The 144,179-nt window shown below is 43.0% G+C and overlaps 2 protein-coding genes across 4 annotated transcripts; one reads left to right on the plus strand and one right to left on the minus strand.

Annotated features, from left to right (window-relative positions):
• Positions 1-17,580: 17,580 nt before the first annotated feature.
• On the minus strand, positions 17,581-28,129 carry LOC119053304 (translation initiation factor IF-2-like). The gene is made up of 2 exons (XM_053657199.1): positions 27,767-28,129; positions 17,581-18,426 (listed from the first exon to the last, which is right to left on the minus strand). The coding sequence occupies exons 1-2, from the start codon at positions 28,127-28,129 to the stop codon at positions 17,581-17,583; spliced, it is 1,209 nt and encodes a 402-aa protein (XP_053513174.1).
• An 18-nt stretch (positions 28,130-28,147) lies between these two features.
• On the plus strand, positions 28,148-100,215 carry PIK3R1 (phosphoinositide-3-kinase regulatory subunit 1). 3 transcript variants are annotated; one of them, XM_037150764.2, is made up of 15 exons: positions 28,148-28,481; positions 72,078-72,170; positions 72,597-72,671; positions 77,892-78,023; positions 79,037-79,238; positions 79,432-79,511; positions 91,027-91,129; positions 91,899-91,997; positions 92,101-92,281; positions 92,533-92,658; positions 93,424-93,566; positions 93,760-93,936; positions 94,036-94,104; positions 94,708-94,878; positions 95,955-100,215. In XM_037150764.2, exons 1-15 carry the CDS (start codon positions 28,148-28,150, stop codon positions 96,142-96,144), a joined length of 2,175 nt encoding a protein of 724 aa, XP_037006659.2. In that variant the 3' UTR covers positions 96,145-100,215. The 3 variants fall into 3 exon arrangements, with proteins under 3 accessions (XP_037006659.2, XP_037006661.2, XP_037006660.2); XM_037150766.2 differs by lacking the exons at positions 28,148-28,481; positions 72,078-72,170; positions 72,597-72,671; ... (1 more) ...; positions 79,037-79,238; positions 79,432-79,511 and adding an exon at positions 86,903-87,425; XM_037150765.2 differs by lacking the exons at positions 28,148-28,481; positions 72,078-72,170; positions 72,597-72,671; ... (1 more) ...; positions 79,037-79,238; positions 79,432-79,511 and adding an exon at positions 89,230-89,589.
• The last annotated feature ends 43,964 nt before the right edge of the window (positions 100,216-144,179 follow it).

Genomic DNA, 144,179 nt, shown 5'->3' on the forward strand with positions numbered 1-144,179 from the left:
CTTTACACCGTGCTCCGACCCCGCCTCCCCATCTCTGGTGACCATGGCCCATGCCATTCAATATTATTAGAATGATAGCTTGTGATGGCTTCAAACATTTCCTTTCACCCTGTGTTTCTCAGTGCCAGAAAATATTCAGAGCAGGGCTTTACTTACACCGTGCATACTTTAAGAAAACAGAATAGGAATTTTAGAGCTAGAGATTACAAAGAAGTGTATTTTGCACTAGATGTGCCACTTTCTTCAGAATAATGTGAAAGTTGCAGCTGGATTCAGCAGAGTAGTAAGATGAAGTCTTCTCACCTTCACATGCACGCAAGAGGGACATGAGAAGGAGGAATGAAAGTAGAGCGTAAGGGTGGGGTGTGGATGTGAGGAGCAGAGCCAGCTTTGGGCGACAATGACTCAGCTGACTCACACACGCAGAGACTTCTGCAGGCCTGGCACTAGCTGACGTGATCTCTGTCTCTTCATTAAGAACCCCAAATCAAAACGGAAAAGGATGCAGTGAAAATCACAAAGAGGAAAAGACATGTTGCATATTAAAAGTGCAAAGGAAACAAAGGGGTGGCAGACAAATCCCAGACAGTCCACCCAGCTTTGACTGAGTACCTGCTGCACACAGAACTCTTCAGTGCATTATGAAGAAGAATGAATGAGCCACAGTGTTTGGCCATATGGACCTCACAGTCTAATGGAGGAGATATGATGTAAACAAGCTATTTCAGCGGCACATTGGAGTTGCATGTAGAGAGGAATGGATGATTTCCAGTGTGAGCCCAGCTCAGGAGAAAGCAGGGTTTGCAGCTCGGCCGGTCTCAGAGGGAAAGCACCCTTGGAGGCAAGTTTAGAAGAACGAGACCCCACAAACACAGGGGGAAGGAGAAATAAAGGGAGAGCATTTCACAGTTGGATTAGCAAAGAAAACCAGCTATATTTTAAAATGTCTTTTTCTCATGGCCTTGAGACCCAATGTTATTTGATAGACACTTGCCCTTTTTTCTGTAATAGAAATATTCCTGAAAAGTTATGTACCAGAGAAACTTTGATATTTCTAAGCGTATTCCAAAAAATAAATAAATAAAGGAACTTTGTATTTAAAAGAACCCTACTGTGAATGTGTTGATCTAGATAATTCCTTATTCATCTGTTTCTTTTTCTCACATGGGACTTTCTGTATCACCTATAGTTAGTACAATCCTGAAAATAGATGTCTTCCCGCTTGTTCCACTCATTAGTCCCAAACCCCAAAGACGTCGGGTGAGTTTTATGTTGATTTATTGACACCCCTCCCCAGCCCCATAGACATTCACTACTCTACTTATAAAGCAAATATTCATGTTCAGATGACAAAAGACAGAGATGGCCAGGGCAAGTGCAAATTAAAACAAAAAAGTTTAGTTGATTTTGAAAACTACCATATTCGCAAAGCTGATGCAGTAGTTTCTCAGACTCTTAAAAAAACTGGTTTGCAGCTTCCCCCAGTAGACACAGTGGCCATTAGGTAGGTCAGGATTACCATTACAACTCTGCAAATAGAGAAAGCAGAAGGAAGAGGCCTGGTTAGCTGCTCTTGCAGGTCCGCCCATCAGCTGTCACCTGTTAGTAAAACGGAGATATTTTCTGCAGTGCCTGGGGGCTGCATCCTCACACAAGCTCTCAGTCCATCAAGTCATAAAGCCATCAGTCTCAGGAGATGGGTCACGCTCCACTCTCTGACCGAATCAGAGTCCTTAAATCTTGAGGATGTTGAGAATACCTATGAATTTAAGATGAGGAGGACCAGGTGCCATGCAATCCAGCTGAAGGGGTGGGAGGCAGGAGCTTACTCTTACCTCCTTGTGTGTTTCCCCTGGTCACCAGGCCACAGTAGGTTTCACTATGGTTACAGTAAATAAAAGCTGATGATGACTTTTTTTAAAAGTCAAAAACAAAAAATTCAGTTGTCCTGAAAGAGCACTGATAATGGGAAATAGGATAACTGCAGTTATTTAAAGGGTCAACTTTGTTTCATTTTTCGTAAAGTGAATTTTTGCTTTTCAGAATGTAGCGTCTGGTGGATATGTTTCTAGTTCGAGGAAATCTCCACTTTTCAAGGCCATGCTTTAAAAATCTAAGACATCTGAGAAAATTGAACAAGGCTTTCACATCACTTATGCCACTGTCATCTTCCTCTCCTTGAGCATGGATTGTACACTCACTGGAAAGATGCACTGTAATAGACATGTTTTCATGATTTTGATTCTGGATGGGTTTAAGAATAATCTTGGTGAAGATATTGTTCAGGTTACTATTGCTGCATAACAAATTACCCCAAACCAGCAGCTTAAAACCACCATTTCATTTTGTTCAGTGTTGTGGGTTGGGCGTCCAGGAAGAGCCCAGCCTGGGCAAGTCTCCCTTGGGCTCTCTCACCCCCTTACAGTCGGGTGGTGGCTGGGGCTCCCCTCGGCAAGGGCTCCACTGTGCTCTCACAGGTCCTCGGTCGCGGGGTCCCCTGGGAGCTCACAGAGGCAGTTGACAGAGCCCCTACACCAGCACGAGGTCTGAGGTTAGTCAGACTTCCTGCCTGGTAGGTGGCTTCCCCCACCCTGAGTGTCCCGAGAGATCCAGGCCCAGCCTTTCTAGCTTACCCTGGGGCATTGCAGATTGCTATCAAAGGACTCAGTCACAAGTGAGTCCCCGAGATGGGCCTCCCCTTGCAAAGACATTTTAAATCTGCCATACAAGTGTTTTTATGTTTTTCTTTTAAAAGAAAATTTCATATACATTACGTGCGCGTGTGTGTGTGTGTGTGTGTGTGTGTGTGTGAGAGAGAGAGAGAGAGAGAGAGAGAGAGAGAGAGAGAGAGAAACTAGCGACCAGGATCCTCCTTAAGACCCCACAGATTTATGAGTTTACTTTGTACTTTGAGATCCTGGCACAGGGTCCAGATTATAGCAAATGCTCCAAAATGCTTGTTAAAGTAAACAGAGGGCGGAGAAGCTGAGAACCCTGCCATCCAAATGGAGAAGGGACTTATCTTTGGTAAATTGAAAGGCTTATCATGCTGATAAAACCACTCTGTATAGAGATAACAAAAAAGCTTGGGTTTTTTCAGGTAAAGGTGTCTCAGAAACCCTGTGGCCCCGACCCCCTTCCCTCACTGTCTGTCCTCACCCCACCCCAGTGTTGCAGCTGAGGCCCGAGAAGCTGAGTGCCATGACTGAGTGGTGGTTTCTAGTCGTGCGTTCTTTTCCACTCCATTGTTGTGTCCCTCACTGTTTGGGGTTCTTATCAAAAACTGCAGGGGCACTGAGTGTTAGGAGAGAGACTCATTTCAGCTGGAGTCCTCTTCCTCATGGACCTTCTAAGCATTCCACCTGGCAGATGAAGTGCCAGGACGGTCCTGGCAGGAGACCACAGGACTCCAAGTTGCTTCTAAGATGTAGGTCAGAAAAACTAACTCCCTGACCCTCTCCTCACATCTTGCAATAAAACCTTAAGTTTCTACTTCTGGGGCAGTGCTGAGTCTGGAAGGCTTCCTGTGAGTTACAAAAAGCCTGCGAGGAAGTGGAGAAGCCCCTGAGCCTGCCTAAACTGGTGACAGCGACCTATCCTATCTGCAGGGGGTGAGCACGCACCTAGTGTGAGACACCACCCTCACTGTTTTGGGTCAGGAAGGCAAAAAGTCAGGCCACCTATTTTGCATCACAATACTGCAGTTTCGTCAGGGAGAAAAGTGTGTTTAAAGTGACCACCCACTTAATTAACACAAGGAAAGTAATCACACCCTCTCCTTTGAAGTTTCCACAGCTCTTCCCTTAGCAAGAGGAGGCCCTTGCCTGTATCACAGCTAAATTGGAGGCTTTTTCAATTTAGTAAATTCTGTATTCATTGGGAAAAGAAAATGATAGAAACTGGTGTCTGGGCCTTGTTCTTAAACTAATTCTTTAGGTCAATCAACATTCCTTTAACTCATTAAATTGATGTTTGAGAAAGTGACTTCAAGTGACTCACTATATGTTAATCCCGCTTTTGTCCCCCATAGTGCTGTCTAGTGAGTGAGTCATGTTCACTCAAGTCCAGTATTTCTCTAAAATCCTCTGAATCTTTGTTAGCAAGGAAAAAGTCAATAACATTTGGCGTCCTGAATTTACTGAGGCAGATAAATAAATCTCCTAAGTTCCCTGTATTAGTCAGGGCTCTCCAGAGAACCAATAGAATCTATATGGAAAGAGATTTATTATAACAGATCAGCTCACATGACGTGGAACCTGACTGGTCCCAAGATCTATAGTCAACAAGCTGGACACTCAGGAGAGCGATGGTTTAGTTCCGATCTGAGTGCGCAAGCCTGAGAACCAGGAGAGTCAGTGGTATCTTTCCAGTCTGAAAGCCTGTTGGCTCGAGATTTACAAAGAGACTATGTTCAATTTGAGTCCAAAGGCAGGAAAAACACTAATTTCCCAGCTCAAGGCAGTCAGACAGGAGGTTCTGCCTTTTCGGTTTTTTTTTTTTAGGTCCTCACCTGATTGGATGAGGCCCACGGGCATTGGTAATCTGCCTTATCTATTCTACCAATGCAAATAAATGTTTACCTCATCCAGAAGCACCCTCACAGACACACCCAGCATAAAATCTGACCAAATGTCTGGGCACCCCACGGCCCAGTCCAGTCAACCCATGAAATGAACCATCACACTACTCTTCCAATGAGTGCTAGTCAAATTGAAATTTCAGATGGAAAGTGCATGCTTGCGAGAGAAAAAGGACTTTCTGGTTAGAAGGGATATTTTACCAAGGATGTGTATGTGCCCAATTCTCTGAGCCTCCAGGTGTTACTGTGTGCTCAGAACACTTGGTTTCGGGGCATGTGAATAATTGTGGTGCCCTCTTCCCCCACCCCCGAGAATGCAGCATTTGTTGTGCTAGTGCTGGGCTGGAGTTCTCTGCTGCCCACTTTCCTCTGTGGCCATCCCAGGAAGGGACGGCCTTGCCCTTAGAGATGTGACCGGGCATGGACATCACAGCACAGCTTCCCAGACACTCTCAGGCAGTGATGACATTGTGGTGCACACTGGTAGAAGGGTCACCATCTGCACATTATGATCTATCTAAAATTTAGAAATCATACATGGGCTGCACTTTGCTCTCATTCAGAAGCCAGGAGCCTGTTCTCATTTCATGGCAGGAGCTTGGCTTGCTCAGTGGAGACCACATGTGCCATGGTTAAAACCATGCAACTACCAGCACTCCGGCTGCAGTGCTACCGACACAGAAGCAAAAATGGGAAGCTTGTGGTGTTCTTAGAATAGGAATAAAATATTAAAAGAGTGGCTGAAGAAGGTTATGCCAGCCAGAATTCGTTATATTTGTAACTACTGTGCTAGAGAGATTGTGCCTGTACAATCTCACACGCCAGCTGGGAAATAGGTGCTGTGGTCATCCCCATGCTGTGGTCAGGAAATAGAAGCATAGAGAACATAGGTCACTTATCCTAAGGTCACAGGGCAAGTAGGCAGCAAGCTCCCTGGCCAGACTTAAAACTAGGGAGTCTAGCTCCACGCCTAACTAGATACGTCTTCTTTGGGTGAGTCTTCACTCTGCAAAGCAAACAAAGCCACAGTCTGCCCCAGTGATTCACAGGGCTGCTGCCTTGCACTGCCAAGTCCCATAGGACTTACTGGGCAAAGGTTCTCTTTTTCTGCTTTTAGGCCATGCTGCTCAAGTCACAGGTGGTAGTCTGGGGCGGGGGTGGAGGGTGGGGGTGGGGGGGACAGGCAAATAAAAGAGCAGACTTACTGGGGTCAGAGATCTCTCCCCCAGATCTTCACCCAGCCCAAGTTTTTCTACACCTAACTCTCCCATCCTACAACCCACCGTCAATTAAATGCCTCTTAAAAATAAGTACTGTCCATTCCAATCAAGACTTAGGTTCCCTTTCAAGTTTCGTTTCTTTATAACAAGAATCTTGGGCCTACATTTTTAATTTGCACAGCCAGTGACTAGTTCTGCCCTCAGTAAATATCACCCATCTTCTCTCTTGGGTCTCATCATAGGTAAGGAGGGCCCCGTCTTCCAGACGTAGGCTGGGGATGGCAGATATGCCGCTGAGCAGAGCAATCAGGGGCCCTGCCCACACACAGTGTGTAGTCCAGTGGGAAGACAAACATTCAGAGAGTCATACATAAAGGTGAAGCTATCCTGTGACCAGTGCTATAAAGGGAGCAGAGTCCGATGAGCCCAGAATGGACATTTGACCTACTCAGGGAGGTCAAGGGAGCCTTCCCTAAGGAGGAGGTCCACAGTGCAGATCTGGACACAAAGGACAGTGTGTCACAGGAAGAGCCTGCTCAGAGCCCTGTACCCGAGCAGGAAGGAGTGTGGTGTCTTTGAGGAACTGAGAGAAGCCCAGTGTGGCTGGACAACAGAAGATGGGGATGTGGGTGATGACGAGGGAAGAAGCAGAAGCAGGGATGAGAACTGTGTGTACAGCCCGTGTTAAAGACTTTGGCCTACCTACCTACAGTGGTTCTTTCAATTCTGGCTGCTCACCACAATCACCTGTGCAACATTTGGAAAAGACTGTTAAGAGGATCTCACTCCAGAACCATTATATTCACATTTCTGGAAATGAGACCCAAACACAGTTTTCATTTGTTGTTAAGCTTCCAGGTGATTTTAGCATGAAACCAGGGGTGAGAATCATTGCCCTAAACCAACGGGAAGCCCTAAATGTTTAAAAGAGAATGTGTGTGCTGTGTGCATTTAGGGGTAAATGGATGCCATAATCAGATTTACATTTCAAAAAGCATCCTTTGGAGTTAGAAATGAAGAGGTTGCAGAAAGAACAATTAATTGGCTACTGAAGGATGCAAGGATAGATAGGGTAGCAGCTATGGAGATGAAAGCAGAGGATAAATAGGAGGGATTTCTTGTGGGTGAACTGCTGGGACTGGTGGGAGAACGAAATGATATGTACTGACTCAGTACAGGGGGTACTAGCTCAGTACAGGGGGTACTAACTCAGTACCGGGAAAAGAGAGCAGGGTTACCAGGACTCTGCACAACGGGCTGGATAATTGTGCTATTTGTTGTAATAAGGACAAAGATTGGACACAGATATGGTTTGAGTGGGGGTGAGGTTTTAATTTGGACATATGAAGTATGCTCTTGTCTCATCATATACTTTACTTCTCTTTTCTCTAGAGCATCTATATGCCCCTCATGAAACCTTGCTATTTATTATTCATTAAAACAACAACAACAATAACAATAACCACAAATGATTGAGCACTCGCTACATTCAAGAACTTGGCCTATTTAATCTGTCTTTGAATGTAACTTTTAGAAGCTTACTAATGAGTAAATAAAGTTTCCTAGTACATACCCATGTTTTCCTAGGAAAATTGTTACTGTTTCACCTTTCCCATAACTTTATTTGCGTTGTATATTTCTTAAGACATTTAGTGCCAAGGGGGAGAAATTTCACTCCAATAAGCATAAACAAAAAAAGAATACTTTATTGTAAAGATATAAAGGTATCTCGTGGAATACAAAGATGAATCTGCTGCTGGATTTCAGGAAAAAGTGAAATCAAGAACTCATGACTTCATAATCTCTCTCCTAAATTCTTCCTCTCTAAACATCTGCTTTGTTCTTTTCACTCTCCTCACAAACCACCTTCCATCACTTTTCTTGTCAAGATGAAAAAAAAAGGCAATTCATGCTTCTGACTTGTAAATCTTACAGCTCCAGCCTCAGGGAGGTTATCCTGCCTCAGCACTCATTGGCTCACTTGAGCCAGGTGTCCTTCTGTGGACCAATCAACTGTGGACAGGCAGTCCGAGCTGAGGAAAAGGTTATGGTCACTCCATATTGATACCTGTATCCACAGAACTGTAGCTGAAATGGATGCTTCTGTGTAGTCCACCAGGACTGCCTCAGGACTGGAATTGCAATCTTGGAAAAACAAGACTGGGCAATTTGTGCAAGTTTGCCATTCTGTTTCAACTGAGCAAATCACTACGAGATCTAAATGAAAACAATTCCAAGAAGGTTGAGGATTTTACAAAATATTTCATTTCTCTGGACTGGTGTTATTATGGCATCTGAAGTTTTCAAAATTTCTAAATTTTCCTTTTAGACAATGAGGGATGCAAATAGATTCGCACTTGTCTGTGATTTGGACTACATGGTTTTGGATTGATTCCACAACACACAGCACCAGTTCTGAAATGCTACTGGCTCAAAAAGTCATTTGCATTTGTGTAGATGGAAAATTATATAACAGAGTCTAGCTCTTTTGAGTCTCACTAGTATTTGATTAACACTAAGACTTCCCAAAGCCCTAAAAGAAGTAGCAGAGGTTGAGATCTTTGTTACATTTGGGGAAATATGTACTTTGTTACCTTAGAAATAAAGGCCGTGCTGGATGACAAGTCATGAAGAAGCTGGTTTTGACAGTGTATTCTTTTGAAATTCTAAGATAAAAGGAGGGCTTTGCAAATTACTGGTGATGAAAATGATCATAAGTACAGATCTCTTTGAACTTTCCTATGAAAATACTGAGAAATATAATCAGGTCAATATTTCCACTCTGACTTTTCAGGGTGTGGCCTGCTTTGCAGACTCTATACCTCATGTATTCATGACCTTTGGAATTTCCCTCAAGGAATTTACAGTCCAGTTATGATTAAACAAACACATGGTTAATAATGTTTATAAAATAATCTATTCTTGAGTGTTGAGTCGACAATCTACAGTAGTTTAAAGAGAAGTTAAGGGCTGGGAGTCCAAGTGGGCTTGAGTGGCCTGGCCAGGCTGGCCTTTGACAAAGCTGCAAAGTTGCTTTGTCAAAGGTACAGTTGGTCTCGGGGGACCTCGAACCCATGTTAGCACAGACTGTGTTTGCTCCCAGTTGGCCTCTCTGTAATTCCCTTCACCTCTCTTTTCCATCTGCTGGAGAGTACCTATAATTTGTTCCAGTCTTGCTCTCAACTCATTTCAACTAATCCTTGTTAAGTTGCTAATTGAAAATGGAAGTGTTAATCGCAACACAGCAGAACTATGGGTTTAGGGCAAGGGTATCAAACGCATTTTCACCAGGAGCCACATCAGCCTCCTGGTTGCCTTGAAAGGGCCAAATGTAATTTTAGGACTGTGTAAATGTAACAACTACTCCTTAACAGTTAAGTGAGAGCTCGGCGCTGCCGCCAGGTAGAAACAAGGCGCTGGGCAGATAAAACGAGGTGGAGGGCCGGACTGGGCCTGCCGGCCTGGTGTTTGCCACCTCTGGTTTAGGGACTTGGAGTCTAGACCTGGCTCTGCTGTTATCACTCAGGATGATCTAGGGGTAATTTTTCAGGTCCCCAGACCTCGGTTTCCTCATCTTTAAAGTTACCAGAGGGCCACACAGTCCCTGTCGTGACTATAAATGAGCTGGGGTAGCATGGAAACAGCCACAGACAACAAGAGTGATTTACAAAAACAGGTGGTGGGCCAGAGTGGGCCTGCAGGGAACCATCTGCAGACCCCCTGGTTTAGAATGTGCTGTGTGGAACCAAGTTGCCTGGGCTCAAAGCTGGACACTACCAGCTACCTAACCTCTCTGAATCACAGTCTTCTTACCTGTAAAATGGGAAAAAATGTACTCTGCCTACCTTATAGGGTGGCTGAGGAAACTAAATGAATTCACGTGTGGAAGGCACTTGGCTCATTGCTGAAGTCATAGTAAGTGCTATTAACTACTGTTATTCTCCCTCTCTTCCGCTTCCTTTTGTGTTTTTGCACATTGTTTTTCTGTTGATGAGCTTGGCCCAACAACCTCTTCTGCAGGGAGGGGTACACAAGGGCGAGAGCCTGCCAATGAAGAGACACCTCCCCTATAAGGTGAACTTTCTACTTATGAGTGATCTTAGATACATTCAGAGCTTTACTCTGGAGCAAAAGCACATTCACTCACACTGCCTCAGACTAAAAATAGCTTTAACATTCATCTGTATGGCGTTATTTTGAATCTAAACACAAATGGTCATGTAGCCTTCTGTGAGGTAGCCTGTCGGTAAGCCAAGAAGTTTCTGAACTCCTTTCCCAGAAAGAATGAAGGAGGAAAATCGTAGCAAAGCCACCTCACCTTAGGAAGAATGCTAGGCTTTCAGTATTACCGAGGTATTGGTGCGGGAAGGTTCCCCGAAGGAGGAGACTATTAGGGTACAGTTTTCGTGGGGTCCAATGTGGACTTTGGAAAAGAGATGGTGACAGTGGACTGGGGCCGTGCCAACATCCGTGGTCAGGCAAATGGCTTAGGCACAGATGTGTATTCTTTTTTCCTCTTCGAATTCAGTGACTAAAAATTATAGCAGGAATCGCCAACTCCTTTCTTTGTCATGGGATTGTATGATAGAATATTTTATGGCATTTCAGGTTTAAAGGAGTTTTGTCTTAGATTGCATCATCAGCCTGCATAGTTCCTCCTGTTTTTCATGTGGCACAGTGCCTATATTATGTACACGATTATTAATCTTTTACAAGGGTATTGTTGACAGACCTGTAATCATGTATAGGAGTCATAAATCTTTTCTTTAATAAGTCAACGGTGCCTGTTATATTTGGCAAGTATTTGCCAGGCACTAGCTAAACTGGAATGATAGCAAAGAGGCCACAGGCTAGAACAGGGAGCCCTGTGCCTGGATTTAGCAGACTTCAGTTCTTGTTATGATTCCGTCACTAATTAGCTGTGTGACTTGAACATCAACTAACTTCGTAATGTGGAGACAGTTACTTAACTTCTCTGGGACTCAGTTTCCTTATCTGAAAAACTGCAGCATGAAGCTCACCTGGGGCACTTGCCAACTCTAATTCAAGATTCCCCAAAGAGAGAGATGAGGTGATCCCAGAGGTCTGAAATTCTGTGTCGATCGGTCCACGCTCCTTTGGGCGCTTTCAGAGTTTCTCCTCATTGTATAGTGGTGGGAGATCAGTTAATAATCAGTGGTTAGACTGCAAGTTGGCCAGAAGTGGCTTGTTATTATTGGTGCACAATGAACAGCACCTTAACCCAAAGGCAGGCACCCTGCACAGTGAGGCAGCCTGTGCTGCAGCCCCAGAGTCAGAGGGTCCAAGTGGAGATCTGGTTCTGCTGCTCACCACCTGGGCCACCCAGGCCAAATCGCACAGCCTCACCAAGTCCATGACTTCCTCTGTAAGACGACAATACTGATATGTGTTCTGCTGGCCACTCAGGGTGGGCCCATCAAATGAGAAAATTCATACAAGAGCCTTCTTTAAACATTAACAGTACAAAAGCCACCATAAGCATGGCTTCCTGCTTAGAACAGAAAACATAAGATATTCTTTTCCAACATATCAATGGTTAAAGAAACTAATAACCTACCAAACCCCTTAAATTATTGGTAGCTCAGTGTTCCAAATGCATTTTATTCAAACCTAGAGAAAGGAAATCCTTGTAAATGCTGTGATACAGCCACCCAATGAGGTTTTTTTGAGTGTTAAAATGAAAGAAAGATTCTAACCAATTTTAGAAAAATGGTTACTGTCACAACACGGCCTCACCTGATCTAAGGTGTTTTCTTTGCATGCATAGCTTGGCAAGACCCAGAGAAAAGGCTGTGAGATAGGGGCTGGATTGGAGAGGCTGGTGGTAACGTGTTCCTCCAGTCTGCAAAGTTGGCTGAATACTTGGAGCTCGGTTCTGTCAGAAGCACTGACAGTTCTGGATCCCCTCCAGTGGCGGGAACAAAGGCTGGTGTTTCTTTTGGAAAATTCTTTCTGAGCAGCGAGATTGTCCAACACAGTTTCCTTGATAAAGGGCTCATTATCTGTCGGTGCGACTTTGCCCTTAATTTTTATGCCGGCAGTGCCAACATGGGCATATTTGAGCCAACCCTTTTACCCAGACAGCTGTAACAGCACCCTAACAGTGGGGCCAGCGAGCCAAGCTTGGATGAGGTTTATAATCCCCTACAAGCGATTTCCAATTAGTTGCATCAGTAACAAGTAGAGTTTATCAGTTTGCTTTCATTGTATTTACAGTTTCTGTCGTGTTTCAAATGCAAGCTCATCTTCAAATTAAAACAAAATGATAGAATGTTTCAGAACTGCTTCTTCAGTTCAAATGACACATGCTGGTGGACCTACGATCTGTGGCTGCTTTGTTGGAGTAAAGGGGCTTCAGAACTTTGGGGATGGGTGACCCTCCAAGAAATAAATCAACATAGCAACAACACATGAGTCCATGTAAGAGAGAGAATCTGTAAGTAGTGATGGAAAAAAGTCTTGTATGACTCCATCTAAACAAGGTGATTAAGTTTCAGTCTCTCAGGCAGAATGGGAATGTGACATTAGCTCAGGAAGCTGAAAGCTAACTAAGTGGACTGTAAAACCTTTTAAATCAAAGTGAGGTAGCTTCATGGAGCCCACAAAAAGAGATATTATAGAGTAAGAGTGATTGCACGTTTATCAGACAGTACCAGGGAGAAAGTCCCTGAGTTGCAGGGTATAAGCAATCTGCTCACTAGGGAGATGTGCTCTGTTTGGTGCCTAGGACACTTCACTGAGGTTTTCCCAAACCAGAATGAAATATCCCTCGAGCCGCACCATTATTTACTCTGAAAGTTTTCTGGGCTCATCCATGTTGTAGGATGTATCATAACTCATTCCTTCACAAGCCCAAATAATATCCATTGTACGTATATGCCACAGTTTGTTTATTCATCTGTGATGAACACTTGGGTTGTTGCCAGCTTCTGGTTATTGTGGATAATGCTGCTATGAATGCTGGCATATAAGTATCTATTTAAGTCCTTTCTCATTGTGATTTTAATTTGCATTTCCCTTATAATTAAATATGTTGAGCTTCTGTACGTGAGTTTATTTGCCATCCATATATCTTCTTTAGTAAAGTGTTCAAATCTTTTGTACATTTTTTAAAAACTGTATTGTTTGCTTTTTATTATTGTGTTGTGAGATTTTGTTAGATATATATATTGCAACTATTTTCTGTAGCTTTTTATTTTTATAACTTTTTAAAAATATTTTTTATGTTTTAATTACAGTTGACATGCAATAGTGTATTAATTTCAAATATATAAGATAGTTACTAGACACTTATATAACTTAAAAGTGATCAACCTGATAAATCTATTAACTATCTGATACCATAATTAGATATTACAATATTATGACTATATTTCTTATGCTATATTTTGTATCCCCATGACTATTTTTTAATATTTATTTTTATTAGTTATATGATTATTGCTATTCCCATTTTCCCTCTTCCTGAGCTTCATGCAGCCCCACCCTCTCCCCTCCCTAAGTGAACATGATAGTGTCTTTCAAGGAACAAAACTTTTCAATTTTGATGAAGTCCAGTTTGTTGCTTTTTTTTCTTTTTATGCTTTTTGTGTGCTAATATTTTTAAAATATTCTCCAAACCTATGTTTTCTTTTAGAAGTTTTACAGTTTCAGCTCTTAAATGCATGTCTATGATCCATTTCCAGTCAATTTTTATGCAGTGGGATATCATCACCAAGATTCATTTTTCCTTGCACATGGCTTTCCCACTGCCCCATGCCCAGTGATATTTTAGCGCCACTTGTAGACCAGCAGCGTGGGTGGCCTGGTTGCTCTGTTCCAAATCTACCTCTGACCCCCTCAGACCCTCAGAGGTCCTATCTGAACAGCACTTGCATACTCTTGCTTTAACAGTCACACATAAAGAATTCTGAGTTGAGTTTCTTTAACCTTCCAGACCTTTCTCCCTTACTGAGTACCTACTATGTACCAGGAAGTCCATTAGCTGCTGAAGTTATTCAACAATAAAAAGTGGCTCTTGAAATAACTACACAAATATTTGTTTCTATGTTTCATATTTTATCAGCTCAGCTGACATTACTGCATAGTAACTTTATGTCTGGCTTCTTTATTACAAAGGATTTTGAGAGCAGATACCAAGTAAAGTACAATTTCACTGACACTGTCCCTATGGTGGTTCATTTACCTCCATCGAACACTGGCTGACTTATTTAGTCTTACTCCCCAGGTATTCAGACTGGAGAGCTCGAAAAGATAAGGATGCCTAGAGCAGAGATTATGATCAGAGGAGCAGTTTGGACAAGTCCAGAAGCCAAGCAGTATTCCAGGCACTAAATTTTTTCATGTGTTTTTTAAAATATGTGTTTAACTTGGTTAGCTCACAAAAGTAGATTTTAAGCTAAGCAATACAAAGGTTGATTTGTCCCCCTCCCAAACACTTCAGCCATGATAGCAGAGAGGGAAAAATAAAAATATCAGGCAAATTCTGTAATGTTTTGCCCCAGGGTTGCTAGCACTGGTATTTCACCTATTACCGACTCTCAGTCATTGAATGCCTGCAATGTCTTGTGCTGTAGTGAACAGTTGATTCAAAATACATGGCCTGCAGATCAACAGTGTGACCCTCTGACATGTCAGTTCTCTTCTTTGCCAACTGTACATATATATTTAGGCTCACTTAATTTTATGATGTACATAAAACCATATACTGGTGGTTATCACACTTATGTGGCCTAATCCAGGTTTCAAAAAATTTTGAATTAACTGACAACATTTAATAATTGAGAAACTGTCCATACAAATCTGAATTTCTTTCCAGCTTCTTTTTGAAAATTGAAAGGTCTGGCAAATCTGGGCTCTCATCCCTGTGTGGCAACAATAGCTAAACTTTATATTTTGATAAAATATAAAACATAGAAACAAATATTTGTGTTGTTATTTCAAGGGCCACTTTTTATTGTTGAATAACTTCAGCAGCTAATGGACTTCCTGGTACATAGTAGGTACTCACTAAGGGAGAAAGGTCTGGAAGGTTAAAGAAAACTCAACTCAGAATTCTTTATGTGCGACTGTTAAAGCAAGAGAATGCAAGTGCTGTTCAGATAGAACCTCTGAGGGTCCGAGGGGGTCAGAGGTAGATTTTGGACAATTGCTTCCTGTAAGACAAGCCACTTGGGCTCCAGTCTCTCCCTAGCTGACTTCTCTGATGTCACGTTTCCTGCCTCCTTCCTCCAGGCAGTGGTTCTTTCAAATGTGGCTTCGCATTGGAATCACATGAGGAACCTTAAAAGGCACTGATGCCCATGTCACACCCCCTGAGGTTTCGATATAATCCATGGGGGGGGGGTGCAGGCCAGGCAGTGGTATTTTTTGCTAAACTCCCCAGGCAATTCCAAATGTATAGCCATGGGTGAGGACCCCTGTCTAAAACAGAGCATCTCAAAGTTTAATTTGCATATCAGTCATGTGGGGATCTTGTTACAATGCAGATTATGATTCAGTAGGTCTGAAATAGGGCCTGGAATTTCGATTATCTAACTCCTAGACGGTGCCAGCCATGCTGGTCCATGATACTCTCTGTGGGAAGGAAGGCCCTAAGGCTTTTGTATTTATTTTACCTGTTTTTTTTTTTTAATCCTAAAATACATACTCAAGTCTAATGGAAGCAAATTCTAGAACTCACATAAATGAGGTAGCCAGAGTGATAGTGGCGAATGAGAGTTCCCTACCGGTCCTCTTTGGGGAAGACATTTCTCATTTGTGGTGGCCACTGACAGCTTTTCAAGGTGCCAGGGAGATGGGTAGTGGGAGGTTTCAACTCCCTTAAGTCTGACCACCAAAACACCTTCACTGTCACCAGTGGTATGTGTCAGTCTCCCTTTGGTAAATTGTACATCCTCTAACATTTTGAGCTCCTTGATGGTGGCACCATCTGTCAGCCAACAGTTTGGTCTTTACTGATTGAACTGTGGTGTTTGTGCACTTATTTGAGTGTTTTATTACAGTCGTTTTCTGTCTGAGTTCCTGGATGCCATGGGCCTAGAGCAATGGTTCTCAAACCCTAGCATGCACCAGACCATTTGGAAGGTTTATTTAAACAGATTGCTAGGCTCCACGCCCAGTATTTCTGATTTCAGTGAGGACAGAGAATTTGCATTTCCAACAAACTCCCAGGAGATAAGAACCTGGCTGGCCCAAGGACTGACCAGCATTCTTGGCCTCACCACATGGCTTCTTATAATACTTCTGTTTTAGGAGTCCAGAGAAGACTTTATTAAAGAAAAAGTTGTTCTTTTTTAAAAGTTTGAATACTGCTATTTTGTTGCCTTTGTTTTATTATTTCATAGAAATCAATGGCAAGTGAAAAGAAATTAAAATGCTAATATTAGTAACATGGGGACAGGTACCAATTTAATACAGATGACACAGACTGAAATTATTCAGTTTATGAAAAAAGGTCTATTGTCCTTTAATAGATACTCTTTGGACTTATGCTATGTGTTCCAGTAGGTTGGGGAAAAAATTCTTTAAAACATACACTAGAAATAAGTCACGAAAGACCATCTAGAAAAGAAGCTCAATTTAGGCTTTCATGGTATTTTTAGGTCGAGGGTAAGAGAACCCCAGTTGTAGCAGTGCCTAAGTCCCATTCCAGGAGCTGGTCATCTACAGCAGGATATTGCTAGGAAGGTTTCTTCGGACCCAAGTCCAAAGGAAAGGCAGTAAACATCATGGCAGTTACATCTCAGCCTATTGCACTGGATCAAAGCAATTCAACCACAGGGTGAGACACCTCATCTTATTTACCAAGCTCAGACAAACAACATACGAGGCCCTTCATTTTACACAGTGGGTGGGAAGGATGTAGCTTAGTAGATTTCATATTTACGATACTTTTAGACAGAGTGGATTCTGAAACATATTGGTAGCTGTCTGCTTCTGCATCGCCGTTTCAGGAGACATACTGGAATCACAGAGATGCCATTGCTTGAATAACCCAAAGTAGAACTTTTCCGTTAGAATGTGAGTCACCTTTAAAAACGATTACTATATTTTGTAAAGACAGTCAATAAATTTCAAAATGTTCTTTCTTCTACTTCCAACGTCCACTGGAATTAACCACCAGACTCAAAGTTTGACAAAAGTCTAAGTGCTTTGTTTAAAAAAAAAAAGTAATATTCTCACAAGGAATATTACTTTCTTTTATTTTATTTTCTGAGTGAAAATCTCACAAGGATTTTCACAAGGAAATCGGGAAAGAGCTGTAAAAAGGGCATTGGGGCAAGCAGGCTGGGAAAGTGCAGATCTCCAAACTGCAGAAGGTGGAATCTGGGAAGAGCTTCTTGAAAAGCGACTCTTACATGTTTTAATGGAAAAGAAAAGAACACAAGGTGCTGGTATCCCATCTTACTTGTCAGTGGAAGGTCTGAACCAAAATCAGGTTTTTGGGGGCTCAACTTAAGTAATGATTGTTAGTTGAAGAATCTGCCTTTGAAAGCTAACAGATTTGTGGGATAATTTAATTCACGTGAGCTTCCTCAGCCGACCCTATGAACAATAACCAAAGGACTCCAACATTTAATAATTGAGACTCCAGTCTGCCTGAGCGACCTACATTTGCTCCGTCATCTCAGGACTGGAAGGGATCAGCCAGCGTGCGCCCTCATAAAACTCTCTTCTCGCGGACCCGCCTGGCTCCCAGTGGCGGCGGTGCCAGGCTTGTGGATTTTGTGGCAGGCTGCGGGCACTTGTCCGTCCGGTTCACCCTTTCACCCCTCCTTCACCCAGAGGAGCCGCTCCGGGTGGCGTGGTTTTTCCGCTCACTCCAGAGGCTGTGCTGGCCAGGCTGGGAATTGCAGGGCCTCCGGGCTTTGCTCCAGAATCTGAGTGGTCCTCCCAGCCACCGTGCTGGGGGGCTGGAGGCTCGAAAGAGGCTGGGGTTTGTTTCAAGACGCTGGGATTAGAGAAACAGCCTCTAAGTCTGAACTTGTTCTCGACCTCCTCCAACCCCGCTGTCTCTGGTCTGGGAGACGTCCAGCAGCCGAGCCGGCTCCACACAGGCGAGCAGCAGCCTGGAGGACTCCAACCCAAAGCACTCCACAGCGGAGGTAACGCAAGCCCCAGTGGCCAGGGCATCCCCGCAGCGGGGCAGAAGGCAAGCAGGGCTAGCTGCTCGCCCTGGCTGGCTGGGCGACAGGAAGGGTCCGCAGGGGCGGAGCTCCGCCTCCTGGCTGCCGGGTTGGGAGCCGGCCTCCGAGAGTGGCAGCCGCTGAGGGCGCGGCGCCAGCGGAGAGGGGCGGGGATGCGGGCGCTGGTTGGCGCGGGCTCGGGGGCGGGGCGCACGGGGCTGGACCGAAGGCGGGGACGGAGCTGGGCGCCGGAGCTGCGAGCTGACGGAGAGGAGTCTCGAGCAGCTGGAGCGGAGTTGGAGGAAGCAGTGGCTGCAGGGGCAGGCGAGAGGGTTGGAGACCGAGAACTCGGATCGGGAACGCCGGTGGGTCGGAGCCGGATTCGGAGCCGGGCCAGAGGCGCATCGGAGCTGTGTGTGCAGGAGGCCGCCACTGCAGCCCCGGCCCGGGAGAGGAAGGAAGCCGGCCAGCAGGGGAGGTAGGCGGTGGTAGCGGGTCCGGGTGTGTGTGCTGGGAGGGGGTGGCTGTGCGTGCGCGCGGCTGTCGCCTCTCTCTTCCTGTCACCAGCAGCCGCTTCATCAGCGGAGCTGAGCGGGAAGAAAGTGGTCGGTCGCCCGTCTTCCTCGCCTCCGGCATCTCCCGCCTGCCCTGGGCCAGGCTCGTGGCCAACGGTCTGGCTCCCGTTTGCCGGTCCTTTCGAGCTGGCTCAGCACACTGTTGGGCACAACCGTCCTTGGAGTTGCAGGAAACCTCCGGCTTTACCCCACCGTTCAGTCTCTGCACATTTCTGAGGTTCCTCACTGTCGCTTTTATGCAGTTTTCCGGGGCCCTTCACGGGAGGAGAGCTGCCTGACTGCTGCCTTTGCGTTAGCGGGAGGGAAGGAGCGTTGCCTTCCTCCGCTCCCTCCAGCTGCAACCAGGGTCGCTGCTCCGGCCCTTACGCCGGCGGCCCTTACCCCAGCGGGCGGGGCGGTGGTGGTCCCCGGAGCTCACAACCAGCTACCCCCACCTCCCCGAAGTTTACCTCCCTCCTCTTCCGGGGTGGAGGAAGTGCGCCTCGGGGCGGCTGATCGCTGGGGCCCCAACTCAGCCTCTAGTGCCGGCTGGGCCTGGGCAGGTTCTTGGAGACACGTTTAACAGGGTCTTGGAACAGCCGGAAATCCAGTTTTTTGTAACACGGGGACAGACTGGAGGGACTTGCTCAGCAATATGGAGCCGGTTAGGGAGCGTAAGAGAGCGTGCAAGCCGGAGCTAAAATATCGTGGGGAACAGTCTGAAAACCACAGCTTTACACTCACTTCCCAAGGGCAGAAACTGCCCAGCAGATCACCAGACAAAGAGAACTGAAAAGCTCAGGCCAACCACTCCAGTCCAGAAATGTACTTTGGTAACCAGAAATCGAGCATGAAATGTAAGGGAGTAAATAGAATGGTTGTTACATGTTGAATGCAGAATGTGTGTGAACTGGACTGGGGGACATTCTTATGCTTCTCTGGGCGCTGTTAATATCGAAAAGGTCTCACTTTCACCGTGAATCCTGGTGGAGCTGCCGCGGTCTTGGCACCTGAGTATGAGTTCACTCTTCTGGGAGGTGGGGTTTAGGACTTTAGAAGCCATAGGGGTTTTTTTTTCTTTCCTTTTCCTCTTTGTCAGTACGAAGTACGAATGGATAAAGCAGTTCCGGGTTTTGAATGCAGCATGAGATTGTCATTTCAGTGTGTCATTTCAAGTTTAAGTTGTTAGGCGGGACATTCTCAAAGCTTATTGACTCGGGCTTAAGGTGCAATTGTATTTGAATATTTCATTACCTTGTGTTGCATTTTGGCGACTTTTAAGACAGGGAGATATTTATTAGCTAGGAAAGGTTGGAGTAGGTAAACAGGTTCATTTCTGAGGCAGGCTATCAGAGTAATGCATCTTCAAGGTGTAAGATCATTGGGACTTTGGTGACTTTAGCACAGAAGCCTACAAACATCTTTTATTATTGAAAAGAAAATAAAAAGCACCCCCTACCCCCCCAGTTATAATTTTTTTTGACAGATTGCACTATTCTTGAAATAATCAGTTTAAAAGCAGAAGATAATGGGTGTTTTAGGAACAAAAGTTGCTTAAACTTTGGGAAGCAAATATTCTGATCACTACAAAGAAAATACCCTAAGAGTGATTTTAAGAGGAGGTCCTTTTGAAGTTTGGGAAGGTGTGTTTGGTTCAGAATCAAAGTTCAAACTGGGAAGGCCAGTGGAGGAGGCCGCCTGCCTTGCAGAAGTTGGGTCTGCCAGCGTTGGCTGCCTCTGCTTTTATATGCCAGTTGCTGGTAGGTAGTAAAGATTCGTACTTTTTTTTGTTGAAGTGTGTAAGTTTTCATGGTTGGAAGAAGTTTTATGTATCTGATACTGGTTTTCAAAGTGTACACGCATTTGCTTTTTTAAACTTTCATCTTGATTTGGGCCTGCTCTTGCCAGTTGCATAACAGAACTCTGCAATGTACACACTGTTATCTGTTTTATCTACTTTTGTAAAATGATATCACTGTCTTTTCACATCTGTGATGATGACAGCCAATATGAAAAAAGCATTTCACTTCCCATTGATTTATTGCCTACCTTTAGCTATTTCTTGAAATTGAAATATATTAAGATCAGGAAATCCCCACAGCATAAGGTTGGTTTTGGAAAACAGAAGTGTATACAGTAAATTATAGGTAATACATATTTTGGTTATTGACAGTGGTGGAGGGAGTATGTGTTTAACTGCTGGGATCATCCATGGGACAGCTGATTTTAGAAGAGTTTTGTGTTCCAAATGCAAACCTACTGCACTTACCCAAATTTTGTGTTAAAAGTGTTGGCCAGAACTTTAATTAAGTTTTTCCATGAACGCCATGTTAGTTTTACGTTAGTATGTTGTTTGAAATTTTTTTCCTTATGTAGGGTAGGGGAGTATTCTAAAAAGCCGTATTCTGTAAGATTGTTCATTGAAATAGGAACAATTCTAGGTCAGCTTTTATTGTGCTTGCATCTTGTAATTTGCAAAATGTGTTTTATTGAATAAAGAGATGGTGCATGAACAGATTGAAAAAACATTTTGTGGCCAGGTAGACTGTAGAAAGCTGAGATGATGTTTGCATTTAGGGTTTTGCTTTTCATTCTCACATCTGGGGCCTACACAATGCAGAGAAAATGGGAAGTGCTTTTTTCAGTGTACTGTACATTTCAGAGAGGGCACAGGGGTTTGCCAGGGAAGGCAAGGGAATGGAGTGTCTCAGTGAAGCCCGAAGAAGGGGAGAAAGTTACTTAGTAATAGAAGGAAGGGGTTATCAATTAGTTTTTACCCTAGAAGGCACAATATAAATTACATAACATTTTTAAACCAAAAACTTAGCCTGTAACTAGTTTTCAAAATATTCACATTATTTACTGCCTTTTTAACTCCTAGCTCCTTCACCTATACCTTAATGTGATTACTTGCCACAATTCTGCCAATGCTGTTATTGGAATAATTTGCCAAAAACTGTGGCAATTAAAAGCCATTTCATGTATGTTATGCCAGATGAGCGGAAAAATAGACTGTGTAATCAATCACCCATAAACTTTTTTGTTTGGCTTATGTTAGTTGTTTTGTTTTTTTAATCATAGAATGAATGTAGTATAGATTTTGCTTTTTAAAAAATCCTACTATAAAAACATCCTTGGAGATTTTTAAAATCTTCCCAGCATTGTTTTTCTTGAGGCAAATCAAATACATACCTATAGGCACCTGTAGTCAAAATAGTTTTCAGGTTAACGAGCCACTCCTCCTCCCCCTATTATTTAAATCACAGGAATCCGGCCAAAATGTAAGGAGACTCTACGAGTGGGTGGAGTACTTTGTAAAACCAGGTGCCTGGGCCATTGTGCCTTGCCCTCTGCCCCCTCACTGGACCCCCAGTGGTCCAGATTCAGGGCTCAGCCCCCAGAAGTGAGGCTGTAACATGAGGACTCTGCTGCCTTCAGTCCCTGGAGGATTACATTTGTGCCCTCATCTTTTCCAGACAGCTAGAGAGAGCAAGCAAACCCTGTTGGAGCCCAGTGTTGTCCCCTAACTCCACCCCCTACCTGACACACACTCCCACACACCCTTGCTGCCTCCTGAGTCTCCTCTGCTCTGACCTTTGCAGAGACACCCTCTGCCTCAGGCCAGGACAGGACTAGATGGGCAAAGTCCACCAGCAGCCTTTATCTACCTGAGTCTGTCTGTTTACTCTGAGAAGGAGTTAAGGGGACAGCAGAGAGTTTTATTGTGGCTAGCTCCAGGACTCCTGTAGAACAGTTTGCAGCATTTAGAGGCAACGCAAAAGAAAATTCCTGGCAAATGTTCCTGTTTTTAAATAGGAATTGTATAAATGGCAGTACCATTCAATACTACTACTAATAGTAGTAGCAATAGTAATAATACCATAGCTGCCTGTTACTAGTTATGGAACTTCAGGCAAATTAACTTCCCCGCTTATTTTCTCATCTGTGAAATGGGGACAATAATTGTACCTACAGTGTCTGTAAGGATTAAATGAGTTAGATAGGCACAACACTCGTAAGTATTAAGCCTGGCCCATAGTAAGCTCTTTTAATTATCAAGTTCTAACTATCAAGCATGGAGCTCCGTGCTTTATATATGCAATTTAATTTAATCTTCATAATAACTCTATGAGCTATAGGTTTGCTTTTTGTGTGTCTACCTCCAAGATGCTAAAATTGTGCCACACAGAGGTTTAAGTAACTTGCCCAAATTTGCAAATCTAGGCACCGACGGGGACAGCTGCCGAGTCTGAAGCCTAGTGCTTTGTTTTTTAACCAGAGGAAGGACTTAGACCGTATACTTCAGTCCTCTCATCCCATGGCGCCTCCTCAGGGCCTCCTTTCAGTGATCGTGCAGAGAACCGGAATGGTCAGCCTGAAGGCCATTCCTGGGTGGTAGGATGCTTCTCAGGCCCCGGAAGCTGCAGTCTGAGTGCCTGCATCAGCCTTGCTTCTTGCCTCCAGGTGATGACCTCTGAGCCTAAGAGCTGCCTCCAGCTGGGCCTGGGTCTCGCTCTCTGCCCCTCCTGCAGGCCATCACTTTGCTTTCTGGGTAGTCTTGCCTCCTTATCCCTCCTTGTTGTTTCACCTGGGTTTGTCCCAGGCCCCCACCCTAATCCCCACCCCGAAAAGGGCTTGTAGGCAGGAGTCTTGACTTGGACACCCTGCTTCCTCACAGCACAAACTCAGCACTGAGCATGGCAGCTGGCAGCATGTTCTGGTTGGTTTGAAAATCAGTGGAGATATTGGATGACTGTGACTTCAGGATTCATTTGATCCCATCTTTTAAATTTTGTCTTAATTAACGTAAAATTCATATGCCATGACATTTATCTGGAATGCTTCATTTTAAGTTGAAATTCATTATGTTTACTTGGAAATTTTGACTTTTGTTCAGTTCAATTTTTATTTTATTCAATTTATTATCAATATTTATTTCAGATTTTTAGGACACATCTGAAAAGTGGAAAGATTTTTAAATGATGATTTTTGTTTTTTAAAGACTGTGTACATTCAGGCCCTGGCTGGTGTGGCTCAGTGGATTGAGCACAGGTCTGTGAACCAAAGGGTCTCTGGTTTGATTCCCAGTCAAGGCACAAGTCTGTGTTGTGGGCCAGGTCCCCAGTAGGGGGTGCATGAGAGGCAACCACGCTTTGATGTTTCCCTTTCCCCTGCCTTTTGCCCCCTCCCTAAAAATAAATAAATAAAATCTTAAAAAAAAAAAAGACTGCGAGCTTCTGTGGGGAGCTTGCCCTGAGCCCAGAGCCGCCACGCTGAGGAGGGCGAGGCGGGATGCAGGGAGGCGAGGCTGAGGGCACAGGACCCGCCACAGCCTTTGCGTCAGGACTGCAGACCCACTTTGTGCTGAGACCTGGTGCCAAGTTGCTAATTTATCACAGGATAGAACTATATGATCAGGATATATAGTCTTGGTTTATTTAAAGTGATTTAAACATACCCTTTATTCCTGCCTTGCACCAACTTTGCTACATCCTTGTCCTTTTAAAAGGGTAATGAGTAAGTCAACAAAATCAAAGGACATTTCAAGGAATGTCGTTTAGGTCTTTGCCAAAATGCCTGTAGGTTATAGGGTTAAATTGAAATTTTACTTTCAAGCAGTTGTATGTTAAGAAGTCATGGTTGCTTCTTGTCAGGCATAGAAACAACATTGATTTTGAGGAACAGAATGAGAATTTCTCAGTATTGTAGCAGAGAGAGGACATACACTTCCAAGTAACAATATTGCATATAGTCTTTAAAAGAATTGAAAGCCTGGAGCAAAATCATTCCCTTAAAGGAGAGTTTGAACTGTTCATATGATGTAATAGAAGAGTAAGTTAATTTGTTATTTGTAAGATTCTTTTATACTTTTTGTTACAGCAACATATGTATGCATTAGCTTGGAGACTAGATATAGCATCACCTTGTTTATTTGAAAACATTAACTTATGGATGATGGATATTGTCCACATATAAAAAACCTTTACTTTGTGAATAATTATGCTAGCGCTGGGTAGAGATATTTCAATGGACAGGTGTGTGTAGCCAAGGAGACCGAAGGTGAAATATTGTGGATCTGGGCAACATAGACCCCGCAGATCTGTCTGCTTAGGGCTCCACTGATCTCTGGAGGATGGCTCGGTCATTGCCAGTGCCTCAGGCTACTGAGCCTTCTGCATTCCTGCAGAGAACTCGGGGGTGAGAGAATAGAGAACTTGTCAGGCCTCCAGATGTGATTGCCTTTTGACTGTGGATTGATACTTTACATATCCCCCTAAGGGAAAACTGAGCTTTTAGAAATCGTGCAGTGAGGAGCCTGGGATGGCCACAGCGGGCACAGATGCCACAGGGATACAGGTGGCAGAAGCTTAAGCTCACACAGAGCAGAAATGGGCAGGATTCCAGAAGTGGGCAGCCTTCCAGAAGTGATGTGCCCATATTCTTTTACTCACTAGTTTATGGACTTCTTTGGCAACCATGCATTTTAATGAAGTCTCTTTGGAAGGAAATTTGCATGGTCCTAAATGCTGGGGCTTGACTGAACTGCTGCTGAGTTATAATGGCTTCTTTTTATGCAGGTGTATTTGTGAAAGAGCCACACACAGAGGCAGTAAGGCTGCTGTCTCAGAGTAAAAAACAGAGGTCAGAGTGTATAGGCAAGGAATCTGCACCGTCGACCCCACGGGCGTGTCTGGGCTGTCCTTCAGCATCGAAGCAAGTTGAGTTTGGGCAGTAGGGCTCCAGTGGTGGCGAAAGTGGTAGCTCTGGGGTCAGACTGCCTGGGTCTGAATCCTGGTTCCCTCTGTCAACTGCTCAGTGTTGTCATGGCCAAGATACTAAGTTCTTTGCACCTATGTTCCTCCCATGTAAAGTAACAGTCATCGATAGTACCTTCCTTGTGATTATCTTGCTGTTGAATGTGTGAATTGTATTGTTTTGAATGTGTGAATACGTACATGGCTCCCCATAAATATTAGATGATGATTGAACAGCTCCCCAGTATCAGGTGGTGACCATGATGACAACGACAATCGTTAAACTGGGCCTGGTGGCCAGGAGAAAGTGTGCGGTGTATAGTAGGAGAGTGGTGCCTGCCTCTCCTTAGCCAAGGACACTGTGTACCTCGCCTCAGGACACGATCCGCTTGTCGCCCAAGTGACTACTCAACTCTCCCTCTTCTCTTACAACATTGCTCTTCAGCCACTTAATTGGCACTGAATCCTGGCTGATCTTGAATTGTTTTCATTGATCTCCCTGGCCTTGATGGTGGAGGCCCAGAAGGCAGGAGCGGTGTGTTCGGCCTTCAGTCCTAGAGTCACGGGAGATCTGGGGTTCTTTTTATTAGACGAGGGCCCAGGGTCCTATGCAGTATTTATCTTACACAGGCTGGTAGGCTTCTTTTTGCAAATGGTGAGGGAGGGGGAATTTGTGGAGACATTCAGGGGGGTCTCTGGCACATGTGGCAGAGATTGCTACTCTTAGAGTCTGGCCTCGTTAAACCCAGAAGGTTCCTCAGGGTTATTTTTGTCTTCACACAAATTTAGCCTCAGGCCGACATAAGTGTGGTTTTCAGGTTTGTAATATCTTCACCAGTCATGGAGCCTTTCTTACCACAGTGTCCCCTGGTGAGGAACATGGGTAGCTACAGAGGTATGTGGTGAACAGGGGCTTGGTGATTGCTGAAATTCTGTTAAGAATCTCACCAAACTGGCCCACTGGGTTGTTGAAATAGAGGAAGCCATAAGCAGCAGTTGGAGGAAAGATCTACCAGCCTACTGGTTGGAGATTTTTTTTTCTTCCTCCAAAAAGACAAACACTGCCTAGAAAAGCTAACGAAAATTCCAAAGCAGATTTGGAGGAATTGCATTATTCTCAAGCGTATTGCCTGGTTTCCAGTCATTTATGGATATGTAAATTTTTATATTCTTTAGAGCTCTGTGTCTCATTTGTACAGAGTACATTTGTACTAAAAATGAGATTTGCTAAGTCTACATTTTTGTGTGAATTTATGCAGTGAATATTTAATTTGATTCTGGATCTTGCAAAAAGAGAAGCTGTCTTCAAATATAATATAGTTTATTTTTTTCATCCACTCTACTGGTTGCTTTAATTTTTTTCTCCAACAAATGAAATACAAAGTAGAATGCTAACCCAAATGAATATTCTTGCTACACAAAGATTTCCAGTGTTTGTTTTGCTTCTTTTAATATGTAACTCTCCTAAGAGTGTTATTATATTACAGCTAAGAGGCTTTAGCCATGTAAAGTTGAATACTTCACACTTCTGAATGCCAACATAACAATTACTCTGTGATTAGATTTTGCTTCTTAAGATACCTACACTGAAGAGTGCCTATAATATTAAACTTCTAAAGGATTCCACGCTGTAAAACTTACACAAGCTCTCTTTGATATAGCACACAGAAATTGTGTGGCTATTGATTTTATTGCTTTATTATTCACCCACCTTAACTGAAACCTTCAGGTTGCTTTGACTCTTTATAATAAAGATAATGATGTAAAATGAATGGGGTGCCAAGTGTGTATGTGGGCACACTTTCATACTGGCTGTCCAACGTGAACATACTAACTCACTAACTTAGACAATCTTTGACTCTAATTCCTCTGTCTCCGCTGTGTTAAAAAAAAGAAAGAAAAAACTTTCATTTCCCATTTCTCCCTCCACTAAGCTATCTGCATAGAGTAATCCGCAGTAACCGTCTCTACTTCCTCTTCACTTCCTTAACTCCTTAAGTTCTAGTTGCTCTCCTCAGTACTGATAGACCGAAGCCAGCGAGGCTGCCTCTTTGCCTCTAGACAGTTTAGGTTCCCTGTTCTCGGTCTTTCCCAAACGTGATATTTGCTTACTCACATCGTATCTAAGGTCGTGCCACACATTCCATTCTGTCTTCAGGTTCCTGCTGGTAGATGTCGTCTCTCCCTCCTCTGAGCTCCGCAGCGTTCAGACCCTGCTGTTTTCTGGCATTTACCTAATGTTCTCGTGTGCCATTTCCCTGTGTACCAGTCTTATCTCTGGTGTGACACTGCCACACGCCAGCACTGTTTCCACCCCTGCCTGGTGCTCTGGGAAGGCAGGGACTGTCTCACTAAATCTTTGTCGTCGATACCGTGTCAAGCAATAGCACGCTGGCTTGTGTACAACTGCCAGACTGATTAAGTACTGGTTGAATGGAAGTAGAAATTCAAATTCACACAGATGGCAAAGTGTGATATTCATTCATAAGTCTTGTTTTCCCTTTGCTAGGTGAAGCACGTGCATCGAGTGCAACAGTAAAATCAGACGACAGATGGACAGTGTGACGGGAGTGTCAGAAAGGATTGGGCCTCGCCAAGAGAGTCGGCCTGTAGTCCAAGTGTTGACGAGCTGCTGAAAAGGAAGCCGGTGCGAGAACTGGGGCCGGCAAAGGAAGCGGAGCCCTGTCTTCAGTCGCACCGTTGATGGAGGACAGATGGACAGCCAATGGCCACTCACCTCTCTTAAACCTTTGGAGAGTTGTCCTTTGTCCTCTGCTGGACACATACTAGGAATCTTAACACACTTTCTGAGTTCACGTTCCATAGAAGCATAAACAAGCCTGCAGCGTGTAGCCAGCCTCACCTGTCGCATGGTCACAGGTTTGCAAGCATGAGTGCCGAGGCGTACCAGTACAGAGCACTGTATGACTATAAAAAGGAGCGGGAAGAAGATATTGACTTGCACTTGGGTGATGTATTGACAGTGAATAAGGGGTCCTTGGTAGCTCTTGGATTCAGTGATGGACAGGAAGCCAGGCCAGAAGAAATTGGCTGGTTGAATGGCTACAATGAAACCACAGGGGAGAGAGGGGACTTTCCAGGAACTTACGTAGAATATATTGGAAGGAAAAAAATCTCACCTCCCACCCCAAAGCCCCGGCCACCTCGACCCCTTCCTGTTGCACCAGGTTCTTCGAAAACTGAAGCAGAAAGTGAGCAGCAAGGTCAGTATTGATGGGTGATTGCTTAATGGGTCACGCTGAAATGCTCTGGGCAGAAGTCATTTTGACAACTTTACCTGAACTTCTCCACGGTGCCTAAAAGCTTGACCAATCATTATGCAACTAGAAATTGTGTTTGTGGGGGGAGTGTTTCGTTCTAGGCAGATGGTGTCTGAGAGCCTGTTTAGTGAGTGTCTTTAAGCACTGCTGTTGCAGTTGTCATTGAATTAAATACTTACTGCTTTTTTATTCTTATAAATGGTATTGTATGTTTAAATAATCATTTTTAGGAAAATAGAGGGTACGCCTAATAGAAGTATATATTTAACGTTAACGTGATTTGTATGGAAAAATGTACAGAGTAATAAAATGACCACAGAACTCAGGGGAGAAGAAACCGTTGTTTTTATAACCTGGCATCCACCCCTCGGTTTCCTCTCCAGGAACATGGCGCCTGCAGCTGAAACCCAACCCCTCAGTCAGTGTAGAAGTAGCGGGGGTTCTCTTCCTTCCTGGTCAGTGTCAGACGGAGCATCAGTGCCTATAGTGTGCCTGGCCTTCATGGGGGAAAAAGATAACTGAATCCTTTTCTTAAATGGAAACCACCTTGATTCGAAGACCACTCCTTGTCGCTGGAGATGGTCCACATTTGAGATTTGTGCACAGCTGTTCATTTAAGGGTTTCTTTTGTCTGTTCAGTTTCACACAGAGACAAGTCTTTTTACTCAGCTTTGCTGTTGTCCACTTTGTCAATTCATTTCCCCAAGGGTAAATGTCAAGCATTTTTTTGCATTTGTGTAATTGTTTTGCCCTCTGAGACTGAGGTTGGTGTGGAAAGGTATGTTTAAAACAGGTGGGCTCAGTGGCAGTGGTTATGTGTTGACTAGAACTGACTGGGGCATCGCAGGTATTTCTGGAAGAGATTCCAGTACCATTATGCTTTCTTTAATGTGGGCTTATTCTAGCAAAAATTACTGAGGCAGTGAGAATAAGAAGCAGAAAATAAGGGCAAATGCTGCCTTTTAGTGTTGTAGAGTAATACAAGGACTGGGAATATTTTATAAAAGTCAGAGAATTTACTAAGGATGCCTGAAGGGAAGTGCATTTGCCTCTGCCACCTGACTGAGGAGAGATGTTGGCTTCATGAATGTCCCTGGCAATAATGTCCACGTATGTTTCACTGTACACTTCAGAAGCAAAATTTAATTTTTTTCAGGTGAGTTAAAATCTTCGTGCATACACACGTAGTCAACCGTTGTGTTTTGCATAATTTCACTTAACAAATCAAAGGTATATACATAGTTTTTCTCCCCGCCAAAATACATATTTTTAATTTGACCTTTTGTTTTGTACTTTAGAAACACATCTTTATAAATAACTAGGTTAATTCAAAAGGAAAAATAATTTAATTTATCCCAGAATACAAAAGATTATAGGACATAAGTATATCTGAATTGGATTAGAGAAGATTGTTTAAAAGGTGGAAAGAGATATCATTGATACTAGTGACAAAAAGATTTTGTAAAAATAATTTTTAAACAAAATTGCATTTGATAACTGCTTTTGGATATATTATACAGGAATACGAGTCTTTTTTTTTTTTCAAGAAAAATCTTATTAGGTCTTAAACGCTTTTATAATGCTTTCTTTCTCATGTAATATGACAATTGAAATTTTCAACAGCTTTTAAAATTTCTTTTAATCACAGAAATGTAGAGTAACATGAAAATTTTTAGCAGAATTTAAGAAAGAGACAGTGATAATGTGCATTAAAGGATTAGAAAGAACATGCCTGGATATAAATGAGGAAGTAAGAGTAATTGAGAGTTTGAAAAGACAGTGTTGGGGGTGTCAGGCAGGGAAGGTAGAACTAAAGGTTAGGTTTTCTAGAAATGTTAACCTTGTGTTCTCAGTTATGTTTTTAAAGCAGCATTAATTTATCTTTTTAAAAAGATTTTATTTATTTTTAAAAGACAAGGGAAAGGGAGAAAGAGAGGGAGAAAAATATCATTGTGTGGTTGCCTCTCGCACGCCCCCTACTGGGGACCTGGCCCTTAACCCAGGCATGTGCACTGCCTAGGAATCAAACTGGTGACCTTTTAGTTCATAGGTCGGTACTCAGTCCACTGAGCCACATCAGCCAGGGCATAATATTGTATTCTCATTTAAATATGATTCCTAGGAAATAAGAATTTCATAGCTCCTACTAGTTACATGTCAAATTGATACAGAAAGTAGTTGTAAGGAGAAATTTAGATGTTAAAACCCTATGGGTCTCTGATTTCTTTCGTCTAAGCATGTATTTATTTGAAAAACCTTTGTAGTGACAACATGTGTGAGGGCACGAAGGGGTAGTTCTTTTCTCTCATTGTAATTGAATTCTTTGGCCTTTTTCTCCTTTTACCGCCTCCCCCCGACCCCGAAAAATGACTGAGCCTGTTTTTTCGTGTTTGCCTGCCTTCATCTTATTAGGAGGTGACCCCTGAGGTCTGAGGACTACCTGCAGGTCTCTCTCGTTGAGACAGTGCCCGTGGACTGTTGGCACACCCCCGGAATGGGCCTGGGGGGAGCGGTGCCGGGGCCTGCCTGCCTGCCCACCAGTCATGTGGGCCTGGTTCCCTCTGCCTGTCGTCTTCTCTGTTTTTAAAAGAAAGGCATCGTTAGACTCTGGCCAAAAGTAAATTCTGTGTGAAGGATTCCTTCTTATGTAACAAAACCTGTTTCTCCACTTTCCTTGTACGTTCCTGGAAATAACTCTGGGATGTGCAACTTTTGGGGAGCTGGGGAGGGACTCAGAAAAGCCCATTGGAGAATCTGATGCACAACTCCTCTCAGGAAAATATACTGATATGTTCCACCAGTACATTTTGTGTTCATTTTTCTCACAAAGCCCTAGCCTGTGGTTTGGATTCAGTTTGGTTATTGGGTAATCTGGTATTGATTGGAATTTAAGTAACTCAGTAAACACGAACTGCATCCCTGTTTCGTGCTATGAAGCAGGTGTGCACGATGAAATTAAGACCCAAGAGAGGCAGCTTGCCCTCTGAGGCCCTCACCTGGCCCCTCCCACCTCAGGGCTGTGCTTCGTCCCCTGTCCTTGGACACTCCCTCAGACATCCCTTTGCCCAAATTTTTCTCGTGGAGGCTGGCTCTGCTCTCCTTGTTTCATGTGGCAACCTGCCCAGCTTTCGCAAAGCGTTTGTTATCTAAACATTCATTTACTCACCAAGTTGACAGTGTGTTGCCTGTGTCCTTGGTAAACTGTAAGCTCCATGAGGGCAGGGGCCTCAGTTGTCACCCTGCTGTCCTGACTTTCTAGAACAGCACAGTAGGTTCTCTGCAAGCAGATTAATTCTTGTTATTGAAGCTCGACTTTAGCTATTTCAGGCCCACATTACTGGCAATTGGCCACGTGCACTGTCCGTCACGTGGAGGCGTATACACAAGCCTGTGATAGCCGCTCCTGTTTTTGAAATCATGGTGTATTTCTTATTCGCATCATTCACATCTGAGGTATCTTTGCAGCCTAGACCTCGACCATTGTCTACTATGTATGTCCCCAGAACTGTATTTCTACCCCATGATTAGGAGAGGTAGTTCTGTTGGTGGGAAAGTGTGTAAAGACCATGGTGCATTCTGTCCGCTACTTAAGCAAAGTGAGTATAACATGTGTTAAGGAAGGTCAGAGAGTTTCCTCTGGCATAGGTTTTTTGCCCTCTCTCCTCTCCTTTTATCTCCTTCCCTTTGCATAGAGCTAAAATTTTCATACGAGGGTCACGTTTCATTTTTCCACAACCCAGTAAAGCTCCATTTTACCTTCTTTGGAGAGAAGCTCTTCTGTGTTTTGTACAGATGAAGGGTGTTGATGGGTGTGTTTCCTTCCCCTTGTGAGAAACATCCTATTGAAAGACAGCACCCTAGCTTTTGCATTAGGCTGCTTAGATGCTGGCACTTATTCACAGACACATAACCCCATTCAACCCTGCTTCCGTATTTCCTCTTGCACACAAGGAAGTGAATTAAGTGAGGGAGGCGGGGGTGTAGGCATAGGGGAATGAAAATGTGTTTCTTCCTCTCATTAGTTAGCTGCCCTGTGGGGGCTATTTCTCAAGACAGCAATTTGAGATCCTTTTACCAAAGTGGCGCTCGTGCAGAGTATTTAGACCAGTGAGATTCTGTGACCACGATAGTTTGTCTAGAAGGTTGAAATCTGCTAACTTCTGAGATCACTTAAGAATCTGAGTCCATAACCATTTCCACCCCCTACCCACACACTCCCCCCAGGGTGCACTTCTGACTTCGACAGGAGGGTCCCAGGTCCTGGCTGGTTTCACACATGAAACATAAAGCATGCATTTGGTGTGACTCGTTTAAGTTTGGGTCAAAATTCTTTCTAAACAGAAAAAAGAAAAAAGCACGCAATCTGTGTTTGTGTTTCCTGGTTTCCCCAGCCATGTTAATTTTCCGTCTTTCACACCCAGCATTTGAGTGGCCCTCCGTGGTTGTTGCTGCCCATCTAGAAAGCAAGCAAGGCTGCGATAAGTCACATAAATTGGCAACACTGGACAGAGGTCACAGAGGATAGCGACCTGATCCCAAATCACACATCTTCGCTGGGCCCTGTGGTCATAATGTGTCACTGTTCTTCACAGAACAGCATCTTCGAGAGCAATTTGCTTTGCTTCACAAACCCCTGCCTTTATGAATTCTGTTTAATTCATAATATGCCTTGTCATAACTTCTCTTACCTTTTCTCCTACTGAAATGAGGCTGTGCTCTGAAGTTGGAGGGTTGTGTTGTTACAGCCCCCGGAGTGATGGGGTCACATGGCTGACTCGTGCTGTTCCCTCCCCCCCCTGCACGGGCCACTGCTCTGCTTTGTGAGACAGCAGAGATGTTTGCAGGGTATTTGAAAACAGGGGCCTGGGAGCCCTGTCTCTAACTTCTGTCCAGCCAGAAAAATTAATCAGAACACAAGATTTTTTACCCAGGTCTAAAAATTTAAGAGTTTGCCCTCTGTATTTTAGCACAAAGTGAAGTACATTTCCAGAAGATGTACTTCAGAGGTTCCAGAAGGAACCTTTAATATGGTTAAAGAGTACGCAGGTCTGGAGAAAACAAATGTAATAATTAGTTTTGATAAAATCAGGTGGGCCTGACCTCTCCTCTTATGCCCACAGAATATAATCCTTATGTATTAAGTTTTATGTGATGAGAACAGTTCTCGAGAACCAGCTTTTCTTTTTTTACTAGCTTCCTGATTTTTAAGACATTTTCCTATTAATTTTGAATTTAGTTATTTTGTTTTCCCAGAAATATGACAGAGGCAGGAAAGTTACCCTAATGAACAATTTACACATCCAAGGTTATTTGAAAAGGAAATTGACAAGAAGAGAAAGGACCCTCACTTTTGCTGCTTTTTCGCAGGAAGTGTCTGCCCCGAGCTGGCCGGGCCACTCAGGAATTTACAGGCAGGTCCTGAGTGCTCCCACCGGGCAGAGGAGGACATCACTCCCTCCTTCCTCCAGGGAGGGCCTTGATTTTCTCTTCCCTGGACTCCTGGTGACAGTTAAGTTCGGGGTCACAGATAAGACATTGTGTGATGACAACCTTTGTGCCAGGCCACCACAACCCATGTCATTTAGAATCACAGAGCTTGTGGTGCGAAAGTTGTCTTTTCTTCCTTAAGACAGACATATCTTCGGACGCTTTTGTTAAGGCTTCTGTGTTCTCGTTCCAAAACGGGTCCAATATCCCCGTCTGTGCAGCCTAAATAAAGCCCTCGCACCTCTGGTTTGAACAGGAGCTGTCAGTGTCGGGAGCCGGCTTTGTTACCTGCAGCCAAGCTAATGTTGATGCTCCAGCAAATTGTCATAAAAGGAAAACTCTGTAGGCTAGAAGTGTTTCCTTTTTAGCTTAGTTTCAATCGAGTCTTTGATAACTTTGATGTCAGTCTTTTCTGGTTTCTGGGTGAATGCATCTTTGTCTATAACAGGAGAAAATCTGATTAATAAGCACTTTTCCAGTAAGTCTGAGTTTAAGAAAATAAACATTCGAAATTCAGAAATTCAACAACAAATGATGCCTTACATCTGCTAAGTAGCATCCACACAGGGGAGAATTTTGTACCTCTGGCAAGTGAGAATACCAAGGATATGGTGCCATTTACATGTCCACGTTTTTCTTAGTAAAAGAAAACAGATGTCAGCAGTACAGCTGGCCATCCCGTACGTGTGTGTCTCTGTTGCTAACACATTTCCGTGAGGAGAAACAAAACTGGTCTGAAGGCTGAAATGGGAGAAAATGACTTGTTGCGATAGCTAGAGATGAGAACCGTAATTGCATGATGGATTATATCTTGATGTTTTGAGGTCTTGATTGGGTTTATAGTATTCCATATCACAACGGTTCTTAGGCTTTCAGTGAAATTAATTTAAATAGATGAGGTCAAGGGGAACTAGGCATTGGCTTTATTTTAATTACTTGGGTACGATTTCCCTAAAATGTCAAGTGTAACAAAATATTGTGGAATACTTTACAAATGTGTTATTCCTACTTACTGACTTATGTAAAGGACCATGGTATTTTGTTTCTACTATGATAATTTTATACAGTGTACCTTGTTAAAATGTTCTGATAGAATATAACTCTGCAGTTAAAACAAACAAACAGCAGCTCTTTCTGTTTGATTATGCATGCAGAACTTTCTCCCCGGTATTTTTATGCCACCTACAGTGTGGCTGTCATTTTTGGGAACACCTTCTCTGGGCTGTTTCTTGCTAGGAGGGGTGCGTACTCATCTACTTGCCAGTCTTCACTCAGTTGGTAGCACATATCATGCAGTTCCTACAGATTCTTCTGTCCTGTCGCAGTCCGATGCATATTGAAGTTCCAGCTGTGAATTTATTATGCTGTATGGTAGGAGACGCTGTGTACTTTGGTGATCTAATCTGGATTCCAAGAGTGTAAAGATGAAATGTAAACCTCTATGATATACTATATAAACCTCTAATTAGTGAAATACCAACCTCTGTGATATATTATTTGAGTCAGAAATTTCACTCTGCTTTGCTTCCTGTAACTTCTTTTACCACTCTATTCCCAAAGTCCTCTTACTGTAAAATAAGTAGACACTGCCTCTTCTGGGTTGTGGCTCTATTTTTGTTTTATCCTATTACACCTGATCAGTAAACGTGTCTCTGCCCCTGCTCATAAGAATTGTTGGAGAAACACAACCCAGACAATTTTAGTTCTCACCAGTAGTGTCTCCCCAGTAATGCAGCCCTGAAGCCAGAAGAAAGGGGTCTTCTAAGGAGAAACAAGCTGGGCTGGTTGGGCAGAGGCACTCAGTGACCTCACTGCAAGATCTGATTGGAGATTGGTCCATGGAATTATTGCTAACGGAAGTGCCATTGCTAACGGAAGTGCCAAGTTGGTAGCAAGATTTTGCAGATTTACATACTGTATGATTTTAAGATATATTTCACCAGTGTGAGAATTTATGCTCTACTTTTATTGGTGGGCACTTGGCAGTTTCTGACATCTGAATTGGCTTGAGGCTCTTTTAGTTTCACACGTTGCAGTCCCTGAGTGAGTTAAAAGATATTCGTGGAGTGTCTTTGTACCAGGCCTGGGTGGTATAACTCAGTGTGATATGCTCTCAGAGTTCCTAAAGATTTGCCTAGTGGGCTTCTTGTTTATTTTGGTTACATTTTCAAGGCAGGTAGAGGGTGGTGGTTATAACATTTGTCTACTCAGGTTATAAAGTTTTGTTTATTTATACCTGTTCAAATTTACATGACAGAAGGATTTTTAAAAAGTAGGTAAGTATTAACTTATCAGCACAGGCATTAGGCAAGGCTGCATTGTAAAGCTGGTAGGACTGTGGACTGGTCATGGGCATCTTCCAGGCTTTGCCCTGAGGAGGCGAGCTCAGACCCGGTGCCACCTGCAGCGCGTGGCTAGGTCGCTATTGTCCCAGCTGGCGACTGGGTTTGAAAAGTGCCGTTTTCAGGATTACTTAAGGTTGTTCGTAAGATAATCTATTGTGAATCTGCATTAAACACTTTATCTTTTCTTAAAATTATGGTTAATGTTTAAGAATGTTGCTTCTTTAATGAATAAACAGTTTACTTGAAATATCTGTCTGTGTGTCCTAATTATAGAAACGATGTTGAATATTTGTAATTATTTATAATGTCAAAGTATTTCACACCTGAACTTAAGTCTTACCATGCTTTTTCCAGGTAGCAACAAGGAAATTATTCACTACGGAGGATATTCAAAGAGAGTAGAGCAAAGTGACTTGATTGCTAAATAACACAGAATATCTACTGAGTCCCAAAGAATGAGATTTAGTGAATTTCGTTAGAACATAGCAAAGTATATATTATAGCCATTGCCCCACACTTCCTCATGCTCCTATTTAAATCTCAAAAATGTCTTTTCCAAAATGTACCTGAAAAATTTGCAGACGTACTGTTTGCTAAGCATTCTGTTAGGGATTTTAGATATTTTTCATTTGCTCCTCAACCACCTTGCAGAGATGGCATTATTCAGAACAATTGTCCGGATTAAGAAAGGGGCACTCAAATGATTATGTAAATGCTTAGAAAGAAGGGCGTTACTTCCCAGGGTTCAGACCCCTCCCGCAGGCAGAAGGGTGGGTCCTGTGGAGCAGTCCTTTGTGAAGTTACCAGCGATTGAGGAGACCAGGGCTTTTCTGCTTTGGGGCTGGCCTTCACTTACGTCTGTTGTTTCTGGGTCTCATTGGCCGTTAGGTTCCTGCAACCACATAACATATTACCTTTGCTTTACCTATGACTCACAACATTGTCCTGTGTTTGCTAAATATATTAAAGGGTGGAGTGATAAAAAGCTTGATCGGCCGTGAAACTGACTTTGCGAGTGCGTTCGCGCGCAGCTGTTCCTGGGAAGAACGTGCTGTGGTCGATATTCCAAAGTCATGGACCGCTGATAAATGGTCTTCCTTCCTTTTTTTTTTTTTTATTTTTAAGAAGTTTGAGATCTGCTTCAGATGTTCCCCTGAGTTTCAAATTTTCTTGTTTTTGACTCATAAGTGTATCATTTTGATTAAAATGGAAGACAGGATAGTTATTACCTGCTTAAAAGCCAAGACGCTGAAGGTGTCCAGCATAGAAGGTGTGTGTTTTGGCATGTGGATAGTGGCTACTTCAAGTCCGTAAGCACAAGAAATCTCAAGCCATCTCAGATGAATGTGAAGTCTTATACCTGAGTTCTGTCAAAGTTAGCAGTAAATGCCATTTTAAAAGACCAGCTAAATTCCTTTGAATGTCAAACTTTATTTCTCAGGAAAGTCAGTCACTGCCAAGTTTCTAACATAAACATTGTGTTTCTGTGTTACCTGAATTTCAAGGACAGGGTAGATGAGGGCAGGTAAAAGGCACAGGTGAATTTTATTTCTAGATGTTGAAAGGCATGGCGTGACATTGCACAGATAGAGTCTTTCGAAGGCAAACCTTCTTGGATGCTTTTATTTATGCGGATTTTTTTTTCTTTTTCCCAGCTGAAAAAGAAACTTAGGTAAACACATTCTGATTTTAAAAGGTTCCTGCCTGGTAGTCCAGACAGGGTAGTCCAGACACAGAGAGCCTAACCAGTTATAAAAACTAGAACTAGTGAGAGAAATGTCTACTGTGACCTCAACAGAGCCAGGTTTAAAAACGTAGAGTACATTTCGACTACCTAAAAACAGGTAGGCAGAGCCATCTGCCCCTCAACTCTCCTGCCCATAATTCAGCAACCCCAAGCAGCTGTCCCAGAAAGCTCTTCTCCCCATCTTTGTCTTCTCCCCCAACAGTGCCTTTTTATAAGTAAAAGTTTGTAACTTAGAAAGCCAGGGCAGAGCTGGGAGGGTGGGACAGGGTCTGTTACTCTTGCATCCTGAGAATTTTATTCCAAAAAAGTAAATTGCTATAAGTGGACTAGAGTTAGAAAGACCTGTGTTTACCGAAGGTTTGGATATTGTTGGTTTGAGTTCTTCATCACTGACAGCCTCAGAGAGCCAGGCAGTGGAGGCGGAAGGTTTTCTCTCAGGCTAGCAGAACTACATTGACATGAAAACCCTGCTGGGAATTGGCTGGGAGCTAGCTATTCATCTCCACCTGCTGACCAACTCGAGATCTAAAGCAAGCACCCACGTGGATCAAGAGTGCTTCAGAGTTGGGAGATAAATGGTAATGGGAAGAATATTTTTTAAAAATCCAAAACAAAGAATAGTTCAGCGCAAACACCAGATCTGGGTAGATCTCTCTCATGTAAATAAGAGATCAATAAACAGAAAAAATAAATCCAAGCACACTGTAAATTGTTGTTCTATAAAGGAAATGGGAGATCATATTGAAGATCTGAAGGAAGAACAGATCTCCAACAATGATCCATTACTGAAAAAGATGTGGCTCTAATGAGAGAGGGGCAGAAAGCAGGTGGATCATCACGAGCCGAAGTGACAATAATAGTGTGGGATTGAATAGAAATGAACCGTCTAGAAGAATGATTGCAAAGAAATTGAAAATGCACCAGCACCTTAAAATCCATATGCGAGGCAGTCAACGGTAGAATTAACACAGCTGAAAATACAATTAGTGTTCTAAAGGAGAAACGCAGGTAAAAACGAGGGAGAAAATGGTAGGCAGGTGTATAGAAAGAAGTTCTAACACGGGACTTAAAAGTGTTGATAAACAGGAAATCATATCAAGTGAAAAAGAGCAGCATAAAAATAAGTGCATGCATGTGTGCAGATTTGAAAGTGATCTCCACGTTGTTCAAAATCAGTGACAGGCCAGCTCTAGATACATTTTGGCAATGTTGTTTTTAAATTACAAGAATACCATTAAAGCATCCAGTCAGAACATCTGATTAACTACCAAGGAACAAAATTCAGGCTCTCTTCTCCTCCATAGTGGTAAATGCAGAAGACAGCAGATTGCTTCCAGCAGAGTTTTGAGGAGAAAAGGTGGTGTCTTGGGAACTTACTGCACCACTTCCTCACATTTCATGTGGAAAGTCCACTGGGAGACATTCCCGAATAAGCAACATCCCAGAAAAGTGCATTAAACTTCTTGTGCCATAAGGGAAGGTTTAAAAGTTGCCTTTTCATCCTTAAACTTTCTGATTAGAAAAGCATAGGTTACAAAGTAATTTATTTTAAATAACTTCCAGTAATTATCAAAAGAATACACTATAAGGGATGTATTTTTTCAAATACTTAGAAATATAATGCATATTGCAAAAAGCAGACAATAGAAGAAGTGTAAGAATATTCATGATATGGGTAGAATGCTTACTATGTGTGAACACTTTAAAGAAATACATCTATGAACATGTATGTGTACATATGTATACATCCATAAATACAGAACTAGATTTTTATGTACCTATACTTGTGTGTTCAACAAATGTTAGTTCTGTGTCAGGTACTGTGGTAATATTTTACTACATTAACTTGTTACTTTTCAGAAGAATTCTGTGATATTGGCTTCATTATTATACCTGTTGTAAAGCTAAAGAAATTCCAGCTAACTTGAATGCGGGCGCAGGCTCCCTCAGCTGGTGGGGGCGTCGGGCTTTGTCTCCACCATCTGACTGTTGACCCGTGTCCTTCAGCAGCAGTGCCATACTGTGAAGGGGCCCTCGGTGGTTGTGTTCATGCTGTGTGACACAGCTTTATTCCTGGGGAGCCGGTTGACCAGGAGGGCACCCCTGAGCAGGTGATCCCCTGGCTTGCCAGTGACCCGGAATATGGCCTGATAATTGAAAATGAGTTAAACAACATAATTTTTCCACTCTTAGGAAATAGACCCAAGAAAAACTAAAGAGAATAATGCAGATGTACAAATTACTCTCCCTTCCATCAAAAGAGCCTTATCAGAACAACAGGCTTGGAAGAGAGTAGTTTAAAGACCTGTGGGAACCTACAGAGCTTAAAGAGTTCAGATATTAACCTTCAGGTTGGTCCTCACTTGTCTAGTGTGTGTCTTCTCTCTCTCTCTCTCTCTACCTACCTACCTACCTACCTACCTACCTATGTATGTTGTGTGTGTGTGTATATATATACACACACAACACATGTAGAGAGAAACATTTATATAAAGCATATAGAAGTATATAATAATATTTACGTATAATGTTTTATATGTAAACATAAGTCTTTCCAGCCAGTATGTAAGGCAATATAGGAAAGTCATTGTTGCATTAATTACCCAACCAAAACTTTGTAATTGATTTTGCTATTTCACTAGAATCAGCTTTAAAGAATTGAAAGCTAGTTCTAACTTGCTACTTTATTAGCCATCATTGTTTGTAGTTACATGTACAGTTATATTGTAACTGTCATTTGTGGTCTAATCTTTCCTTTAAGGGAAACTTGAGAAACCTGGTGAGCTGTAAGATTTAGAGGAAGTCTGAACGTACTGGAGCATAATACTCACAGTTGTTTAGCTTGAGCCTCTGGTTCCTTGTCAGACCACATCTGTCTGGCTCTTCTGCGACTGGAATCGTCTAACTCTGGCCTGCGTGAAGGAGAGGTGTCACAAGATGCACAGAATGTTGACTTCTGTTTTCTTTGCCAGGTTCTGGAGCCTGTGCGGCAGACCCTGAGACCTGCCTCTCATCACTTAACCGTTTTTATTTCCATGATTGCTTTTGGTGAATTCCAACCTAGTCGTTACATCCCCGTAATATATTGAGTAATTTATATTCTTTAACTGTGAGAGTGAAAACGGTTTTGCCTTGTTTTGTTGGTGGGGAGAGTGTTAGTGTCAGTGTAGCTGTGTGACTAGTTGCCTTTCATGCACACGTCTAGAATGGAGGCATAGGGCCGTTTCACAATGATATTTTCCCAAAATGTAAAACCACTGTCCTCTCACCTCTCAGGCAACTCCCATTCAGTCCACTTGCTAGAACACGTTTAATACACAGCTGAGGCTTTTGCTTAAGAGTCTCTTGATTCACTGCATCCCTTAAGGGACCAGTTTTTGCCAGTGTCAGATGCTCTGTTTCATTCACATTTTGAAATGTTTTAAATTTTATATCCTAGCTAATGTAGTTGGTACTCTTCAGATTATGTTGTCTCACGATAATGTATACTTTCCAAAAGCAGGTAATTGAGAGGGTGGGGTTAGTAGTTATAGTCCTTACAGCTTGTTCAAATGAAGGGAAAAAGCCTTTTGTGTGTAGGAGTTGAAAAGAAGAAACCATTTCTGATTGGCTTTAGCCATTTCCCAAAAATCCATCTCATGGAGTTGATAGTTAATGTTTTAGGCAAAGGATTGATTTTGTGACCTTACTCTGGACTTCTCAGTTATGGACATAATCAGCTGAGTGATTACATGAATTTTTGATTTGCTGAAAGGGTTGTATTTGTAATTTATTTATATTATTGTTTTTTGGATGCTACCTTTTTTTTCTTAAATATGTGTAAGATGAAGCGATTTACCCCTGACACGAAAGTTTTGAAATTTCTTCAGCGGGATCCTTTATTAACATGTGGGCGGGCAGGGAGCCTGCGCTCTGTGGCAGGCGGTGGGCTGCGCGCCCTACCTGCGTCATCTCACTTGTCCTATTTACAGGTAGAGGCTTAGAAACAGAAAACCGCCCAGAGGCAAACAGCGGTCGATGGTGTACAGCTGGGACTTGCATGCAGCTGTCACCCTGTGTCACCCTCAGAGTGAAATGGAGCTAGGTGGGTAGGAACCTGGTAGGAGTACCTTTTCCAGAGGTCACGTTGTGGTGAAGCAATCACAGATTCTGAAAGTGAATACTAAATAAATGTTAGGAAGTAGCAGCCTATAAGTTGTAGACATTTAAATGTAGTCTCACATATCTGTCCTCTTTGCCGAAACTGCAGTTACGTTCCAACTAATCTAAAACTTAAAGATACAGATGCTTAAAATGCTTGGCCAATATTTTATTTCTGTGAAAGATGATGAACTTGAACCATACGTCAAACCAAAGACTTATCCAAGACAGTTTGTGTAGACTTTGTATGAAATAGCAACTTCTTTAAACCTTTTATTGCAATACAGAGAGAAGAATATCAAATATCTTAAGTTAAAGCAAGAGCTCATTCCATTCAGGTGAAAGTATTGTGCTATTAGAGCATTATCAGTGTTGAACCTAAACTGGACTCCTTTGTAGCAGTTGAGAAGAACGTTTTCATTGATTTAATAAAAGTTTAATCTTCGCTGAGAGCAGCTGAGATTAGAACATGGATCGGAGTCTGAACTTTTCCATGTGGCCTCAGGTTGAGACTTGATCAGGGAACATAGCAACCAGACTTTGGTTCATGTTACTGTCATGATATACAAAGTCAAAAGGGAAGTGCTAGGTGCTAGAGGGTTGTCTTAAATCATCAAGATAGATTTAATGACTTTAGTGAGCCAAGGCTCTTTTGGGGGAGCCAGTAAATAGAGTTGACGTGGATAGATTGACCCTCATATGCTTTCCAGTATCGAGTACTATTTGGTCTGGCTCAACCCTAAGACAGATAATTCTTCCCTTCTTAGGAGTTAAGGTCTCCTCTGTAGCTGGGATTGGGGAAGATCATTCCTGTGAATATGAGTTATGCTGGGTTGACCAGATGACCCAAGGACAGCCCAAGGCTGAGATGTAGCCAGTGATTTCTCAATTTGGGAAACCTCCTTCTTGAGCTTCCTTTCAAACTTGAACCCCAGTTTCTGGGCAAGTTGGAGTGTATCTATAGGGAAAGTCCCTGGTTTGGGTTTAGTCAAGTTTGCCAGAGAAGACGGGATCTAAGTGGGAATAAAATTTGCTGACCCTGTCTCAGAGGTTACATTTTCATTTATGTTTTATATGACTCACTTTAAATTACAGTGCTCTACAGATATAGAAAAGAAGCCTTCCTCTCCCCACCCTCCCCCAGACACCACATAATGGAAAAAGCAAGAATTTTCTGCATAAGCAAGGCCTTTTCTTTTTTTTTTTTTTTGAACAAAAAAGCCAGTCTCTGGTGGGACTTTTTTCCTGCCAGAATTCCCACTAGTCGACTGTTGCAATTTTTACAAAAGGCCACGATGAAAGAGGAAGGCCCATTCTGAGGCCTTTGCCTCTGTGTTACATGAAACATAACATGTCTGTCCCAAGTATCAGAAGAATTCTTTTTGAACCTCTCTGGTAGGCATGTAAAAACTACTAAGCTCTGTAACTGTTATAAAGTAATAATTTTGATTAAGAAAAGATTTGTTCTGCTGCTATGACTAGGCTCATAAAACTTGGAAAGGTTTTGATGATCTGTTTCCTGTTTATTTGTTTGTTTTCAGTGTGTCCTCTATTATGAACTCTGACTAGGTGAGAGGATCTTCCTCAGAAAGTCAGCTCTGGGAAGAACCATGTATGGAGGACAGAACCTAGAACATTTCTGAAGGGAATTAAGAGAGGGTGGGGTTAAGAGGCTAAAACTTCTGTTCCATTATAGCAGTAGCTGAAGAAACCACTTTATTCTGGGCATTTCCATAATTTGTAGCAAATATATCTACAGAAGTCGCTGATACCAGTTCATTGTGGAAGAGAGAGGTAGGCTGGGGTCCCACGAGAAATTTGTACTAATAGTTGTATCTCTCTTTCCTCCCTAAAATGTTCACTGGACAACAGACTTGTGAACCAACAGTGGTAAACATGCGTGTCCATTGTTGCAGTCTTCTTTTTACTTTAGAGGCAGCTTGGTTTGCTAACCAAAAAGAAGTGGTCAGTTTCACTCCCAGTCCAGGGCATAAAGCAAGTGCTCAATTAACTTTGGTGTCTCTGGCAGAAACAAGTTAGCCTGGGGATCCAGATTCTCTGAGTAGTCTGCCCTTGAACAGTCACAGGGACCAGAGTGACACTTCATAAGTGTCAATTGAAACTTCATAAAATGGTTCCTTGAGCTTCATGGACAATTGAGTAACTTAAGTTTCCTCTCTTTACTCTTGTTTATTTCCTGCTTTTCTAGAATCAAGCATTAGGTATTCTGGTCTCTTACAATGAGAAGATTAAACAGTTGTATTTTAAATTGTAGCATTAATTTAAAGTGCTCTGAGGCTGCATTCATTGTATCTTTACTAAGATTACATTCCTGTGGATTTGACAGATGCAATAAGCAGCAGTGTGGTTTATCCAGGGCAAACCCAGATTCTGTTAACCACTGATCCTTGTTGATCTTTTATTTATACATTAAAAACTTGTAAAATTGAAATAATTTGACTTGATTTGTTTTTCTTCTAATGAGGTAGAAGATAAAGGAAATCAACCTGAAGCCCAGTTGTGAAGAGTATGTTTGGGGTTCTGTTCTTGCACTGGGGCTGAACAGAAAGCATGTACTGAAAGTTTCTTACCTAAATGGGTCATCACTAAAAGAAATACATTCCATTAATTGGATTTATCTCTTTTAATTAGAACATTAAGCTCACTCACTAGTTCTTGTGAAAACTTTTCTTCTATTCACATATTTTATATCTAGTAATAAGTTAAATTTCTGTGGTACAATGAAGAGTTTTTGCTGGAACCATAATTGTAGCTCATGCTGAATATATTGATGTTGCTGTTCACAGAATAGTTGAAGGGTCAGAGTCATTGGTAATTTTAAGGTTTCCCCCTTTGTTTTCTAACAATGTAGTTTTAGGACAATGTATGTTTTAGAAAAATGCACTTGCTTGAACTTCTCCAATCTAATGTGGCGATCATTGAGACTAGAGGTAAGAAATAATAGCTTTCACTGAACATCACCGAAAATTCTGTAGTATTTTATTGCATAACACATCCCATGGGTTTTATAGACAGTTTCCAAGAAATCTAAAGCAGTGTGTAGTTTTATCCACCTCTTTACATCCCTGTGGCACAAGGGATTGTTTTTGTTATCGAGGGAACAAAACAGGGGTGAAGTGACTCACAGTTAATTGCCGGGTTAAATCAGGCATCCCAGTCACTCTGCTTCGGGTTGATTCTCGGAGACTCAGCTGCTGTCCTCAAAAGGAAGAACTGCATTTCAGACCCAAAGAGAACATGGCGTGCAGGTATGTGATGGGTCTTATTAACTGTCACCTGTTTTCTAATCAAAAGAACCTTCTGGTTGGAGGGAAATTGTGAACTACTTCAGTATATTAGCAAATCCTTACTATAGTCCTGAGTACTCATTACGTTGTGAATGGATGTATTTAACAGTGGTTGTAGCTCTTGGGAGGTTTGGAATTCCGATAATTTTCATTTGAAGTGAGTTGAGTTTCGAATATGCTGACTTTGGGTCCTGGCGAGAGCACGTGGAAGAGGCACCTGCGAATGGGTTTGTGACGGATGGTGCTGCAGCACCAAAATGCAGCCATTGCGCTTCTGTTCAACGTCTCTGTTCATTGTTCTTGCTTCCCAGAGCATCTCAGGGCTGTGAACAATGCCCTCGGCCAACTGTTAGTCCTCATTACTGTGATGAATTTGTTGTGCGACCCAAACACAGTAACATACCTCACTTTGGTTTTCCTATCTGTAAAACTGGATAAATAACATTCTGTCAAGACGAGGATTTCATCGAGGCGCCATGACCACAACCAAGTTCCTAAAAAACTAGTCGTAGTTTTAAAAACCAGGTACTTAGAGGAAACCAAATATTTGTCGATGCCATTCAACAATTTTAAAACCGTCTGGCACGAGCACACATGCACACACAAATTGTTTCTTAGACTTAACTGATATGTTTAGACCCAAAGGAAATTAAAGGAATTGGAATTGTTTAGCCACAGGAAATAAAGACGATGGGGTGACTTTAAACATTTAAAAATTACATGAAGCGGTGTTTTTCGGAGAGTAGTCATGAAGTCTGTTCCAGCTTCTCCAAGGCTGCCCTTTGGAGAGAGGAGGCCAGATTGCAGCAGGACTGTGCACCTACTCAGACGGCAGTGGGGGCGGCCCTGACCTGTGCTTTCTAAGACACTCACCTGGGGATTCTCTTCAGTTTCTCTGAAAGGGGCAGTGAGCTTGCCCGACAGCTGCTACTTGTTGCCTCAATAATACCTGTGGAACGGTCACTGTTTCCTGAGATGGTGTTTTCATTTGCATTTGTAAGTCTTGTCCCCTGTACATGTTGTCTAAGTCACCTGCTGCATCCTTTCTACATTGTATGTCTTCATCAGCTGTACTTTGCAGTTGAGAGCTATTCTAGAGCCTTTAATATGCCATATGGATATGGATGTAATCTATACTTAACGTATGCCTTACTTGGAGTAATAAAACTGTCAAAACCATGCTGGGCCAAAAAAGAAGGCTCATTTTGCTTTTGTTTATTTAGTGTGCTTCTTTTTAAGGAGATCTTCAGGTCTTCTTTGTCTCTTTCAATGGCAAAATTACAGTAACTTAATAAATTAGAGCTATTTCACTCTTATGATAGGAGGAAGGAAAAACTACTCCTAAATTGGATCTCTTGCCTAAATAGTCTTAGCAATAAAGATTGCCACCTACTGGTTAAAAGGAAGAACTAAAACTAAGTCATTTGCCAATCTGATCAAAACAAGAGTTATTTGGATAGTACTTTTGGTTGAGGTATCTGGAAATGTATGATTGAATGAGGAATCTTTGTTTTGTGCTTTGAATTTCTTGGTCAGTCTCATTAAAGCATAGCACATATTTAGGGAAAGAAAGTGTGCAGCTCTCATAGTCCCTTTTTAAAAGCATATTTTAAAATAATTTTATTTTAATGGACTATCAGGTGGACAAAGTCATTTTTAAGTGGACAGATGTTGGAGGCCTGGTTTTGAAAACACTTTTTAAACTCTAATGTTGGTTTGGGCTTGGCTGCAGTCCAGGCTTTGAAATCTAGAATTTCCTGTCCCACTGAAGTGGGCTGAGCCCCTCAGGCCACTTGATGCCAGGATCTTCTCTCCAGGTCGTGAGCGCTGAGCAACCGAGTCTCCCTGCTCACAGGGACAGGGACATCCATCCATAAGGAGCATTTGGTCATTTTTTTAAAAAGGTTCTTTGTTTTTTGTTGCAAAGTCTGAAGTGGTTACAAACTGGGAAAACAATTTTAAATCTTTTCCCAATATTTGGATAGATACATAAATTCAGCAATTAAGAATACTTGTAGTTAAATATGCAACACCGGTGTAGCAGTTTTTTATTGCAATATTGAATCATCTTAAATCTACCTTTCCTCTGTGTTCCATATATCTAAACACCCTTCAAATGTTGAAAATGAAAACTTAACACAGGTAGTGTTTTATCTGGGATTGTGTGTGTGTGTTGGCATGTATCCCACCATTTTAGGAATAAAGCCACCGCTCTTCCTGTATTTGGAATTAGGTACTTTCCAAATAAGCATTTGATACCCTATGTCGGCATCACATATTTGCTTTAATTAATTTGGCAGTTCACCCTCCTCCCCCCCATTTGAGAACTAAGTCCTCTAACAGCTAAAGAAAGAGGTAGTACAAGGGAAACTGGGAGAACCATATGTTATTTGCCTTAGTTTTTACATAGTACACCTATATATGTGTGAAAATACGTGTAAACTGTTATAAAGCAACATATTGATGAATTTTAATGAGTAGGCACAATAAAAGCAAAAGCCAGACAGAAGCGTTGTCGGAGTTGAGGTCATAATAAATCAAGGAATGTTTTCTGAGGGAGGTAAAACATTTCTATTCCAGCAGATTCCTATGGGTGTCAGCAGTAGGCTTATCCTCAGTGTCGCTGGATAATTTGAAATGCTGAGGTAGAGAAGGGGTAACTTTGTGCACATTGTCAAGGAATGTAAGACAGGAGCATTTTATGTAGGAAAGCTGAAATGCATTGTTATAATCAGTTTGTGTAATTTCCTTCTGTAAAACCCTGCGCATATACCAGTAATGATACCTTCTTTCTCATCTATTTTTGTCCCTTCCTTTGGGAAAAGGAATATATGCTTACTCATTATTTAAAATTCAGAGTCATTTTCCTGTTCCGGTTGGTTATGTTCCTGCCATTAAAAGAATAGAATTAGGTACATGTGAAACTTTTATCCCTCTTAAATTTCTGCTTTTTCCAATGATCCAACTTTTATTCCTTTTTTAATTCTACTCTTTCAACCATCAATTCTGAATAGTGGTACCTCTCCTTGGTGTTTTTGTAGTGTACTTCCATAAAAACAGATGTACAGGGTTGTTTTTTTTTTAATGCCATCCAGACAAATTATCTGTCCTGGCTCTAGGTGGGCCTGTCACAAAATCTAGTACTTCAACACGCATGAGTAAACCATTTAAATTCAAATTCATTTTTAAAGATCAGCGTTTGGGGCATTTGGACTTTGCAAGTGAACAACTTCTTTCTCCCAGCGACATAGGTTAAGTTCTAGGAATTCTGATACCCTAGGAACTCCTGTTACTATAAAAATTATTTAACCCCCATAAAGCTGCATTTTAATAGGTGTTTATAGGCCTCACTTCCCAAGCATTTCAAGTGCTCTTTGAATGAAACTGCTGGGGGAAAAAAGGGTTAATACATTTTTTTTTTCAACCAGGCCACCATTTGTACATTGCACACAGAAGGCAGTTGCTAGACTATCTGGTGAGTAAGGAGTGAATGGATGAATACCTGTCTCCTGCCAGTGACCTTCAGTTGTGCCCATGAAGAACTGGAGGTGACTCCCCAGGCACCCCAGTTCACAGTCATTTATAATGTGCTAACTCCGTGTCACATACGGGGCTGGGTGCTGGGGTAATGAATAAGGAGGCACCTTCACCGCCTTCACTGAAGCTTAGAGCCTGGTGGAGGGAAGCTGAGAGCATGCGTGCCACCCCAGCTGTGTGAGCAGTGGACCTTGGAAATGGGAGGAGGCACTGCCCTTGCTTCTCTCTGAAGTCCAGGTGGCTGGGGCTGCAGTGCCCCTCCCGCGGTGCCTCCCACAGGGCCTGGGATCTTAGCGACAGGCCCCAGCATTCAAGGCCAGGCAAGGTGGTGGGAACCCATGTGATGCTCTCTGCCACTGTCAGACCTTCTCTGTGCCCTGTGCCCCGTGCCCCACCCCTTGTAATTCCCCCTGCTCTGTCACCACCCTGGCCTCTGATGTCATTTGCAGGGGGTGGAGGATTGGATTGTGCCCATTGGTCTTGACATAGTTAGACACAGAGATTATCATGAGTGAGTTAGGTTCCCATATTTATTTACTAAAATTTATATCACCCATAATGGTACTCAGATATGCCCATTTACAGCCATCATCAGTGAAGTTACTCTAAATAGCTCAAGTGAAATAGACTTTGGTGGTCTGATGTGGGGACCACCAAACATTGTAACATTTCTGGGGGGAAATGTGTTCCTAGTTTTGCACAACCAACTTACAAATGAGCTTTGGAAACACAATCCATATGTAAGTCAGAGACTTCCTTATTGCCCTTCAGTCTCCTGTGAGACTCCGGCTTTACACGGCCTGAGCCTTCTGTTCCGAATGCAGTGCTGTGGGGAGACTTTGAATTGAGTCTCTTGGAGTTCATAAGGCTCATTGGGTGATTCCAAAACCTCCTTCCCAGTGCCACTGAGCAAGGACACCTAATTCATGTCCTAAAAGGTCCTTTTAAGTAACAAGTGTGCGTGTTTACCTTTCATGCAATATTAAAATCAGCCTGGTTCTCCTGAGACTCCCCAAGGGAGAAGAGAAATGATTAACGTTCTGACACTGTAACCAACTTTTAAGTACTCAAGATTCACCTTTAACACCTGTCAGCGTACAGTGGGTTACTGCTCTTGCTTTCAGATAAGGATCCCAATTAAACTCTTCTAGGATTTTTAAACTTTTTGGCCACATTGATTCTTTAAGGTAGGTGATACAGTGGTTCTGTTGGCTAACATGGCCTTTGTCATTATGGAAATTAAAATTCCTGAGTTCTAGATTTGATTTTAAAATATTCTAGAATTCTAGATTTACTAATGCATGCTGGAAATGTCCTCTTGGCTAAACCTTTGCAACACATCTCTGGTAGTCTTATCATGCTTGAGATGACTCAGGTTGTTGGTTCAGAAGATAAAAGTTGAAAACAGTGTTTTCTCAGTCGTTTTTTTAATGTGTCATTTTATGTTAAAGAGAAAAAAAAGTTTTTAAAATGAGTATGTCTTTATGAGCCCTAATGATCCTCAAGATTTTGACTTGTTTGGCAGAACAAAGGGGCTGGTATTGGTGAGCAGTTGACCAGCATTCACAGGAAATGCGTGAAAGGGTGCTTAAGTCAGTCTCCAGGTCGGGGTTGGGGTGTGTGGAAAGTTTGGCTCCTGCAGACCAGGAGTAATCAGCCACTGATTTCTGATGACCGACCCAGCTGCCAACAGTAGGGAGCTTTACTCATGGGCTAGAATTACAAATCCTATTCTTTATTTCAAGTCTTCCAGCCTTTCATTACTCCAATGGTCAGACTTTGCAATTTTTCAACAGTCTTTCTATACCCACAGAGGAAGAGCCTGCAGGTGGCAGCACTGGGAGAGGGGAAAGGAGCAAACTGCGCATCATCCAGGCAGAGTCTCAGCTCTCGGAGCTGCACTGGGTCCCGCCTGGGTGGGGGTTGGTGGAGCCTTGGCCCTGTGCACAATGAAGGGCTGGTCTTGGAGATGTTCTGGTTGGATCAAGAGTTTGGGCTTGGAAAGCACTGCCTCCGGTTCACCAGCAGGAATGAGGCAGAATTCAGGATTTGGTGTTTTAAGACTTTAATATTTGCCAAATGTTTGAGCAACCCCCTCACATCTCCCCATTGAACCAAGAGCCGGGACTTGTTTCACAGTGAGTCCAGCAGAGATAACAAAGGTCAGCAGCCCCTTGCATCTCTTCATCTGCTGTTCAGACAAAGACTGAGACCACCCTAGACCCCTGCTGGTACGCTGTCCCAAAGCCAAGACCAGCAGAATTACAGGCCCAATTTCAGGCGGACGTGAGGAGTTTGTGTCTAATGATGGGCAAGTACATACATGTGTCTTTCATTATTTGGTTGCCTTAGGAGATGCTGTTTAACTTGGCAGATAGAGTTATTGAAAGTAAAGCTTGTCACTTGTGAGATTACTGATTTCACAAAAAAAAAAAGGTAAAAAAATCAAATGCCAAGGGAGAGAGGGAAGGGAGTGTGTATGGCATTTAAGTGTAGTGAAGCCATCAAGTTAACAAGAAAAAGTGGAAAAAATGTGGTTTTAATTTGTTGTACTGGTTTGGGATGATAATGTTTCAGTAGTAAACTGTAGGGTGGGGAGGGGTGTGTGTGTGTGTGTGTGTGTGTGTGTGTGTGTGTGTGTTGAGTCCTAGAGTCCTAGAAGTTATGTGTGTTTAGAAGTTTTAATTTTAGTCCCTAATTTCATATTCTGATAGTAAATCAGTATTTCTCAAGGGACTTGCTGGTGATCTGAGCAAAGGTTCACAATTCCTAGGCCAGAGACCCCACCTTTGTTGTGGAGAGGAGCCGCCTGTTATTCCCTGAGGCCCAGCCTGTCCTGACTCTGGAAGCAACTTACCTGCGTGACAGCCGCTGCCATCCAGTGGCAGCTGCCTGTACCGCTTAGTGGCTGTGAAATCTACCCTGTTCTGCCTTCTCTCCCTGAGCTTCCTTCCTGCTTTGGTTGTTGTTTGTTTGTTTGTTTGTTTGTTTTTCACATAATACCTGACACGATATTTGATGGGAAAAACGACTATATGTATGACTTAAGTAATGCAGGATGAACGTGAATTTATTTTTACCTGTCTTTTCTTCCTAGCAGTACTATGTGCATTTCTGTTTTTCTCCCCAAATTAGTAATAATATCCAGACTTTTTCCTGGAGTGTTTTTGTTTCCATTAAAGCATTAATGGTTGGTGGTATCTGTGGCTGCTACAGTTTCGATTTAAAGTGGGTCTTCACTGTGTTTATGCATTGAGCTGTGGTTTCCCAGTTTCCTAGTCTATTTCATGACACTTACCCTGCATTTCAGTTGGGGATTTATGTGTCCCATAGGATTCAAACTGGACTTGGAGAAAGAGCCAGCTAGCAAATGGAATAACTCTTTCTTGTGAAAGGTTCCAGCCCTTTTAAACTAGACTCAGAGAAATAGAAAACAAATATTCTTGGGAAGAAACTGGGTTTGTTAGTACTTGGCTAGAAATTTTAGGAAAGGAAAGAACATTTCCTCTGGCCTCAGGAGCACATTCAATGTGAATTATCACTGTTTTCAGAAGAACTAAACTTAAATTTATTTTGGGGCCATTTATTTGACTTGAAAATAAATGGATCTAGTCCTTATAGAAGAAAAGGTTCAGAATCCTATTTTAAATAAAATGATAGTCCAGTAAGTTGGTCAAGATGTTCCCAGCATCAGCTATTAACTAAAAACAGCTGGGACTTACAGAGACGTTTGCAAATACCTACCGTGAGCTGGGGGGATGGGTGAAACGCGGCACAGTTATTTCCAGCTGCACGCATGTGCCTTTAGAGTTCTTTATGGCAAGTGAAATGCATGCTGCATATGTATTTTGGTCTAGTCATATTCTCTCAGTACTTGACTAAGCAGGTGGAATGTTTATTTAGTCAAAATGACCACAAACAATGAGCTATAAACCCATCTGTTTCAGTTCCAAGAAAGAGCCATTAAATGCCTTTCCTTTTAGTTTCCCATGAATCCCATTTTTTTGTTTTTGTATTTTTATAACATTTCCAGAATCTGGAGTGGTTTTTAAATGTTTGCCACTGGGTCATGAATGTGGCACGTAAATGCCGTATGTGAGTCAGCTGACCAGACTTCTTTGTTTGAGCGAACTTTTGACGCTGCCTCTGTGAACTTCCTCTTCGTCTCTACTGTCAGCAAGTGTAAAGCTGCACCAGGAGAGAGCTGGTCGCAGCAAAAGAATAATTGTGCGTTATAAATCTACACATAAGTTGTTTCGTTGTTTCTTTTGTATGGTCAATTCCCTTCTCGTATTCTCTCCCCACTTCAATTACCATGGAAAATTGAAAGTTTGCTGAAAAGATTTTGAGTGGGATTTCAGTTTTGAAAAGGACCAGAGATTATTCAGTCCAATTTGAAAAAAAAAAATCCAAAAAGGGTGAATGATATAGAATTGGGACATTGGAATCTTTATAAAGCAGAAGTCATCTTATGGCATTTTCATCTGAAATCTCTGTCCAAAAGGCCATATTTCAAAGACTTTGTTATAATGAAGTCTTCAAGTACAAAAATGATGCTGTGTCAGGAATTCTAAGGATAGCATTATGTGTGTTTCCGGAACATTGGTTGAATATGTAGGTCATTTTTATGGTGGAACTGGCCCAAATGGACTGATAAGTGTTGAGTTAGTCACCATTTGTAACTCACTTTTTACAACTTTAATGTGGTTTAAAGAAAGACCCCCTTGGAAGTGCTTAGCTATGGTTCATAGCCATAATCATGTTTCTTTTAGATCTTAAATCTTTCTATCATACAGGAGAGTGGATTGTGTGTGTGTGAGTGTGTATTTGTCTTAAGGAAGCAATGTCTTAAGTCAGGGTGTCCTGAGGTTCCGGATCTTCCTCCTAAATTTTCCCCTGGGTGACCTCCAGATCATGCGCTTGGGTTTCTCCCCAGGTGACAGGAGTCAGGCCATGTAGTGTGGTGTGTGAATGGATGTGACCGCCCGAGGCTGCACTTGCGGGGTAGAGAACCCCTCCAAGAGAAATGAATCTGGAACGGCCTGGGACGGTAGTCACCCGGCTGCTCCAGGAGCTTTTCAGAGCTTAACTTCTGAGATTTCTAAGTGGATGATGAAATTTAACAGCCTCTAATTTTCTGAAACTCACCAAGGGAGAATTGTTTCAGCCCCTGATTTGCAAAGTACTCACTTTTTAGTCCCCTTGAGTTTTTTGTCAGATAAAGGTTTTCCCGTACCACTGGTGTGGAAGGACTAGCTCACCCTCCCTGATAAAGGGAGCTTAGGGCAAGTGGTGAATTCAGGGCACTTCCGAGGTCTTGGGAGGTGTTCATCCTCGACCAGGCTGTAGGCAAATAGCATCTTTATCTGGGTCAGCCTCGGATTCAGCCTCATCATCTCCTTCAGCAGGGGGGTAAACAAATGTCAGTTGTCAGCTACTTCTTTATGACCCTTATGGACCATGCATTAATTAGAAGTCATGCTCTGAAATAGTCTTTGGGGGAAATGAGTTAGTGATTTTATGAAGATAATGGGGGTTGGGGGAAACACTTACGCTTGCTTATAAACAGCTGTATCTTCCTTTTGATTCTCAGCCTCACTGCTTTCCTGGTACCATATTCTTTCAGGACCCCACCCTGACTTGTTCCCACTGCTCTTATATCTCAGGAGGGAATCAGGGCAAAAGCGAAGCGAACTGTGAGTGTCAGGCAGCCACTTCCTCTCCACTATTGGTGACTGTTGTCATTAATTGCTCCTGTAATGGAGAGATTATAATGTGCACATTCATGAATGTTTTTTATGTTGCTTGGAACATTATTTAGGCTTTGCAAAATTCCCAAGAAGTAATGATTAAAGTTTAGGACTTCGGTCTGCAAGGCATTTCACATTAAAATGCTGATAACATCTTCAGAACCCACAAAGACGTGGGCTTTGCAGGCTTGGTAAATGAGTGCCTTTGTGGTGTGGTTTTACTCTTTTTTCTGAAGCACCCAGTTGCAAGTGTGGGACACTAAATTCATAGGAGTGTATTCACAGAAATCTTTAAAACGAAGGGCCTGTTTACTTAAAATAGCACAGCCTTCAAAGCAACTTTGATGGCCCCAACTAGATGTTTTTCTGTTCCTAATGAAAGCAGCCTGAACTTATTTATTAACCGATTGTCCTTTTCATCCTACCCCCACCCCACCACTTTTTTTCTTTAACTAGTTTTTCTTCTCTAACTAGTTTTTCTTCTCTCTGTTTTTAGGATTAAAAAAAAAGATATCAAAGGCATTTTGTAATATTTTAAGTGCTACAGAAATTAAGGTATTACTGTTATACTTCTTAATTTCACTGCTGTGGTCTGAAGCTGGTTATTGTTGAAGCCCTAACCGTGAGCATGATTGGGTGTCCTACTTGGTCCTCTGGCCTCAGATGGACATTTGCAACATCCATCATTGACTGGAGTGTTTTAAAGATTGTGATTAGACACATCTTAATGATCCATTCATAGCAAAGCAGTGAAGAGTCATATATGTGCCTGTGTGTTTTCAGAGAAGATTATGCTCAGAATTCTACAAGTAGCAACATTTGGCTGGAGACCCTGTTAAAATCTGCCACATTCGTCTGCCATGATAACACCAGAAGCTTCATTGGTCATTTCCATTCCAGCGTGACTGTTTTGAACAGGGGACACCAGAGGGCCCACAGGGTGCTGAGCAATCTCACCAATTGGGAAGGGGAATTAGCAAGAAAATGAGATGATGGAAAAATAAAGACATTGCCAAGATGGGAAGAACATTTGGGGAAGGAAGACAGAGATGCTCAGGACAAGCCTCCTATTTTTCAGTTTTGCCAGGCTTTTCCCTACTCAAAGGTTCAGTGTATGCACCCAGCCTGTAGGAGTGTGACGACCCGCCAAGTGGGGGCCGTGATGCATTAGTGCCTGCCCTGGGTACAGAGTGTCCTCCTCAGGGGATGGCAGGCTTGCTTTGTGGTGTCTCCTCGGCCACCACTGTGATGTGTACCACCAGGGATGCAGGATGCTGTGTGGCCCACAGTCTGAGGTGGGAGCACCTGAAAAGGCGAGAGCTGCGTGCCCGAGCCGGGCCCAGCGTAGCTCCACATCCCACTGTCTTCCCACTGCAGGAAGTAAAGGACCCACAACTTAAGGAAATGTGCACAGACGGCCAGTAGAAGCTGCCTCTTTGTTAGGAGCAGCTGCAAAGTTTCCTCTACCCACAAATTTCACCCCCTCCTGTTTACCACAAGAGCCTGCTGAAATGTAAACATAACCATGGGGAAAAAAACCTTGTTAACAAAGGGTGGGCCTTTAGTAATTTAATCTTGATCTGTTTATGCTTTTGGCTTGCTGTCTGTTGAAAGAACCCCCCCCCCCAAAAGGAGGAATATAGTTGACAGTTCAGGCTGGGAAAATGGGCATACCACACTATGGAGTTAATATGTTCTGCACGTACTTCTGTGTCTTGCAAAATAGTCTTCTCTTTCCTTTATTCAGATAACTTTTTCAGAACAGACTAATTAAGTGCTTTTTCAAGCACTCGTATATGGCGTATGTTATCTGGGGTTTTGTGTTTGGTTGGTTGGATGGGTTTTGTTTTTCCTAACGCCACACCATCTTTTTCTTGTCCATCAATCACCTTGGAATTATTCACATGCTATATCCTCAATTGCTGGCTAAGGAAAGGGACGTTACTTATAGGTGTTAAAACCTCAGTGACACGTTAGTTCAGGGTGTATGTTCAATATTGTCAGCAGAAATACATAACACAACTGTTCATTCTTTTCCAGCAATGAGTTCAATTCATAAATTTTTTTCCCAGAGCATTTGAAAGAATCTTAGAAATGATAACCCAGTCTATATAACTTAGATCTAAGAAAACCAAGGTCCAGAAAGACTCGACTTAGAGGAGTCCAGCCAGTGTTCATCAGAATAAAAACTTCCATGCGTCACAGGGATTAATGTCCTTGCTCTAGCGTCTCTGATCTGGGGACTTGCACCAAGTGCAGAAGAAGCAGATGTGTCATTTGAACCCAGACCAGACAAATTCTGAAGTGATTGTTCTGTCATTTACATTAAGTCAATTACCTAAGGTCTCTTAATTTGGAATCTCACATTCATCATAGTCCAGCGTAAGTTTCATCTTCCACGTGTTCTCTTTGACCAAGGGTTCTTGAACGTGTTGGGAGGAATGGACTGCTCTATAAATGAGTATCAACAGATACTCATTGATCACACCCTCTGTGTCTCGGTACCATGAGTTTGAGACAGATTCCACGAGTGACCTCCCAACACTTACGTTCTTGAGCCTCTTTCTTGAAATGTTCGTTTACATCTGAAATTAATCTTTTCCAGCTGTTTAACGCAGGCAGAATGGACACAGTTTTACAGACTGCACTCTTCCTCCCGAGAGTCAGTTTCCTGGGTATGGTCATAAAGCAGCATGTGATACCAAGGTTTGACCTGCATTACCGAGCCCACAAGCCACTAAAATTTACACCTTGAAAGTCTTGTTGACTCAGTAAACTCTCTATGCCAAGTGTCTCCTAAGGTAGGCTCTTCCCAACCCCTCCTTAGCAGTTCAGGCCCAGTGACCCCCCCCCCCTTCCGACTCCGAGCCCTTTCCCCGGAACGAGCCCAGACTTCCGAGCTGCTCACTCACTGCCACTCTCTGTTCTTTTCTTACTGCCTTTCCTGAATAAAAATGTTTGATTCAGGACCTTTTAGCGATTTATAATGTTATCGTATAATCTGAATTGGGAACTGCTTGACACTTCTAGTTTCTGACACCCATAAAACACTTTAACATTTGGAGAAAACAATAGCTGCTTGGCTTTTTTAGAGTTTTTCTTCTGGGCCCAAAGCGGAAGCAGATATTTGAGCTGAGAAACTGATGTTTTCTGTCTTGGGAGTCTCAGGCAGGAGCTGTGCTTAAACTTCAAACTCCACGCACTCGGAAAGAGGAACGGTTTGGGACAGAGAGCAAGCAGCATGGGCACTTGCTGCAAGACAGACAGCATTGGACAGCACTAGCTGTCCCTCAGGTCGCTCTGCCCTGGTCCACAGCCCCGCCTCATGCTGCCTCTTCAGCAGGAGTTTGAAGCCCAGGATGCACTTAATATTGTTACCAACACAGTTGAGAACTAGTTTCCAAGTTTTTATAAGAGTGGATTTATTAAGTTGCTTCTTGTGGAAGGAGAAGACTTTGTTAGAGACTTTGAATTCAAAGGTACGGAGCTATAAAAATAGAGGCCCTGGAACCGTTTTACCAGGAAGAAAGCTCCCCAGGGCTCCTGCCTCTGCCCCCAATGCCAGGCATGCGTTTCTGCCTCCACCCCTCTTGTTTTAACTTCCGTTCATTAATTTTGTAGCCAGTACCAGACGTGTCAGTGATCACTAATTCTGTAAACGAAATTATGGCAGCCCGTGCTGTCACAATGTGAACCTCGTCGGCACATTTTAGCTTTTCTGACATGATAGCCAGACAGTGAAAGCCTTTCCCTGGTAATGGGACCTTGTATCAGCGGCATTGAACAGACTGTCCCTAGCAGGAGGCACACAGACACATTTCACACTCATTTTAAGGGTAGCCAGTAGCAGACCCAGAGCCATCAGATGAAACAGCCTTGCTAATCACAGCGTTTCTGAAGCAACTTATAGGTCGGCTTAATGTCCTCACCCCATGCTAGGTATTGTGACAGACAGCAGGATACCTGCTTCCTGGAATTCTTAGTGTATAATGAGCACTGCTGGTGCCCCAGCTCCCTCCCCGTCCACCAGTACTAAATGCCTCTGCAGTAGCCGAAGGCTGTTTTTACTCATTGCACTCTGAGAGTAAAGAACACAGGACTCTCATTTGACCCTCTCAGGATAGAAGGAGTACGATTCTTCTTTGTATATCTTTTTAGTTTTGCTTTCAAAGGTAACTCATTCTGCAGAGAACCGCACTCACACTGAGAAAACAAGACAGGGTGTGTCTGCAGGAACTGCGCTGCCCAGGGCAGGAGCCACCAGCCGATGTGTCGCCGTCGCACTGAGCCATTGGAATGTGGCTGGTTCACATTGAGATGAGCTGTGAGTGTAGAAGAACAAAAGAAGAATGTAGGATATCTCATTAATAACTTTTATATTGATTACACAGGTGTGAGCAAAAGTAGGTTTATAGTTGCGACTATGCAAAACTAAGCTTATTCTGTATTATTTATTGTATTAAAATTGTAAACCTACTTTTGCCCACCCCTGCATGCTGAAATGCTAATATCTTGGATATGTAGGGTTGAATAAAAGGTTTAACCTGTTTACTTTTACTGGTACTGTGGCTACTAGAAAATGTTAAAATTACATATATGGCTTATTGTTGGAACCCACCATTAGAGAGTACTGAAAGCCATTCTTTCTCTGGATTTCTGGTGTAAATTCTACTTAGTGCCGATTTGTATGTTTTGTTGGATTTCATTCTTCTTTTAATCTAATTCATTTCCTAACTTTTAAAATCTATCAGGGTGACATTGGTTAATGAAATTATGTAGCTTTCAAGTGTACAATTCACTGCTGCATCATCTGGAATTCTTTTCGTGTGTACCTGTGTCCTTTCTTCCAAAGTGACGAATTGGTTGAAGGTAGGAGCGTGGAGGTGGTTGGCCTTGTACTGTGGTTTCCAGGGTGGGAAGTTCTGCTCTCCTTTAGTGGGTGTAGATCAGATATGCTCAACATCCTGTAGAATGTCATAGAATTCTAAAAATACAATATGTAAGGAAATGGGCCAATCAAGGAGTGGCTACTCTTGAGCTCTCTGCTTTCCAGGTCTGCTCTTTGACTAGAGAGCTCTAATCTTTTCCTAACTCCGTTGTCCAGCTCTTGGCAGCCCGTTTCCAGAGGAACTCACTGGGCTACACCCAGAAATGGTGCAGTCTCTGTGGTGTGGGGGGTGATAACATGCAGTTACTACACGAGGGTTCCTCGGACGGAAGGTGCCTTTCTGTCCTCTAAACCGGATAACCTCTGTCACTTAAATCTTGGCTCTGACTGATCCAGCTGTGTGAGCCTGGAAAAGTCACTTAACCTTTCTGAGCCTCAGTGTTCCCCTCTGTAAAGTGGGAATGACAACAGAACCTTCTTCCTAACGAGATCATTTCATTAGGTATCTGCTCTGCCAGACACCAGGCAAGTGACCTTGGTAGTCACCTAACCTCTTGGTCTCCCCCGTACACCCAGTGGGACTGATGCCCTTCACAGGGCTGTTGTTGCCATGACTCAAATGCCCGAAGTGACCACTGCAGCATCGGGGCCAGTGGCTGTTATCCGCCCTCCCTCAGCCTGACTTGCACGGTGCCCTCAGTTCCCTCTCCACCCAAATCATGGTAAGTAGAGGCCAAGTTCAAGTGACAGCCTCTGATTCGTAGTAGTCTTGACTTTGGTATACAGTTAAGGACGTGTAGTGAGTTAGTTGTCTTCTATTAGATCCACATACAGAAATTGAAGAAATGTTTTATCCTTTCGAATTTGTTCATTCTGACAGACTGAAAATTTGTACCTCCCTTAAATACTACTTCAAAAAAGCTTCCCTCCCTCTGTTAGAAATTATAGGTTAAAGTAGCCCAATGAAATATAATAACATTTTGCCATTTTTAATTTATTTCATGCAATTAATTTATTCCCCCCACCCCTGATATTTGAAGTAATTTTTTGCTTGGTACCAACTCTAGTCATCTCCCAGGTGCCTCCCTGTGATTTTTGCCATATTTGCAACAACTTAGTGCCTGAAGGGAAAAGGGGGCTAATTTGAGAGGGACACATTGATGATCAGTTGCTCTCTCAAGCCCCCAAACAGGGACCTGGCCTGCAACCCAGGCATGTGCCCTGACTGGGAATTGAACCAGCGACCTTTTCAGTTTGCAGGCTGGCCATAATCCACTGAACTACAGCAGCCAGGTCTCTTTTAGAACTTTTTAGCTAACCCTTACCACTTCACTGGTACGGACACGAAGGCCCAGAGATATTAAATGTGTTCCCCAAAGATCCCCAACCTGTCACTCACAGGTCTAGAACTCATGCCCTCACTTGCAGTCTAATTTCTTTTCCTGTTACTGCACAGTGGCTTTTCAACTGTTTTTCATACACTGTAGTAATAATCGTGCACAGGTAAGGAGTATTTTTTATATAGACATCACAGAAAGGATGCAGTGTGTTAGGAACCCCATTCTACTTTCTCCAATAGGCTAACATTAAATGCCCCCCCACCCCCCCAATTTAGATCTTACGGACTAAAATGAATCTGTGCCTTCAAAAGGGCAATGCAAAAAATGACCAACAGGGGGAAACCTAATACTGCCTTTTGGATTCATTTGCTTGACTTCCGGCTCCTTTTTAAAAATTACCCAAGCTCCTATTGAAGCCAGCAAAAAGCATCTGTTGTTTTATTTATAGCCACAATTTCTAAGAAGCATATTCTATAGCAGATGAAAAAGAAGTTGACAGCTCATAATTCATAACGTTACTGAAGCCTAATCTGATAGAACAAAATGTACAAAACTCCCTCCCATGGTTCAGGCCCCATCACTTCCCTTTCGGCTGAAGAGCAGGTGGTGCAATGTGTGGTGTGGGGCAGAGGTGGTTACTGTTGCAGAGACAGAGGCCACTCTGCGGCGCGCATGCGGGACGGAGCGCCCTGCGGTGGTCAGCGGCTGCCTCCACCTCCGGGCTGCCCCCCAGCCCAGCCCGGGCTGCCGCCAGCTCCTTGCTCATGAACAACATCACGGGTATATTATGGGAAACCAGCATGTTCCTTACCGTTCCCACGTTTCCCTGGGAAGTTGTAGTCGTCGTGGGCCGTCTACAAATTGTTACCCATGTATTTTCTCACCAGAAACTCAAGTGTTGATTAAAATGACTGATTGGTTTCATATCTAATGCCACCTTCATTTTTTACTTCACTCCTTTTCTTTCACTAGTCAGCTCAAGTTTGACATAGCCAGCTTTTCCCTGTTGGCTTTCAAGCAATTACAAAAACACATCCAATTTTCAGCTATCACTTTCTATCTTTTTTAGCTTATTTCTGAGACTCTCTGGGAATATGGGCAGTCCTCTTTGTGTAATCAATATATATTTTTTATTTTGCTTCTGTTCTGTCTGTGGGACTGCTGTCTATCAGGGTCTTTTTTTTTTTGAAGGGTTGTTTGGTCTGACACCCGTAAGTGTCTGTAGTATATGCTTTATTTCCCAAAGCTCGTTTGAGAATTTAATGTGATCTGACTGGTGCCCAGGTCGGCCCATCTGAAATTGTTATCCTTAAAAAGAAAATCATAACCAGAATAAGTCCATGAATTTCTTTAGCTGAGAGGTGAATAGTTTCTTGTTCATTTCACTGACAATCATAGTATATTGCAAGATATGAAAATTTATTAGCCAACCAGAATTAATCACATTTGTCTGAGGTACTGAAAGAATATTGCCTATTAAAAAAATAACCTCTGATTCCTCACACAATTGTTTAGAGTTATGTTTACTATTATCTCAAAAAATTGTACCATTGATTATGTATGGATAGCATAGTTTTTATCAATGGTTTTTAAAAAATGTTTCAATTGAAAAATTCTGGCTAAGGACTATATCTTATGTTCTTATGTAATTTTTCTGGATTAGCTGTTAGAGAATTTTCTATTCAATATATGTTTTCTAGCTTCTTGTCTTTTTTGTCCATATTTTTGTCTTCTCAATCCCATGGAGAGTTAATTTTTTCTCTCTTCTCTCCCTTTCTAATCATGAACGCTTTAACTTCCTTCATATACTTATTAAGCATATCACAGTAAGATTTCATTTTGGAGTCCTTTGAAATATAGGCTACAAAATGTATGTATTTGTAAATCATTTGCTGGGCCCTTTCTCCACCCAATGATTAACCAGAATAGCCCATTTGTACCTTGCTGAGAATGATAAGTTAGCCAGCTATATTTAGCTGAATAAAACCCATTACATCCTTGGGGAAGAATGTGCTTAGTTTAGCCTTATGAGAAAATATTTAATAAATGCTGCCCTGAAAATATTTAGCCTGGCTTAGGGGGCTGGCAAGGATTCAATCCTGACAGGGCAGAGGTGGTGGCGAGAATATGGCCCACCAGTCCGGGCTCAAGGGGGACACACACACATCTTGTCACTAAAGTTATAATTGTGTGTATCTCCTATTGCCAAGTGCTCTTCCATCCATATCCTGCAAAGACTTTTCAGCCTCTCCCCAGCTTTGTAACTACCAGAGTGTTGCCATGTGGTGTGTCTGCTTAATGAGGCAACCAAGATTCAGAATGGCCATGGCTGGCTTTAAAGTTGATCAGTTCTTTCCAGAACTACCTTACCACTGACTGCCGGCATGACTATGGCCAACTTGCTTCACTTTTCTTAGTCTCCGTTTGCTCATCTGTAAAATGGGCACAACTGCAGTACCTCCAAGGTTGTAACAGTTAACTGAGACAAAGCGCTGAGCACAGCTGTCAGTACTAAGTGTTGAGTACATGAGAACTACCAGTAGTAGTACTGGTACTAGTAATTTGTTAGATCAGCCTTTCTAATATTTTCTATTGCTCTCCCTCCCACCTCCCGCCTTCCCCCACCCCACCCAGGTACCTCCCACCGAAATTTAAACAGCTGAGTCCTCTTGAATGTGGTGGGAGGTGGGAAAAGCTCTGGTGTGGGCATCAGGAGAACTGGGTGCTTGTCTTCAGCTTGAATGGGAACTGGGCAAGTTGTGCCACACGATCCCTTTCCACACATGGGTGCAGAGATGCAGAGAGCGGCAGGGCCTCTGCCACTAACTAGGTGTCATGCCAGATCTAATTAGATTTCATAGCTAGACCCTCTGCATCAGTCAGCATCATCTGCCCGACACACATGCAAGACTACTGGGATCTGGTGTAAGACCAGCCCATGAAGCCCAGGGCATTTAGGCAGCAAGTACGAAGCATGCAGATTAATGGTTAGGATTCTGTCTCCCACCGAGATCTAGATTTTCTCTCTGTGATCGACGGACTCATCCTAAATCCTTGCCTCCAACGTGTGGTCTGAGGACTAGCAGCGGAGGCATCACCTGGGAGCTTGTTGGAAATGCAAACCCTGAACCGCACCCTGACCTGCTGAAGCAGGTTATTGCTGTGCACACTGAGTTTAGGAAGTACTGCCCTGGGGAACACTCTGGTGAACAGGAGGCGTTTACTAAATACCTGTAGAATTGGTGTTTGACATTGATTTTTTTCTGGACTAAAGGTTTCTTTCCTCTCGTTAGGCAGAGAGTATTGATGTATTAGGCAGCTTGGGCTGCCACGATGAAATCGCACGGGCCGGTAGCTGAAACAGCAGAAGTTTATTTCTCACAGTTCAGGGGGCTGGAAGTGCAGGTGCCAGCCTGACGGGCTTCTGGTGGGTGGGTGCTCTTCCCCGGCTTGGAGACAGGCATCTATTCTCTCTGTTCTCACACAGCGAAGAGAGAAAAAGGAAGCTCTCTAGCATCTTTTCTTCTAAGGGCACCAACCCTATAATAATGGCCCTGCCCTCATGAGCTCATCTCAACTTCATTACTTCCCAAAGTTCTCATTTCCACATATTATCACATTGTGGGTGGAGGTTTCAACATGTGGATTGTGTGTGTGTGGAGGGGTTAATTCAGCCCATAGCAATCAATTTCTGTAACTTTGAAATGTGTCAAAAAAAAAAGAGATTGATGGATAGACATGTAATAAAACAGAGTAAATGTTACTTTTGGCCTCTAGGATGAAGATACAAGAGCATTCACTATACAGTTCTTTCAGCGTTTTGGTAGTATATTTAAAAACATCAGAGAAAAAACCCTGCTCTTTCTGTAGTTAGTAGGATGGAAGTAGTGGCTCTTTTCTCTGATTTCTATCCAGGCTTTCTTCAAACTGCCTGTTCCGTCTCGCTGGACAGATTTTTCCACCTTGGCAGTCCACCCTCCTTTTGCACTCTTTCCATGGTCAGCCAACGTCCTGTTTCCACGCAGTTAGTGAGCTTCCAACCTAGGTCAGAGCTCTTCTTTCTGGTCTCCGTTTTCCCCAGATATATCTTTCTGCCCAGCTCCTCCGCCCTCTCCTGATGGAAGGAGGATCCTTTAATTCTTCAGAGGTCGGGCTTCTTGAGTTACATTGGAAGACCCTGTTTAATTACTTGTAAGCATTTCTAACATTATACTTTATACATTTGACTGTGAAATCTATTGTCAGATGTAAATGGGAGAGAAGTGAGTGCCTCCACGGGTTCACCCTGAGCCTTCAGGGAGATAGCAAGGCTCGCCTGGGGCCCCCATCTCCCTCTTGTCACTAAAGGGGTTCCCACCGCTTTCTCCTTATAGTGTTAATTGTCCACATGGAAAAATGTCTTATCAGGAGGGAGAATTGTATGAATTGTACTGACTTGCTTATTTGGTGGTATAAAACGGGGCAGCTTTATTTACGCCTGGGATCAAGCATCCAATAACCATGTGTCATGTAACACCTTTATCGCACTTACCCTTCTGATCAGGGAGACTTGGCAGGAGTCTTTATCAAACTCCTTATAGGTGTCTTTCCTTGAATGGGACCTGCATGTAGACTCTGGTGGAGGGAAAGAGATCCAAGCTGAATTTAGGGTCATTGCCTATGAGTTTTGTTACCTTGACCAAATGACTTAATGTCTCTGTCTCCTCACCTTGAAATTGGGGATAATAAGGACTAGATGCCTTTGAACTGCTATGGATAATAAGTGAAAGCATGTCTATAAAATACGATCGGGGTGTGGTTCCTAATTGATGTTCAGTAATATTCACTTATTTATTCAACAAATGGTCCGGCATGTCCATTGGTCCATTGTAGGCGTCACATGACTTTCTTCCTTCTTTCCCTTTGGGGACCTCATAGTCACGCTGCCTGTGGAATCTTTCTAAGCCGACAAACCAAAAGACCAGCTTCCCTTGTAAATCTTTCACCGAGGGGAGTCCCTTTCTTCCCCATTTACCTCTTGTCCAACATTTTAATTTCCTATGCACTATAAATGGGAATCTTTCAACCAAACTCCGGTTTAGGTGATACAAATCACAGTTAATTAGGCTCACCTGTCAAAGATTAAGTATAAGTTTGCAGTTCAGTTATCTCCAAACTCAGGCTTCAGCTGAGGCTATCAGAAGCAAAGCTGTAACTTCTGCTTATGTTTAATCAGATTTTTGCCTGCTGTTTGTTCTCCACACTAGTCTGTTATCTAGAAATAAAACTAAATGGGCAGAGAATCTCAGATCCCCTTGTTTCTGAGCTGTGGAGCTGAAGAGATAAGTGGGAAAAGATAAAGATATTGAAGACTAATTAGTTAAGAGTATCTGAAAAGATTTAGCGACTTTTAAAAATCTGTTGCCAACTCCTTTTAATTCCTTTTGACTAGTTATTGCTGGAAATAATGTAGTAACGACTGAAGATTTTACATCTACTCTTTTTATCTGCCCCTCCCAATAAAAGCTTGTTTCCACCAAGGTCAGTATCATTTCAACTTCATTTTTTTATATTGGAAAAACTGAAGTATAATAACGTAAATAGATTAGCATGATAGTATTTGTAGGGGAAAAGTGCAATATATTGAAAATAATGTGATATTTTAAGTATGACTTCTGAAAAATATTGAATGTTTATGTAAAGAATGAAAATCAAAATACAGATATCTACCCTCTTATATGGTTCCATTTTGCCATTTTTAAAGCGTATCAAGTCCTGGTTGGATGACTTGGTTAGAGCGTTGTCCTGTACACCAAAAGGTTATGGGTTCGATTCCTAGCCAGGGCACATAACTGGGTTGCAGGTTCCATCCCCGGTCAGGGCACATATGAGAGGCAGCCAGTCGATGTTCCTCTCTCACACTGATGTTTCTGCCTTTCTCTGTCCCGATCCTCTCTCCCAAATCAATAAACATATCATTGGGTGAGGATTAAAAAGAATTGTTAAAAAATAAATTTTAATCTTTAAAAAAAGTATTGAGAATTCTCTCTTAATAATAGTTTCTGGTCTTAAAATGTCTTTGCAGTTGAGTATTTAAAAAATCCATTAACAACAATAATGAAAAAGGATATATGAATGATTCTAAATTAATCATAGATACCCATGTGTTTGTGCTTTCTACATACTGGGCACTATGCCTACCATGTTGATTTATATTATTGATTGAATCAATATTACACTAGTAATTATCCCCACTTTACAGATGAGGAAACTGAGGTTCAAGTTAATTAACATGCCCGAGATTACATTCAGTAAGTGACAAAACCACAAGTAAAACCCCGGTCTCTTTGGCCTTAAACCTATGCTTTTAATAATTTCTCTACTGCTAGTTAAACAAGTATGCTCCAAAATTAAGGAACCCATCATTGTTTTTTTGCTTTGCTTAATTATAGCTGTAGTTCTTAGCATTTGTTGTGGCTTTGCTCTTAGAGCTTAAGAAGTTTAAATAGTCAAGATATTAACCATTATATGTGTATAACCATTATATGCATATAAATATGCTTATAAGGTTTAAGAAAAGTAATTCTTGCCCACCAGAATATACATTTTTTATTTGAAATAATGAGAGAGATTGTTTCAGACAGAAATCAAGTTTGGATTCAGCAACAGTGATTAGACAAACATCTTGATTCAATACTGATCCACCCTTTGCATATTCACTTTCTTTTCTGTGTATTTGTATTAGATTTTAAAAGCTAAGTGGCAGTTTTTCATACACTTCCAAGCTGCTTCCATCAGTAATGAAATACTTGGCTGGAGCAGTCTCTGGAGTCCCAGAATTTCGGCTTAAACTTTCCATTCGTCCCTGCCAGGCACCAAGTCTAAAATATCTTTTTTTATAGAGAACGCCTCCGAAAGGTGCGGCTGCGGGCTGGTTTCAGCTTGCACTTTGCAGCGGGGTTGGCACCAGTCAGTGCGAGGAATGCCACTGTCTCCCACACACGGCCGGTGCCCCAGGGCCGTGCGCGGGCCTGTCCACGTTAGTGGTTTGGGAAGGGCCTGAGTTTGGAGGGAAGGCTCCCTTCTGTTCTGTGCGATCGGTTGTCACCAGGGCAAAGAGGGGGAGATAGAACGAGTGCAAAACACAGAATCTGATGTGTCATCAGGAATTCTTTCTACAACCTGGGGCGCACAGTTAGATGTGGAAGACTAATTCCTCTTTTCTAAGGAAACTGTGTGTCTCGGCTTCACCGCTTTTAGACCCTTCTACTGTTCTTTTTTGTCTTCTTTCACCTTAAGTAATACTGATTTCTTCTGATGAAAAAAATGATTCAACCAAGTGAAAAACTGGTATTGGATTATGGTATAGAAATCGTACTCACCAGATTCTTAACAGTGGACTAGGCTCTCCACTTATATACCGGCTACCACAGGACTCAACAACTAAAATACATTTCTCATTAAGGCATAAAAGTCTGTCTGGAAGATGAAATCTAATGAGAATTTATATGTAAACTTTGTGAGGGTCGTGCAAATCTCTGTATATGATCCATAGTGTTTGTGTATATATTGTTTAGTTCCATTATGCTTTGGTTTATTGAATTGTGTGATGTGGGGCTTTATCATGGACTTTTTAAAGAACAAGTTGCCAAATTTGGTAATTCCTGGCAATTGGCATTTCCTGTTGGGATTCGTTAAAATGGGATCTCATGAAAAAAGTAAATATTGACCTTGAATATTTAGTGTAATTAAAGGAATAGTTGATTTTAGGATTGTTGAAATAATTAGTATTGTGCTTTAGAATATTTTTTTAGACTTTTGGTGTTAATTGGCCCTGTCGTCTGAAATAAAAGATGTGAACCTCAGGGATTCTGGGCACCGCTGCCACTTTCCCTATGTTATAATATGTTAAAGGGGAAACGGATTGAGTCACAGAATAGGAAATCCTTGCATTGTTATTTTAAAAATGGCCTCTCCTTGTAAAATTTACCTTTTACAACTCCCATTGCAAAAGTTTGATCAGCTGTGATGATTCATACATTTAGGTGATAGAGCGTTTTTCAGTATTAACCATTCAGTGGGAAATTCCGTGTTTTCAAAAGGAATAGCTCTGCCTTTTACTGTAGACATCCAGTTTTTTTCTTTTTGAAGTGTTCTGGTGTGCACTCTGAGAAAAGATCCAGAGACCTGGTGGCTGTCACCGTGCTTAAACCTCATCTAACACTTGTGTGAGAGAAACAAATGATACTTTGTAACTCAGGATACTGAAAGTAAACTACCGTCTTTCCCCCTCAAGGAATCACTGAAAGAACTAAGGAAAGGGGTTGCCTTTTTCCCCTTTCAGACTGCAGTGAAGAAGTCCAATACGAAGATAGAGACACTTTCACGTGTAGTATGTACCAGCCCAGTAATACAGCAGCTGTTGGGTGTATATTCCAATCGCAGTGAGGTGAAATCGTTAATTATCACTTAATTTAACTTTCATATTTGCCTGCAGAAATGATTGTTTCGATAAGATTCTGGAAGGAGATAAACCTTTATTAAGTAATTCCATTTTCAGTTGCCAACTTCAGGGATTTGTTTTTTAATTTAAAAAGCACAATGCTTGTGTAATGTATGAGGGAAGAGAAAATGGTGCTGGGCTAGTTAATCGGATGAATGTTGGGTGGATATGTGGGTTCCTGTATTTACAATTTAATCTTTAACTTTCTGCATCTTGGCGTGTGCTCAGCCCTGTAAGTTTGAGAGGGCTAAGGAAAGGCACTAGGGTGAATTCTACTTAATAACATTTCTGTACATTTCTCTACTTTATGCTTTGCTTCTGTTGCGTATGCCGCTAGGATACGGCACCTCGTTCCGTGGAGAAGGCATCAATGGGGGGAGGATATTTTGTGAGCTGGTACTCTTTGAAGGCAAGGGGAAGTAGTTTACAGTTAGAGGAAATGACATGGTGTGCTCTTTCATTTTGCAATGTTTTCAATTAAAAAGTCTATGTGAAACTTTCAAGACCTTTGTATTTTAAGTGCTTTTCAGATACACTTAGGTTTTAACATTTAGAGATTGGGAGGAGTCATTGCAGGACTTTTTCAGGCAGTCACCACCCCCATGGACTTGTTTATCATAACAGCACATCCTAAGACTTATTACTAACCCCAAACAGATTACTAACTCTGTTCCTGGATATTCCAGTTCCAGAGGTTTGTGGTGGTACTTTGATTTCCTAGCAAATTCTCCAGGTGGTCCGTGGGCTCAGGCAGAAACCGGAGAGCAAAAGTTCTCACTCAGCTCTCTGGATAGTGACCTCTCGTCTGGAAAGTCAGTGGCATATCTGATCTGCCTTTACGAAGTGCAAAATGCGTTCGGTGGTGTAGGACAGCGTCACCCAGGAACCTGCGTGGTAGCCCTGGGTTCAGATGTCGGTCAGCCCTGTTGACAGGGTTTGCCCTTGCTCAGACTGTGCTCTCGATACTGTGGTCACGAGGCTCATACAGCCATTTCAATTTAAATCAATAAAAATTAAAAAGTCCGCTTCTCAGTCCCAGTAGCTACATTTCGAGTGCTCAGTGGCCACATGTGCTCTATTGACGAACACAACTATTAGAACATTTCCATCATCACATGAAGTTCTGCAGGATGGTGCTGCTATACAGCTTCGCTCCATGACTTTATCCCAGGTAGTGGCAGTGGCGAGTGGAGACAGGTGGCGAGATCACATGTTGTCTGTCATGGGCATGGTGCCATCTGAAAGGGCCTTCAACCATAGAGTACAGGTTTTGCAGAGTGGTACCAGGTCACTGATTCTCTGAGGTCAAAATTTAGTAACATGATTTTACTTTAGAATCTTAAATCTGTCATTGTCCTGGTAGAGTAGTAGTATTAGAAAGATGGCCCTCATAAGAAATTTGCTTATTAACATATATATGGCTTATAATAATCACACACCTAAAATCTCATTGAAACAAAATCACAAATATTTAGTGTTTCTTAGATTATATAAACTACTTCTAGATAGGAGTATACAGTGATGAATGGTAATGTCTAAAAAGTTATTAATTGATGCACATGTAGTTATTTTCATAAATACTATCATTTTACTTATGCTGTTTGAGAAATTTGAGGTGAATATATTTAGCTCCCTCTTCTGGCTTATTATGAGAAAAAAAACTTTTCTTTAAAATAGTTTCATTTTTTTGGAGTAAGAATACAGTTATCAATGTAATGTTGAAAGATATTTGTGTCATCCAATAAGGTTTTTTTTTTACTGTATCATTATAATTACTAAAATATGTAAAGAGAGCATGGAAAATGGGTTTCTGAAAGCATACCATTTCTGAAGGTATTTACTGACCAAAATAATGTGAGCAAATCAAGGCTTCGACAGCAGGCACACGGGGACTTCACCTGAGGGTCAGGTGGCCTGTGGTCACGTGTACTGGCTTCTGGATCTGATACTGGCCCAGCCCTGACATTTGTGGCACCTGGGACAAGAGTGCAAAAGGAGACCCACACACCCTGTGTCTGAATATGTTAAAGTTATAAGTCATATTAACGAACTGTTCAGTAAAATCTGTTCTGTTCTCCTGCCTGGACAGTTATTTCTTCGTAATGACCAGGAGGCTAGATTTGAATTTAGATTTCTTGGGCTCCAAATTCTGCCCCAGAGTGTGGCTTTTCAGGGGCCTTGCACATTCAAACTTGTTCCATCCTGAGCTCTTTGGGCTGGAGGGCAGCCCGGGGAACCATCGGGGCAGGGAATTTGGGGATTCTGGGGAAGTATTCTGAGAGTGTCCTAGGAGAGAAGGCCATGTCTCCTTGGCCCCCCAAACTCCTGACACTATGGGAAGAGGCCCGGAGAGGAGTCTTCTAAAGGGCGGGCCGGGCACAGGGCTGTCTCTTACTGGGGCCCGGGTTGCTACTGTCAGAATGACATTATTTTGTATTTAAACTTTCTTCACTGTGGTTCAATGCACTTGATGGCCCCAGATTAAATATAGTCATTGGATTTGGTTTATTTGCAGCTGTGGCCCTTCCGGACCTTGCAGAACAGTTTGCCCCTCCTGACATTGCTCCGCCTCTTCTTATCAAGCTAGTAGAAGCCATTGAAAAGAAAGGTAATTCGAGGGGGAGAGGGAGTGAGTTAATTTGCTGTAAACCTTGTTTCGTTGGTGCTAAGATTTATGTTTGTCTTTTGGGCATTCATTAAATATGTGTGCTAGACACACCGCGGTTTGTGCTGTGTGCTAAGGCCATAACCTTGGTCTGATTTCTAACTCCATATGAACATGCAGTCCCTGTATGGGAACTATTAAGTTCTCCATAATTTAAGAAATATAATCGACTGGTTCCTTAGTGGCCAGAAAATTTTGCCAAAATTATTGACATGCCAGATAAGATTAATTGTAGGAGTTGACTTCCAAGAATATTTGGTACACATCTAGAATAGATACTGGATGGAAACTGGAATGTCTTTCTGGCAGCCGGCTCACAGGTTCTCCAGAGAGCTGTGTTTTGCATACTCGCTCTGTTTCATGTCCTAGGTCTGGAATGTTCAACTCTATACAGAACACAGAGCTCCAGCAACCCCGCGGAACTACGACAGCTTCTCGATTGTGGTGAGTGTCCTGGAACTACGGATACAAATAACAAAGACAGTTTTTACCATTCTGAGTCGGGTAAAGCACGAAACACTTGAATTTAAAACCATGTAAGGTTTTAAAGTTTGAAGGGAGCCCAGTTTGTCTCCTGTGTTGGGGCGTGTGTGCATGCCTGCCTCTAGACATGCCAGTCGTCATCACCGCCAGAGCCTCTGGGTCCTGCTGGCATCGCATTGGGAGAGGAACAGCCTCTTGGGGTTCCCTGGCTCTGCATAGCTACCATCTTTCTCTGACCCTGCAGCTGGCTACATCCAGTTCATCTGGATCAGTTTAAAAAATATTTTTAAGTCTGTGTCATTTAACAAATGTCTCTTTTGACCTTTTCCTTTTCTTCTTTTTCCTTTTCTTTTCCCTTTCCTTTCATTCTGTCTTGCTTTCTCCCTTTCTCGTTTGCTTGCCTTTTCATGCCATGTTTACATTAGCATCACGGTGCTGTTGTGTTCCATGGTGTACCAGTAAACCAGCTCTGAGGGAGGAGAAAAAGCCCTGGTTTGTCTCATTTGCCCATTTCCATGGCGTAAATATCCTCACCATGATCAATTTCAGCTCTGACATTGTCACTGAACTCCAACTTGGGCAGAATTGGGCACAGTCCCAGTGGCCCTTGTGTGTGGGTGCAACCCTGCTCCTCCACACCATTGGTTCAATGACATCAATTTATCCAGCCAAGTGGTGATTTTATTATTTGTCCTTTCCTTTGCCATCAGAATAAAACTGTACAAATGTGAGTACATTCACTTGCCATCATTCCTGCAACTCATCTTTTCTTTTTTTTATCAGCTTCTAGAATCTCTCAGATCCTTCATTCCCTTTCAACAGTTTCATTTTAGAAAATTAAGTTTATGCCTCACACTCTTTTAACTGATGCATGTTTGAATGGAAAAGAGTGAAACCCACTTTTGCAAGAAGCTCTTTGGGACATGTGTGCAAAGAATGTCTACCTGGTAGTTAACAAATGAGAATTCGAAGTGTGAGGCAGCTTCAAAATGAGGCCCCTTATGAACATTTTTAGAAAAGACGTTTCTGGGGAAAAAGAAGGAGATTAGATCTTTATCAGTGAATAGGTTCACTTGAAATGCTCCACCCGAATGTTTGAAGCTTAAAAATAAATTTTTTTAACTTCTATTTTTTTCCTTTGTACATGGAAATCGGGTTACCCTTGTACGGGATATATCCTCTTTGCTGTTGTGTCTTCTGTCTTACACACAGAGTAGGCCATTCAAAGGTAGCTGGCATAAAACTGTAAGTGAAAGACATGTTTTTCTTTTTTCTTAACAGCTTTGCTAGGGTGTTAAGGAAACACTGAACTTTGTTTTTAGCCAATTGAAATAGTGATACTTGTTTTGGTCAGAAAATCGGTCAAGTTGAACATGTCACAGGAAGTGTTCAGACACCAGAGACCGATGAAATGGGAGTTATTTGAGAAATAGTGGTTGAGTTTTCAAATGCGACCAAACACAAATGATGCAGTTCAGCTTAAAAAAAAATCTTTACACCACTTGTGAGATGGAATAAATAACCAAATTCACGTCAACGATGTATTTTGACAGACAGCTTTCCTTCCCTGTTTGAGACCAAAACACACACATAGAACACTGGTCTCATTTGGGTTCTGTATGATACTATGAAAGTGGATTTTGTGGCCAAAAAAAAAAGAGTAAACATTATCTAAATATAGGAGTTGATCCACCAGAGCTCTTTGCAGCTTGAGAGGATTTTTCAATTCATAAAAATATTGTTGTATCCTGGAAGAGGCTCACAGGTGAGTCATTACACTGAACAAAGTGAAGAAACATGACCTTTGTTAGCCAACCCCGTGGATCACCAGCGTCTGGAAAGAAGAGGCAGGAAGGCAGCGGCCCACTCTGGCTGCCACCTGCTGAGGTCTTTGACTTCGTCCACACTTTAACCTTGTGCCGTAAGTCTTCGTTACTGCTGGTGGCGAAGCTCCGACTCACACCCAAATCGTTCTGACTCCAAAAGTCCTTATGCTTTTTTCCCCCACTATCTTGTCCCAAAATGAATTATTTTCTTCTTTTCTCATTTGAATTTTAATGGTTTTAATTTTTCCCTGACTATTTTGGTTTTCCTTAACCTGAATCAGGCTTTATCTTTAAAAGTTTTCATTAGAAAAAAAAAATTAACAAGGCTTACTGGGATGATCACTTCACGATAGACACAGAAACAAATCCTTTTGTCGTTTATCTGAGACTAATACAGTATTATATGTCAGTTATATTTCAGTGTTTAAAAATCAGGCCTTTTCAACCTCAACACTTGACATTTCAGGACAGATAATTCTATGTTGTAGGGAGCTGTTGTCTGCAAGATACGATGGGTAGCAGCATCCCTGGCCTCTGCCCTCTAGATGCCATTGTTCCCCTGGTTGTGACCAAAAATGTCTCCAGACATTGCCAGCAAAACTGAGAACTACTGACCCAGCTAGAGACCAGCAGAGGAGAGAACGCCACTCCGGCTGGGGGAAGGGTGACACCTGGGGACGTTACCGGTTCCCTGTCACAAGTAGCCTCAGTGTGACGTTGGGGAGGGGAGGATGTAAACTCCCCCGACCTAGACTTAGAAAGTGTGTAGCTCTCATCTAGCTGGCTTCTAAAGTCCTGCATTGCTCTTGGAAGAGGTGTAATGCAACAAAGGAGACACAGGACAGAAATCAGAAACTCTAAGAAGCTTTAGAAGTTACATTAAAAAATAATAGAACATACTATGTCACAAACTCTAGCAGAATTTGACAAAAGGTGAGCTAATGCAAAGACTTGAAATAAAGCTATTTCATTCAGACTATAAAGATTCTTTGGGATGCACCTCATGTATAATGTTAATACAGCAAAGCCTTACTCTAAGGACATTTTATAGTTCAGTCCACAAACATTGAACAGGCACATTCTGTGTGCTGGGCTGGGCCCTGGGGGAGCCAGGGGAACAAGTAAGAGCCGTAGTTTGTGCCCTTGAGGTGCTGTTAGTGTGGTAGGGAGACACACCATTAGCGTGTTTCCACAAAGTGTCGTGGCAGAGATACAACTCGTCAGCGCTGCTCTCCCCCCAAGCATGTAGCAGAAACCCTGCTTCATGGAGGGACACCTGGAATACTTATTGTCTCAACAGTTATACCACATCACCCTTTGGTGTATCAATTTTAAAGGATAACAAGTTAAGCAATTTAATTTGCTAGCAAAGAGACATAGTAAACAACGTCTACAGGGCAAAGTATGAGAGGCGGGCAGCAGTGTGCCCACCCGCCCGTGGCAGCGGATGTTCCTGTGCGGACGCACCCACAGTGCTGCCTGGCAGTCCCCTGTGAGGAGCTGCATTACTTCTGAGGTGGCTCCTTTACGCACAGACCTAGTATCACTTTCTCAGGCTTGTTAGGGATGCACTGTCTCTCATCAGTCCTCTGTCGGACATTTAAGTGGTTTAACCCCTTGATTTTTCTCCCTGTTAAGTGTAATAATTCTTTTAGTCAAACTAACCTATCCACATTTTCTGCGAGATGAACACCTCTGAGCTATATGGTATTGTGTGGTTGGTTATCTTTTATAAAATCTGCCTAGTCGGTTGGGCAAGTTTGGATGATGATACGTATGTGTCCAAGGAACTTCTGCAGCTTCAGACGCAACCTAACGCGATTTCCAGTGTCACACGTGGTTCTCCGTGTCCAGAACCCCTCTTCTCCTCCTGCTCTGATGCCCCAGAGTAAACTTTGGTTCTTCCTCATTCTCGTCTCAGTCCCAGCCTCTTCCCCTCAGTCACTACATTATGTTAATTCTTGCGAATGTCTCACACATTTCTAGCTGTATCAGAGTTCAAATTAACAAAAGTGTTATCTTCACTTCCAGCAGCTCTGCTTTTCTTATTTTTAACAGCACAATTCATAATGCCTTGTCGAAAAATGTAGCATTTTGCCCATGAGCTCCCCTTTCCTCCATTGAGTCTCCAGATAATTTTCAAGTGACCCTTCATGGCACTAGGGGGCACCCAGGAGCAGCAGCCAGACGCCTCTGGTTTCTCGATGGCCACTCTGCGCCCCCCCCCCCGCATTTCCCTTCCTCTGCTGGGCCCTGGTGTCTCTAGCGCAAGCCCTCACAGGGAGACTTTGGTCCACACCACCCGCGCTGAAAGACCTGATCTCTTTCCTTCCCCTGAAGGGTTTGGTGGACAGATACACTCATCTTCACATTCTTCTGAGGCAGTTAGAGCCCACTGCTTAGAGTAGTAACACGCTAGTCATAAGGCCCTGTCAGAATTAGGGAGAAATGTTCTGAAGAAGCTCCAGTTATTTTCATGGATATTCTTGAGATTGCTAAAATTCTATAATACCTTACTGTCTCATCAGTCTCTCTGTTGGGTTAAATTTATGTTAATTCTGAAATAAAGGATTTAGCAACTCAGATTTTCAGAATTCTGTAGATTTGCATCTCTCGTTTTCTTGTTGAGGTTTTAGGAAGCATTGACTGGATGATAGCCAGCCCTAGGCAGCACCCTCTCAGTGGGGCAAAACTGCCCTGCAAAGGGTATTTGGAAATGTTGGGGGGTTACATTAGTCTGCTAGGGCCGCTGTAACAAAATCGTACAGACTGAGGGGTTTAAAAAAATAGCATCCTCTTTTTTCACAGTGCTTGTGCCTGGAAGTCCCAGATCAAGGCAGCTCTGCTTCTTCTGAGATGTCGCTCCTTGGCTTACCGATGGCTGCCTTCTTGCTGTGTCCTCACGTGGCATTTCTTCTGTGCGTGCGCCCCCAGTGTCTTTTCGTGTGTCTAAATTTCCCCATTTCTTACAAGAACACCAGTCAGACTGGGTCAGGGCCCGCCGTAGTGGCCTCATGTTAACCGAAAGCCCCCTTCAGACCTGCCTCCAAATACAGTCACATTCCCAGGCACTGGGAGTGGGGGCCTCGACACGTGGATCGTGGGCACAAAGTCTGGGAATATGCTCCTGGCGTCATGGGAAGGGCCATCCTGCTAAATGCTTACTGTGATGGGGACAGGCCCATACAGAGAAGAATTGTTCTGTTCGAAATGCAAGGAGCAGCCCCTGTGAGAAACTCGTACCGGTCCTCGTTGCTTCCTTTCTTGTGTCATACTGAAGTCAGACGTTCAGAAAATTGGTCCAACCAATGTATAAAATGTCTGAAGTAATTTCTTAAAAATGTTTTTATCACAGATGCCGCCTCCATGGACTTGGAAACAGTTGATGTTCAAGTTTTAGCAGACGCTTTCAAACGCTATCTCTTGGACCTGCCGAACCCTGTCATCCCATTAGCCGTTTACAATGAGATGATTTCTTTAGCCCAAGGTTTGTTTTCTCTTCTGAGAGCCTCACTGGACACATACTGAGATGTGGATGTGCTTGTAACTTCCGCATATGAAGAGCTAGTTTCTAGAAAATATTAAGAATCTTTCCTCCCACCCCAGCCTACCCTCGACCCCTGCCCCACCACCCTGCCCACTTCTCCGGTCAGTTCAACTTCCCTCCACTGGCATCCAGTAGAACAGGGGTCCCCAGCCTCCCTCCTCCCCTATCCACAGCATGACCACCGGAGCTGTCACGCTGCTCCCCAGGCCTGAGCTCCGCCTCCTGTCGCCCCCTCCCCAACCTTGGTCTGTGGAAAAATTGTCTTCCACGAAACCAGTCCCTGGTGCCAAAAATGTTGGGGACTGCTGCAGTAGAACACCCAGATTCTCATCTGCTCAGGAAGACTGTCCACATGTTCAAATGGCTACTTGTTAACCGTTGTCGGCATTGACAAAGCTCATCGTGTCCGTGGGGCCACAGTGTTCCAAGTGGCACCCTTGGGTCCAGGGGATAGGGACCAACACCCAGTGACTGGGGATGTTCTTATCATCTTCAAGTGGCCATTACAGAAGTGTTGAAGGAAAAGGACTCTCAGTTTTAGGAGCTAATGCTCAGTTAAAGTGCTTTGGGGACAGGAAACTGTGGTTTGTAACCTTCAAAGTTAAAACCTGTGATACTTATCTGATGTTCCTCCCAGTCAGCCAATCACACTTGCAGCTGCTCCGTAGAGGGCAGGTTTCTACCCGAACACCATGAACCTCTTGTGTGTCTTTTTCTTTTTTTACACCAAGAGCTTCTTACATTTCCATTTGACTTGAGACTTCTACTTTCTCACAATGCCCTTTCTAATGAGAAGAACAAATGGACTGTCTCCTTCTCCCGATGACTTTGTTTTGAATGACTCCCTTTTCTATAGCTAGGAGAACAAAAATTTTCTACGTGTTTATTCAGTGATACTTAGAAACAATCTCTTACTGTTTTTTCCTCATTCCTTTATTTTTTTTAACTTGTAGAAGTTCAAAGCTCAGAAGAATATATCCAGCTGTTGAAGAAGCTCATTAGGTCACCTAACATACCTCATCAGTATTGGCTTACGTTTCAGTATTTGCTCAAACATTTCTTCAAGCTCTCCCAAAGCTCCAGCAAAAACCTTCTGACTGCGAGAGTGCTCTCTGAACTTTTCAGCCCTCTGCTTTTCCGATTCCCAGCAGCCAGGTGAGTGAGAGAAGAGAAACGCGTGTTTTTGGGTGGCGAGGGTGGTCCTGGGCTGACTGGCTGTCACCCTGACTCTGAAGGTTCTAGTTCCCCGATGCACATGCGTGTTAACACTGGGATGTGTGTAAATGAAAATGAGCTTGTTTTTTAGGGAAAACGTTTCTGATAGAACTCTTTTTTTTTTTTTTTATAGTTCTGAGAGTACTGAACACCTCCTAAAAGTTGTAGAAATCTTAATCTCCACAGAATGGAACGAACGACAGCCTGCACCAGGTAACGATGCCCTTGGAACATTCCAGGGTCTCCCCCTGCTTGGTTTTGAGAGCCTGAAAAAGGGCAGGTTTAGACTTCATCTGAAGTAACACAAGTTTCTTGTGGAATTGAGATCCACAATGACGTGGGTTCTCATGAGTAAAGGAAAAGTAGCTGCTTGGTCGTGTGCACGGTGAATGTCATCCACGCTTCAGTGTCCGTGGATTTTAAATGGTCCTGCTTTTAGATGATGCTTGTTGGGAGAGCTCTCCATTCCCGTCACCTTTTATGCTTCTCGTTGTGCATAAATTATGGAGCTCATTTTAGTTGTTGACATTTTTGTTTGTCTTTCTAATATTGAGAAAGTAGGGGATTTATAATTACTCTATAATTTGAAGTATTTGGGACTGTGTTTTTTGGAAGCAGGTCTGCTGAGAAATGTCTGTCAAAGTGAACATTTTCAGTAATGCAAGCAGGATGGAACCAGAGTGCTCGCTGTGGCATGTCAGAGCAGGCCAGGCACCACTTTGAAAGCAGGCTGGCATTCAGTTAGCCGCTTACCAAAGCAGGAAACACAGTCTGTGTTCGCAGTGGGCTTAATTCAAACCGATGTGCTTTTCTTCAACTGCGGAAAGCCTAAACAACCTTACTTTGCTATATACACTGGTTAAAAGCAGGTTATTGAGAGTCGTGATTAAGGTCCTGTAAGTGAAGTTTCAGGACCAGTAAAAGATGTTGCTTGTAATTTTAATTTATGCCTGGAATTAAAAATAAACCTCAGAGGAGGCTCCTGTGAGCTGCCACATTTATCTCTGTGTGAGCAGGTCTGGGGACCCAGGTGTCAGTGCCATGCCGTGGAGACTGGGGCTGTGCTCTCTCGGGTGTTCCATGGCAGGGTTGGTTGGTTGCTTTTGGAAGGTGCAGACTGAGAGAGGCGAGGGCCTGTGCTGAAAACCCTCCTGTAGGGTTGGGTTAAAACAAGGCAGGTATTGGGCCCATCTTCTGTGGACAAACCCAAGATATGGTCTCCAGCAGTAAGAGGGGGGCAGCAGAACCGTACGTACGGCACGTGCAGCATGTTCCAGATCACAGCACGCAGGGTGTCCCGTAGGTCGACCCCGAATTGTAGGTAAAACTGCATCAGAGATGGTCGTCCACAGGGGTGGCCTGGGGCTGAAGTCCAGGGCGTGGCCCAAAGATTTCATCTCCTGTGAGTTTACGGGTCCTGGAGCTCTGTGTCGATGTTCAGAGGCTGCCTTTGGGCTCAGTAGGAAAGACTGCAGTGATGTTTACAAAACCCCCTGTGATAAGGGGTCAGGGCAGGTGTGGAGCGTGGTACTGTCGGCATTCCTTGGTGGCCTCCCCTAAATTAATCACATGGGTGGGGAGGAAGAGGGCCAACAAGAACCAAGCGCATCTCTGGGCCAGAGGCTGGGCGAAGGTCTTCCGCTTCTCCCCGAGCGGCGTGGCAGGCTGTCTCAGGCCCTAGGGAGAGCGGGGCCCTGTGGCAGGGAAGGGCTAGGCAGTGGTCCTGGCCTTCCTGGCCCCCCTCTGAAGAGAGAAGACACGGAGGTTAGATGTCAGGCAGGGGGTGACAGATACCCACAAATGAATGCATCACATGGAGTTTTTGAGAATTTCCACTACACAGGGTGTAATAGGATCCATAGTGGAGATGAATGAGTCTGACCGGTATAAACTGGTTTAATGTCTTTATCAGTTTCTGCCTAATTATGCCACAGAAAAGATTCATCTGCAACCGTTTTCATAATGCACACTTAAAACTGCTCGATATGTCATGGACCCTGCCCACATTCTTGTGCAAGAAATTGGTGCGCCAACTGCAAAGGCAGATTAGTTTCGTCAGCTCTGTTCAAGAATGGTAAATAAAACCTTGAACGTTTGCTACACCATCCCAGAATTCATTCAGCCTCATCAAAAAAAAAAAAAATGAATGCGGGTCATTTTAAACCCTGGTCTGAGCCGTTTTCCCCTTTGTGTGATATCTCTTAGTGCTGTTCTGGAAATTATATAGGCCCTTTGGAATTAAACGGATACTTCAGTGTCTCTCACTTGTGAAAATATACTGCTTCTTCCAGGAAAACCGCCTCATCCTGAACACCTTAGTCCGCAGGCATGGCTCCAGTGCAGATGATTGGCAGGAGGCCCTGGGTCAGGAAAACGCTTCCTTAGGCCTGGTGGGAACGTGACATTTCCGCAGAGTCCTCCGTCATTGTCCCCGCCTGTGCCGGTCCCAGAGGGCTTGGAAGCACAACACCCCGCATCTCCCTAACGGGTCACAAGTCATTCACTTATGACAACTTTATTATTATGACTAGAAAAGAACACGTGAATGATATTTGTCAGGGGGGGTAGCAAGACAGTTACGGGGCAGAGAGACACGCTGGCGAGTTTGTACCAGGTAGAACTTGAAGGGATGGACAACGCCAACGATGACGGAGGCAGAGTGTCAGGAGAGGGCCCATCAGCACGTGGCGCCTGATTAAATCCTGGAGGGAAGGGCAGGTACTGCAAGTACAAAGCGACTTTTAGGGATGTGATTGGGGCTCTTTTAGAGTAATTGAGAAGACAGAAAAAGCTCATGGAAAAAAAAATAAGACTTGAAATGGGCTTTGAATAATAGGTACAATTTGAATAGAGGAAGGAGAAATAGGTTTTCAGTCCAAGGAGTTTCAAAGATTTATTCAAGATAAATTGCAAAGTACAAAAATAATGGCTTGAAATTTTTATCAGATTCTAAAGAGCAGGAAATATGTTCAGTGACAGTATCATAAAAAGCATCACGCCAGACTTGAAAGCCGTGTCCAGCTCTTCACATGCACGTGAAGAAGGTTAAAGCGGCCGAGGCCGGCTACTCGTTTCTCCCGGTGCCACCCAGCGCACGTGTGCCAGGGCCAGGCCGGTGGAAGGGCTCCCGGCTGCTGCCCGCCCGCCGCCCCCACTGCCAGGGGTTTTAGAACCTTCGTGAGCAAGGAACAGTGCTGTTTTTAGTGTCCAGTCACCAGTCCCCAAGTCTCCAGCAAGTCGTGAACTGAGACTGTGTGAACTCTGCCCTCCTGGGTCACACATAGTGAAGAGCCACACGCAGTTTTTGTAACTTTTGGGAGAAGGCTCCCAATCGCTCCCTCTGTCAGTTGATGCCGTGGAACGAACCTTGTCAGTCAAACAGAACTGGGTTTGAATTTCAACCCTTCCTCCAGACTTGGCTTGCCAAGTTTGTTATCAGGTAACTCAACCTTTGCAAACTGTGTTCCGGTTTGTGAAATTGGAATAATGCCTCTGTCCTGGGGTTGTTGTGAGAACTAAATGAGGTGCTAGGTACTGCAGCTCGTGGCCTGAGAGTATGTCTCTACCGTCTGTCGCGGCAACTCCAGTTTTCTAAGGCCCTGCCAGAGCTCGCCTCACCCTGCAGTGCGACTCCGCCACCCCTGGTGAGTGTGTCCGAACCCTGTGGGGCCATTCGCCCCTCGGACCCCACATTCCCAGCCAGCAGAGACAGGCCCCTGGGAGCCTGCAGGGGCCTTAATGCAAATGTGAAAAAGATATTCACTGGGCAGGTGCTGCCTCTTGGGTGCATGCTTAGAGGCAGAAAGGTGCCCTTGTATGGTGCCCTTTCCCCTCTGTGTGATGCGCTGCATGGAGGGGCCTGGATGTTGGTACCAGCTCCTCCTGCCACTCCCTCCGCACAGGTGCCTTTGCCCAGTGCACAGAACGTGCATCTGTGCACAGCGGCCCCAGACAGTGCCATCCGCTCTGTCTGTGGCCAGGTGGGTCCTCCCCCTGCCTGCGGTGCAGGCCGACGACCTGTCAGTGTGCCTCTGCCCCCAAGCCCCTGTCCTCTCGCCCTTAGCTGTTCTCAGCTGCTCACCCACACTCTTCACAGAGAAGGGCTGCTTCTCCTTTTGAGCTCGTCCTAGTGTAGAACAGGGCACAGGATGGTAATCATCCACATGAATTGTTTTTGAATATATGATAAATGTCTCAGCTTTCAAAGAACTTTGACATGCCAAGTCATTTCACATGCCCAGCAAACCTACAAAGCAAGGACCCTCCCCTTATGGAGGGAAAGTAAGGTTTGAGGGGCTCAGCTCCGAGAAAGTACTATTACTCCCTTTGTGACTAAAATTCTTACACATATTTACAGCTGAACAGCAGGTTTTCTTGAGTCATTGTGTTATGTCTGTGCTGTAATACTTAGGTAGCTAAGGTAGATTGCTATAGTTCAGCTAAGGTAAAAACAGGGCTGTTTAACATGGGGCGCCTTTGAATGGAACCCATTATAAGCATATTTACATATTTCAGATTTCATGGATACATACAGAAATATTAATGTAGCATAATTGAAGTCTGATATTGCACCCTCAAGCCCAGAGTGGAAAATAAATGGGTCTTTCTCCTCTCCGGCCTCCTACACCTGTCAGAGTTCATTTTTAACCACAGGCACATTGCAAAACATCCTAAATCTTGTTTCATAAATCTTGTTTTAAACGCTCTGGGCTTGCTTTTCAACCAGGACTGAAGCAAGCACTAAGGTAGAGGGAAATGACTTTCAAAGAGTTTTACTCTTCTCTGATTTATTTTTTATTGAGTTTAAAATGTGGTCTGACATTAGAGGATTGTTTCAAAGGTGAGAAATGAAACCTTGAAAAAAATGCATGCATACATTTAGATGGGGCAGAATAAAGAGAGGCCAGCCATATAGGGTTATGCATTGAAAAATAGGGAGTTTTACCTGTGCTCCGAAAAAGAGACATATTTCAGGGTGTGTATGTTGGCGGAGTGTAGCCCGGTTTTACTTCTGTTTTCACAGCGCAGCCCTCTCTTTCAAGGGACAGAGTCTGAGAAGAAAATGACGGGGCACGCCTTCTCGGATACTTTGTAGGAAGTGTCATTTTTGTGCACGTGTAAACCTGAGTTTATGTAGAAAGGCACATGGACACTGGTCTTCGGGCAGGGTCCCTAAGAGAGCTGGATGTGGAGTGATGAATTTGCATCCTCCTGAAAAGCCCTTCTTCTGTCTTAAGTTGTCTTAAGTTAGAGGTATAAAGGGAGGTATTCATTCACTTAACCCTTACACGGCGGTTTGGGTTTGTTTTTTTTCCACACAGATTTTTTTTTTAAGTGGTCTTTTGTTTAGACGTGATAGCCCACGAAAACATGTAAGACGTGCAGGATGAAAGGTGGCCGTGAGACATTCACTGGCTGATAGTGATTTGTACATATGAATACAGTGTTCAGTCTGTGACTTTCAAACATATTTTATTGATTAAGGGACCTGCTAAGAAGTGAAATGTGACCTATTTTTGCCTCTGAAATGAGTTTTACCAGACTTTGGGGAAAGGGAAAGTAGTAACACATACTGTCTTGAAGAATTCCCAAGGCTGAAGTCAGTTTTCAGTTGTGTGTGTAAGCTTTCCAGTGTGGCTGAGTCTTTGGGTCTCAGATAAATGCTGAAATTTACATACAAGTTTTCTTTCAAGAGTATAGCAGCCACATGAAAAAATACTTCCTAAGTTGTATGACACTGTGCATTTATTAGTTATTTGTTAGTGACTCATACAGGTTAAGTGACAGTTGAGCAATTATGTTTACTTTGTGTGAAGTTTTGGACACAGTGTGAGTTGAATGAAGTACGGAGAAGCTTACCTGTTCCCCCCCAGCCCAAGTGAGAGGTCACTGACTCTATTCTACCAGCAGAGGGCTCCCTTTTTAAGCTAATAAAGAGCATGTGTCCTGCAGATCACTTTTCCAAGACTAAAATTGAATGGGGAAAGACTCAGCTCACACTTCCAGTAATATAATAGCACTTCTATGGTAGATGATTGTACATATTGTGAGAAATTGGAAGCAAAGTTTACAAATCTGTTTTAAGACTTTCTCTGTAAGTAGAGGTGTACTGCTTTGCAGTGGATAATTTTTCTCTGAAACAGAAAATATACTGTGGGACTAGAGAGCATTTTAACCATAGAAGGTTTTGACTTGAATCACCCTGTGCATCCAGACAGGTATGCTTTAGAGACTGACGTTTCCAAGGTTTCTGGCTTTAGAAAGACTGTTTTTTAAATAGACCAACACTATGCTGCTTAGGATGCAAGGGAACTCTGAACTCACCCCGAGTCCCCGCAGTCAGCCAGTGGGAGCTGGGAGATCTGCCTGCACACCGGTTCCCCCACCCCCCTTGGTAAAGCGGCTTCTCATGTGACATTGATGACACTAAAAGACAGTTTGTATGGTCACTTTCACTGTGCGTTTAGGAACGCTTCCCAGGGGTTGCAGCCAGTCCTGAAGCTGGCTCCTGACTGCAGGCTGTGCGTATCAGCACCTCCCTCTTCCTTCATCACTGCCTGCGACCACTGCGTCACTTGTCCATGTAGAGTCTGAGACAGGACCCATATTTCTCCAAAGAGAATTAGAGGGTAGCATTTTTAAAATTTAAATTAGCTGGAAATAGAAAGCAAAAAGTCAGTTTTGCTGTAGGTGTGACATTTTGGGCATGCGGCTTAAAAGAAATCAGCTTCGGTTTCACTTGTTAATTTGTACTTTCTCTGGCGGAGGGAAGTGAAGAGCAGGGCTAGTGCGGGGAGAAGAGGGAGTTAAGGACCAAACGTCAGAGGCTGGGTCCTGGTCCTAGTGCAAATCCTTTGCCAACTCCCACCGTACCCCTCAGGGTCGGTACTGTGGGCCTCTGCAGTGTCAGGGAATGGCTTGAGGTCGTCTCCGAGTTGCTCTCTGGTTTTAAAGGTAGTGGTTCTGTGATTTTACATTGGGTTTTGGTTCTTGGAATAATAGTAAAGCTGCTGCAAGTGAAAATTTCTCCGGTGGAATTTTAATTATTTCCATAGTAGCCCACTAAGTCTGGTTCACTGCACCTTTCTCAAATGGAGGACGAAAGTCCTCCGGAAAGCTGGTCCATGTGGCGCGCTGCTGCCCTCCCATCCTGTGCTCCATGTGGCCGTCACGTGGACGGAAGAAGGCAGAGCCCCCTTTAATTTTTTACAAAGTCCTATGGCTGTTTAAGCCTGAGTTGAAACTGACTTCACAAAAATAGCTGCAGAGGGTTTTTTTCTTTTCAGTGTTCACATGATGGTGGAGTACAGTATCCATGCAGAGTTGGAATAATCTTCCCTAGGACTATTAAATATTTTTTAAACCTGTTCCCTGCCCAGTTGCTGCATAGGGCTTTCCAGTTACACCTGCGGGCTGCCTGTGTTAGTGTGTGGGAGGAGGCGGACTGGAGCAAGGCATGGTGTTCTGGGCCATTCCAAGAGGTTCAGGCCTTTACAAGCAAGGCTTTGATTCTATTTTTTGCTGAACTAGCTCAGCCACTTCCTGTGTTTGGCTGCGCATAGTGCCTCGCTTCACTGTGGCCACTTGAGCCCCGCGAGCCAGCGAGCGCGCTGCCACAGCCAGTTAGACTATTTTGGGTCCCCGCACAATGGCCTTCTCATTTCCTCCGCGAAAATGAGCGAGTTGGGCTGGCATTGGCCACTTGTTAGCAGATGACAACTTTGACTTTGACTTGGGCTCCCCTCCCCTCCCCGAAATCCCTAGCTCAGCAAATATTTGAACCTGCCCAAGTTAATCATGAAGCCGCGATCTTTATCTAAGAGAGCCGTGCAAGCTCCTGGGCCTCTTCCCTCCCCAGTACTGTACCCACATCCAGCGGCTTTCTCCGCGGGGAGCCGGCGGTGAGGGCGCAGCTGCAGTGCTGAGGGCGCTGCTTGGGCTCTGCGCTTGTCCTGTCCGTCCCGGGGGTCCTGCGCGTTCTCGGGGGCGCGAGCACCGCCTGCCGGAGCCGAGGGGGGGAGACGTGGGGGCTGCTCCCGGTTGCTGGAAGAATAGCTTCTTGGATTTTTTTTTCATTGTCGGATACAAGCATTCAAAGAGAAACCGTTGAAATGCATAACCTGCAAAGTAAGTTGCTTTTAATTTGTGCACTTCTCTGCTCTTTCGCTGTTGCACTAGGGTTTTTTTTTTTTGCACTCCTGTGAAAGGTTCTTGTGTGCGTGTGCCTGTGTGTGTGTGTGAGGCGGGGGTGGGGGATTGTAAGCACTCCCTGGGGGGGGCAGATTAGGGGAGATATTCCCCTTTCCTGAAGGGGCACCGTGTAAGGAAAAGATGGGGGTTAGGTTGGAAATGGGGAAGGAGGTCATTACAAAGTGCTTTGCTGGAAGTTGGTCCCAGGCCAGGCCTGGGAGCGACGTGGAAAATCACCTGTCTCCCTGCCCTCCTCCCCCGGTGGCTGTGCCACATGGGCTCCAGGAGCAGGACTTGTTTGCACCAAGTGCTCCCAGGGGCGTGGGGTGTCCCCCTGTGGGACGCTCCACCCCAGCCCAAAAGCTTGTCTCCCTTCCTTTGGGGGGAGGAGGGGCATCGATATTTTTATTAAGGAGAGAGATTTTTTTCTGAATCTCATCTAAAGGCACCCCCCACCAGCACTTTTCCCATTTTTATTTAAATTTGGGTTTAGGTTTACTTAAACCCTTAAGCAAATAGAAAAGCAAGTGGGAGAGGGTGGGATGGCATAGGCTAAGTCAGCATTGCTGGTCAGTGGGAGGATGAATTAGACTGGAGAGGGGATTGCAGCGGCCGGTGCTCAGAGAACGGGCCTGCCTTGCTCTGCTATTTTACATGTTTTATGATTCCAAATCGGATAGAAAGTCTAAGAGTAAATGTTTAGGGCTTCTGTGCTCTTTAAATAATCACACAAATATGGATGTAGATCACAAAGCCCACTTCAGTTTTTTAAGTCAGCCACGTTTACATGGGGGGCGGCTTTTCTCCTCTTCCTCCCCTCTCATCCAACTGTGAAGAGGGACCGGCTCACACGGGGAATGAATGCACAGTAGGCTCCAGTAGGAGCAGCAGGATTAATCATGTGCAGAAGAGCTTTAAAGGACAAAGATTAATAACTAGGTTTATAGGGGCATTGATTTCTTTACGTTAAGTATTGCCAAGGAGGAATAGTAATATTTGTTGTCAGTGGGAGGCATTTGAGATAGAGGGGATAAAAGCCCCCCCCCCCAAATGATGACATCACTCCTGCCTTGAGCAGTATTAGCACAGTAAGTCCAAGGGTGGGCTCAGCGGTGAGAAACACTTGGCCATGATAACTCTGCATTCTGGTACATGTGGCCTCTTTCCATTTGGAAGGCACAACTTACCTTGACCAGCCTTTTATTAGACAGTAGCATTCAGGTTCTCATTAATAATGTTGACAGTTATGTTGATTCTATCTGCCAACAGACCCCTTCATTCCCGTTAAGAATTTTCCATGTTAGTTCGTCCAGTCTGGTTCTGACTTTGCCACGTTCGGTGGAGGAGGAGATTTCGCCTCTGTGCTTCCTTTTCATTGTGCTTTCCAATGTGGCACGTTTGTGACAGTGTTTAAGTTCTGAGTTTTCAGTGAATTCTGTAGCACTGAAATACCCAGAGTCCTTTCTGCTTGTAATATATAGGGGAGGTATTTCAGGATTGTGAAATATGCCCGAAATGTGCCGTTTTGATGCGTCTGTAAGATTTTTAAACCAAGGCAGGATCGGGCTATCTGAACACCCAGATGCACTGGGGGGGAGAACAGCTACGTGCTGCAGCGTATCAGCTTTTGTCAGCCTGCCAACGGCGGAGCGGACCGAGCTGCACAGGGCAATAAAAAGGGAATTAGGAAGCTCCCTGCTGGAGGAGAACAGGCAAATTAAACACCTTTTTGAAACGATGAGCATGTATACATTGCAGTTCTATTAAATGTAGCTTCCCGGTGAGGCTGGGTTTGTGCTCAGGCTGGTACAGAAGAGAAACGATGAAGCAGGAGTGGTCTGGTGACATTTTTCCGACTTGATTGGCTGGGGTGTGTGATGTAATAGGTTACAGTGCAGCCCCTTATAGGTTTTAAAATGAATTCCAAGACACCATTACAAAGAAAGCCGGACTCTTTTCTTATAACTGAGCTCAGCCAAGGAAACTCTCGCACAAATGTACAACACTGTCTGGACTATGGAAGACCTGGACTTAGAATATGCTAAGACAGATATAAATTGTGGCACAGACTTGATGTTTTATATAGAAATGGATCCACCAGGTAATACTGCAGTATTCTTGTGGAAAGCTAGTTAATTTTTGTGGCATTTTATTTTGTTTCTGACAGCTACTGTAACAGAGCCTCTCTAGATTTCTATTTTATTAACTTGTTCTAATTTAATAAAAATTAGTTTGATCATAGCTTGGAAATTAAACCAGCTGACTGCCTGTGGAAGCAAGCAGGTCAGGCTGAATGTGGTAAATGCTTATTCTTACTTGGATGGGTATGAATGGAATGCCAGTTTTCACTGGTGTCTTTTGTTAAGATTTTTTGCTCTCCGGGTTATATTGTTGTGTAGCGTTCCTTTAATTAAAATTATGCCTCCTTTGTGCTGCTCTTCTCTGTTGACAGTGGATGGGAACAGTGGTGTACTTTTGCAGGGCTAGCCTGTGGTACTTTAGAAAGCCTGTAAAATGTAGCAGCGATTGCAACTCGGTTTCTAGGTGACCTGAAACTGTTCTCAGTCAAATGGTGAGGCTTTGCCTGCTCTCTCTTATGTTAAGATACTGTAATGAGAAAAGAAGTTGGCTCTCCATTCCTTAGTCCTAGTCTTCATAAAATATTCTTGATAGATTCCTAAAGTGATTCTTACATAAATTAAAATAGTAACTGTGCTTTAAAACGTATGACTTAGAATTTAGTTAAAAATCCTAGACTTATTTTGCTTTCTACATTATTTCACCCCTCTGCTAGCCCTCCTCCCAATTAAGAAAATTTCAGGGATACTGTAGCCTTTCGTTTGTCACCAGTTGGTATCTGAACCCTGATTCGACATTGAGGAAGAGGAGTATGGTTTTTAATCAGTCGGCATATAGAGCAGTTTGTGCAGTCGAATATTAACAGGAACACCAAAGAGGTTTAGGTCACAGATGAGTTTCTTAAAGTGGCTTTTGGCAGCACAGTGCCTGAAATACTAAGACCAGAGAAACTTAATTCTCCTCCTAAGACATATTGCTGTGGATGAGCTTCTTACCACAAGAGCATTTGTGGAGGGCAGAGACCGAGTTTGTCTGTTACGGTTGAATAAGAGGAGGAAATGAAAGCCAACCGGGCGGTTTCTCCTGCTCGTCTGCTGGTGGTGTTGTGTGTTAGGTGGACTTGACCAGACGTGAGACTTCGATGTAACTGGAACCTGGAAGTGGCAAAGGGCATGACTCCCGATTTACACTGAAATGCACTCACGTGGCCAGCTCAATTTATGTGTTAGTCTCCAAACTGTGCTTTTTTTTTTCTTTCAGTTTCTTTCCTCTTTGAGCCATACTGTGAAAGGTGTCTGACTTATTTTTTTTTGAAGAAATTTATCATGTTTCATGGAATGCTGAATGATGACTGTATTTCAATTATTCTTCTTTTATCTAAAGCAATTTAGGTCTACTTTAAAATGTTTAATTTTAGTTTGGGGTTGCAAACAACTTTTTCTTTCTCCTTAATCTACAGCACTGCCTCCTAAACCACCAAAACCCACTACTGTAGCCAACAACGGTATGAATAACAATATGTCCTTACAAGATGCGGAATGGTACTGGGGAGACATCTCTAGGTAAGCCTACAGAGACACGTAGTTTTCACCAGAGACAGAGCGGGTTACATTAAGGGGAAGAAAAGCACCAGCTTGCTAAATGGCATTTTTAGGATGTCATCCAACATAAGCATGAAGCATAGTTGGTTCGCTTCCAAAGGCGGGCAGACAAGTCCCCGAGCCACTGGGGAACTGGAGGTGCTGGGTGCCACAAGAAATCATTGTAAATACCCGGGAAGTCCAGTCATCGCCAAGTCCTCAGAGAAGCACCAGGATGGACTGAGGCTGCCTAGAAGCAGTGGGGAAACCCACTGCATAGCAGACGAAACTCTAAGAATTAACATTGTTGTTATCCTACACATGACGAAATAAAGGGGCATTTTTATTCTTAGCTTTTTAAAAGGTGGAGGGGGAGGAAACCTCTTTGGGGTCATGGCTGGCTTTGCTGATTTTTTAGCATGTTTGCTTAAAAAATAAATTAAACCTTTGTACCACAGTTGTACCAGTAGTGAAAGTGGGTTTTTAAAAACAAAAACAAAACTCCCATGTACTTGTTTATAAATGAAATGGAGTTTGTAACATTTTTTATATAAACAGAGAATAAATTGTTAAGCTTTGAAAATAATAAATGTAAATCTGTGGGGGCAGGGAATATAGAGACTTCCTCTGTACTTTCTGGTCAGTTTTGCTGTGAACCTAAAATTGCTCTAAAAATTAAGTCAATGAAAAAACGTGCCTAGAGTCACTACACCCTCAAGGTGAGCATTGTCTCGTGTTCTCTTCACCTCAGGGAAGAAGTGAATGAAAAACTTCGAGACACAGCCGACGGGACCTTTTTGGTACGAGACGCGTCTACTAAGATGCACGGTGATTACACTCTGACACTAAGGTGAGCCAAGGAGTGCAGGTGACATTGGGGCGGCTCAGGCTGACATCCAAGCATGTTCTGTAAAGAAAATTCAAATGCCATTGTGTTTGTGTTGTATTTGCAGGAAAGGAGGAAATAACAAATTAATCAAAATATTTCACCGAGACGGGAAATATGGCTTCTCTGACCCATTAACCTTCAACTCTGTGGTTGAATTAATAAACCACTACAGGAATGAATCTCTAGCTCAGTACAATCCCAAGCTGGATGTGAAATTACTTTATCCAGTGTCCAAGTACCAACAGGTAAGCAAACACTCATGTTGTTATGTTATTTAAATAAGATACTGTCAATGCTTAGAAACATTTTGAAGCAGATGAATTACATGTAATGAAATTTGAAAAGCTTTGTACTTGTAATCACAGAATTACTTTGGAGTAGCTGAATACAATACTTCAAGGATTTTTCCATGTTAGATATCTTGTTAAACAGTTCTTAATTGATTAAATGCCTTATCAGCTGAATTTGTTTTTCTTATACTCTCTAATCCTTCCAGGATCAAGTTGTCAAAGAAGATAATATTGAAGCTGTAGGAAAAAAATTACATGAATATAACACTCAATTTCAAGAAAAAAGTCGGGAATATGATAGATTATATGAGGATTATACCCGTACTTCCCAGGTGAGTTTTCTGTGAAAATCAGGTTAAAACTTTAGAAGTCTTAGTTATTCAAACATAACACATATTATAGTCAACCTCCAAAAAAGAGTAAAAAAGGGAGAGTTTTTGTAAATAAAGTAGGGGAAGAGATCATTTGTTTGTGAATCATTGTTGATTATTGTAGTAAGTTATTCATGGTGTCTTAAAACCTTGTAAATGAAGCCTGTAACTATCGAAATAATAAATTAAATTCCCAAAATAAATGAAGAGGGTGCTGAGTTTTAGGTTGATTTGAGATCATTCTTGGTTGAACAATACTCTTTAGATTGGGAGCTAATAATAATTGGAAGTGCCATAGTATTGTCTGATCTCAGAAACAGACATCTAACCATTATGTACTCTGCCATGAAAAACCAGGGCAGCACTCACTGTTTTTGTTTTCCTGGAGATGTAATCTTCTCTGGGCCCATCTGGGACCGGCAGGGGGAGCAGAAGGCCACGTGGATGCCGTGAACTGCTGATAAAGTGGGACGGCTTTAACAAAGATGAAAACTTGGGAAATTGTCAGGCAGTCATCTTCTGTAGACTAGACTAATTCCCAAAGGAAATGTGTGCTTATTGTGTGGCAGTATTTTAGTGGGTTTTATGAATTAGAGTCCCACCTTGCTAACAAAGTACTTACATTCTAGATAATGATACAGAGCACATGTCCTGGGAGTGTCTCGCAATAAGAAATTACCTGTTCTACCAAAGGTGTGACATGGTCTTACTAAAATTGTGTTGCAGGAAATCCAAATGAAAAGAACAGCTATTGAAGCATTTAATGAAACCATAAAAATATTTGAAGAACAGTGCCAAACCCAGGAGCGCTACAGCAAAGAGTACATAGAAAAGTTTAAACGTGAAGGCAATGAGAAGGAAATACAAAGGTTGGTCAACCAGGAGTATTCCCTTTGTCCTTGTGCTAGAGATCACCAGCATCTTCTAAAACTGCTTAAACGTGATCTCGCTTTTGTGGCTCTGCATGATTAAAAAAGCAGCGGGGAGCAGACGCATTCTTTACCTGAGGGAAACCTTCCTGATGACCTTTGGCAGTTACAGATGCATTTGTCTTGCCTGTAGGATTATGCATAATTATGAAAAGTTAAAGTCTCGAATCAGTGAAATTGTGGACAGCAGAAGACGGCTGGAGGAAGACTTGAAGAAGCAGGCAGCTGAGTATCGGGAGATTGACAAACGCATGAACAGCATCAAACCAGACCTCATCCAGCTGAGAAAAACCAGAGACCAATATTTGATGTACGTTGTCAGGGACAGAGCCCTGTCAGGGTGTGCTTGGGAACGGCGAGAATTGAGGACACATTCTGAGTGCCTTTTCCTTCCGAAACTCTTTTTCAGGTGGCTGACTCAGAAAGGTGTGCGGCAGAAGAAGCTGAACGAGTGGCTGGGCAATGAGAACACTGAGGAGTAAGTCCTTACCCCGGACGGGAGGCGGCACGGGATTGTCTTCATTTTAGGAAAACGCACGGCTTGCTTTATCTGAAGAACATCTTGTAGGAGGAAATGTGTAAACACAGTCTCATTATCCAGAATTTTTTAAAGCGAAAGTTTAAGGAGGGCAGATAGAGATTTATGCTTTTCCCATAAGGATGTCCCTGAATAGCTAAAAAGTCCTAACTTATGTTTGGAACAATAATGATAAAAAAAAGGACACGGGCTTAGTATATGTTTGAAGCTTAAGCCCGTGTTTTGTTTGAATTATTTGAACACTGGCAAGCCTCCTCCTCTATCAGTTTCCTGATCCAAACTGGACAAACAGGATTATTTAATACCTTCCCAGGTATCTGAGCTTAGTTGCTGACTTACTGCTGCTGACTCTGTGCAGAGAAGAGAGGTTACCTGGAAGGTGCAGCTGGATGAGAGCAAAACTCAGGCCCGAGAGTCTGGTTGGGTCGGCTGGTCTGTGCTTGCAGGAGGGGCAGGAACAAGGTTGAAGGGATGGGAGGGCCCGTGGGGCAGGCCGGTGGTTCCCATGCGCTTCACTTAGCAGCCCGCTCTCCTGCCCCTCAGCCAATATTCGCTGGTGGAGGACGACGAGGATTTGCCGCACCACGACGAGAAGACGTGGAATGTGGGCAGCAGCAACCGAAACAAAGCTGAGAACCTGCTGCGAGGGAAGCGCGACGGCACTTTTCTCGTCCGGGAAAGCAGCAAACAGGGCTGCTACGCCTGCTCCGTGGTGTACGTATCTCCAGCAGAAACTGCTGGTCCCGTTAGCAGCCCCTGCAGAGGCGTTTGTGCAGCCAGCCGAGGGGGCAAGGATTGGGAAAGTTCCTTATGTCCAACAGTGTGGAAGGGGGAACGGAACAGGCCTAATACCTTAAACTCTGTCTGTTAAGGGAGTCTAGTCGGAAGAAACCTGCTTTGTAGCTGCAACTGCTTTTAAGTCTTTTTTTTCCATCTTTAAAACGGGAATGGCAGTGCTGGCTCTTTAGTTTTGCCTCCCAAGGCAAGCAGAGTTAGAACCTGAGGGAACTCGCGTAAGAGCACCACCTCCGGGGACAAGTCCCCATCAGGAACCGGGGAGAACAACAAGCAAAAGAACGCCGGTCACTGTCCTTGAGACAGTTACACCCAAGAGAAGACATTTTTGTCCTAGGGCACACTTTCTTGTTGTTTACTAGTAGTCTACAGGGGCAAGCGGCCCGCGAAGAGGGCAAGGCTCTTAAAAGCGCATTATGCTCCAGGACTCCCCCCCTGGAAGCAGAGAAACAGCCCTATAGGAAAGGAGGAGTAAGAACTTGGAGGGAGGGCCAGGGACTAGAGAGGAAATGCCCAGGTGGAGAGACTTGGGGGGAGGGCCAGGGACTAGAGAGGAAATGCCCAGGTGGAGAGGCACGCAGACGTTCTGAGGCCAGCCTTAGCGAAGGGATCGTGTTAATCACCAGTAGCACTAGGACTCTGGTCACAGGGCGGCGCTGATGCTGACACTTGGCAGCTGCCACTTGCTACGTGCTTACTGCATTCCATCAAGCACATCATCTCATTTCTCAAAGCTGCCCTGTGACACATACATTACTATCATCTTCCTTTTCAGCCATTTTTAAAGGTAAAAAATACAGCAGCTCAGTGAGACTGGGTTCCCTACCCAAGTCCCCCAGCCAGTAAGGGACAGAGGTGTCTAACAGTTGACCTGGCACTACTCCGGGGACTGGCCTGCGTCAAGTGCACTGTTGGATGAGGATGCTTTTGCTAGAAACGCCTGCGGTGTCCCAGTTTGTCAAGGTCCAAATGCATTTGCTCTCTCTCCTCCCCAGGGTGGACGGCGAGGTGAAGCACTGCGTCATCAACAAAACGGCGACTGGCTATGGCTTTGCCGAGCCCTACAACCTGTACGGCTCCCTGAAGGAACTGGTGCTCCATTACCAGCACACCTCCCTGGTGCAGCACAACGACTCCCTCAACGTCACACTAGCCTACCCAGTGTATGCACAGCAGAGGCGATGAGGCGCGGGCCCTGCGACCCTCCTCCTGAAGTTCAGCCACCCTGAGGCCTCTGGAAAGCACAGGGCTCCTCTCCAGCCTGCCCTGCGAATTGAGCTGCGGAAACCCCAAGCCGTCTGTCTCCAAATGGGACTGGAGCCTTCGACAAAAGCAGTAGGGGAAGACGTGCAGCCTAGCACTGTGTGATGACCAGACGCTTCTCATCTGGAGTGCTTATCCTTCCTTCCTTTCCTTTTTAAAAAAAAATTTTGGGTTAATTTAAAGCCACCACAACACACAACACAAAGAGAAAAAGAAATGCAAAAATCTCTGCGTGCAGGGACAAAGAGGCCTTTACCCATGGTGCTCGTTAATGCTTTATGAAGCTTTACCAGCTCGAAGTTGGGACCTTGTACACCAGAGAGTGGATGGGGCTGGGGAGCCCTGGCCCGGGAGCGCTGGGCCCCAGCTGGTCTGGCCTGGGGTTGCTGTGTGCGGTGGACCCAGGCACTTACGGAGTATTTCGGTTCCCAGCAGACGAACGGTGTGTAGCGGAAGGGCCCTTTGGCTCACAAGGGACACTTCGGGAGAACGCCGGCTCACGTCTGTTCAGAGGAAATTCCGTGGTAGCAAAGTGCCAGAAGGCGTTTTGTTTAAACTTTTCAACAAAAAACAAAACCCACCAACGGAAAAAATGGAACTTAGAAAAGAGGACTTAAAATGACACTTTCAGTATATAAAATATGTACATAATGATGACTATCAAATAGATGGATTTGTATCAATACCAAATAGCTTTTGTTTTGTTTCGCTGAAGGCTAAATTCACAGTGCTATGCAATTCTTAATTTTCATTACGTCGTTCTCTCAATTTTCAATGTACGTTCTTCAGAATAAGCTTCCCCTACCCCACTTTTTGTTGCTTGAAAATACTGTTGACCCTGGTTTTTGTGTTAATATTCATTTTGTTATTTTTACTTTTTTTTTTAAGAAGAAATGTACAGGATGCCAGTTTAAAAAAAAGGCTTCAGAATTAAAACTATGAAATATTTTACAGTTTTTCTTGTACAGAGTACTTGGCTGTTAGCCCAAGGTTAAAAAGTTCATAACAGATTTTTTTGGACTAAATGTTTTGTTGGGCAGTGCCTGATAAGCTTCAAAGCTGCTTTATTCAATAAAAAAAGAGAAAGATATATGAATATGACAAAGTATCACTGAGTTCAACAATGTTGTTTCAAGACTCTTAAAAATACGGTACCTGGCAAGTGTGTGTTTCGTAAAGAATTGTGAACTTCTTGAATCTAGGGAGGGGATGTAGCTAAGGGATGTACAGGCGGGGTGGGGGGTGGCGTGGTGGAATGCACTTTCTCTTTCTCGTGATTGGAGAAGAAGTACCTAACTGCAAAGTGAAGTTGCTTAGACTTCAGTCTTTCCCACTTCGATCTGCTACTTATTATCCATTATGACGATTATGATTATGAATCTACTAGGGCTCTAACACAGTGTAGCTGGTCAGATATTTTCGGTTCTTAGGAAGGAAGGAAGGCTCCCAGAGCAAGCGTCCCACCTTTGTTTGGAACGTGAGTTCAAGGTATACTTGCTACATTTAGAAAATATGTCTCTTTTTAACTTTAGACTACCATGACAACCAACATTCATTTTAGAAAAAGCATGATCTGAAAAAAAAAAGATTTTTATCTGGCTATTTGTTATTTTCCTAGCTTTCCATTCATGTTAAATCATAAAGCATACAGGCATGGTTGTTAACTGTTTCTGCTCTGGGCTGTGTGGAGCTTGTGAAAGGACCATTTCAGGAATCCTAGCAACAGTCCTCACTCATCTGAGTGATCGCAGGATGCCTGCTTCACTGCGGGGAAAACGGGGACGGGGGCTGCTAGAGTCATCTCCGGGATTTAGGGCCGGCGCAGGGGGAGGGCTCCGCGATGCACATGTGGAGAAGCCTTTCCGCTCAGTGGACGTTGTGTACGCATCGGGAGGAATGAATACGGGAGAGTTACAATCATGGTCACTACGCTGGTAGATTAAAATGGAATCTTACAATTTCAGTTTTTCTTTCTGAACATTAGATTCACTCACACTTATTCTCTTTCCTTCAAATATTGGGGTTGAGGGGCTTTTTTTTTAATGTTCCTTTTAAAATTCTTTTGAAAGACTCCGTCTAGCAGTTGTAGACTTAGTCGATTGTAGAATGTATTTTTTTCTCTTTACATGAAGCTACTCATCAAGAGCAATAGTCTCACAGCAGACGGTCAGCCCTCAAACTTGACTGTGCAGATCTGACATCTCCCTCCCTTCTGTAGACGGTTGAGGATGCTCCTGGTTTGAGTCTGTGAGTGTCTGGTTTAAAGCCATCCTTCCACATCACACGGAGGTCTAACAGGGAATACTAGTTCATAAACTACGGTGGTTGTTTTGTTTTTGTGGTAGCACATCCATGTATGCTAGTAAGTATAAATATTTTTCATTTAATTTCTAAAATATTAGATCTAAGGTGGAATATTTCATTAATCATTACATTTCATAAAAAGTTTCGTGTTTTTCCTTCGACATTTCACCAGATGACATGGTATCAAGCATCTGCCTTATTTTTGCATCTCACAAGCACAAATGGTAGATCCGCTCTGAACTGCAAAGACAGACTCCTGACTCCCTGTAACAGTGCATCACACCACACCCGTGATGTCACACCTTGGCCAGGTGCCTTGAGCGCATGTAGTGTGCCCACCACCTGTGTCCTTCTAGACGTTTGACCAGCAGAGCTCCCTGGGTCCCTTTGGACAGTCGTCCCCAGGAAACGCTGTCTCGCGGCTCACCAGTACGAACAGATACAGCACAGGCACACGACCACATGCTCCTGCCCGGGCATCGATTTTCCCCACCCAAGAGAGACCACCTCCCACAGGTGAGAGCCAGAGGCCGAGCTGCAGAGGGGCCGTGACGGGGCTGTGGAGGTGGGAGCATTAGGACCCGACATTAGACAGGAGAGAAAAATTGTAACCACGTAAAAAGGCAAAAAGCATGTATTTGCAACATCTGACAACTTCACAGCCCTCAATATATGTATATATGTATATGTGCATGGACTGTGTTTCCAGTACACCTTTCAGCCAAAACAGATCCACAGTCGTTGAGTTCAAGTGCATAACAAGCAAATGTCTAGTAAAGTTCTTGTATATGTGTATGGGTTGTTTCTTTCCTGTGAATTTGCTTTGTTTTGTCTTATAAAGGTGAAAATTGTTTGCAAGTGAAGTGAGAAGTTCATGATTCTTTGGCTTTTATTTTCCCTGTTTTTAAAAGTTATTCCTTTTGAGAAGCTAGTCCAGATGACTCGCTTACTTTGGAAACCCTTGTTTTCAATGTGTCAAGTCAAAATGTGTTTCTGTGAGCTGTCACTGTAGGGAACCAATTGCTTTGTCAAATAGCTGGTGATGAAGTAGTAACGTGTTTGGGAAGTCCTACTGATGTTCCTTATTGGGAGAAAATTCTGCTGGTTTTAACAACTGTGCTTTTGCTATGCATGGTATCCAGGTCAGCTGGGAAGCAGACCCTGCAGTCCGAGTTCAGGGTCACTTAGGAAAGGGGCAGTTTAAAGCACAATGCCTCACACAGGACAAAGTTCCAAAATGCCAAATTCTTATTTTTTAAAAACCTAGTTATGTAAAATACTAGTATGAGTGGGGAGGGAACAGAATTGGGTTCATTGGAAACACTATCCAAACTTAACATTAAACTTGCCACCATGAGATAGCATTAGCTACCCAGGATGCTGCTATTAAAAAAAAAGGAAAACTCATTTATATGTGTGTATTTTTTAAAGCTACAATCTGTTCGATGTTTTTACAAATCTGTTTATATGACATTGTTAAAATAAAGTTGGTCTTTTGACGAGAGGGAGGATGTGATGGTCAGTGGTAATTTTGCCTTCACAAGGCAGCGGGGGTGGGGGTGGGGGAGTGTGCCTCCTTGACAATTGGTTCAAGCTATAGATTTAATGGAGCTACGTCTTGTTGTTTTAAGTTGCTTTAATGCATTGTATTAGGTCTTCAAACAGAATAAAGGTTGTTTTGAAACTTAAGTGATGGTTTGAAATTTCAATTATCGCCCAAGAAATATTTCTGAAACCACGCTGGCTCTTTTGGCTATGGAAAGTTGCTGTTTCTATAGTCTCCCACCGACCCCCTTTCGTGCTGTTACCTCACTTTTGTAATGCGAGAAGGGCGTTGTTAAGAGCGGCCACAAGAATGATGGGTTAGTGTTATTTACATAATTGCAGCACGTGCTAAATGAGGAAACACCTCAAGGTGATGTCACTTCAAGGCATGTCCTTGCTGTAAGAAAACATAAGCCTGCCCACTGTCCCTCAGTCCCTCTCCCCCACCACGCACCTCCAAACGGTCATTCTCTACAAGCTATGGTTGGTTAAGGAATTGGTTTGTCTCCATCCTGCAGTTTTCCTAGTTTGAACGCTCAGGGCAGGGACAGCGCAAGGCTTTGTGCAGCACACTGAGTGTGACGTGGGGTTGCAGACTGGGAGCTAAGCACCCTCCAGATTCAGGGTTCACACTGCAGCACCTAGTTAACCTGAAATAACATTCCCATCTCGTTTTCCTGGCAGAGTGAATTTATGGCAATGCCACTTGGCATGTATATGGTACTTACTTTGCATGTAGGCCCAGTGAGATCCCTGGACATGAAGACATGGTCTAGTCATGGAGATGAGAGGGGCACATTAAGTACCTACGGTCATGGCAGCAGTGGCGTCTCTGCATAATCCTGAGATTCACTTCTCGCTTTTCTCCTGCTCTATCGTGTGCTGCAGAGAACTGTATTCCCAGGCTGTATGCGTTCTGGCTTCTAGGCAGTCAGTCCCGGGGGCTCCAGCCCCTCAGACCCACCCTCCCTCTGGGCTCTCAGGGGAAGCCTTCTAAGCTCTGGCACTGTTGCCTCCTCCCATTTTCACTGTAGCCTCAGGGGTGGTGGGCGGGTGGCTGCTTTCTGCCCTTGCTGAACGTCAGGTTTTCCTCATTACCCACCATTGGTTTCTGAGCCCTTCCATCATCTGAGTAACTATTTATCTTGATTCAACTCTATAAGAACTAAAGTCATTTCTTTTTTTTTTCCTTGACTGGTCTCTGATCAATACACCAAGTGATTCTTCACCATTAAACACTTCATATGCAGTATGTGATATAATCCATCCACAATTGAGTTAGAAGATAATACCCACCCCCCACTACCTTCCACAGATGAGAAAACTGAAACTTAGATGTTAAATGACTTACGATCATACAGCAGTTTGCGCACAGAGCAGAGTGCCTGGGCCGGCTGACTCAGGCCAGAGCTCCGCACCCTGTGCTGAAACAAACTTGCAGTGGGAAACGCACCCGGTACAGGGGTGTCCAGCCTTTTGGCACCTCTTGGCCACGTGGAAAGAAGAGTTGTCCTGGGCCACACATTAAATACGTTGTAATGTAATCACAAGAAAAATCTCAAAATGTTTCAAGTAAATTTACGATTTTGTGTTGGGCCGCATTCATAGCCTTCCTGGGCTGCATGTGGCCTGTGGGCTGTGGGTTGGACACCCCTGCTAAGAAGTTCAGGAAAAGTTCATTGGTCACCCTTTCTCCTGAGGATCTGACCGCGTGGCTCCCAGCAGGTGGGCAATGAAGAATGGCAGGAAGTGGCCTGGGCCTGCTTTATTCCAGTGGTTCCCGGAGCGTGGTCCGCAGTGGCGGTGTTAGCATTGGCATCACCGCTTGGAACCCTGTTAAAGTGCAGACTCCAGGGCCCCACCCCTGGCCTACAAACTCTCAAATCAGGACCCAGCAGATCTGTTTCAACAAGCTCTCCAGGTGATTTTAATCCACACTGAAGTTTGAGACTGACTACTTAAGCTCACCTGATTGTTGAAAAATAGCCCTTCTAGTTTATATAATTTATGCTCCAAGTATACAGGAAAGAAATAGACTGATTTACAGCTTAGGAGGCTCAGGCTGGCCCTAGCTCTGTCTTTAACCAGCTGTGGAAAAGTGACGAACTCAGTTTAGGCATCTAGGCCTCCAACCCCCTGTCTGTGAAATTAGGCTACGAGTGTGGATGTCTCCAGGACTGCCTCTAGTCTGGGGCATGTGTTGTGACAGGTGAACTGAATGAGAGTGCTCAAGCCCAGTTCTCCACTCACCATTTGACCTCAGTTATAACCCACAACGGGACTGGCGCCTGCAGACAACTACCGTTGACTGAGTCCTGGCGCTTTGTGTTGTCGGTGACAATAGCCAAGAAAGCATTAGCAGAATTAGGGTCTGTTTGTCTTGATGACGTCTTAAAGCTACACCTTAGGTGAATCCAAATGGGCAGCCGGGTTCTTGATAATGTGGAGCAGAATATGCCTGGAGATGACACTTAGGGCTTCTGTCTAAAGCACAGGGCACTGAGTCAGAGAGCTTGGCCTACTGAATTCCCTGGAACATGGCGGGAGGCACGTAAGACCTGATCCTGTGTCAACTCATTAACAAAAACTTTTCATTGAACTTGCCCTTTAAAAAGTCTGTCTAAAAGTAAGATTCCTATGAAGACTTAAAAGTAAAACCTGAAACCATGAGACTCCTAGAGGAAAACAGGAAATAGCTATTTGGTATGGCTTTTCATAATGATTTTTTGGATATGACACCTAAAGCACACACACGAAAATAAACAAGAGTGACTACATCAAACAGAAAAGCTCCTGCATAGCGAAGAGGAAAAAAAAGAAAAGAAAACCACTGACTGGGAGTGAGGTGGAAGCAACCCTGCACCACAGACACCCAGAGAGGCTGCTCTAAAAGGGTAAGAGGAACAGCCACACGCTGACTGCATTGCCCCTTCCCCAGGCTCGTGCAGCACCACACCAAGAAGTCTCGCCTGAGCCTCCGGTGGGAAAGGAGAGCTCAGACGTGACATCTAGCCTCCACCCCTAGCATTTTGGATCATTCTTGGGATCCCCTACTCTGGTCTTGCCCCACAGGGCAATCTGCAGGGCTCTCGTGCTGGGCATCCGATTGTGACAGAGAGAAGAGGGCCTTCCAACAACCAGCACTTGGGTCTTGGCAGACCAAGCTTCTACCTGCAGAGCCCAAATAGTAGTCCCAACCAGAAGCTTTGCTCTCTGCAAATCTAAGGCAGTGGTGCAGTCTGACCAAAGTAGTTGGCAGGGTACAGGTGTGCCTGATTTGGGTCCTCAAATGAGGAACTTTGCTGGCCCTAGAGCTCAGTCTGCCACACCCAGGCAGAAGAGCTGAGTCACAGCTCCACCCACTCTAGAGTGTGGTCCCTAGCCCCATCTGACAGGAAGGGCTGGCATGAACACCTGGAAGCTTTGCAACCAAGCAATGCTCCAGCCAAGAGGCGGGTAGGCAGAGCTGATTGCCCTCAGAGCAAAGCAGGTGGCCCTGTACAGCCAAGAAATTTGGGGCACAGGTCAGCTTGAATCAAGACTACAAAGAAAGAACCTGAGCAGCCTTGGAGCTGCTTCTCCCACCACACCTGGGCAGGGAAACTAATTCAAAGGTCCTGTTACTGAACACAGCCTTCAGCCTGCCTGACTGGGGAATCTTAGCAGAGCACACAAAAAGCTGCATAGCTCATCAGACAGCCCTGCTTACAGTAGAACTCAAATAGAGGCTACAGCCCATGACTCTTCCTGTATTCAGAGCAAAACTGGTGGTCTTTTTACCTGACTAAAATATTCAGTGCAAGCTCTTGTCTGATTCAGGTCCCTAAAAAATATGTGGTACAGTCCCTGGATCCCATCCTGCTGTCCTGCCAGAACAGGGAAGCTAACTCATAGCCCCACCTACTGCTGAGTACAGCAATCAGTGCTGACTATCTAATAAGCCTGGCAAGAGAATCCAGATAACTGTGAAGCCCATTCTACAGCCTCAAGTGAGGTCACAGAACCAGAGCCAGCTGCCCGACCCAGCAGTTCTCAGAAAGTGGCACGTACTCCCCAGAACCAACCTCAGAGGTCAGTTGCCTCACACCAACATAAGGCCTAGTAGCCAGCCCCACCTGCCTGGCATTACCAACAGACATGTCTAGAAACCCAAACTAAGCTGAATCATGAAAAACTATCTCTGCCAAAGGGGACCAGCAGAGTCTAGAAGAGAAGATCACTTACTCAAACACAGACATTAATGTAAGGAATAAAACACCATGAAAAATCAGGTAAATTTGACATCACAAAAGGAAACAAATAAAGCTTTAATAGATGACCCTAGAAATGAAGACCTATGCAATGTCAAAGATTTCAGAATAATTCTCTTAAAAAAATTAGTGAACTGTAAAAATACACATACAACTAAATTAAATTAGGAAAACACTACATCGATAAAACGAGAAGTTCAAGAAAATATAAACTATTGAAAAAAACACAAGAAAACCTAGAGCTGAAAATACAATAACTCAACTGAAGAATTCAATAGAGAGCTTGAAAAGCAGATGTAACCCTGCAGAAGAAAGAATGAGCTACCTGGTAGATGAGACATTTGAAAATGACCAATCAGAGAACCAAAAAGAATGAAAGAGAGTGAAGAAAGCCTATTGGACTTAGGCGGCACGATGAAAAGAAACAGCACTCATATTATGGGGACTCTAGAAGGAGAAGAGTGAAAGGAACAGGAAGTGTATTTAAAGCAATAATGACTGAAAACTTCCCAAATCTGGGGACAGAAGTAGACATATAGATCCAAGAGGCTCAGAGAACACCAAATAGACTGAATTCAAGTAGAATTATACCAGGATGCATAATCAAATTGTCAAAAATAAAAAAAAACAAAGAATTTTAAATGCCCCAAGGGAAAGGAGAGAGAGAATTTAAGTTGTTACCAACTTAAAATACACTGCTATAGATATAACTTGTTATATGTAATCCTAATAGTAACCATAAAGCAAAAGCCTTCAGTAAGCACACAAAAGAGAAAGAGAAAGAAGTGTAAGCATACAACTAAAAAAAGTGATCAACACACCAAGAAAGGGCAGGAGCAAAGGAAGTATAAAAACAAATAGGCAATAAGCACATGCCTGTCAATAATTGCTTTAAATAGGTTAAAATTTCCAATCAAAACAGACAGAATGGCCAAATGGATTTTTAAAAAAGATGATCTACGTGTTGCCTATGAGGGACTCACTTTAGATATAAGTGCACACACAGAGTGAAAGTGAAGGGATGGAAAAAGATATTCCATACAAATGGGAATGAAAAGAAAGTTTGAGGAGCTATACTTGTATCAGACAAAATAGACTTTAAAAACAAAGACTGTAATAAGAGAAAAAGAAAGGCATTATATAATGATAAAGGAGCCAATCCAACAAGAAAATATAATATTTGTAATTGTATGCCCAACATATATACAGCAATATTAACAGACCTACACAAAGATATAGACAGCAATAAAATAATAGTAGTAGGGAACTTTAATATCCCACATAGTTCAATGCCCAGATGATCCAGAAAGAAAAACCAATAAATATCAGTTATACTAGATACACTTAAGATATTTACAAAATATTCCATCAAATAGCAACAGAATACACATTCTGTTTCCACACGGAACATTTTCCAAGATAGATCATCTTAGGCCATTAAAAAGTCTTAATAAATTTAAGAATATTGAAATAATATCAACCATCTTTTCTGACCACAATGGTATGAAACTAGAAATTAATTACATGAAAACTGGAAATTTTACTAATATGTGGAGATTAAACAGCATGCTACTGAGCAATCAATGTGTTAAAAGAGAAATAAAAAACTATCTTGAGATAAATGAAAATGGAATTGTATTATACCAAAATTTATGGGATGAAGCAAAAGCAGTTATAAGATGGAAGTTCATAATGACAAATGACTACCTCAAGAAATAAGAAAAGTCTCAAACAACTTAACTTCATACTTCAAGGAACTAGCAAAAGAACAAATTAAGCTCAACATTAGTAGAAGAGAGGAAATAACAAAGCTTAGGGCAGAAATACATAAAGTAGAAACTAAAATGAATAGAAAAAAATCCAGTGAAACTAAGAGCTAGTTCTTTACAAAGATAAACAAAATTGACAAACTTTTAGCTACTCAACTGAATAAATATAATCAGTAATAAAAGAGATATTACAACTAATACCACAGAAATACAAAGAATGATGAGACTACTATGAAAAATTATATGCTGATAAATTAGACAACCTAGAATAAATGGATGGATTCTAGAAACATCAGTTTACCAAGACTAAATCATGATGAAATAGAAAAATCTCAACAGACCAAAGAAAAGTAAAAAGATTTATTGTATTTTGCCGTGTATAATGTACATTCATTTTGTGTGCATTATACATGGGATTACTATATCCATTATTATACCCATAGTATGTAATCATTATACCCATGTATAATGTGCATCCTAAGTTTTCCCTAAAAAATTTGGACAAAAAAGTGTGCACTATACCTGGCAAAACATGCTAATCAGTAATCAAAAACCTCCAAACAAACCAAAATCTAGACCAGACAGTGTCATTGGTGATTTCTTGCAAGTATTCAAAGAAAAGTTAATATCAATCCTTCCTAAACTCTTTTAAAAAATAAAACAAGAGGGAACTCTTTCAAACTCTTTTACAAGGTAGCATTACACTAATACCAAAACTGGCCAGAGATGCCACGTGAAAATTACAGACCAATATTCCTAATAAACATAGATGTAACAAATCTTCAACAAAATATCAGTACACTGAATTCAACAATATATGAAAATCATTATACACCGCAATTAAGTGGTATTTAATCCAGGGAGGCAAGGATAGTTCAATATCCACAGATCAGTATATATACCACAATAACAAAATAATGATAAAAATCAAATAATTATTTCCATAGATGCAGAAAAAACACTTGACAAAATTCAACATCCATTTATGATAAAACTCTCAACAAAGAGGGTATAGAGGGAATGTACCTAAACATAATGAAGGCCACATATGACAAACCCACAGCTAAATTCCTAATCAGTGGTGAAAAGTAAAACAAGGCAAGGATGTGCACTGTCAGTACCTTTATTCAACACAGTATGTATTGGAGTCAAAGCAATTAGGCAAGGAAAAGAAAGAGAAAGCATCCAGATTGGAAAGGAAGAGGTAAAACTGTCACTATTTGCAATGACATGACATTATACATAGAAAATCCTAAAGGCTCCAACAAAAAACTAATAGAACTAATAGACAAATTTCGCAGGATACAATATCAATACACAAAATATGCTCATTTCTCAATACACTAATAATGAACAATCAGAGAAATTAAGAAAACAATCCCATTTACATTTGCATTTAAAAAGTACCTAGCAATAAATCTAACCAAAAAGGTTAAAGGCCTGTATATTGAAAACTACAAGACACTAATGAAAGAAACTGAAGAAGACAAAAGTAAATGGAAAGCTATTTTTTGTTCATGGATTAAAAGAATTAAGATGGTTGAAATGTCCATGCTACTCAAAGTATGTGTAGAATACTACCTAAGCAGATTCACTGAAATCTTCATCAATAATCCAATAGCATTTCTTCTTTTTTTTAAATATATTTTATTGATTATGCCATTACAGTTGTTCTATTTCTCTCCTTCATTCCCCTCCACCCTGCACACCCCTCCCCCACCATCCCCCCCTTTAGTTCATGACCACGTGTCTCAACTTCTTTAGATTCTATATTTCCCCTAATATTCTTACCCTCTCCCCTATCTATTTTCTATCTATGGTCTATGCTACTTATTTTCTGTACCTTCTCCCCCCTTCTCCTTCTCCCACTCCCCTGTTGCTAACCCTCCATGAGATCTTCATTTCTATGCTTCACTCCTGATCTAGCTGTCCTCTTAGTTTGCTTTTGTTTTAGGCGTGGTTGTTACTAACTGTGAGTTTGCTGTCCTTTCACTGTTCATCTTTTTTATCTTCTTTTTCTTAGGTAAGTCCCTTTAATATTTCATATAATAATAACCAATGGCATTTCTTAAAGAAATAAAACAATTCTAAATTTATTTGGAACCATTAAAGAACCCACATAGCCAAAGCAATGTTGGGAACAAATAACAAAGCTACGGGCATCATAATCTCTTGATTTCAAATTACATTAGAAAACTATAGTAATAGAAATATCTAGCCCTGGCTGGTGTAGCTCAGTGGGTTGAGCACGGGCCTGCGAACCAGACAATCGCGGTTCGATTCCCAGTCAGGGCACATGCCAGGGTTGCAGGCAGGTTCCCTGCAGGCCAGTTCCCAGCAGGGGATGCACGAAAGGCAACCATACATTGATGTTTCTCTCCCTCTCTCCTTCCCTTCCCCTCTAAAGATAAATAAATAAAATCTTAAAAAAAAAGAAATATCTAATTACTATAGTTTTATAGTAATAAAACTTTTTTATATCTTTGGTTATAGGACCTCTGTTCAGCTACACTTTAGGCATTCTGTATAGCTGTTCTTAATTAGTTGGAATTCTGGTGTTGATGTGAGAGGTTCTGAGTACCACATTTAACTACTCTGCCATCCTCACTGGGACTTAATGTTTTTTATTTTTAAGATAAATACCCATAGTGGAATTGCTGCCTCATATGGTAGTTCTATTCTTAGTTTTTTTAAGATGCATATTGTTTTCCATAGTTGCTGCACTAATTTTATATTCCCTCCAACTGTGTACAAAGGGTCCCTTTTTCTCTACATCCTGACAGACACTTATTTCTTGTCTTTTTGACAATAACCATTCTAACAGGTATGAGGTGGGTATCTGTTAGAATGGTCTAATCAACTGAGCTACCTGACCAGGTGAGCTCAGTTGATTAGACCATCATTTCAGTATGCAAAGGTTGCGGGTTCCATCCCCGGCCAGGGCACATACAAGTATCAAGCAATAAGTGCATAAATAAGTAGAATAACAAATCAACAATTCTCTCTCTCTCTCTCAAATCAGTAAATAAAAATTTTAAATAGTATGGTATTGGCATAAAAACAGACACATAAATCAATGAAACAGAATAGAGAACCCAGAAATAATCCACACCTATATGGCAAATTTACAACAAAGGAGCCAAGAATATTCAATGGGGAAAAGGTAGTCTCTTCAATAAATGGTGTTAAGGAAATTGAACAACCACATGCAACAGAATGAAACTGGACAACTATCTTATTGCATACCCCCAAAATTAACTAAAAATGGATTAAAGACTTGAAACCATTAAACTCCTAGAACAGGGGTGTCAAACTCATTTTTACCACTTCAGCCTTGCAGTTGCCTTCAAAGGTCTGAATACAATCTTAGGACTGTACAAATGTAACGACTCCTTAACAGTTAAGCAAGAGCTCAGTGCTGCTGCTGGGTAGAAACAAGGTGCCAGGTCAGACAAAACAAGGTGGAGGGCTGGCTTCAGCCCACAGGCCTGTGTTTGCCACTTGTGTCCTAGGAGAAAACATAGACAGCAAGCTCCTTGATACAGGTCTTAGCAACGATATTTTAAACCTGACACCAAAAGCAAAATAACATAAGCAAAAATAGGTGGGAGTACATCAAACATTAAAACAGGTGGGAGTACATCAAACTAAAAAGCCTCTACACAGACAACAAAGGAAATCATCAACAAAATGAAAATTCACCCTATTTAATGGGAGAAAATCATGTATCTCACAAGGAGCTAATATCCAAAATATATAAAGAACTCACATAACTCAATAGCAAAAAAAAAAAAACTGATCAAAAATGGGCAGAAGATATGAATAGACATTTTCCCAAAGAAGACAGATGGCCAAAAAGTACATGAAAAGATGCTCTATATCATTTAATCATCAGAGAAATGCAAATTAAAACCACCTCCTACCTGTTAGAATGGTTATTGTCAAAAAGACAAGAAATAAGTGTCTGTCAGGATGTAGAGAAAAAGGGACCCTTTGTACACAGTTGGAAGGAATATAAAATTAGTGCAGCAACTATGGAAAACAAAATGCAGCTTAAAAAACTAAGAATAGAACTACCATATGAGGCAGCAATTCCACTATGGGTATTTATCTTAAAAATAAAAAACATTAAGTCCCAGTGAGGATGGCAGAGTAGTTAAATGTGGTACTCAGAACCTCTCACGTCAGCACCAGAATTCCAACTCAATTGCAGAACAGCCATCATGCAGAATGCCTAAAGTGTAGCTGAACAGAGGTCCTATAACCAAGGATATAAAGAAGAAACCACACTGAAGCTGGTAGAAGTGGCAGAGACGTGAAATGGGCCGGTCCCACACCCACATAAGATGATTAAAAAGGGAGGGCTCTCTCAGCTTCAGAGGTCCTGCCTAAGGATTGAGGGGTCTCATCTTCACATCAAAACCCCCAGCTCAGGGTTCCAGTGCTGGGAAGAAAAGTCCCCATAATTTCTGGGTGTAAAAACCAGTGGAGATTGTGGCTGAGCAAAACAGAGGGCTTCTGGAGTCCCAGGCAGTTCCTCTTAAAGGGTTCATGCACAGACTTACTCAGATTCACTCCCTCTGAACTCTGGTACTGGGGCAATATAGGGAACCCATTCACATAGCAGTAGCAAATGTAGCCCAGCCCCAGCGATGATTTGGAAAACTGGAAGGGAGCAAGTCAGCACATAGGAAGTGAGCCCATGGGTCGGTTTTCCCATGGGGAATCAGGCCTACATTGTATCTAGGCTGCTTTGAGGCTTGCTTTTTGCTAAAACTCCATCACCCTGAATTGAGGCAGAAAATGTTTACTGCATATCTTTAAAGTAACTTCCTAAAATCAGTGCTAAACCTCCCAAGAAGGGAGTGTAACCAGTTCAACCACTTTTCCCCTTGATCTGCAAACATCCTGTTCTTTGAAGTAATTAGCATTCTTTCCTTTATTATCTGTAAAAGGTAACCACCTAAAGCGAACCTGTGCATAGTAAATGAGAACTATCCTTGATGTAATGTACCCAGAAAAGCAATAAAAGCCTGTGCCGGCAAGGGTCGAGGCCTTCTCTCACTTAGAGAGTGGCCATGCCATCCCTGTTTCCCCACAGGACTTCTGTAGTCCATGTGAATTTGTTCATTGCAGCCACAACACATGGACCCTGATGGCCGGAGTCTGCATCAGGACAGCAGCTCAACAAATACCAGGGACCTGTGGGGAGGAACTGAATTGTCCAGCATCAGGGCAACAGGTGGAGGGCCAGTATTTTCCTAGATAGAAGTTCTAGCAGAGGCCACTGTTCCTTTTCTTTTCATTTTTAATTTAATTTAATTTAATTTTTTTATTGTTGCTCAAGTACAATTGTCTCCATTTTCCCCCAACCACTGCCCCCACCCCAGCCATCCCCACCTCCCACCCTCGATCCCAGCCTACCCACCATGGCTCTTAGAACCCTTTCCCCACCCTACCCTGCAACACACACTCACAGCTAGCAGGCAGTCACCATATCTGTGTGTTAGTCAACCTGTTCTGGTGATTCCCTGAGAGCCTGCCCAACCCAAATTTTGGACCCAGCCAAGTCTTTTCCAGTGGCTTCTCTATACAAATGGCTCCTCTTGGCTCATACTTGGAACTGTCCTAAAATCTCTCAAACAAGCATCACCTGGCCTCGGTGTGCTCTATACCTCTTGGTAAGTAACCCAGGCCTTGCAGTGCTGACAGCTGGTTACTGTCTGCTGCTTGGTCTCTCCTGGGCACCTTTAAACCCAGCAAAAGTAGCAGCCATCTAAAGATCATGCTGTAGCTCATGCTGGATGATCCCAGGCAGGACCCATGTGGTAGCTGACCTTGCACCTCCCAGGCATCCCAGAGCCAGTAGACCCAGTGAACAGTTTCAAACCACACTAGATTATAACCCAACCACCTCCACAAGTGATATACTCAATGGGTGGACTCACTGGGCAGCAAAGCCCCACTGAAGCAATTCTGGGTCTATGGGGTCAGCTCCTGTACAGCAGCTGCATATCTGCACCGTAGTCACAAACAGTCCTTGTAGCTAATCAGCCTGGGAGGTCGATCCCTCTCAGTCATGTGCCCATGGAAATCAAGGTTCAACTACAACAGGACAGTGCACACAGCCCACACAGGGGATGCTCTTGGAGCACCCAGCTCTGGTGCCCAGGGAGGCTGTGCTCTGTAGGACACCTACTACACAAGGCCACTCTACCAAATCCAGAAGACATAGCAGCTCTACCTAATACACAGAAACCAAAACAGGGAAGCCTCAAAAATAGAGAGACAAAGAAACAGCTTCCACATGAAAGAACAGGAGGAACCTCCAGAAAGAATTAAATGAAATAGAAGCAAGCAAACTACCAGATACAGAGTTCAAAACAATGGGTATAAGGGTGCCCAAGGAACCTAGTGAGAACTTTAACAGCATAAAAAAGGACGTGGAAACCATATAAAAGAACCAGTCAGAAGTGAAGGCTACACTAACTGAAATGAAAAGTAAATTACAGGGAATCAACAGTAGAGTAGATGAAACAGAGAATCAAATCAGCAATTTATAATATAAGAAAGTAGAAAATGCTTAATCAGAACAGCAAAAATAAAAAAGAATTGTAAAAAATGAGGATGGTGTAAGGAGCCTCAGGTGCACCAATATTCACAGCATAGGGATACCAGATGGAGAAAAGAGAGAGCAAGAAATTGAAAACAATAATGACAGAAAACTTTTCTAACCTGGTGAAGGAAATAGACATACAAGTTCAGGAAGCACAAAGTCCCAAACAAGATAAACTCGCAAAGGCCCACACCAAGACATATTATCATTAAAATGCCAAAGGTAAGAGACAAGGACAGAATCTTAAAAGAGACAAGAGAAAAGCAGATAGCTACCGTCAAGAGAGCTTCCATAAATCTCTCAGCTGATTTCTCAACAGAAATTTTGCAGGTCAGAAGTGATTGGCAAGAAATACTCAAAGTGATGAAAAACAAGAAACTACAAACAAGATTTCTCTACCCAGCTAGGCCATCATCTAGAATCAAAGGACATATAAAGAGCTTCCCAGACAAGGAAATGCTAAAGGAGTTCATCACCATCAAACCAGTATTACAAGAAGTTTTAAAGGGTCTTCTTTAAGAAGAAGGAAAAAAAGACAAAAATGTAAATTAAAAGATAGTGACAGATACATATCTATGAACAATTACTTTAAATTCAAATACATTAAATGCTCCAATCAAAAGACATTTGGTGGCTGAATGGATAACAAAATAAGGCTCTTCCACATGCCGTCTACAAGTCATTTCAGATTGAAAGACACAGTCGGAAAGTAAAGGGATGGAAAATATATTTTATGAAAATGAAAACAAAATAAAAGCTGGGGTAGCAATACTTATACTAGACTAAATAGACTTTAAAACAAAACTGTAACAAGAGACAAAGAATAACCCAGCAACTCTATTTCTGGGTATTTATCCCCAAAACACTAAATCAAGAAGACTTACATGCCTGTATGTTTGTTGTGGCATTATCTGCAATAGCCAAGATATGGAAGCAACCTCAGTGTCTATCAGTAGATGAGTGGGTAAAGAAAATTAATGCATATATAGAATGCAATATTACTCAGCTATAAAAATGAATAAAATTTTACCATTTGCAATAGCCTGGATGGACTTAGAGGTTATTATGCTAAGTGAAATTAGTCAGAGAAAGACAAATGCTATATGATTTACTTATATATGAAATCTAAAAAGCAAAAAAAATAACCAAGCAGAACAGAAACGGACTCATAGATACAGAGAACATTTTGATGGTTGTCAGATGAGAGAGGTATTGAGCAAATGGGTGAAGAAGGTGAAGGGATTTAGCAGTACAAAATATTACAGAATTGTCATAGAGATATAAAGTATAGCATAAGGAATATAGTCAATAACATTGTAATAGCTATTTAAAGTGTCAGATGGTTATTAGATCTATATTATCTAAATGTCTAATGATGAAGTTGTACAACTGAAACTAATATAATATTGTATGTCAACTGTAATTTGAAAAGAAAAAAACAATATAATACAAATTCAAATTTGATATAGTGTCCATTGATATATGAATGGATAAAGAAATTATGGTATGTATATAAAATGAAATATTATTCAGCCATAAAAAATAAAATTTTGCAATCTATGACAACCCAGATGGACAGAAAATCCTAAAGAATCCACTAAAAATTGTAAGAGTTGATCAACAAATTCACTAAAATTGCAGGATACAAAATTAACATACAAAAATCAGTAGTTTTTCTATACACTGAAAACAAATTACCTGAAAAAGAAATAAAGAAAACACTATAGTTTACAATAGCATAATAAAAAATACTTAGGACTAAACCAGAGGTGAAAGATCTCTACTCTGAAAACCATAAGACATTGCTGAAAGAAATCAAAGAAGACACAAATAACTGAAAATGTGTCACATGTTCATGGAATGGAAGAATTAATACTACCAAAAGCCATTTATAGGTTAAGTGAAATCTCCACCAAGGTTCCAATGGCAACCCTAGAATTTACATGGAATCACAACATAGCCCAAACAGCCACAGCAATCCTGAGAAAGAATGAAGTAGAAGGCATCACACTTCCTAATTTCAAGCTATACTACATAGCTATAATAATCAAAACAATATGGTACTTGTACAAAAACAGACCAACAGACCAATGATACAGAATTGAGAACTGCACCACTTATAAAAATTAACTCAAAGTGCACTAAAAACATAAATGTAAGTCCTGAAACACATACAAGAAACTTGTAGAAGAAAATATTGAAAAAAAAAGCTCTTTGAAATGGGTCTTTACATATATTTTTGGATATGACACCTAAAGAACAAGCAAAATAGACCTGGCTGGTGTAGCTCAGTGGACTGAGCACAGGCCTGTGAACCAAAAGATTGTGGTTCAATTCCCCATCAAGGCACATGCCTGGTTCATAGACCAGCTCCCAGCAGGGGCCAGTTCCCAGCAGGGGATGCACGAAGCAACCATACATTGGTATTTCTCTCCTTCTCTCCTTCCCTTTCCTTCCCTTCTAAAGATAAATAAATAAAATTTAAAAAAAACAAAAAATTCAAAAAAGAACAAGCAAAATAATACAAAATAAACAAGGTTTCTACACAGCAAAAGAAACAATCAACAAACTGAAAATCAACAAACTGAAAAGACAAACTACAAAAATTGGAAAAAATATTTGCTAACCACATATATACTAAAGAGTTAATATTCAAAATGTATAAAGAACTCATACAACTCAAAGCAAAATACAAAATAATCCAGTTTAAAAGTGGGGGAATGACCTGAATAGCTATTTTTTTCAAAGAAGGTATACAAATGGCCAATAAGCACATAAAAAGGTGTTCAACATCACTCATTATCAGGAAAATGCAAGTGAAAACCACAATGACATCACCTCACACCTGAGAGAATGGCCATCAGAACAGACAAAGACTAGTGATAACAAATGCTGATGAAGATGTGGACAAAAGCAAACCCTTGTGTACTGTTAGTTGGTTGCACACAGGTACAGCTACTATGGAAAATAGTATGGATGTGCCTCAAGAAAATTAAAAAATAGAACTGCCGTATGATCCAGCAATTCTACTTCTAGAAGTAGATCCAAAGGAAATGAAAGCACAAAGTTGGAAGGTATCTTCACCCTTGTATTCATAGCAGCATTATTAAAATAGCCAAGACGTGGAAACGACTCAAGTGTCCATTGACAGACGAATGGATAGATACAGTTGTGGTATACAGATACAATGAAATAGTGGGTTGGTGAGAATGTTTTTTTCCCCTAACATGGCTCTAGTAGCGCTTAGTGGTCTTTAATTTCATTTGAGAGAATTTTGTTAGATGGTATTGTGACAGCTGTCATATTAAAGTGCATTTAAAATAATATCAAAATTAGTGAATTTTTATGTAGCCATTTTCATATTGAGGATGAGAGAAAATATGCAACATTTCATCATATTATGCTTTATTATTTTAAGAAAGGTAAAAATACAACTAAAATGCACAAAAAGACTTGTGCAGTGTATGGAGAAGGTGCTGTGACTATTCAAACATGTCAAAATGATGTGTGAAGTTCCAGGCTGGAGATTTCTAGCTGGATGGTGCTCCACAGTCCAGTAGACCGATTGAAGTTGACAGCAATCAAATTGAGATGTTAATTGAGAACAATCAACATCATAATACATGAGAGATAGCCAAAATATTCAAAATATCCAAATCAATAAAGTTATTGGTGAAATTGAAAAAAAAAATTTAATGGGAAAAACACACACAAACCTTTTAGCCAACCCTATGTAATTCAGCCATAAAGAAGGGAATCCTGCCCTGGCTGGTGTGGCTCAGTGGACTGGGTGCTGGCCTGCAAACCAAAGGGTTGCCAGTTTGATTCCCAGTCAGGGCACATGCCTGCGTTGCAGGCAGGGTCCCCAGTAGCGGTGCATGAGAGGCAACCACAGACTGATGTTTCTTTCCTTCCCTTCCTCTTCTCCCCTCTCTCTAAAAATAAATAAGTAAAACCTTTAAAAAAATTAATAAAGCAAGAGAAGGAAATCCTGCCATTTGCAACTCCATGGATAAAACTCGAGGGCATTATGCTAAGTGAAGTAAGTCACACAAAGACAAATTCTGTGTGATCTCGTATGAAGAATCTAAAAACAAACGAACAAAACTCATAGAAAAAGATCTCGGATTTGTGGTCACCAGAGGAAGGAGGGGTGTTGTGGGCTAAGGGCACTTCCCGTCCTCCCAGCCGTGGCGGTTCATAAGCTGAAGCCCTACCCTGCCCCCCAACTCCCAACAGTATGATGGTATTTAGCAATGGAGCCTTTGAGAGGTAACTAGGGTTAGATAAAGTAACAGGGGTGGGAGCCTTTGTGGGATTAGTGCCCTTACAAGAGAGACACCAGAGTGTTGTCCCTCCATGCATGCACCATGCATGCAGCAGAGGGTACTGAGTCACGTAATGCCTACAAGCCATGGGAAGAAGCCTGGCGAGAAGTCTGCCCTCCCGTCACTGTGATCTTGGACTCACCAATCTGCAGGCTGGTTGAGAAATACATTTCTGTTTTTCTGGTGTTTATAAGCTGCCAGATCTATGATATTTTGTGATGGCAGCTTGAGCTGACTAAGGAGGAGCAACCGGGCATAAGGTGAGTTTTTCTAATGTAACATTTTAAGATAGCTCCTTTCTGAGAAGTTAATTGCCCAACTTTTTCTCCCTCTGGCCTTTTGAGGCTTACTCTTCACTTCTCTCTACTCTGATTTGTGATGGATGGCAACTATGTAGGAGCTTTCCTTCACCAGCACGCTGTGATCTTTGAAGGCAGCCACCTGTCTTCCTTACCACTGAGCCATGCGGCACAGGGCCTCTCTTAAGACAACAGGAAATATGAAATCAAGTGACCAGCACATTTTCTCCATTATGATGAAGTTATCCATATTTTTTGGTTGTGAAGGCTTGGACTATAAATCATTGAGCTCCAAAATGAGAGCTCCATAAATAAATTCATTCCAGTAGGTTAGTCATAGAACGTATGGTGTATTTTCCAGTCAAAACCACAATTCTAATGAGCAGTAATGGTGATGAATGGCACTCTTCTTGAACTTTACTGCTAATGTGATGAGTGGCGATAATGGAAGTGGACTGTCCTGTTTTTGAACGGCAGGCCAAAACTTTACATGTGTGAAGAGAGGTATAGCTTTAGAATACATTATTTAACAACAAGTTAAGCCTGAGGTCATGCTTTAGACCGTTGTGATTGAATGCTACAGAGAGCAGGGAATTTCTAAACTTCCTTCTGGAAAGCAAAAGCAGATAAGCACGTTGGTGGTTACTCATTTTTCTTTTTCCTTTTTTCAAAAGCATCTGAGCAGTTTTCTGTTGAGCTGATTTATGACATAATACCAAGCCAGAGATAATCTAGTGCTGTCTTTTGAAAACATTATCTGAAGTTCATATAGCAAATGATTATAACACCTATTTACACAAGATAACGCTAGAGGACTTTAAAATTTTTATGTCATATTGAGGAAAAATTGCCATACAGCTCTGTATAAGTTTAAGTCTACAGCATAATGAATTGACTTGTGTATATTTTGAAATGATTAAACTCTTCAGATTGACTCTCTTAGCTTTCTAACAAACTATATAGTGTTAACTACAGTCTTTGTGTTGTAAATTACATTCCTAATACTTATTTATCTTCTAATTGGATTAGAAATTCTCAGCCTTGGCTATACATTAGAATCACTGGGGTATCGATTTAGTAGCAAACCTGGTCTGTTGAATTGGAGTCTTGAGGGTGAGGATTAAATAAGCAAATGTATAGAATCCCCTGGGACATGGCTGGCAAGTGATAAAAGGAAGCCAGTAATTAGGGTTGTTGCTAAGGCTTTCATACCCAATAAAATTAGCATCTCAAGAAACTTGTGCAACTCTTGATTTATCGTACTTCTTAGCACGGGGCTGAACATATGGTAAACCCACACAAATGTACCTACTTCTAAAATATTTATTTATACCTTTATCAACATCTAGAAAATTTTTATTATTTTTACCTTTATGGGCACTTAGGTACGCAATATTGGATTACTCAACCTGACAATCTAGAATCACTGGTTCCTGCCTGTTTGGCTGTTCTCTTTGTGGAGTTATTTTGAAAAAAAAAATACTGTATAACATTTTGTGAAACACAAGTATAACAAGACCTTTTTTTTGTCAACATAATGGCTCATAGGCCAGCACTCAACCCACTGAGCCACACCAGACAGGGCAAGATCAACATAAATGGAAAACAAGTAGTGGAAGAGGGGAAGGGAAGGGAAAAGTTATTGAAAATAAAAATCAAATCTTGTCTAAGGAAAGTTCCAATAATTGAAGGAAAACAGAGCTTCCTATCAGACAGGCGAAAAAAGACCACACAATGGTTTCATAACCCTTATGCTCCAATAGGAGGAACTTGTTAGTTCATTGTGAGATAAACACTTCCCTCGCCCTGATACTTGAGAGGAATCTGTCAAAGCCTCTCACACAATGTTCTTGATTTTAAAAAATTGTTTTAGACATACTGCCCACATTGTGCATTCTTATTCAAGCCCTGTCAGAAGCTGAATATAGTTCTAGAAAGGAGATTTTGTGGCGCTGCTTTGAAACCCTGCTCCCAGTGCAGCACGGCCACTTCCCGGCCCTCTTCGGGTTGCCTCCCCTTTAACACCCCTGACAAAGCTGACCTGCAACGTCGGCGGAAGGAGAGTCGCAGACCGCAGCTTCCAGGCCAGCCGGTCCCAGGCCAGAAGCTCAGTGCTAACTCCCTCTTACCACTTGCTGTTAGTTTGGGAGTGTGGATAATTAAAGTTAAGGCCAGATGTCAGTTAATGCAACTTTTCAGGCAGTGCTGGTGCTGGTGCTGGTGACATCTCTGGCAGTGCCAAGTCTCCAGTTCTGGAGGCTCCGAGGCGGCACTCGCTCACCAGGACCTCGGCTAGGTCTGGTCTGCAGCCCAGCCTCAAGAGGTACCACAGTCTCTCATCCTTCTTCCATGGGACAGACATTTTTACAAAAAAAAAAAAAGTTACTCAAAAAAATACCCGGCCAAATGCAAAGTAAATCAAGAAAAAGAACACAAATATGGGAAAATTATTATTTTTTAAATGGCAGAGAATTGTGACAACAGTAAAAACAGTTAACACTCAAATAGTTGTTATTAACATATACATGTATATGAGAAAGAATGAGGGCAACAAAATAATTATTGAATGAGAATATATGTAAACTAAATTGTGATGAAAAAGAAAATACAGATATAAAGTTGAAGATGTTCCAATAATCTTGAGGGTTGGGGGAAGTAATGGATAATTGGACGTGTGTGAAAGAATGCATATTGATACATTCCTTTTAATAATAAATATTGGAATTCATTTAAATAAATAATTTGTTGAGTAAATAACAGCATATTCTGTTCTACCTGTTAATTTCTCCTACCCTGCTAACCCCTGCCCACCACTGATTTTTTTACTGTCTCTATAGTTTTGTCTTTTCCAGGATATCATAGCGTTGGAATCACATAGTATGCCAAAGCCTCTTCAGATTGTCCCCTTTCACTAAGCAATATGCATTTAAGATCCCTCCTGTTGTAGACCGCTCTGCCTGATTTTAGGAATTGTACCTCTACCCCTTGTGGCTAAGGGCAGAGACGACCTTTGGAATGCCAGCCACAGGAGACAAAGCCTGTCTCTGGTAGCAAACGCTGCCTCAGTTCCTCTCCCTGCCCCCAGAGCTTGGTCGGAAGTCAATGACTGGTAAGACCCCTCACAGCGGGGGGCAACCTAAGCCAGACTTGATCACTTCGGAGGCCTTCATGGAAGGACTGGGGGTGGGGGGGCTGCAACAAAGAGCAATGGACTCCCCTTGCCCCACTTTGTCAAAGCCTGAGTCCCCATATTCTCTGGGAGAAGTGCTTCCTGGCTCTAATCCCCTTAAGCCTGAATACCTGTTGGGGAGAAGTGCAGCTCCTTGCCTTGCTAGAGTGTGTCCTGGGGAAAAATCTGGCATCACAAAGACTTGCTGATTAACCTGCGAAATCTGCTCTGCTAAAAGTGCTTTCATTCATATGATGAGCGTCCGAGAGGAAATGAGTATGTCTCCCAATGTTTTTGCAACTCTCTTCCTGACAGACACTGACTCATAGTAAGCCCTCAGATTTCTTTGTAATGTTATCTGCTGTTTGATCCTTGTCACCTTATATTCCTGTGTATTACAACCCAATAAAAGGCTATGGAGAAAGAGGCTTGGGATCTTTTTCTCCTTGGAGAAACTGGCCGCTGCTGGCCTTTGTCTCCTCTGAGAAACTGGCCACAGCCCACTCCTCCTCCCCAAGCAGATCTCATCTTGTCTCAGCCACATTTATTCATTCACATGTGTCTGTGGCACCGGGGGGACTCGAGAGAGAAGTCGCCCCCACACCCTCCATATCTTTTCATGGCTTGCTCGCTCATTTCCCTTTACCACTGAATAAATTGCATTGTCAGGATGTATCACAGTGTATTTACCCAATCATCTGCTCAAGAACATCTTGGCTGCTTCCAGTTTTGGCAATTAAGAATAAAGCTGCTATAAACATCTGTGCGAAGGTTTTTGTGTGGACATAAGTTTCAACAACTTTGTGTAAATACCAAGGACAGCAATTGCTAAATGGTGTGGTAAGAGTATGTTTAATACAGTAAGAAATTGCCAAACTGTCTTCCAAAGAAAATGTACCATTTCGCATTCCCACCAGCTGTGAATGAGTTCCAGTTACTCCACACCTCTGACCAGCATTCGGTGGTGTCAGCGTTCTAGACTTCCACTGTTCTAACAGGTGTGTCGTGAAATCTCATTGTTCTTTTAATTTGCATTTCCCTAATGACATATAATGTGGAATGCCTTTTCATATGCTTATTTCTCAATCTGTGTGTCCTCTTGGTGAGATGTCCGTTAAGATTTTTGGCCTAATTTTTAATTGGATTCCCCCCCCCCCCCGGCATTATTGAGTTACAAAAGTTCTTGTATATTTTGGATGACAGTCATCTATCAGATGTGTCTTCTGAAAATATTTCCACCCAGTCTGTGGCTTGTCTTTTGTTCTCTTGATGTTGTCTTTTGCAGGGCAGGAGTCCACCCTATCAGTCCTTTCCGTCATGGGTCACGCCTTCCGTGCTGTTTCTCTCTCTCTCTTTCTCCCCCTGCTATCTCCGTTCCCTCCTCCCCTGCCTCCCCTCACTGAGAGCATGGAATGCCTATAAAATTTTTAAAAGTTAAAAGTAAATATGTAAGGAAACCCAGGAATGGTGAATTTTGATCGGGAGTGTCAGAAAGCCTTCTAAGAGATAACGAATAAGGAGGGGGAAGTTTGGAAAGGCATCCACACTGAAGCAAGAAGAAATGCATGGAAGCGAGTGTGCACGTGTGTACACACGAGTTTGTTCCCACACATGCTCAGAGGGTCCACTTACTTGATGAGCCACCACCTAGATAACAGGAGGAGAATTTTCAAGAATTCAAAAGCGCATTTAAATGGCAGCTTCCAGATTTCTTTTTGACATTTTATCTGTGTCCTACCCTCAATTTTCCCATCTATCCCTCATCTTTTATTGACAGTGAAGACTGTGTGTAATACAAGAAAGTTACTAAAAGAGACAGCTTCATGCCCTTGAACTTTCTAGGCCATGCCCGAGGTCCAAACTTCTTTAGAGATTTTCAAGGTCTAAGCCAGTTTACTCCAGGCTATGGCCACTCTGAAGTCTTCACTGAGTCTAAGGGTCATTGTTTAAAGTTTTGATATTCTTGCCTTACATATTTCTTGTACACTTTATTGGGGAAAAAATCACATAGTGATTTAGAGCTCAAAGTATATTTAGAGGGCTTAAAGATAACAAAATGCTATGTGTTATTTACACAGTCCAGGCAAATTTTCTTCAAAGAAAAAATAATGTCACAAGGACCCTCATTAACATTTAATACAGATTTGAGAGATGCCATTCCCATCCGATAGATGGGACAATTAGGTTTTACAGGGTTAAGAAGGCATCCCTGTGGTGACATGTAAAAATTGACAAAATAATACCTGATGACAGCAAAAATGATAACAACGACCACTCATGCTATTGAATGCCATGAAATGAGGAATGTTTTTGTGCTTTATACATTATCTTAAATTATTTTTTGTTACTCTGGTTTAGGGATGAGGAAGCTGGAGTTTTAAGGAGACCATGTAAAGAGCTCAAATTTGTGCAGCTAATTTGTGGTAGAGCTGGGACCCTAGCCCAGGTCCATGTAATGCCAGAGCCCTTGCTCACACATAAAACTCTACATTGCCTCCAGTTACACAGGATGTCTGCAGCCATGTGTTACATTTCAGGGAACAGGACGTACGGCGTTATCTTTTGAAATGCAGATTCAGTGACAGTGATGAACAGAGATTCTTGGTGCATCCAGCCTAGAATGTTATTTTTGCATCCCATCTACTACAGTTCCATTAGCCATGGCCCCTGACTTCTCTAACCAACCCTTCCTGACCTCTCCACTCTCACTGAATCCACCTCCTCCTCATCTTTCAGGCCACTTACTCTCTAACACCCTCATTTGGCCTTAAGTTGTATCTTTCACATTAGTTATGACTAATGTGCAAATAAAAGAAAAAACACTTGAAAATGGCAGAATGCATATTACTGGAAGTCTAGAGGTAGGCAGTTGCCGGAATTGCTTTGCTCCACATATGGACATTTGGCTCTCATAGTTGTTGCTTTATGGTCACAAGATAGCTACCCTACTCCAGCCATCACATTCATATTCAAGGCAGGAAGGAGAGGGGGGTAAGGTCGGTGAGCTCTCTTCTCACATCTGTCCCTTCTAGAAGGAAAAGGAAACTTTCCCAAATGCCTCCAGCAGCCTTCCCATCTCTTTGGCCAAGCCTAGGTTGTGTGGCTACCCTAGGTTCCAGTGAGGCCATAGATCATAACATAGATCAATTAAATTTTTTTAATTAAAGATTTTTATGTACTTATTTTTAGAGACAGGGAGAGAAACATCAATGCACAAGAGAAACATCGATTGATTGCCTCTTGCACACACGCCAACCAGGGACCTGGCCCGCCATCCAGGCATCTGCCCAGACCAGGAATCAAACCGGTGGCGAGCTTTCGGTTTACAGATGACACCCGACCCGCCGAGCCACACCAGCCGGTGCTAATTCCCTCTTTACTGTGCTTCCTCCCCACTCTCATCATTATCTGGCAAAGTTCTGAGCACAATGTTGGTAGTGTATAAATACCTGTACAACTGAATTTATTAGGTATAAAATACCTAGAAATATAAGAAATGTTTTTTGACATTTTATTTCATAAAATTTTTCTGATGACATTTCCCTGAGACACAGAAAGTGAAAGAAAACCTTTGAGAAATTCTGTCAAGATTTTATTGTATTTCACTATTATGGGAAAACAAATTGCAAAGCTCAGAATGTAAGGGAGGTTGCTGAGCTCACCACTTTTGGTCTGGGCCACCTCGTCTGACCATTGCTGTGACAGCTGACACCCATACAGAGACCGGGCAGGAAGCAGCACCAGAAGTCAAGCTCTCATCTGCTCTTTGTTGGGACTGACTAAAGGTCGGCTGGGGTGGAAATTTGAAACCATTGGTTACAGTGGACTCTGTTGCTACTTCCACCTTGTAAGAGGTTCGGTGAGGGCTGCCGGAGACACTCCCAGTTTAGCGTTCCTGAGGTTCTTCTGAGCTTCTTGTTAAGTATCTGTGGCACTTCCCTTCTCTTTCCTATCATCTGCACTACCTCCCTACCCACCCCTGCTCTCCCAGGTGTCCTTTAAGAAACTGCCTTTTGCAGTCAGAAGCTCAGAGACAGAAAGACCTATTGGTCTGAGAGACCAAATCTGAGCCTAAGTCACCCCTTAAGCTAGAAGCAATTCCAACTTACAGCAACATTCTGAGACAGCACAAAAAATCTGATGGCACCACAGTAGCCAATTTACAAAATGGCCTCTAAGATGCTTCTATCTCGACCCAATTCCCAGGCAGAGTGACTATGTGGTCCCTTTCACATGGAATGGGGCTGATCTGTATAGCCAAGGTAAGGCCCACACTGGGGGAAGCCTGAGAGATATTGTGAGAACATTAAAGCAGCCCTACCAAGAGGTCCACGTGCTGAAGAACTAAGACCTCCTTCCAAAAGCCAGCATCAGCTTGCCGGCCAGGTGAGTGCAGCATCTGAGAAGCAGGTGCCTCAGCCCCAGTCAGGCCTTCAGATGACACAGCCCTGGCAGCTATCTTGACTGCAACCTCCTAAGAGTCCTCATACCTGAGCCACTCAGCCTGCGGCCCCCAGAGTCCTGACCTACTGCAATGGTGTGAGATAACAAATGTTTATTGTTCGGGGAAGCCATTAATTTAAATACACTGATATGCTCATTCTCTCTGTATTTATTGTCTCAGATGCCCCTTACAACCAGCCTGTTTGAGGTAGGAAAAACAGGCGTAACAATCTATACTTCTCTGTCGAGTGAGCACAGGCTCAGAGAGAGGAGGAAATCTGGCAGGGACCACAGGGCAGGGCCCTGACCATCTTATTTCTAGTTTGGGCTGTTTTCCACCGTGGCCCTCTGCTATCCCACTGGGGCTTCAGGAAAGGGGCGCCAGGGTCCTCCCTTCATTCCCTGCCCCAGGGGAACGAGTCACTGGCCTAACTACAAGGCTGAGTTGTGTTTAAGTGGACACCAGCTTAGGTCTGTAGCCTCTCACTGGGAGCAAAGATAAGCACCTTATTGCCATGGGCATCCTGAGCTCCCGAGCCGCACAAGCTGAGCTGGTGGGAGGAAAACGCACATGATCTTCCTGAACCAAATTTCCTTTCCTTCTCTCTCTTTAGGCCTCAGTCTTCCTCTAGTCATCTTCGTTTCTCTCCCAAGAGTGTTTTGAAGTAATAATGGGAAAATGATGACCCTAGATGCTCGGTTTTCACTCACAATTACATTAGCGACCTGTCTGTCATTCTCACATGGTCCAAGATCTCCCCGCTACTTGGAGTAAGGTTTTGGACAGAGAAGAAAGCCCATGTTGCCCATGAATCCCCTTTCCATATTCCCTTTATCATAACTTCCTCCTAATACCACCTCCATTTGCAGAAGATCCTTGGTTTCAGGAACCAGCAAACACCATTTGGCCAATGGATCGTGTCCACACTTCATAAATCCCTGGTTTGAGAGCAGCTCTCAAGGCTTTGGATGCAGAACATGTTTTCCCAGCACAGACCACAGCAAAGAGAGGAGAAGCAGACGTAAGAGCTGTAAGCAAGTCCTATCAGCAGGACACTGAACGAGGGGTTTTGTTGGAATATGGGTCTTAGCAAACCACTTCTGTCAAAATGCTTCTTCCTGCAGTTGAATTCCCCCATCACGGCAGGAATGGTCCAACCAAGGCCTTGGGGCTCCCTCAGGTCATACCCCTCGTTGGTCCACTTGTCCAGCACTAAGCCTTGGCTCCACGTTTACAAACACAGAAAAGGGGCAGGTGTTGGGGGCAAGTGGGACCTTAGCTTTTCCAAAACGTTACGTTGGTATAATTATAGGCTGCCACAGTGGACAATGTTCTTGGAAGTAATATAGCTCAATGGCAGCATTTTCCAGATGAAGAGACCAAGGACTAAAGGATGAGGAGGGGGGCTCTGCAGTCTCATGACAGGCAGACTGCGGCTCCGTGTCTTGTGCTGTTCCCGCACACATCACATAACCTACTCACCCTGCTAACAGACCACTTAGAATAGCTTCTCTCTGTCATCCTTTTACCCAAAGTTTAGTTTTCGGACTGACCACCCTGGGGGTTTGAGACTAACCTGCCATTGGGACCTTCTCCACAGGAATCAGCTAGAGCATTCTGAAATGTAACACATTTGCTACAAACTCTCACTTAACCTCCCTGAGACTCCATTTCTTTATCTATACAATGGGTACAACAATAATACTTGTTTCTTAGGGTGTTAGGAGGATTAAATGAGGAACAAAAACTATATAAAGAACTTAGCATGGTGCCTGGCATGAAGAAAACTCCCAGTAAATACCAGCCATTGATAGGAGACAATCACAAAGCCAAGCCTCTCTGCAGAGAAGCAGAGAAGCAGAGACTCGTGTGGACAAGGACTCACCCAGGGCCCGCTACTCAGAAGTGAAGTGTTTATTAAAAGCTCCCCTGGCCTGTGCAATATTACAAGAGTGCTAGATGAGGCCAAGGGGAAAACAGGGGCCACGGTATCGTCCAAAGGAAGCAGCCGGCAGGTGGGGGAAGGAGTGTAGACAAAATGAACGAGAAGGGGAAACAGGAAGGAAAACCAGACCAGCATATCACATGTGACGTCCAGTGCAACTAGGAAGAAAAGCCTTTGTCCTCCTAACCATCCGAGAAGGTGCTGCAGGTCGGCTCTTTGGGGAACGAGGAAGCGATGAAGAAAACACACAAGACTGATGGCAGTGGCGTCTTTGGGCCACGCACCAATGCCAGGCTCTCTGGAAGGTGGGCGCAGGGCTGGGCACACCCTCGGGCCCTCGGTCCTGGGGTTTCCCCACTCACTTGCTCTGGGTCTCAGCGCTCCCCACGCCCTCTTCCGCAGGACTGCTGGAAGGCCTCCAGGGGCAGCTGTGGGCCCTGGCCCGGAAGGACGCAGAAACTCCTTCTTCCTTGCCCACTCCCGTGAGTCACACTCCAGGCTTGTGCATTTCCACCTACCTCAGCAGCATTTTCTCCCAGGAGGATAGTGGGAGCAAGCAAGCCTGAATGAATGGCTTATGTTGAAAAGCCCCAGAGGCGTTTGTGGGTAGTGACCAGGTCTTAACACCAACTTGCTAAGTAACTTTGGGCACCTGAACTTAGCCTTAGATGCCGCATCCATAAAAGAGAGTTAACAAGACTTATCCGGGCTGTTACCCCAGAGAAGGGATATGGATCAGTGCATTGTTAAAAGATGTTTCCTCAGGACAACAGGAGTCAGTTAATTGCAAGCCATCCTGATTCATCTCAGACTATTATAGGCAAAAAAAAAGAAAAAGAAAAAAGAAAGAGAGGAGACAGAAAAAGAAAGGGGTCTGGAGAGAGCAAGGGAGCGAGGGAGGGAGAGAGGGAGGGAGGGAGGGAGGGAGGGAGGGAGGGAAGGAAGGAAGGAAGGAAGGAAGGAAGGAAGGAAGGAAGGAAGGAAGGAAGGAAGGAAGGAAGGAAGGAAGGAAGGAAGGAGGGAAGGAAGAGGGCTAAAGAAGTGTGTCTGGGCTTCCTTCTCACTCTCCAGCCTCAGGAGAAAGAAGACATTGGCTTTTCCCCCGAATAAAATTTTCCCAAAAGTGAGGGATCATGGGGGACGCTAGAAGGGGAGGCAAGTTGATTCTGCCCAAGATGCATTCTACATACTCTTGTTCTCAAGACAATGTCCCTGCCTGGCTTTGTGACTCCTTTTAGGGTGGCCCTGGAGAGTTGTGGGTACATGAGTCTATTCATTTGCTAACAGGACCAACCAGCTCAATGGAATAGATACACCAGTATAGTACAGTGTGGTTTGCCTGAAAGAGCAAATGCTTCTGCAGAAGTCTTTCCTGCTAATGTTCTACAGAAGAGGCTAGCAGTGTATAGTTCCCTGGGAACTCACAAGAAAGTTAAAATCTTGGGTTCTACGGAAACTTACCAAATCAGAAATTCTGGGGTGGGACCCAGCAATCTACATATGTTGTAATAAGCCAACTGGGTGATTCTGAGACTTGGCCAAATTTGGCAAACCACTGCTCCACACCAGTGCCCCTAAACTTGAACATGGATACAAAGCACCCAAAATCAAGTTTATCCTCAGGATGTGATCCAGAAAGTCTAGGTGAGGCCTGAGATTCTACACATCTGTTGAACTCCAAGGTGTGGTCACTGGACCACACTTTGAGTAGCACGACTCCACATCAGTGGTTCACGTAAGAATTCAAATGAGCCCTGGCTGGTGTGGCTCAGTGGATGGAGTGCCAGCCTACAAACCAAAGGGTTGCCAGTTCAATTTCCAGTCTAAGGCACATGTCTGTATTGTGGGCCAGGTCCTCAGCAGGGGGTACATGAGAGGCAACCACACACTGACATTTCTTTTCCTCTCTTTCTCTTTGCCTTTCTGTCTATCTAAAAATAAATAAATAAAATCTTTTAAAAAAGAATTCAAATGAGAATACTCGGGAAGATTTTTTAGACTCAGTGCTTGAATCCCACCCTTAGAAGTGCTAATTCAACTGGTCTAGGGTTGCACTGGGAATTTATAAAAAAAACCCTGCTTAGTTCTAACCAGAGTGAATACCGCTGCCTCCTACACTATTGCATTCTATTTACAATCTTAGGTTTCTGTTTGTTTTACGTTCACTCAGAAATATATGCATTTTAAGCACTTGATCGTTGTGAATGCATGCCAGAGAAGTAGCGAGCCTTGTGATGGAAGGGTGCGGGGACCTGGAGGCGCTTACGGAGGGTGGAAAGACTCTAGAAGGGCTGCACAGTCCAGAGGCTGAAGGTGCTGATGCCAGACTGTTCCAAGCCTTATCTCAGGGTTGCCTAGTGCTTCTTTGAAGATCAAAAAGAATTTTTCAGTTGTCGGAGGTGTGAGGAAACATTGCAAGAGATTGAAATGGACAAAAACGATTACTGGGGGTCTGGGTGGCACACCGGGTTATCTTTGTTGTACAGTGACACCACAACTCTATACAGTAAGGAATTCTGATAGCAATGCAAATCATTTCTCACAGAAATGTAAAATATGTGGGGATGTACACAATTATTACCCTATAGATATTGGCCAATTTCATATCCATCTATATCCATCATTTCAGCATTCTTTATGGCCTGGGGATGTGTGTGGGTTTTTAATTTATCTTTGAAACAGTTGTGCCATTTTATAAGTTCCTTAATTAATTTGTGAGTTAAATAAAATGTCTGACATGTTTATTTTACATTTGTCAACAGTCATAGCTTTACCACTGAAACTATTAGCCTTTAAGAAAGGCAATGAACTTCACTGTGTGGTTGTGGTTGGCAAAATAATGGTCCCCAGAGACATCTACTCCCGAATACCCAGAACCTCTGAAAAATGTTACCTTCCTTGGTAAAAGGGGCTATACAGATATAATTAAGAGATGGAACGATTACCTTGGATTATTTGGGGGGCAGGGAGGGCAATATAGTCACAAGAATCCTTATAAAATGAAGAAGGAAGGATGACAGTCAGAGAGAAGGTACGAAGGCAGAAGCAGAGGTTAGAGCAATGAGTGGCAGGAACTCTGAGCTGAAGCAGCAGGGGGTCTCTGGGGACAGGAACAGGCCAGGAAAGACATTCTCCCCAGAGCTTCCTAAAGGTGTGCTGCTCCTCTTTGATGATAGCCCTTACGACTGTTTTAGACTTCTCTCTGGAACCATAAGATAATACATTTTCACTATAACTTGATACAGCAGCAATGGGAAGCTAATACAACAGTGATCAGAGAGCCGCTTCCTCTGCCCTCTAAAGGGGATGAGTGACATGGGAGTGTTCGCTGTTGGATTTCACACGTGATGCTGCCTCCAGCCCTGCTCCTGCCTCTGGCTTTCCGTGGCTGCAACAAAAAGCCTTGACCTACCACCTTGACTTACTGCACTCCCTCTAACCTTCCCTCTGGCTGTGGGTTCCAGCTTCCCTAGCTGAACCAGGAAATGTCACCTGCATTGTCACAACTTCTGAGCTAATCACATCTTCTTTCCCCTCTCAATCATACTTACCAAAAAAGATAGTACTGAAGTTTAAACCCTCAATTCTTGGAGGCTCTCAAGCACTCCTCAGCTTTATCTCATCCTTCTACAATTTACTATTCTTTTTGTAATTTTACAGTGAGGATCCTAAAGGACCATGGCATATGTGACTCACCGAAGGTCAACAAGTGAGTGCTTAGTCTCACTCTTGCTCCCAAGGAGTTCAGCAGCTCTGGCCTGACTCCTCATTTAACAGGATGCTCTCCGCAATGCAAAGGAGTGAACTCCGAAATGCTGCTTGGTCCCTGAACTTGGGTTTCTAGTCCTCTTATCCATAATTCAGGTATTTCTCTTACTCTTTTAAACAATCTATGAGCTTTAAACTTCTTCACTTCTTTCTCGTGTACAAGTTATGGAAGCGCTTACGTGCCATGTGAATTGCTGAAACCAGAGAACTGCAAAGAAACACAGTCCTTGACCCTTGGGCATTCACGATTTAAGACGTGGACAAGATAGGCCACTTAACCTAAACATTAAGTGGTGAATAGACGAGAAAGAATAGACCCATTTGGGTCAAGGGTAAGTGCATAAAGGGTAGCTGGCTGGGTGGCTAGGACCCACAAGCTCCAAGGCCAGGTGGGAAGAAGGGAGAAGCCATCTGTGTTCCAGTGCTCAGTGCTGAGAAAACTTTGAGAGGGGCATGGCCACCAATGAACCTCGTGGCAGGGTGTAGTAAGGAAGCTGCATTCCAGACATGTGCAGTTCAATGGGTCCTCTTGAATTCAGCTTTTTTGGGGGGAGGGGGCGTTGCTGGCCTGAAAAACTTCAGAGCAGCGTGAGTCAGCAGACACTGTTTGCTCCTAATAAAAAGCCTGCAGACAAACCTCTCTAGGAGAAACAAAATTAAGTTCCAGCTGTATCAGCTATTATGGTTGATTTCCAGCCAATTGCACCCAGAGTGAGCTGGAAAAAGGTACCAATTAGCTGTTTTGATTTAGCAGCAGTCAGGGAAAGCACCCAGGCTCAGCCTAGTTCCAATCTTAACTTGTCATTTCCTCTGGCTAGACAAGCGGAGAGCCGGGGCTGCAGGAAACCCCACTGACCCTGGCCTGTGAATTATGCACCCCAACCAAAAGGAAACAGCAGGACTCTGCCAGCACCTGAGCTAATTCATCCGGAGAAATACCTACCCTGTTCTCCTACCTACTTTCAAAAAAACAGGCCTAGGAAGAAAACTATTTCCATACCATGTGAAGACTTAGGAAAGCTACTGACAAAATGTTAGTGAAATAAACTTGTTTTTTTATTTATTTATTGTTTTAAGGTTTTATTTATTTACTTTTTGAGAGAGTGGAAGGGAGGGCAAAAGAGAGGGAGAGAAACATCCGACTGGTTGCCTCTTGCACATCCCCAGCTGGGTACCCAGCCTGCAACCCAGGCACGTGCTCTTGACTGGGAACGGTTCGGAAACCTTTCAGTTCACAGGCTGGTGCTCAATCCACTGGGCCACACTAGCCGGGGCTAAACTTATTTTTTAAATAGATCCATTAATCAAGAAGCTTTATTCTCTCTCTCAGTTTCCTTTTCAGGGCCTGCTAAACCAGGATGCAGTTTTTGGATTGGTGTGGATAGAAAGCATCTGGAAATCTTCCTCATTAGGGATTTCTGGTTGACCTATTGGCTTTTTAAAAAATGTATTATTTTGCAAAATGGAACCAGAGGCATGAAAACAAGGAACAGACTGACAGTGACCAGTGAGGAGGGGTGGGGGAAAATGGGAACGAAGGGGAAGGGGAAAGTCAAGAAACATGTGTAAAGGACTGAGGGGCACAGACCATGGTGGGCGAGTGTCTGTGTGTGTGTGGAGGGGGGCCACGGGGCAGGGGAGAGCAATGGGACACCTCTAACTGAACAATTAAAAAACATAAATTCCACTCTTGAACAGAAATCGTATTTCTTTTTCATGCATATATCTACAATTTAAAAAATAGGTGACATGGTAGAGGGTTAACTTTCTTTTAAATCACAATATTCTAATCATTCAGTAAAAATTCTTTATTAAACTTAAAAAAGTGATTGTTTTGGTCTTCTCAAAGTGATACATGAGTACAAGTTTAAAAGTCAAATGCTACGGGGCAGGGTCCGCTAAAGGCCCCGGTGTACCAGCCACCACCCTCAGTGTTTCGCAGGCACGACCTCACTGAATTCTCCGCACAGCCCGGCAGTCACTTGGCCGCACTGCGCTGATGGGAAAACCAAGGCCATCGTAACTTCCCGGAGGCCACAGTGCTGCTAAATAGTGACAGGAGAGTGGGAGCCCCGACAATCTTTCTCCAAAATCAACGCATTTAATATGATTCCACCACAGGAAAGTGTATAATGAAAGTTAAGTTTAGAATCTTCAAAACAACAAAGCAGCAGATTCCTGACGCACACACATTCTCTCGCCCCCGCTCTCCCCTCACTGCCCCACTCCAGTGTCCTTGGGTGTTTTTCCCTGTGTTGCTAAAGAATATTCATACACTTATATCCCTCAGTTTGTAATTTTGGCACAATCTACCTAATTTTTATAATGGATGAGCATTTTAGCTCTCATATGCCTTCAATATAATTATAAACATAATTTTTGGATAAATTTGTAGTCAATGTTTTTATTATTTTTTACTACTAATCACTTCTAAGCCAAATAATGCATATCCTATCTATATTCCTACATCGTATAACTTTTTCTTTCCCTTGCAGTTATTTCCTACTTTTTTTATTTAGGGTTTTTTTTTTTTTTAATCAATGGCAAAATCTTTCATGTCTTCCTATAACTGGTATCATGTTTTCAGTACAATGTGTCCTACCTGCAAGCCCATCAAATAAGTGTAAGTTTCCATTTCTCTCTCTGGAGACCCTCCTCCCAGAGCCCTTTGCTCCCCCACTCCCCTTTGGGGTGGCTGTCCTCTATTCTTGCTGCGCAGCTGCTGTTTGGGGAGTTCCCTTTGTCATCATCCAGGGAATTCCCTTCCCCGCCTGCCTGTGTGGACCTCCTGTTTCCTAAAATCCTGTCTTCCTTTTTTGCAGTTTACTCCCTATTTCAGTAAGTACATCCTTCAATGGTTTCCTAAAAAAGTGGGTAGAATAGTTATTTGAAATTTAGGGCTTCAAATAATTTTAATGTAACTTTTAATCACCCCATTGATTCTTTTCAGCCTCCCCCACCCAATCTCTTTCCATATTTTACTATATACTTGGTGTCTCCAATTTTGATGCCTTTCCAGAGTTTTGTAGGCAAATTGGCTTAATTTACTTCTTCCTCTGTAGACCTTCAGTTCTGACATTTTACCAAGCTGCCTCTGCCCTTTGTCTCCACACCTTGTGTTTTAAAGCTTCATTTGGCTTCTAGAATCATGGAAGGCAGTGTTGCTGTTTCCTGTAATTCTTGTTATTCAGAGGATGAGTTTTCAGAGGAGAGTGTGGGGGGGGCAATTTTACTCTGCTGTTTTGAAGCCCTACAGCCCTTGATCACTGGGTGTCCTACAGATCTGGCATCAGACAAGATTGTCATCACTGCTCTTTTCTCAATAAATGCCCCACAAGGCCAGTTTGTAATTATCTTTCTGGTCAATTGATGTCCTGAAGTCCTGGGCATTAGGATCCTTTTGTCAAATCTCAAGGTTCAGACTTGCTTTTGTCCAGCTGCAAGCCCACTTTGATCCTGGCGGGACACTCTCAATCCTCGGATGAATGGCAACCAAATGTTCAAGTGCCTGACAATCACCTAGGATACTTGTTTTTAAAAAGAGAGAGAAAGAGAGAAGAGGTTCCTCCGACCCCCTGCTAAGAAATTCCCAGGGCTCCTAAACCAGTGGGACCCACGGGTTTACCGGGCAAGAGTCATCAGATTTCACTCTGATCCACACAGAGGACAACTCTCAGCAGGTGCCAATCGGGGCGCTGGGCTCTCTGCTGGCGATGCCATCCCCTCCCTCTGCTCTACTTCCTACCTGATAAGGAAACTTAAGTTACAGCCTAATGTACTTTACTTGTAAAATAGTTACTTGTCAGTCTTGCTCTGTAATCACGTTCCAATTCCTAAGTGGTGGTTTGATTCTAGTGCCTGAGCCCACCCAGTACCCCCAGTGAACACTGGAGCAGCTCTGGAAACAATAATACACAACTATCAATTGAGCTCTTACTATATGCCAAGGTTTATTATAAATGTTTCCCAGTTACTCATTTAAACACCAACCCTAAGAGGTAGGTATTCTGATTATTCCAATGTTACAGGTGGGGAAGCTGATGGTTAGAGGATTTGAACAGCTTACCCAGGTCAGCTAGTAAGTTGATGAGCTGCCATCCCTTCTAATAACAAAGTGGCAAGCAAGGCAGAAGGCCCAGGTGGATCCCAGGTGCCCCATCGACTTCCAACCCTCGGCTTCTAACCCCCACACAGGTGTCCGAGGCCACACCGGTGGCCAGGATGGGAGGCAATGCCAGGAGGTGCTGGCAGGAGTGAGATGTGCCCACATAGCATATGCAGACTTGAATCTGGGGCAGGTGTGATAGGGTGACACTCTCCGCACTGAGTCCACAAATCCGCCTCAGCTGCAGCGTCAGCGTCCGGCAGTGGAAGCTACCGAAGCGTAAGGTTATCAGTCTCGGAAGAGTGGTGGAAATGGCGACAACCCAAAAGAAATGGCAGATCAGAGTCTAATCATGGGATATTTATACTTACGGCCAAGCAAAGCTTTGGGGGGAATGAGACTGACCCTTTCTAAAACTCCCTTTCTCTATTCACAAAATGAACATAATAACGGCCTGCCTATTTAACAAAGTCCATGAAGGTTAAATGAGCTGATATGCACAGGGTGTAACATAGTACCTAAAACAAAGTAAGTGTTCAATAATTGTTAGCTATTATTATTAAAGCTCTTGGCTCATTCAACTCTATGACCCAGAAGGAATTTTGCATAAAAGCACAAAGATAAATAATATGGCTAATTTCACTTTCTTTTTCTTTTTAGTTCTTTCTCTTTTTTTTCTTTTTTGTTCAGTCCCTTGATCCTCCAAGTCGCCCTCCACCCCAACCCCCCTCAGCTGTCAGCCTGCTCTCTATCTATGAATCACTTTGTTTTTCTAATTTGGTCTTCACTTTAACCAAAACAAGATTGTCTTTTTCTAAAATTATAAATATCTTAATTTATGATAAAATAAATAATTGGGTCCGTGTTCCATAACTACTGTGGCCAGTTAGGAATCTCTTTGACCTCCAGTAACCCACTTTATCCACATTACTCACAATACTTATCAAACAACCGGAGGCCACACGTTTGGCCTCCTTCTGAACAAAGGCCTCTCCCCAAACACCTCCTCTCCCTTCCCCTGACTTGGTTGTGAGATCCTTCAGGATCTTAGAGAACTGGTTTTTACATCTTCTTAATGTCTCTAGCACAAGTACATGCCTAGTATTGTTTTATGGTTAATAAAAATTGCTCATTCCTATTGGACATTCTTGTCCAACACATAAAAAGGAAATTAAAGCACCAGTTATTTTGTGAAGACCTTGCCTTTCACCCTGGCCAGGTGCTCAGTTGGTTGGGGCATCATCCCATACAGCAGATAGGTTGTGGTTCAGTCCCTGGTCGGGGTGCACATGGGAGGCAGCCTACTGAGGTTTCGCTCTCACATCAATTCTTCTTCCTCTCTCTCTCCTTCCCCTTTCCTTTCTCTCTAAAAGCAATTTTTTAAAAATTCTCTGGTGAGAACTAAAACAAAAAAAGACCTCATCTTGCTTGCAACCCAGGCTTGGCCTTGGCTGCTGACCCCCCCTGAGTACCAGAAGGCCCTTGGGGGCACGAGCTAAGCCGAGGCCTCTCGTGTCTGGCTGAATCCACAGGAGAGTTGCTCTTTCAGCTGCCTTACCCTAGTCCAGGCCTCTACACTTGACCTCTGCTGTACTAGGAAAGCCTCAGAACAGTTGATCCCCATGCTACAGGCCATGTTTCCTCCAGTCTGGCCAGTCAGCTCTGCCCAAGATGCACCAACAACATCACTTGCACCAAGGCATCACCTTGTCCCTAAACACCTTCACTGGCTAAAATCTAAGTTTCCCCCAAACTTAGCTTGAACCACCTTCACCAACTCTTCTCCCATTTCTCCTCTGCACAAATCCTCTGCTCCAGCTAGAAAAGCCTTCTTACTTTATCCCCTCCTCACCTGCACATGGTACACCTGTAACCTTGCCAAGATGCTCCCCATGACCTCCTCCCCTCCTACCTACATGTCAGGAGGTGGCAGATCCCCACTTCCTCCACGAAGAATTCCTCCACTCCAATTCACAGAGACCTGCCCTCTCTTAATTCACTGTAGCTGCCCTTCCATATTTATTATATGCTGCCTTTTGGGAGCAGTTGTATTTTTATCTGCAGTTACATTATTTCCCCTAACTATAACGTTTTAGTGCATGCTCTGTGTCACTTACGTTATGAATGCCTAACTGATTTATAATTTGTAAACACCTAAAATGAATTGTTGATTTTCACAACACATCTGTGAAGCAGATCCTGTGTTTGGTCCCATGTTAGAGAACTGGGAAAGACAGGTAAAGTAAGTCACCCAAGGTTAGGAAGTGGTGGAGCTGGTATATCTAATGCCTATGCACTTAGCCACTGTGCTGTGCCCTGTACGCAAGTCACTCAATAAATATTTGCTCATCAGTTAACTGTTGGTTTTCCCGCCCCTCCTCTGACCCAGTAATGCCTTCTTAAAGGGAGCTTGGTTTGGGAAAATGATCAAACGTCTTCATTATGTTGGCTTCCTTGGGAGAAAGGAGTTCCAAAAATAGTTGAAACTGTGTTATTTTGATTCTATATTTCATCACTATGGTTTTTTGATTCCACCCAGAACTTCTTTGTTGCCAGAACCCCCAGATATACAGTCTGTTGCAAAGTTGTTATTTTTGATATCAGAAGGTTGGGGATGTTTCTATTTGAAACATTGTCTATTTACATTCCTTAGCCCAAAATATTCTGAAGTGTCGTTATTATGTCTTCGTGTTTCTAATAGAACTTTATGATGTTACCCGAATAGTCACAAGTCACCATGAGGTGTTTTTGCCCTCACCAGCTTTCAGGAAAGTGTGTTATGATAATAAGTAAGGTCATATTTATGAAGTGAAGCCAGTATATCTTTCCCCAGTAAGAGAAGGAAGATAAAGTGTGCATGGAATTAAGTAGCTGGCAATGCACAGGAATAAGCTGCCTTCATTAGCGGTAGTTCTCACAACTCCCTTATTATACTGTCAGGGGTCAGCCACCCCTTCTGGTTTGATCCCGGCCCCCAAAAGAAAACCATGTCTCCAAGGGCATCCCTGTGGGACTGCGGAACCCAGGACACAGTACACTAGGTGAGCTCCTGCATTTTCTTATTATTATTGGAATAAAGTCTTGCTACAGTAAATAATATCAAGGACAATTTGCAGGAGGAGAAGTTATGCAGATTCGCCTCGGTGGCGTGTGAACGGGGAGCAGGCAGGTTTGCTGCCAGTCGCGGTCTCACCACAGCGCTCTGGGCCTGCTGTGTGCTCGTGACTTTATAAAAACTCAGAGAAAAATGTAGAGGGCGGCCTGTTTGTGTGTTTTTCAAGAAAACCTAGGAGAACTTACACGTTTACAGCAACGTGTTCTTAGAAGCAGTCACGCTGGGAAGTGGGCACTCAGTCCCCAGATCCTGCCGCTGCTCACACATCAGTTGCTTCCTTTTTTGGAACTGCATTTAGGAGAGGATGTCATCATTTACCACATACACTGGAGTGGCAGTGGGTACTATTAATAATTAAGTGAGGAAAATTGGCAAAAACCTAGTCTTGGGCAACTAGCATGGGTGAGCCACTTTGCACTAGAGCCACATGGGAAAAATCAATTTTAGTCATTGTTTGACCAAAAATGTTCTTACTCATCTGAGAGCTTCCTTTTTTATCAAGACTTGACCTGTGATGATCTTTGGTTATCTATGGAAGTAAACCTTTTCCAAAAAGAATGAAGACCCCCTTTCTGTGATGACAGGAAAAAGAATGTGCTTTTGGTCTTAATGAAATTCTAAATGTATTTTGACCTACAGCAGCTTCTTTGTAATGTGCTGACCCCAAAGGGGAAGGCCCGCGGGATGCACATGCTTATTACATCTCGCATATACTCATACCTTGTGCGGAGGAACCCCAGTCTTTTCTGGGGCCAGCTGCCGGGCTCGCCTCCTTGCCTTGTCCCCTGCCAACTCTTTCCCCCGGTTCTCATTTCCCTTCACCCAGAGACAGCTCTTTTTGTTTTCAGCCCATGTGCTGGGCACCTCTGCTGCAAACTCCTCCATGGACTTCTGTGGCACTTGCTCGCTTCCCTCAGTTATCCCCATGACCTTACAGCTTCCAAAGTAGGCTCTTGTAAGGCAGTAAACACAAGGCCATGTCTGAAGGTGAAGGTCAACTCCTCCATTCACGTGCTGCCTGAGTAAACCTGAGCCCCCCTTGCGGTCAGCCTCGGCAAAGATTGTATCCAAAATAAAGACAAATGTGATTCCAAAATGACCTTTAAGAACAAAGCAGGAAGAGAACGCTGTACTGCACATGTACTGCCCAGAACTCTCACAAATGAGCACTAAGAGACATATAAGTGGATGTCAACTGCGACATTGTTCTACCAACTGTGACAAGCACAATCAGGCCCCTCCCCCACCAACTATATCCACATCCTAGTCTGCTGTGAATGTTAGGCTACTCAGCAAAGGGGCAATATGCAACAGATGGAATTAAGGTTACTAATCAAAGGAAGATTATCTTGGACTATCTGGGTGGGCCCAATGTAATCACGGGGTCCTTAAAAGTATAAAAGGAAGCAAAAGAGGAGAGTCATAGAAAAAGAGGAGAAAATGGAGGAAGAGTCAGAAAGATGTTGTTTGCCTCAAAGACAGAAGAAAGGAACCACAAGGCGAGGAATCAGAACAGACCCTAGAAGCTGGAAAAGATTTTTTCCGGTGTCCAACCAGTGGCCCACAGGCCGCCTAGGGCCTGGGGTGGGTGTGAAAGTGGCCCGACAGAGAACCATAAATTTACTTAAAAGCTTTTTTTTTTTGCTCATCAGTTTTTGTTACTGTTTGTGTATTTAACGTGTGACCCAAGACAACTCTTCTTCTTCCAGAGTGGCCCAGAGTCCCGAATGGCTGGACACGCTGTCCAAGTGCCTCCAGAGGGAACGCAGCCCTGTCAACACCGAGGTCCCCGCCTAGGGAGGCCTGTGTCAGACTGCGAGGTAATGAAGTCGTGCTGTTTTGAGCCACTGAAGTTGCGGTAATTTTGTTAGGGAAGCAATAGAAAACTAATACAGTATATTTAGCCCCAGGAGGAATACATAATAGATATGTATTGAGGAAAGATGATGTAGCTATTAAAAGCAAATGAGTAACGTTACAAAAGAAAAAGCAAACAGGCTAAGACAAAAAGTAAAATGGGGGTTACCAGGGGTTAAGGAAAGATGGTAATAGGAAGTTATGTTTTAATGGGGGCAAAGTTTCTGTCTGTGATGATAAAAAGTCCTGGAAATAGGAAGTGGTGACGGTCACACAATTTGTGAGTCTACTGAATGCCACTGATGTGCCCTTAAAAATGGTAAGTTGTACATACTTTACTATGATATAAAATGAAATTAAAATTTCTATATTTTTTGATAGACATAGATTTTGAAATTATAGCTTTTAGAATGTTACTGGTAGTTTGTACGATACAACAGTTATGTAACTTTCAAACCCACAGAACAATGCTCCACATTGTCTAGAGCTGTGTGTGTCAGGAAGCGAGTGAGCCACGCAGGGGCTGCCTGTAGGCAGAGGGGAAGAATGGGACCAGGGAGGACTCGGGGGACTTCAGTTCTATCAATAACCCCTTATTTAAAAAAATCTAGGATAAACACGTAAAATGATTGACCTTTATGAATTGTAGGTAGTGAGTACATAAATATTACCACTTACAGCTTTGTATCACTTTTCTAGCTAAAAATAAAACGGAGTTTTCACTGAAGGTCTCTCCAGGAAGTTGAAGAGTAGGAAGGAAAGAGAAACCAGAGCCAGCACTTCCTAAGACCCTGGTCCCCCACTGCTCATCTCCCTGCCTCCCCGCCCACCCCCCACCCCGCCCCAATCCTGCATGAAAAAGCAGTCTGCTCTCCTCTCAGAGTCCGCCTTCAGTCATTCTGGGGCAAACCTGGGAAGGAGCGGGAAGAGATCAGAATAAGTTGGGACTGGTAACTGGCTAAGCAGGCACATAACCCTCCTTCTAAAGAGCTTCTCATGCTTCAGCGCACATTGGGTAACACACTAGGGGATCCTGCAGAAATCCGGGTTCTGATTCAGGAGGCCTGAGATTCTGCGGATCTCCTGAGGTCCCTGGTGGTGCTGATGCTGCTGGTCCATGGACCGTATTTTCAGTAAAGAGGCCATGGAAACTACGTGGGTGCGTTTTCAAAGGAGTGGGAGTGGAGAAGGCTCGCTGGATTCAGCGATTATAATTCAGTATTTTTTCCCTGTCCTCCTGGTCACACACACAGTCTGCCACTTGGTGACCCCAGCCAATACCCATTGTGGTCTCACAATCTCTGATTTTTATCGCTTCCTTGAAACTTACTTTTTATACTTGCAAATTGAATCCAAACATAGTGTTCAGCTTTGTATCAAATGGAGGCAGATGTTATCAGCAGCAGAACATTTACAGTAATAAACTCAAGGCTGTCAGGAGGCTAGCTACTATGTTTTGCTATTTATATGGCCCTCCTTCACAAAAGAAAAATTGAAGAGGTGAAAATTATTGCATTTCATAGCATTATCATTAGTGTTTTTGTAACAATGAACTGCTATCCATGTATAGATCTATTAAATGAATCCATTTGCCTTATAACTATAGATTTTGTTTTTTTGTTTTTAATGGCCTTCATGCCTAGGACAAAGCCAGGCCCATAGAAATGACTTACTAAGTGATGTAGGAATCCCCAGTAAACGAAACTTACTTCCCAGCCTCCTCATTTATAAAACCAAGCTACTATGACCTGAAACTCTTCTCCATTCTGTGTAAAGGATGCAGTTTGTGGGGTGACATATTCCACTCCCTGTAGGTAAAGCCCTTACACAATGGCTGGTGCCCCAGGTAGGCACAACCCCATTTACGATGGGCTGGACATTCTTTTAAGAGCTTTCCAAATATTTAATCCTGACAGTAATCCTAGGAGGTAGGTAATATTATCATTCTCATTTTACAGATGAAAAAAAAACTAAGGAACAGATGTTAAGACACCTGCTCAGGGTCCCATGAGTAGTGTCAAGCAGTAGGTTTCTCAAGTTCATATTCTTACCCACTACAGCAGAATAGGCTGTTTTAGTTAGTTTTCCTCAAAATTAGAGCCGGAGGCAAGGGCTTGATTGCAAGCCATTTACTTGGGAGATGATCCCAGGTAACAGAAAAGAAAGAAGGGTGTGGAGGTAGTGAGACAGGGAAGGAAGAAGAGCTACTGTGAGCATTATCCAGAAACCTCTGAGAAACTTGCCTCCCCAAATCATCCATTTGAAGGAGGGAAGTCTGTCTACCCCCTTGATTGTCGGTTTCCCCCCTTGATTGACAGCTTCCCCCAAGGCTTCAGCACCGCCCTGCTTTCAGGCTGCACTTGCACAATAAGTGGCCTGGGATCAGGTCATGAGCAGATGTCAAAATACGTGAGGTGCCCACTGGAGGTGGGACACCATCAGTTCAAGGTGAGCCTGGTGTTGTGGCTGAAATCAGAGGTGGGTGAGGTGGTGTGGCAGGGCCCCAGCAACACTTCCACAGACTGCCTGCAGGAGCAGTGGCACTCACCGGTGAAAGACCACTCGTGGGGAAAGCTGCCCAGAAGACTCAAGCATGTGGGTTAGGTGATCCCTAACCTAACCTTCCCGAATAAAATTCTCTAATTCTCTCATTAAATCTTCATAGGGGCTGCCCCGCTTTTGCAACTAGCAAGTATGTTGTGTTGTTTAGTATTATAATTTTCAGGAGCAATGAGAAGTAGAACTTAAGGAAATACTGTGAATAGCATCCAACTTCTTTTCATCCAAATCAGGAGCTTTTTAGCCATGACTCCCAAAGAGTAATGCTTACAGTGGAGAAATAAATCCTTTTGGAATATGTGGTAATGCACTCTGGTCTGGTGAGTCGGAGAGGAAACCCACCTGGACACTCTCCACCAGAGGCCGTGATGACTAAGAAATGAGACTCCCAATCTTCTAATAAGAACCCCCAGGTCAGCAACACATATTCACAAGTTGCATATATTTTCTCTTGCTAAATACAAGCTACTAGTTAACAATGGGCTTTTGGGAAACTTGAACCTGACCTCCTGGGCACAGTGAAATGCCATCTTTCCTATAGATCTTGCTGAATTCCTGAGTTTATACCAGAAGGACAATTGGGGAAGACTCGGTTTTATCCACTGACCCACAGTGTGGTCAAGGGTGAAGAAATTCTGACTTTGCTGCTCGCAGGCCACTGGCCATTTCTAAGTTTGGATGTTCCATTTGGTCTATTCAGGGAGCTTTCTGAGGAATCACATTTTAGGATCGCAGGGAGCGGGGGCCAGCTCAGGTCACACCAAAGTGCGATTCAGCCCAGCCTCATCAGCTGGTCAGAATTTGGCACTGTTGGTTAAAGCATGAAGCAGAGGTCAGCTTTGTTGGTTTGGCCCTGCAGTGAGCCTGTTATCTTGGGACAATCCCATGGCCACAGACACTAACCTCATTCCAGGCAGAGGTCCCTAGCATGCCTCCTTCCTGGCTCAGACAGGGAACGAGAGAGACTGCAGATGAATCTGTGCACATTCATCCTTTCTTCTGGGGAGGGAAACCTCAAAACCTTTGGTCATTCTCCCAAAGGCCCAAACTAACAAATGGGAAGCATGTGAAGGAAAGCCAGTGCTGACAGAGAGCATTACAGTGCTATCAGGGTAGCGCCATCCTCTCTGAAGTGTTTCATCTGTAAGAGGAGATCATCCATATTCACTTTCCCTTTGTCTTACTTTGAACCACTGGTGAATTCTTCCCTTTGGTGATTGTATTGTCTCCCTGCTCCTGACTGTCAACACACCCTCCCTTCTCAGGAAATGGAAGAGAGGAATGTAATTATACTTCAACAGGGGACATACACACAGAATATAGAAGAATGTAGTCTCTAGGGGCAGCAACTTGTGTTGAGGGCCCCACTCTGATTTGCAAGAATCTCGTTTTCTACTGAAAGGGTCCCTGAGGAGAAAAAACAGATCATTCTAGATGGTCACTTAAATCTTTCAGAAAAGCGGGCCGTGATTGGGAGAATGCTCACCATTACAAAAGATAGAAATGCCATTCAAATCAGCTTAAGCGAAAATGTCTTTCTCACATCACTGAGAGATTCAAGGGGTCAAGCAGCCTTTGGCCCAAATGTATCAAGGATTCAAATGAGGTCACCAGGATTCTTTTTTTCATCTCTTGGTTCTTCTGGCTTTGTTTTCAGACAAGCCCTTTCTTCATGGTGCCCAGGTGGCTGTTGGCGGTTCCAAGATCGAAATGTGCATGCAGGGCCAGAGAGAGAGAGAGAGAGAGGCAGAGTCTTTTCTGAGAGCTCTGCAAAGCCTCGGGGAGTCCTTCCATTGAACTGGTACGTAAGTCAGCACAGGCTGCTTATGCTGTGGTAACAACTGATATTAAACCTGAAGCTCGACAGCCTGGTTTGTGTCTTCT

This window comes from Artibeus jamaicensis, unplaced genomic scaffold (assembly GCF_021234435.1).
Source record: "Artibeus jamaicensis isolate MK-2021 breed Jamaican fruit bat unplaced genomic scaffold, CSHL_Jam_final scaffold_369, whole genome shotgun sequence".
NCBI classification, from domain to species: domain Eukaryota; kingdom Metazoa; phylum Chordata; class Mammalia; order Chiroptera; family Phyllostomidae; genus Artibeus; species Artibeus jamaicensis.

Coding starts and splice junctions, on each gene's coding strand:
- LOC119053304 (XM_053657199.1), bottom strand. CDS start 28,129: ATGCGACAGGTGAGGCTGGCTACACGCTGCAGGCTTGTTTATGCTTCT. Junction 18,427..27,766: donor ACTCGATGCACGTGCTTCAC/CTAGCAAAGGGA, acceptor ACCACCGCCTAC/CTCCCCTGCTGGCCGGCTTC.
- PIK3R1 (XM_037150764.2), top strand. CDS start 28,148: ATGAGTGCCGAGGCGTACCAGTACAGAGCACTGTATGACTATAAAAAG. Junction 28,482..72,077: donor AGCAGAAAGTGAGCAGCAAG/GTCAGTATTGAT, acceptor GTTTATTTGCAG/CTGTGGCCCTTCCGGACCTT. Junction 79,239..79,431: donor TTCCGATTCCCAGCAGCCAG/GTGAGTGAGAGA, acceptor TTTTTTTTATAG/TTCTGAGAGTACTGAACACC.